Source organism: Indicator indicator, chromosome 17, assembly GCF_027791375.1.
Source record: "Indicator indicator isolate 239-I01 chromosome 17, UM_Iind_1.1, whole genome shotgun sequence".
In the NCBI taxonomy this organism is placed as follows: domain Eukaryota; kingdom Metazoa; phylum Chordata; class Aves; order Piciformes; family Indicatoridae; genus Indicator; species Indicator indicator.
In genome coordinates this window covers 4,337,161-4,478,970 of record NC_072026.1, presented here as the reverse complement: position 1 = coordinate 4,478,970, position 141,810 = coordinate 4,337,161, and the positions used below count along the sequence as shown (strand labels likewise).

Below are 141,810 nucleotides of genomic sequence, written 5' to 3'. Positions count from 1 at the left end.
ATGACACAAGAGAAAGGGCATCCCAGGCCCTGGGGGGTGTTGCAGCATCTTGTGTTTTCAGCAGACTTTATCCCCCCCTGGCATTTAGCAGGGAGAGCAAGGAGCTGTCCCGCACAACCGATGCCCATCTGTTCTATCCCTGCAGCTCCCAGGTTCCTGTGGGAATATCACAGAATCCCAGCATGGTGGGAGTTGGAACAGACCTCTAGAGGTCATCCAGTCCAACCTCCCTGCTAAAGCAGGGCACCCACAGCAAGTTGCCCAGGATCACAATGCCCAGGTGGGTTTGGAATCTCTCCAGAGAAAGACTCCACAACCTCTCTGGGCAGCCTGTCAGGGCTCTGGCAACCTCACAGCAAAGAAGTTTCTCCTCATGTTCAGATGGAACCTCCTGGTTTCCAGTTTGTGCCCACTGTCCCTTGTCCTGTCGCTGGGCACCAGCGGAAAGAATCTGTCCTCATTGCCTTGCCCCTAGCCCTTTAGATATTGATAGAGGTTGAGAAGATCCTCTCTTAAATACAACACTCCTCATGCTCCCACCCCACCCCTCCAACACTTGGCCAGCCTCATTGGCAGCTCCATGGCCAGAGGCATGACTGGTTTATCTGAACCTGTTGGTCTGGCTTCTCCACATCCCACCCCATGCTGCGGCTCACTGGCCAGGACCAGCTTGGGGGCTTAATTCTTGCCTTAACTGATTTGGGCCCTGGCACTTTCATCCAGAGAGCTCCAGTTCTCACTAAGAAGACTGAGATAAACCCCTGCGTTCTTCCAGACAAAATGAGGGGGGATGCCAGATGGACAACCTTCCCCTTGGCAAAGGCCACCCTGCTATTTGTGTGCAGAGTCAGCCCCTCTGCATTTCAGGCATTTTGTATCAAGCAGAAAGGGCTTTTCTTGGCATAGTTCTGCTTTTCTCAGTCTGCTTCCAGTCTGCACACGGTGGAGAAAGCCATGAGAAAGTACCAGGAGGAAATACACGGGCCTGTAACCACCACAGGCTTCAAAACCAGGGTTTGTTTGCACTTATCCAAGGCCCTGGCTGCTCCTGCTTTGATGTAGAGCAGATTGTGTGCTCAGAGACCAATTCTGCTCTGCAGCAGCGTGACCAGCGAGGGCTACGAGTCTGCACATGTGTGTGTGCTCCTGTGTACATGTATGAGTGGTGCCCACAGTGGGGCCAGGGCAGAGATGGATGTGTCTTGGAGAGGCAGAGAGGTCATAGAATCAAAGAATTGTTCTGGTTGGAAAAGACCAAAATGATTTATTTATGATTTATTTATGACCATCACACCCAACCTTTACCTCAGCACTGCCAAGGTTACCACTAAACCATGGCCCTCAGCACCACATCTCCATGGCTTTGAAACCCTTCTGCAGATGGGGACTCCACCACTACCCTGGGCAGTCTGCTTCAGGCTCTTTTGAGCAAGAAATTGTGCCTCATGTCCAACCTAAATCTTCCCTGAGGCCATTTCCTCTTGTCCTATCACTTGTTCCTTGGGAGAAGAGAGCAATCCCCACCTGAATACAACCTTCTTTCAGGGGATTGTAGAGAGCCAGAAGGTCTCCCCTGAGCCTCCTTTTCTCCAGGCTGAAGAACCCCAGTTCCCTCAGCTGCTCCTCTGAAGGCTTGGGATATAGAGGTGACACCCCTAGCTTAGGGTGGGCAGCGGACAGCAGGGCAGAGCATGGCACAGAGTGGCACAGCATGGCACAGAATGGCCCAGCATGGCACAGAATGGCCCAGCATGGCCCAGCAGGGCTGTGTGTGATCCTGCTCCCCCATATCAGAGCCAACGTGCAGCCCTGCTCCCCGCCAAGCCGGCAGCAGATGTTCAGGGCAGAGAGAGTCAGCACCCAGCCAACTTTCCGTGCTGGGAGGGAGACCCGTTCCTCTGCCAAAGGCAGGACGAAGCTCTCCCCGAGACAGGGTTAGCCAGCAATTGGGAGATAATGGGAAGATGTTAAGGCAACACAGCTGGCAAGCATCAGCAGGCTGCGATGTGCCGGCTGCTGCAGCCCAGGGCTCCATTGTTCTGAAGGGAAGAGAAACGCCGACCTCGGGCTGGCTTCCCAGCCCAGCCTGCGTGGTGGGCAGGGAGCAGGAACAGGGCAGGCCTCAGAATGAAGACCAAAACATATCCCGGATGGGCCACAGATGATTAATCCTGCTCTCACAGCTCCGACAGCTCCGAGAGTCCTGGCACTAATGAGCAGGGGGTGAATCCCACCACGCTGACTCCTAACGACAAGCTGGAGGGCAGCCAAGACTTCCTCCCCCACCCTTGTTCCCACAGCCACCCCACCAAACCCTGCCGAGCTGTGCTGGGCCCTTAGAAATCCCACCCCTCTGCAGCACCAAACTTGGGAAACTAGGTGAAAGAGGAGAGGGTGAGGAGGGGTGGACACGGGTGGCTGGGTTCCCTCTGCTGTCCCTCTCTCGGGCAGCCCTGCATGCAGCCATGCCTCGAGCAGAGCTGGTGCTACAGCTAAGCCTGCCCTGAGCATCCCTGCCTCCAGCTCAGTGGACCTAAAGTCGTAGGATCAAAGAATCAAACAATGAAAAAATCAACAAATCTAAGAATCAAAGAACCAGAGAATCAAAGAATCACAGAATTGGGTTTTGGGAGAGACCTTTAAGATCAAGTCCAGCTGTAAACACACCACTAAACCAGGTCCCTCAGCACCACATCTATACAGCTTTTAAACCTCCCCAGGGATGGGGATTCCACCACTGTCCTGGGCAGCCTCTTCCAGGCATTAACAACCCTTTTGGGGAAGAAATTGTTCCTTGTGTCCAACCTAAACGTCCCCTGGAACAACTTGAGGCCTTTTCCTCTCATCCTATCACTTGTTCCCTGGCAGAAGAGCCGAATCCCCACCTTGACCCAAGCTCCTTTCAAGGAACTGTAGTGAGCAAGAAGGACTCTCCTCAGCCTCCTTTTTCTCATGGCTAAACAACCCTGATTCCCTCAGTTGCTCCTGACAAAACCTGTTCTCCAGACCCTCCACCAGCTTTGCTGCCCTTCTCTGGACCTGCTCCAGCCCCTCCCTTCTTGCAGTGAGGGACCCAAAGCTGAACCCAGTATTCCAGGTGCAACCTCACCAGTGGCAAGCACAGGGGGATGATCCCTATCCTAGCCTAAATATATCCATGTCCTGTGGACCCCTGCAGGTGCACAAGCATCCACAGACAAGTCCTCCTGTCCTGTTCGTGCCCTGGCAGGCAACACTATGGAGCAGCAACTCAGCCCTGCAGCCTGAGCACCAAGCACACGAGCTCAGGAGATGAGCATCATCCTTGGCTGCATCCACCCAGGAGGAGGGAGAAGCCTTGTTACCCAGCCACATGGCACAAGGAGCCTGCTGCAAGGATGCTGCCTTCAGTGCTCTCATCTGTGCTTCCAACCAGAGCAGGAGAGCTTGGAACGGGTTCAGAAAAGAGCTGGGAGAGAGTCAAGGCAGTGGAAAATATGCATTACAGTGACAGAGGGAAGAAGCTCTGGCTGTTTAGTTTATTGAGGAGACCAAGAGGTGGCTTGCTCACAGTCTGCAGGCATACTGCAGTGGGGAAGAGATCTCTGATAGCAGAGGGCTCTTTAATCTAGCAGGAAACGGCATTACAGCATCCCGAGCTGGAAGCCCAAACAAGACAAATCCAGATTAGAAATAAGCAGCACATTTTTAGCAGGCAGAGCAATTAAGTGTTGGAAGGAATCCCTGAGGACAGAGTGGGATCTCCATCACTCCCAGGTTTTTCATGGAGACTGAGTATCTCTCTAAAAAACATGTTTCAGCTTGAGCACAAGTGACGGAGTTTCTGCCAAGGCAGCAGGCTGTGGAATGCAGGAGGTCAGCCTGGCTGGTCACAGGGGTCCCTTCTGGCCTGGAAATCCATGAGTTTTGTGCTGTAGTTCTCTGGAATGGGCAAGGAGTTCCTCAGGAGCAAGCTGGCACTTTTACCATGTTGGGTTTTGCATGCAGAACCTCAGTCCTGCTGAGCTGCCTACATCAGGATGGTGAGAACAAGGCTCCCCTTGAGGTGGACAAGGCCCAGCTTGAGGGCAATCACACACTGGGCAGGGTATCAAACACTGCAACAGGCTCCCCAGGGGGGAGCTGGATCACCATTGCTGGGGGGTGTTTAAAAGACACCTAGATGTGATGCTGAGGGACAATGCTTAGCACCAGACTTGGTAGAGTTAGAGAATGGTTGGTGACCTTGGTGACCTTAAAGTTCTTTTCTAACCAATCCAAAGCAATTCTACGATTCCAAGGCAAAGCTGGAGCAACTGGTGCTCCCGGATGATGTGATGCTCCTGGGTCACCACAGTAGATTTCTTCTGCTCTGCGGAGCCCCCATGGGGCAGCAGCCATGATCACAATGGGGGACAGTCAGCATACCCCGAGGTAGATGTCCCTACACAGCATGCTCTGCATGCAGTGGGTGAGGAAACCTCCCTCAGGCAGGTCTGAGAGGTGTGGACTCATCTAAAGTGAGGCAAACCCAGATGGAAAACCTGTCAAGGCCAGCAGAAAGCCAGCTTTAAATGGCTCCCTTTTAAATGAGTTTAATTCCACTCTCTAATGATTATTTTAAGGCCGTTTTTAGCCTCTAACAAAAGGAGCTTTAAAGTCTCTCGGAATGGGGAGTGCTGTAAAAGGGGCAGGGGAAGGTGGGAAGCCCATGGGACGTCGTTAGGAACGCTGATGCTGATTGTAAGCTCAGCAGGCCAGCGTGAGGGAAGCCTGACAATTAGCACAGCCCCACCACAACCCCCTTTTCCCCCTCCTTGCCCCTGGTAAGGCTCAAGGAGCAGATAGAGGTGATATGGCACAGGCAGACACAGAGGCACCATGCCCAGCAGCTGCCTGGCTCCACTGGGATCTGGCAAATGCCAAGCTGCCAAGCCCACAACCATTTGGGACCACCAGTGGCTTTCTTACTTGATGCTAACACTGGCTCAATCACAGCTCCAGCTGCCTTCTGGGTATCCTGGGGTCTTCCACCTCCACCAGTGTTTGAACCTTGGTACCATCACAGCCCCAGAGACTGATGGAGATGCATCATTAAGCTCCATCCAGCAATCCACTGGAGTTTCCCAGCTGTGGGGTGATGCCTGTGGGTGCTCACTAGACAAAGTCAGAGGATCCCCAAAATCATATCAAGGTGAGGGTTAAAAAGGACCTCTGGTCATCATCTTGTCCAACCTCCCTGCTAAAGCAGGGTCACTCACAGCAGCTTGCCCAGGATCATATCCAGGTAGGTTTGGAATCTCTCCAGAGAAGGAAACTCCACAACCTCTCTGGGCAGCCTGGGTCAGGGTTCTGACACCCTCACAGCAAATAAGTTTCTCCTCACATTCAGATGGAACCTCCTGGGTTCCAGCTTCTGCCTGTTGCACCTTGTGCAGTCACTGGGCAGCAGTGGAAAGAGTCTGGCCCTGTCCTCTTGCCCCCTACACTTTAGATATTGATAAGCATTAAGAATGTTCCAATGTCTTGGAATACCCTCTCCCACAGGGTGGGATGCTGGATGACTTGGGGTTACCTCGTGCTGTGCTCAGTGCAGGTGTGCCCCAAGACCAGGAGCAGTCAGGCTACACTACAGCAGGCAGCAGAACACCAGAAGGACAAGACAGCAGCTCTGCAGGTGGAAAGCAATCCAGCAACACCTGCCTACAGAAACCCAAGGGATGGTTATGACCCCAGCAGCTAAGACTCTTCCAGCTTTTGATACTTTATTTAATTTAATGTTCCTCTCTCTTTCATTCTTAATTGCATTTATTGTCATTAAAATAGCAGCAGAAGAACCTGGCTCCAGCCCAGGCTTGCTGGTGCTCCCATTTAGTTGATGGATTTAGCCAATGTCCTGCCACCTGCTCCCTGTGTTGTTTGCAGAGGGCAAAACCTAGTCAGGGGTGAAGTGACAGCCAAGCAAAGGGAAGCACATCCACATGGGCAGAGAAATTCAGCCATTCTAGACTAGCTGGAGCAGTGGTGGGGTGTTCTCAGCCCCCCATCCCTGGGGGTTGTGGGGTTTCTGGTGGCATCAGTCCATCCCTCTGAGCTGCTCATGTTCAGCATTCATGGAGCTGCTTTTCTCCTTCAAAAGGAGCAGCAAACATGAACTCAGCCTCACAGCCACTTTGGCACCATTCAGATATTACAAAGGACAGAAATCAGAGCAGAAACTGTGTGGCTGGTCAAGGCAGGGCTGAAGGAAAGGCAGGTTGACACCAGCATCCCATTGACATCACCACCATGGCTCCCTCTAAGCCTGGAGCTGAAAGCCAGCCTTCTCCACTCTTCTGTGACCTTTCTTCAGCCATCTGGTCCTCTCTGGAGGGCAAAAATGGGCAGCAAGGGCCTTCCAGAGCCCAGGAGCCAGAGGGTGATGGGAAAGGCTGCATTGCTCTCCATCTGGAGCTACATTGATGTGTGACTTCATGGTCCATGGACTATGCACAAGTCCAGAGCACAGATCTTGTGAGGAGCAGCTGAGGGAACTGGGGTTGCTTATCCTGGAGAAAAGGAGGCTGAGAGGAGACCTTCTCACTCCTTACAACTCCCTGAATGGAGGTTGGAGCCAGGTGGGAGCTGGGCTCTTCTCCCAAGGAGAAAGCACCAGGATGAAAGGAAACAGCCTCGAGTTGTGTCAAGGGAGGTTTAGGTTGGACATGAGGAATAATTTCTTCCCCAGAAGTGTTGTCAATCCCTGGAAGGGGCTGCCCAGGGCAGTGGTGGAGCGGTCATCCCTGTTAAGGATATAAAAGATGTGGTGCTGAGGGGCATGGTTTAGCTGTGACCTGGCAGTGCTGAGTTAAAGGATGGACTCAATGACCTTGAAGGTCCTTTGCCACCAAAACAGTTCTGTGATTCTAGGACCCTATGACTTCATCTCACAGGCTGTCACTTCACCAACAAAGAAAGTGCTGAATAATTAGCAAAGCAGCAACCAGCCACAGAGTAAAGGAGGAGAAATTAAACAGGATGTGGATGCCACTTAGGGTTTCCATTACTCCTTTAGCACAAGCATGGGAGAAGATGCAGCTGGTGCACCCTGACCCTTTGGAGGACATCATTAGTGGACCTCAGGTGAGTCTCAGTCTGTGGAGTATGGTACCATGGCACACTGTAAGATGGAGAGGAGCAGGGAGGGAAGGAGCCCATGCATTGTAAATGACAGGATACTGAAGGGCCCAGGAAGGTTGGGATGGTTGATGTGACTCTTCCAGAATGTCCATCAACAGGAGGGCAAGGGGTGGCTCTGCCTGCCCAAGGACTGCACTTACACCAAAGTGCCCTCTCCCAAACCAGCACACCAGATCTCCAAGGACATGGAGAATATAATCAGCTGGCCAACATCTGCCTCTCTGCAGGGAGGCTGGAAAAGTTCTGTGTCTCACTTGGGGGTGTCTGCAGGGCCCTGTTCAGGGGCATGAGAGACACAGGGATAATGCAGAGATTGATAGGAAGGAGGCACAGCTCAGCCCTTCCCCTCTGGTAGGGCTTTGATTTCCTCCAAATGCCAAGTCAGCTGCTCCCTTCTGTTCTCTTCCCAGAAGAAAGACAATACACATCTTCAGATTTCAAACCTCTGCCCTGGGCAGCTCTGCTAACCAGCAGACAGGAGGCATGAGGCTACTCTGGGCTCCAAGATGGAAGCAAAATCCAGACACATTTGCATGTGAACCTTTCTGCTGTCTCTGCAGCAGCAGAAATGCCTCTCCATGGACTTCTGTGGTTTCATTCTGGGTTTGTGATGAAATGCATGGCACTGGGAGGGGTTCTTTAGCAAAGCCCCAGCAAGGTCTTGCAAAGCCCTCAAGTTCTCCAGCGTGCTCTCACCACAAGAAGATCTAAAGAAAACTCCCTGGCCCTGATTCAGGACCGACTTTATCACAGCAGGGCTGGAGATGGAGCAGGGAGGGCCAGAGCTCCCTGGTGCTGCAGAAATGCCAGCACCAAGCCCTGTCCCTGCGGGTAGGACACCCATGGAAGATGAGGAGTTGCCTGTAGCAAAACCTCCCTGACATCCACCAAGGCTGGAGAAGGATGAGACAATACTCTCAGCATCCAGTCTCTGAAGGACAGAGCCAGACATAGAGATGACAACTTTCCCTGAGCCCTCACCCTTACCCCCCAGCCACACTGACCCCCTCCTGCCCCACCAGCTCTTGCTCATGGGTCATGTCCCCAGCCCTGCTGTTGGAGGGTGAGATGCAGGCTGCACCCCATAACTCCTAGACCCTCCAGATGCTTGCAGATGGTGTTTGTCTTCTTTGTGTCTTCAGAGCCCTTTTATTCCTTCTCCTAAAAGGAAAGCTTTCAGGTTTTTTGTGCTGCTGCTGTTTGTCAGACAAATCCCCTCCAGAGAAGTCATCCACAGGCAATCAAACTCTGGTGGCTGCCTCCCCTCCCCACTCCCTGCATGCTCTCAGGCGTGCCATCAATTGCTCACCAGCATGGAAACATCAGAGGTGAGCCCAGCCCCCCCCAGCACTGACAGGAGGCTGTGGGAGACCCTCTCCTAGCCCTGAGGAGAGGGGACTGAGAGCAAGTCACGTGCCTGATGGCATTTCTGGAGCGGGGGCAGGATGGAGAGCCAGCCACGTAGAAGTGAGCACGTTGGAAATACATGGCATGAGAGCCAAGGAGCTGCCATGGCTGCCCCTGGCCCTGCCACCACCCAGGGGAGGGGCACAGGCTGGCCTGAGCTCCTGCAGACACCAGACAGCAGAGGGGAGGCCTCCCAGTTTTGATGTCTTCTCTTTCTTCCTCACCTAATAACTAAAGCAGCAATGCTGGTTCTAACACAGGAAGCTGACAGCTGAAACCCCTAGCTCCAGCACAGGTGAACACTTCTTTCTCCCAAGTTCTCCCAGGGAACAAGTGATAAGAAGGGCCACCAGGATGAGCAGAGGGCTGGAGCACCTCTCCTATGAGAACAGACTGAGTTGGGGCTGTTCAGTCTGGAGAAGAGAAGGCTCTGAGGTGACCTTCTTGTGGCCTTCCAGTATCTGAAGGGGGCTACAAGAAAGCTGGGGAGGGACTTTTTAGGCTATCAGGTAGTGACAGGACTGGGGGGAACGGAATAAAGCTGGAAGTGGGGAGATTCAGGCTGGACATAAGGAAGAAGTTCTTCCCCATGAGAGTGATGAGAGCCTGGAATGGGTTGTGCAGGGAGGTGGTTGAGGCTCCATCCCTGGAGGTGTTTAAGGCCAGGCTGGATGAGGCTCTGGCCAGCCTGCTGTAGTGTGAGGTGTCCCTGCCCATGACAGGGGGGTTGGAACTGGATGATCCTTGTGGTCCCTTCCAACCCTGACTGATTCTGTGATTCTAAGACAAGAGGAAATGGCCTCAGATTGTGCCAGGGGAGGTTTAGGTTGGACATGAGGAACAATTTCTTCCCCAAAATAGTTGTCAAGCCCTGGAACAGGTTGCCCAGGGTGGTAGTGGAACCCCTGGAAAGGTTTAAAAGCCACATAGATGTGGTGCTGAGGGACCTGGTTTAGTGGTGACCTGGCAGTGCTGGGTTAATGGTTGGACCTGATGATCTTAAAGGTTTTTTCCAATCCAAATGATTCCATGATTCTTTGGGGAAGAGGCTGAGCATGGGCAGTTCCAGCTTCAAGCAGAAGATGCACACAAACTCATTGATAAAAGGCCACCAAGGATGGGCCCAGGGAAGAGCTCTCCCTTTGCAGCCTGGCAGAATAAACCCAGAAAGTAAGAGCTGAAGCAGCAAGTAGGTGTCTCCATACCTGCTCGTGCAACCCAGAGCCTGAAGCAGAGATGCTGGAGGAGATGAGGGCAATGGCAATGGCATCCCCCCAGTGGCACAGGGCAGGAGAGCCTTGGGGATAGTCTGGCTGGTAGGGGACACCCAGCAGACAGCAGCTTGCCACACAAGCAGATTCAGCCCTCCAGATGGCAGAGAGATAACTGATTATCCTCTAATTAATAATCAGTTCTCTGTGATTTTATCTTAATTGGGCTCTTTCCTATCCAGCCTTCTACAGCATCTCCCTGGCCTTCAGCAAGCAGAGCTGAGCTGGGGTCCCCTCACTGCTGGTGTCACTCATGTCCTGTCTGTGCCCAGCTCCATGTGGGATGACAAGAAGGGCTGAAGGGCAGCACTGGAAACCACTGGGAGCTGCCAGAGCTGTTTCTGGGAGCACAGCACTTCAGAGCATCACCCCCTGGCTCTTTTTTGCCTACAGAAGACCCTGAACGCTTCTGGTACAGATGAGAACAACCAACAATGAAACAAGAGCTGAGTGAGTGCTGCTGGGGGCCTCCTGCCCTCCATTCCTTTTCTTACCAAGCAGGATGTAGCCTAGGTGGAGCTGACCCCCCCCTCCACCACCCTGCATCTGTTGCAGGCTCCTCCTCATCAGATGACCCACCTCAGACTCCCTGTCCTCCAGGTCCCAGCTGGAGTAGGCTGAGTCAAGCAGCCCCTCAGCAGCCTGGCATGCAGTGGTTGGCCCAGCAGATCTGGGGCTGTCTGCCAGCTCTGCCTGTCCCTGAGGGAGCTGACAGCCTAAGCCCAGTGAGAAGCATCAGCGTTGCTGCCCTGGCTCCTCAAACCCAACCTGGAGAGCTCAACCACAACTGTACTGATCACAAGGGTCAGAGGAACATACCATGGACCATTGCTTGGATTTCCTCCTAGGAAAGAACTATCAACCTTATCCCAGGAAAGGAACTATTGACCTTCTCGCTTTCTACAGCTCCCTGAAAGGTGGTTGGAGCAAACCTGGAGGCTGGTCTCTTCTCACGAGAAACAAGCAATGGGACAAAAGGAAATGGCCTCAAGTTGCCCAGGGGAGGTTTATGTTGGGCATGAGGAACAATTTCTTCCCCAGAAGGGTTGTCAAGGCCTGGAAAAGGCTGCTCAGGGCAGTGGTGGATGGAGAGGTTTGAAAGCTGCACATAGGTGATGCTGAGGGAGATGGTTTAGTGGTGGCCTGGCAGAGCTGGGTTGACAGTTGGACTTGATGATCCCTTCCCACCTAAATGAGTCTATGATTCAGTGCCTCTATAGCAGCAATTAGCACACACAGACTCTAATGATCCCTTGCAATAACAGTGGGTGGGGAAGAGATGTGTGAAGGCAGCACCAGGCTAGAGGAAAGGCTTCCCTGTGCTGGAGGGGTTTGTCCCACCAGCCCTGGGCTGCAGCAGCCAGAGGGAGGGATGGGGCTGGCAAGAGGAGTGCTGGCATCTAGAAAACACTTTGTGTTCAGTCCTGCTGCTGCCGCCTCGAGGCACAACCAAGAGGCAGAGGAAGGTGAAGCCTCCCACCATGGTGTTTCTGGGCTGCTAAAGGGTGGCACATTTTCCCCGAGGCTCTCCCAAACAAATGCAGCCCAACAGCACTGAAAGCTGCCAGGACCTGCCCAGGTTTGGTTCTGGGTTTATGGGCAGCAGCTCCACCATAGCACCAAGATGGGCAGGTACCCCATGGGGCCAAGCTGGGGTCTGAAAAGGGACCCCAGTGTGTGGTAGTGAAGTGAGGAGAGCCTGGGGACAGTTGGAATCCCTGGGAACATCTTTTCCATGACTTATTTACATCACAGGTATTTTGGTAGTAATTGAAGTGCAACATCTGAGGCAAAAGAAGAGCAAAAAAGTCTTCCAACCACTTTAAAGAGAGACTTTGGAAGAGGAAAGCAATAAACCATGCTGTGCTTAAACAAATCCTTGTTACCTTTCATCATTTCCTGGCTAATTATCAAAGCTATCTGTGTTTTGGGAATGAGCCCCACTCCTCGGCCCCTTCCCCCACTCCACCCTGCCTTGCAGTCCCAATCCTTCTTCCAGTGCATCCCAGTCCTTCCCAGTAAAGCACCAGCAATGCCAAGCCTTGGCTGGGAGGAGCCACCAGGAAACTGTGCCCTTGGCACAGCTTGGGGTCTCCCCAGGGGCACAGGGAAAGGGACAGCATCCCCCAGGGGTTGGGCCAAGCCTTTCCCCACAGTGGGCACAGGGCAGGATGCTCAGCATCCTGGGGGAATGCTTTCCCTCCAACTTGGCCTTCAGCCATGCTGGGAGTCTGCAGCCATGCTCTGTGAATAACAGAGCCCTTATAGCCCCTGCCATGGCTGGCATTGTTTGCTGGCATGAAGCTCACCCCAAAAATGATTTATTTTAAAAGAGAGGAACAAAGGCGGGGTTCTGACTTGGCTGGGGGCGAGAAGGGCTGGAGGAGGAAGGACTGAAAGCTCCCATTGAGGGCCCTGGCTGCAGGCTAGCGCCGGGCCGTGGGGAAGCACCAGCACGTCTGCATGCTTTGTGTCCATCCCTGCCCCACACTTCCCAGCCTGGATGCCTCCTTTGCAGGCTGGAGGGCTGCCCCCAGCCCCAACCCCCTGCCTTTTCCCAGCAGCAGCCAGAATGTGTGGCATCTCGGGGCAGACACCACTGCTCTCACCCACCACAAGACCCCCATGTTCCTGCTGTGGGCCCCAGAGAGGGCCAGGCAGCTGATGGTGTGGCCACCTGCCCAGCCCCATGCAGCTCAGCTCCTCATCCCCAGGTTTGAGTTATTCAGGCTGGTCACATTCCAGTGGAAAAGGCATTTTTTTCCCTCTCTGGATCCGGATGTGGAGCAGAGCATGGCAGAGCTGCAGGACAGCTCTTGAGGTGACAAAGGTGGGCAATGTCCATCCCTCCAAGGCTCTGTGCTGGCTCTACTGGTCTGTACTTCAAAGCATCCAGAGGACTCCCAGCAGCACAGGAAAAGCTGTCTCCCCCACCTGCTCCCAGCACTGATTTATCTCTTTAGGTTTCCCCTAAAGCCTGGCAGGAAAACAAAAAGAGGGAAATATGAGCACGGTCACTAAACCAACAATCCCTTCATTGCATTATCGAGCAAAATCATTTCCTAGTGGCAAAAGGATGATGGAATGAAGCCGCCAGGGCTTGTGGGAAGGCAGCACACAGGCAGCCAGAGCAGTCCAGGGGTGCTGGGAGCTGCCTTGGGATGAGTGCTTGCAGGAGAGGCTGAGCCAGCTTTTGGGGAGGAAACACCAGGAGATTAACTCTCCCATTTGGGAAAGGGACATGAAGGCAGAGAGGGCGATCTGCTCTCTTCATGGAAAGAAAACAGCCTTCCTCTGAAGGCAGATGGGTTCCCAGAGCCAGCTCTGTCCTCTGGAGCAGCTGCTGCTCACCAGCAAGTGAAGGGGAAAAGGTGGACAGAAGGGAAAATTGGAGTGCAGAGTTCACAGCAACTCAGCAGCAGCCTGCCAGAGCCTGGGGATTTCCCCTCCCATTTCAAAGCCAGCTACTCAAATAGCTGATCCTCACCAAAATGTCTGCTCCCTGGGGAAAGCTGGATGGTCTCCCCTGAAGGGCTTGTTGGCAGGAGGGATGCACAGCATGGCAAGGCAGCCTGATGGCTTTCTTCTCCCTCCTTACTGAGACCAGCAGCACAAAGAGGAAGGAGCCATGGAATGAGCAATCAGAGCTGCCAACACCTGCATGTGTGCAGTGTCTGCCCTGGGCCCCGTGTCTCATTCAGCATTTGAAGGCTCTTGGACCTGCTGAAGCCAGAATGGAAGCTGGAGAGGTGCAAGAGGCAGAGAGTGAGGAAAAGAGGGCCTTGGAGAGGATGCTCTCAAGGTGAGGGGACACACTGTGATGGCAGCAGGAGAATGAGATGCTTTGGGTGCCATCATCATCTCACCCATGGGGATCAAGACAGCACCAGGAGACAGGACCACCCTCCAGCAGCTTGGGGTGAGCACACAGGTGGGATCTCATCCCTTTTCTCCGTGGTCCTAGAGGGGCTAGTTCTCTTCCAAAGCCTTTTCCAGAGGCTTCTTTGCAGTGCTCATTGCCCACCCTGCAAGTTTTGCACAGCACCCATCACCTTCCTACCTCAAAATCCCTTTGTCCCTGAACTTACTCTACTGAAGTGATGCAGAGCTCCCAGCCCCCAGCAGAAAGCAGAGAGTGATGCTGCTCTCAAAGTCAGCATGTTTGCTGGTCTGGGCTTCTTGGTTTTTTTCTCTACAGTACTGAGAGGCTTTTGGCAGGTCAGTGCTGTGGCCATGCCAGCACAGCGAGCCCCTTGCCAGCTGCTTGCTTGCCATTGGCTGCCTTATGGTTTGAGTTACCCAAGCTGGTCACATTCCAGTGTAAAGTGCATTTTTTTCCCCTCTCTTCCCCTTCTGCCCCTCCTCCACCTCTCTTCCAGGAGCTCCCTTTGATTTAATGCTTGTGAAAAGCTGCAGGACATGGCCCCAAGCTGCAGTTCAGGTACAGAGCAGCCGAGCAGAGCACAAATTGCTCTGGATTAACCTGCCTGTGGAAGTGGAGCCAGAGCACCCCAGGGATGCCAAGTTCTGCCTTGTGCCCTGGTTCCAAACAGTGAGCTGGGCTGGGAGCAAGAACACTCACCCCAAATCTTCCAGACAGAGGTAGAGACACCCCAAAAGCTTCTGTTTCAGGCCCCCCCAGACACAGCTCAGACACTCCAAGTGCCAGTGAGTGATGCGGTCCAAGGCACTGGGCAAAGGCTGTACAGAGACTCCTGAGCCTGATGAGGAAAGGCTATCCCAACCCCAGTGCTGCACTTGAGGCTGGACTACAAGCATCAGAAAACTTACTCCCCAGTTTCCCATCAAATGCTTTCAAGTTCCCCAAGTTCCCTGGTAGCTGAACGACTTCATGGAGCTGCTGCAAATGCCAAAAGGCAATAAAGCTGAAACTGGCTGCACCTGCACAGAGGGAGGAGGAGAGCTGCTGCTGTAGAGCCCTCCAGAGCACAGGCAAACTGGTGTTAAACAGGATCAGGGCTGGATTTGCAGCAGAACCCAGGAGAGCTGAAGGACCAGAAATGCTGCTCTGAGTGTGTCCCTCACCTCACTGGGGCTGTGACCAGCCTGCAATGAGCCAGGTCCTGCTGCTGTTGGGAGCCCCAGACCTGCCAGTGCCACCAGGATGGATGGGAAGCAGAGTGGTGAAGGATGCAAGCAGAAGAATCCATGTTGCCCTTATAGCTCCATCTCTTTCTCTCCATCCCTGTCTCTCATCCCTGACACCCTATCACTGCCTCTGCATTCCGGCCTCTTCACCCCTGCCCACTCCATCCCTACTGCTCCATCCTTGCCACTGCATCCATGCCTCTCCATCTCTGCCTCTTCATCCCTACCACTCCATCATTGCCTTTCCATCCATGCCTCTCCATCTCTGCCTCTTCATCCCTCTTTCCATCTCTGCCCCTCCAACCATGCTACTCTGTCTCAGCTGCACCATCCACACCAATCCATTCCCAAGGCCCCATCTCTTCTGCTTCATCCTTGCCACTCCATCTTTGTGGCTCCCTCCCAGCCACTCCATCCCTGCCTCTCCATCCTTGCCACCCCCAAGCTAGCCAATTCCTGTGTAATCTCCATCCCAGCTCTGCAGCTTAGAGGGGCTGGGATACTCCTGAGATGCAGTCACACATCGGGACGGTGCTTCGGAGTGTTTGAAATTTGACCGTTGCTGAGGAAAAGCTGAGGAAACTGAAAAGAAACCCTGAAAGGGCTAATGTGAAAATAATAAATGGCAAACATTCCTGTGGTGGAAGTGGATTCTCTGCCTCCTTTTATCCCTGCACATTGTCTTCGCAGCAGCCGTCTGTGAAATTGTGCTGTTATTGAAGTAATTCTGGGGGTAATTAGAGTTAATAATTCAGTATTTTATTTCTATTCTCCAGTTACTGCAGGGGGAAAAACACACAGATATATAATCCAGGGAGCAAAGGCTTCGTTTTCCTTCTCATGGCAAAAAAAATAGCTTTGTCTGGGTCCAGTCCTTCCCTGAGCCCACCCACAGCCTGCAGCACCCTCCTCCTGCCTGCTCCCTGCCTGCCATAGTGCTGCCCATCCTGCTCCCCATCCCATCTCTACCAGCATCCTATCAGATTGAACATCTCCTGGTGGCACTTGGGTTTCCTACCTGCCAACAGTGCTGCCCATCCTGCTCCCCATCCCATCTCCATCAGCATCCCATCAGATTGAACATCTCCTGGTGGCACTTGGGTTTCCTACCTGCCAACAGTGCTGCCCATCCTGCTCCCCATCCCATCTCCATCAGCATCCCATCAGATTGAACATCTCCTGGTGGCACTTGGGTTTCTTACCTGCCAACAGTGCTGCCCATCCTGCTCCCCATCCCATCTCCACCAACATCCCATCAGATTGAACATCTCCTGGTGGCACTTGGGCTTCCTGCCTGCCAACCGTACTGCCCATCCTGCTCCCCATCCCATCTCTATCAGCACCTCACCTCACAGAGCAGAGTGGGGAGACCTGGGTGCTACACTCTCCTCTGAGCACCCCCTGCCCCCTCTGGGGGGCTGCTTAAAGTCCAGTGGGGGCCTAGGCAACCAGTCAGTGGCATCAGTGAAGTGCCACCGGCCGGTCACCAGCTCATCACTTTCACTCCTTCCACAACATTAAAGCACTTTTCTGTTCAATTATTTGGAATTAAGTTTGGCAGCAGAGCCCTCTGGGAGGGATCAGATTGATTTCCTCAGTGAAATGAGTTTGGAGAGGCCTCAGTCTGGTTCCTCGTGCTAATTACCCCACTCAATAATTAAGCCGTCAGCAGTTTGGGAGATGGAGGTTTATCTGGGGAGGGAAAGGGGAAGGTGAGCCCACCCCAGGGGCTCAGCTCCGGCCCAGGGCTGGGCTCAGCCTCTCGGAGCAGGATTAGGGCAAGAGACAGAGCGAGCACAGGAGTTATTAGAGCAGGAAATTTCAAATTATATGGAAATAATCTTCTGAGTGAGAGTTTATTTTGGAACTTTAGACTTAATAATTCAGCACTTCTGGGATTTGGCATGTGAAGTGACAAAGATTAAAGGCACGTTGTCAGGTTGACAATTGGGTGTTTTCAAACCAGGCCCTCCCTTACCTGGGTTACAAACGCAGCGGGACTGGGGCTGCTCCTCACCAATTCCCACGCCCCAAGCTCCACATCCATGGAAAAGTCCTTCGCTCCCTGCTGAGCCGCAGGGATTTAACAGCCTGGACAGTGCTGGAGCGAGGGCTCGGATTACCGAGAGGAAAATATTCTTCAGAACATGTGCTAGCACATTAGGAAAGTATAATCATAAATAATTAAAACTTAGCTACACTTGTCAAAGAAATGAACAAAGCAGAGTTTGTGCTGTGTTATCCCTGCCTTCCCTTGCCTCTCTTTGTCACCAGCTCATTGAAAGGGGCAAACTATTTATAGCAAACAACTTGTTCCAAGAGTTTTGCCCTTTCTTCTTCCTGCCTGCCTGTGAATTGTTCATGAGCAGGCTCTGATTCTTCGCTAATTTCTTCATTCCTCGTAATTGCTCACAATGTGTTTCATCTGCATGGGCTCCAGCGCCAGAACTGATTGCAAACAGCTTCTGGTATGTCCAGGAGCTGTTTGGGTGGCTTCCAGCCTTGGGATTGTGGCTTCAGACCTTTCTCACCCCCAGTGCAAGGAAAGGCACCAGAGCCTGGATTCAGCCAGCAGCCTGTGTGGAGCGTGCTGGAGCGAGGATGGGCTTCAGCTTCCCACCATGAGATGGCTAAAGATTTTGATGCATCCAGAGGATAGCTGTCAACAGCTTGATGTTTGAGTAGCAACTGGTAACAAATGGTGTCCCTCAGGGGTCCATACTGGGACTTACAGCTCTGGAGTGTCCTCAGCACAGGAGAGACATGGACCTGTTGGAGCATGTCCAGAGGAGGCCACAAAAATGATCTGAGGGGTGGAGTCCCTCTGCTATAAGGACAGGCTGAGAGAGTTGGGGTTCACCCTGGAGAAGAGAAGGCTCCAAGGAGACCTCCTTGTGGCCTCTCAGTGCTTAAAGAAGCCTGGGCACAGACCTTTTTATCAGGGCCTGCTGTGACAGGACAAGGGCTGATGGGTTTAAACTAAAAGAGGGAGGTTTAGACTAGAAGAGAAGGGAGAAATTTTTTATGCTGACTGTGATGAGACCCAGGTAGATGTCACATACCTGGGACCATTCTGGGTCAGATTGTTTGGGGCTCTGAGCAACCTGCTCTAGTTGCAGATGCCTTTTCTGAGTGCAGGGCGTTGGGCTGGATGAGCTTTAAATATCTCTTCCCAACCAAACCAGTTTATCATTCCATGACCCAACTTCAACTGCAAATCCCAATTCCATCCACATTAAGTTCACCTTCAGTGGAGTCTTTCCACCACTTCCATGGACAGGTCCTACTCACCCACTGGCCAGGAGGCTGATGGAGCAGTGAGCCATGGGGTCCGCCTCCTCCAGCTTACTCCCATCCCTCTGGGCAGCTCCAGGCTCAGGCGAAACTATGAGACAGGTCCAGACCAGGACATGCCCCAGGAAGCTGAAGCATCTGGGGTAAGGTTGCTCAGGGGCATCTCCACTTGGGCTCTGGCCATGGGTGCAGGATTTTGCATGACCCAACCTTTCTTCTTTGTGGCTTCACAGGCAAATATGCAGAACAAGCTACTCGGGGGAGGGGAAAAAAAAAAAAAAACACAAAGGAGTTGAGAGCAAGCTTTGAGTGTTCAGGTGGTTCCTCTTTCACTGGTTGAGTTATTTGCATGCAGAACTACAGTGCTTTGTTTGGGTTCTTTTAATAAAGCACAAACCACCTTCAAAGCAGCGTTTCCGTTAACCCCTCACTGTCTGCATCCTGGTGCTGAGGGTAATTCCAAGCCTGCAGCAAGGCCAGGAGCCAGAGGCAGTCAGTGGCTTTTGGCAGACAAGGATGAGAGAGGAGACCACCCCTGCAAAATTGCAGGGATCCTCCTGAGCCTACATGCTGGATTTGGCTGACAAGGGACTGCTGGAGCATCCAAGATTCAAATCTGGAACGCTCGAGGTATGGACAAGGAGGGTCTTGTCCACACAAAGTGAGATGGTCACCCTGAAAGGTGAGATGCTTGCCATGCCGAGTGAGATGTTCACCGCTCAAAGGGAAATGGTCATCCATGAGGACTTGATGCAGTTTCATGAATAATTTTCCTTTTGGGGAAAAAAAAAGAAAAAGAAAACTTGAAAGAAAGGCTTTGTAAGAAAAAAAAAAATATCAAATTCAACAGAGATGGCAGAAGAGGAACTGAAAGGACCAGTGGCCAGGGAGGAAAGCTCTGCCATCACCCAGACATAGCAGGACAGACCTCGTTGGAGGGCAGACCTCATTTCCAGCTGCCCACCACTTCCCCAGCGGTAGGACCAGTCGGTCCCAGCACGGTGCTGGCTGTGATGGTGCTGCCAGCTCTGCCCTCGTTGCTGCCAGCTCTGCCCTCGTTGCTGCCAGTCCTGAGGCCAGCAGAGGGGCGAGCCCGGGGTGACTCAGGCGATGCCAGACGGCCGGGCTCACCTTAGCCCGGGGGCGAATGTCTGGCATCTCGCCGGCATCTCGCCTCCTGCGAGGTGTTGAGCCCATTAGCCTGCCAACCAGGGGCCATGAGAGCGGAGCTGGGGGTGGAGGAGATGAAAGCGGGGCGGTGGAAGGCAGCGGCAGACAGCGGGATGCCGACACGCCCCGTGGCTTGGTTTCCGACTCGGGTCCGCACCCAGGTGAAGACAAAGAGCCCGAGCAGGAATTTGACTGCAGGCTGGTGTCTCGTCAAGGCATCGTCATGCCGGCCTCGTCTGGGATGTGCACACGCAACCCCTGGGAAATTTCCACCCAGATCACTTCATCCTGCACATTCCCACCTGGGGGCAGCTGTCCCACACCTCCCCTCACCCCTGAGGATGCTCCAGGCTGGCCTCTGAATCCTTGGTCCCTCCTCACCAGCAGCTTTCTCCACACCTTTCCCCTCTCCCCGGCTCCAGTCGAGATGCAACCATAACACTCCTGGTATTTCTGCTGTGTCTTTGCCCCGAGGGAGCTGGGGACCTTCCAGTTCTCCTGTTCCCGATGCGGTTAGTCAGGAAATGCAGCCCCATCACCGTGGCCTCACGGAGCAGCTCCCTGGGGAGCTCCCAGCCATGGGCTCAAGCCCATTGCCCAGTGCCTGGCCTGTCTCTACTCAGGGTTGAAACGATGCTAAGGGATTTGGGAGGATTTTAGGCCTTTCTGTGTCTTTCCTAAATGCAGAAAATGAAGAGGTGCTTAAGAATCTGCTGTTTATATTGAAAGCCAAAATCCCTTTAGAATTTAATCTTCTGGTGATAGATTTAAAACCGTTACAGACAGTGGAGTCCTTTTTTTATCGCGGGAGTTGTGGTAACTCTTTGAAGCAGGATTTCATTGCAAACAGGGTGTTTGTCCCCCAGGTCCCATCATGCCAGTGTCCATATCTAGCTGTGGGTGACAGAGGTGGCCAGGGAGAGGAGTGACACAGGGACATTCCTTCACCATGACACCAGGAGGATGTGTGGTGGTACCTGGAGATTAGAGAGCATCGCTGTGAGGACCAGACCTTTGTTCTGCTGAGGATTTCATGTCCAGGGACATGGGTGATGCACTGGGCTCGGTGGGGTGCAGGCAGATTCTTGTGCCCAGAGAGATGGGTGGTGCTCTGGACTCAGTAGGGTGCAGCCAAGATCTTGTGCTCAGAGAGATTGGTGATGCTATATACTCAGCAGGATGCAGCCAGGCTCTTGTGCCCAGGGAGATGGGCGATGCTCTGTGCTCAGTGGGATGCAGCCAGGATCTTGTGCCCAGGGAGATGGGCGATGCTCTGTGCTCAGTGGGATGCAGCCAGGATCTTGTGCCCAGGGAGATGTGTGATGCTCTGTGCTCAGTGGGATGCAGCCAGGATCTTGTGCCCAGGGAGATGTGTGATGCTCTGTGCTCAGTGGGATGCAGCCAGGATCTTGTGCCCAGGGAGATGTGCAATGCTCTGTGCTCAGTGGGATGCAGCCAGGCTCTTGTGCCCAGGGAGATGTGAGATGCTCTGTGCTCAGTGGGATGCAGCCAGGATCTTGTGCCCAGGGAGATGTGCAATGCTCTGTGCTCAGTGGGATGCAGCCAGGATCTTTTGCCCAGGGAGATGTGAGATGCTCTGTGCTCAGTGGGATGCAGCCAGGATCTTTTGCCCAGGGAGATGTGAGATGCTCTGTGCTCAGTGGGATGCAGCCAGGCTCTTGTGCCCAGGGAGATGGGCGATGCTCTGGGCCAGCACCAGTGCAGGTACTCATGGGGAATGCACAGGCTGCCATACTGGGATTCACACTCCCTCTCTGGCATGAACCATTTTGCTTCACATGGCTCCAACTAGAAAGACTCCCTTTATTTCTAAGGGAATGGCCAGGAGACCAGGCTTGCAGCAGCACAGTGCCCTGGCACCGCTGAATCAGCCCTAGCTCAGCAGAAGGAAGCACCACCCTCTGAATCACCAGCCCGGTGAGCGCCAGCTCCCATGGCTGACCCAGTTCCCACCTCACATGCAAAGTGCTGCTGAGATTATCCACAGCGGACACCGCTGAGTGCCCGCAGGGGAGGAAGGACTGAGATCATCTTGATGCAATGCAAAAGGAGGGGAAGGGAAAGGGAAAGGGGGAGAGATAGACCCACAAGGCTGGGTCACAGACCTTACTGTAACCACCACACCACCTTGCACTGACCTGAATGCAGGAGATGCACATGCTACCTGCCAGTGCCTTGGGGTCCCACCTCTCTGACTGGTGCCCCGTGGTCCCATCACTACGAGTGTGGCAGTGACCATTGGGAGTGATCTAGCTGAAGACATCCCTGTTTACTGCAGTAGGGTTGGATGATGACCTTTAAAGGTCTCTTCACACCCAAACCATTCTGTGAAGGGTGGAGAAAAGTAAAGGAAGATGGAGGGCTGGAGGGCTGGGCAGTAAACACTTACCCAGCCCCCCATCTCCAGCCATCCCCATTGTTGTGCAATAAAACCCTGCTCTTCCTTGTCCTACCAGCACCTCACAAGCTGGGGAGGTGCAGGTACACTTCTGCATGTGCTTGTAACATCTCAAGGAGCATCCTTACCAGCACTGGCAGCTAAGCCCAAAGATGAAGTCTCACCCTTCCTCAGCAATAAACCTGCCAGCAGGAATCATTGACCTTGTCCCCATCTTTCAGCTGCTGTTTTGGGAGATGGAGAAGGGAGACACAAGGTCAGTGTCTCTCGCCTGGCAGCGGCTGAGTGGCCATTTCATCACCGAGGAATAGGCTGGTGCTGAAGAACGCCTTGGCTGGGGGAGAGGAGCTGACAGACAGGCAGGGGGCTGGGCAAGCGGGGGCTGGGGGGAGCTGCGGGAAAGCTGAGACCCTTTGTCTTCATCCAAAGACTCCTTTTAAGTTCCTCCTCCAGGAGGGGGGTCTGGCACAGCCTGGCCAGCCCGCCCAGCTGTGGGGTTCAAGGTGTCCATCTCCACACAGATCCTGCTAAAGTGCAGCTTTAGCCTCAAATCTGTCTTGATGTTGCCCTGAGCCTGGGCATTGGAGCTTCCCACCAGGTAGCTGCCTTGCTATAGAATCATAGAATAGTCTGGGTGGGAAGGGATCTTTAAAGCTCATCGAGCCCAACCACCCTGCAGTCAGCAGGGACATCTTCAACTAGAGCAGGTTGCTCAGAGTCCTGTTCAACCTGACCTGGAATGGTTCCAGGCATGGGGCACTTACCACCTCTCTGGGCAACCTTGGCCAGGGTCTCACCACCCTTAGTGCAAAAAAAAAACCCCTTCCTTCTCTCTAGTCTAAATCTCCTAGTTCAAAGCCACCACTCCTTGTCCTCTCATGCATCTGTCTCTTTGAACACTTGCTGGAATGATGTGCTTGAGAGAGCTGTCAGATGTGGTTACCATCAGCCAGTGGGCTGAGGGCTGTTAGGGGGGACAGATGGACACTGGCACACACACTGCGTGTGCGGCGTGTGCCCAGCAGCTCCGGGAAACCAAGCTCCGACCGCTGCCGTGTGTCTGTGCCTGGAGAGGACACGGAACCAGAGGCTGTGTGGGGCTGTGAGACATGCTGGGGTGAGCTTGGCAGATGGTGTCTGTGGCAGAGGGGATGGAAATTGGGCTAAAACATGTCCTGGAGGGCAGCTGGCCCCGAGCCGGCCCGACAGTGCACTGTGCTGGAGGAGTGGTTGGCTCCAGGCAAGCCCAGGCACAGGAGATTCTCCTAAAATCCTTCATCAAGGAGCAGGAGAGGGCGAGCGGCCACCACCCCAGCCTCGCAGCCTTTTTAGCAGCCGTCATCAAGGAGAGAAAGGAACGCTCAGCAGAAAAGGCTGTCATTTGAGAACGACTGAGAGAGGTGACAGCCTCCTCCTGTTTCCCCACGGCTGGCTGCAGCGCTGGAAAGGACAAAAGCCCACGTCCGGGGCCGGGCAGCATGTCCTGAGCACCCTCCTCTCCCCAGGGCTGAGAAAAGCTGCTTGGGAGGCACAACCAGAGGAGAAGCAGGGCAGACAACCCAGCCCAGGGCTGTGCAAGCTGGAAAACCTCCTTTCTGCAGGGTTCTGTGCTGGGGCTGCCAAACATCCTGACTGACCTCCCAGCAAAGGCTGTGAGGATTCACCATACTGGGATATGGGTCAGGCCACTGTGTCAGAGGCTGAGTGTTCTCCTTAGCCAGTCCCTTGTGGTCTCACAGAATTGGATTGCTTGGAAGAGATCTTTAAGATCAGGTCCAACTCACCCGGTCTCGCTCAAGGCTGGATGGTCACTAAGCCTGTGCCCATCCCTCTGAGCATCCCTGGTCCTCCACAGATGGTATCACCAGAGCCCATCATCCAGTGCCACTCTCCTGGCAGGTCCCACACCCCACTTCCTCACAGGCAGATAATTACCATCTCCTGAACTCGGCCATAATGAGCCCAGGTGCTCATTTCCCATCCAAGCAATTTACTCAGCAGATCCTCCAGCAAAAGCAGAGTCCCACCGAAGGGCCTGAGAGAGCAGCTGTGATGGATGCGGAGGAGATCTGAGCAAAATTACCTTCTCAAGGGTGGAAGTGAAACAACAGATAAGGAAATAAGGGCTGGAGAGCAAGGGGAAGGGAGTAGGAAGAGACAAAGAAAGGGAAAATGCAGCCTAGGTAGTGAAAGGAAAGCAGGAGAGTCTCTAACAGATGTTATTCTGTGTGTTCCCTATGCAAATACCACCCAAAGCAGCATCCTGGCAAACACAGGTCATGCATCAATAGAAATACCAGCAACCACTCAGCTCCAAACACTATCAAAACACCAACAGGGGAGCTCAAAGGAAAAGGTTTGTGTTTGAAAGCCTTTAAAGAAAGGAAAAACATCCTGCTCTGCAGCAGCAGCATGTGCTGGGCAGGGGATAGGGAACATCATCTTGCAAGAGCAAAAGGGGAGCCCAGGAACCTGCAGCCAGCACTGGCTGCCCAGGCACATGGATTCTCCACACCCTATAGCTGCAGTTGACATTCCCAGCAGCAGCTCCCAAGGAGGGAAGCAGAGTTTGGGAGAAGCAAGAGCTCTGTGATCCCCCAGCCACCAGCCCAGCCATGCTCAGGCCAACAGCCAAGAGCTGGCTGCTGTGCCAAGGTCAAGGGGGTTGAGCTCAGCTGGGGCCTGGCTGAATGTTTTGCTTCTCAGCCACTCTGAGACTGAGCTTGTGCATGGCAGGAAAAGTTTATAGACACCTGTGAGCTCTGCAAGATGCTGCATGGTGCAGGCACCCTGCCTCAGCAGCCTTCAAAGGTAAATAGAGGGGAAATGTTATTTAAAAATAGCATCTGGCTTCACCTTGACATCATCTCCCTGAGAGTCATGGAATGGTTTGAGTGGGAAGGGATCTTTAAAGGTCATCTAGTCCAAACCCCTTTGCAGTCAGCAGGGATATCTTCAACTGGAGCAGGCTGCTCAGAGCCCTGTCCAACCTGACCTGGAACAGTTCCAGAGATGGGGCATCTACCACTTCTCTGGACAACATCAGACAGTGTCTCACCAGCCTGAGCATCAAAAAAAAAATCTTCCTTAGACCCAGTCTAAATCTAATCTCCCTCTTTTAGTTTAAAACCATCACCTTGTCCTGTCACAATATGGCCTGCTAAACAGTCTATCCTCAGCTTTCTTACAGGCCCCTCTAAGTGCTGGAAGGCTGCAACTAAAATCTCCCTGAAGCCTCCTCTTCTCCAGGCTGGACAAGCCCAGCTCTCTCAGCCTGGCCACACAGCAGAGGAGTTCCAGTCCTCAGATCATGTCTGTGACCTCCTCTGGACCTGCTTGAACGGATCCATGTCTCTCCTGCAACAAAGACTTCAAAATGCTTTTCAGTACCCCATCCTTCATCCATTGCTAGGTGGAGGCAGGGCAGGAGAATTTCCCACACTGCTTCACAAATCTGGACCTTGGAGCTGCTGGGCTCAGCTCCCTGGGCACACCTGAGCATCTTACTTGGCCATAACTCACATAAACAACAAATCACCTCCCCCACTCCTCAGACAGACCAGGCACTCAAACTTCCCTGTGTGTGCTGGGCTTAATGTTCAGCAGCACAAACTCCTTCAGAAACCCACTGAGCTCCCTCCTGGACCCAGCCAGGGCCCTGGTTCCCCTCCCCAGAGTCTGCTCCAGACTTTCACTTCTCAGGTCATCAGAAGCCTCTTCCTGATTTCCAGGCTAAATTAATTCACTAATTTACAACTATTTGATCTTGTGCTGATGCTATCACTTAAGGTAAACAGTTTGTCTCTTTCATAGGCATTTGCTCCCCAAAATATATTTACAGAGAGTCACTAGAAACCCTCTCAGCCTCTGTTTGGTGAGGCTGAACCAACAACCACTCTCTCTTCACCTCTTGTCTTATGGCAGATACAGAGCCTGAAATCAGCCACTTCAGCCCCAGGCAACTGCCTTGAGCAGCCCAGCCTGAGCGAGGTCAGGTCCAAAGCTGCTCTGAGCATCACACTGCCCTAGTTCTTCTCTTCACATCTATTTCCTTGGCAGCTGGCCATCCAATCTGAATGTGAACATACCCAAAACGGCCACTTCAGTGTCCCCAGGCCCCCAGGATGGCTCTTTTGCTTGTGACTGTGTTGCAGAAAGAGGGTCTCAGGTGATGAAATCACAGTAGCTGGGGAGGTCCAGGCAGAGCTAAAACACTATTAAAAAAACCCAAATGATCTAAATGTTAAGGGAAAAAAAGCTTAATAAATTAAACATAAATCTATTTTTGTTACATCTGTTCAGATCCTTTAAGGAGCTTTAGGACAGCTGTTTCTATATCCCATTTAATCTTGATGTTATTGTAATGAGCTAAGGCTCGGGGTCTGAGCTGATTGTCTCTCCAGGCAAATTCCTGAGCACCAGTGAAAACGCTGCTCCCTGCCAGGCTGGATTCCCCAGCTCAAGGTGCAGTGGGAACCAGGGGTGTCCCAGAGCATCCCCAGGCAGCCCTTGAATGCAGGACCTCAGCAAACACCGGTGCTCAGCAGAGCTGGACCCTGGGCAAGCTACTGGCAGCAGGTGAGGGTTGGTCTTCCATGCACAAGAGGGGACTTTTGGTGACCAGCAGCTCCCCAACAAGGGTGCAAAGGGGACATGCCATGGCAGGCTGATGGAAGCGGGGAGCAGGAGTGCATGACTGGGGTCCCAGCACCCTCTTGCCCACAGCAAGCACCCAGCGAGTGAGCTGCAGCCCCACCAGCCACCCAACACCCATTCCTTGCAGGCAGGGAGGCGAAGGCGAGGGCTGCACCCCTGTGCCTGCCCCAGCCTGCACACTCAGCACGGTGCCGAGGGGTCCCAGAGCCGAGCCCCCGGCTGAGCTGCTCTTCCCCCTCCTCCGTCGCCCCTGCAGCTCTCTGCGGCGGCCGCTCCTCTGATTTCCTCGCCCCGAGTCGCCACGTCCCCCTTTGCTCTGCAGCTCTTCCCCCTCTCTGCTGGCATAGTTATTACTCTGACATTAGAGGCTTTGTTTTTAATTTCCTAAATTACAGCATAATTTAGGCTAATTATTGCTTTGTCCCTCTGATCTTATTAAACCTTTAATCCCTCGGTGATTCCCCACCCAGAGCAAAGTCTGCTGTTCTCACATTCATTCCTGCACTGGGCCTGCTCTTGCCTCTCGCCCCAGGCGGCCTCACCTCCGAAATAGGCTGCAGGTGCCCAGGATCTTGCTCTCCCCAGCTCCTCTTCCCTTCCAGTACCATGGGAAGCCCTTCTGTGGGCTTAGCACCAACACATGGTCACATCGAGAAGGCTCTGACACCCTACTAGATTGACCAATATTCCCAGCACTGTACTTACAAACCCTCCTGGCTCTTATCTTGTGTGGTGTTGTCCAGCTGCCTTTTGATCTTGGGGTCTTCGGTAGCCACATGTCCCATCAAGGAGCTGCACATCATGGTGGGCCTACCTCTCACATCTCCAGCCAGGTCTTGTCGTGATGGGTAACCACTGACAAGGATCTGCTGTTCTCCCTCCTTACCAAGCTAACTGATGGCTTTTTATTACCCCTTCCTGCCCCCAACCCAACTACCATCCACTTCCCATTTGCAGCCCAAGGCCTGGAAGGCTCCTGTAGGCACCATCTTCCCAAGCAACCCAAAGCTTCTCCTTGCCATGACATGCAGAGAGTGTCACCCATCCCTCAGTGCCCTGCAGCCATCCCAGCAATCCTTCCCCATGCAGGAATGCTTGGCACAGCCCAGCAAGGGGGTAAGGACCTCACCTCAACAGCTGGGACAATCCTTGCTCTCTAAAACCATCTCCTGGGTCTTTGGGTGCCTTCAGCATCTTGAGGACATTTGGCAGCAGTGATGTACACAGATCAAATCCCTGGGGAATGCAGCAGGGACTGGTACAGGGGGAACTGTGTCCTTGGTGGATGCTTTCCCTACTTCCCAGCTTGTGTCCAGCCCTGCTGAGTCCCTGCTCAAAGTATTTTCTCATGCCAGGGCTCCTGAGTGGCAGAGCTCAGGGCAGAGAGGAAATTCCCAGGGCTGGGAACATGGGCACATGCCAGGAGCCAGCGTGCTGCCTCGCTCAGGTGAAGCACAGATCGACAGGGCCAAGGCACCAGCCACGAACCACTCACATTAATTTGCTTGGGTAAAACAGATTATAGAAGTTTACTTTTTATAGCTACAAAGTTGAAGGATTTTCTGACCACAGGCTGCAAAAATCCCCTTAATGAAGCCCCACAGCTCTCCAGGGCTTTGGGAAGAGCTCTGGCCCCTGCCTCCCCCCCTCCTCCCCTTCTCCACTTGAAGTATTGTTTCTGTCTTGAGTCTCCTGCCAAGAATCTCTTCAGCTCTGCAGCTGGATTTGATACAGGGGTGGGGAGAGAAGCTTAATCACAGCAATAAAGAGCGCGGCGGCGAAGCTGTTCTGGGGGAGTCTTTCAAGGAGCAGGGTTTAAAGAGTCCCTGAGAGCTGAGGGGGCTCCCAGATGCCCAAGCTGGAAAAAAAAAAAAAAAAAAACAACACCCAAGAAAAGCCAAACAAAACCTCTCCCAGGCCTTTTCTGCCTCTAATTTATCCCAGTCCCTGGATTCAAAGTAGGTCATTAAAGCAGCAGCAGGGACGGGGTGAGGGTAGCACTGCTCGTGTCAATTAGGCAATGGTAAATCACAGGCCCCAGCCCCTTGTGCTGCCAGGAACAGAGCTGAATTTACAGCCAGGGGTGAGAGGAGCTGGGAGAAGGGACAGATGGGAGCCAGAGCCACCATCCCTGCTGCTGGTACCCAGTGCCAGGCTCAGGCAGGAGGAGGATGAGCAGCCACGGGACTCAGCTGGCTTTGAGTGAGAGAAGCAGGACAAGGATTCTGGGATCTGGTTTTGAGGACCAAATTGGTAACAAGGCTCTGGAGAGAGCCCAGATCATCACTGGCTTCAAACTTCCCAGTCTGGCACTGCTTATACACAGGAGCAACGGAGTGATGCCCACCAGGACAATGCCAGAATCCCCACGAATCAGTCAAACTTTACTTCTTGTAGTCCATTTTTTCCTGATCTGTGCAAGCTAGAATCATTGAATTGCAGAATCATTTTGCTTGGAAAAGACCTTCATGATCATCAAGTCCAACCATTAACCCAGCACTGCCAAGTCACCACTAAACCACATCCCTCAGCTCATCTGCTTGGCTTTTGATCCCTAAACAGGGATGAGGACTCCACCACTGCCCTAGGCAGCCTGCTCCAGGGCTTGAAAACCCTTTTGGGGAAGAAATAGTTTCTCATCTCTAACCTAAACCTTCCCTGGCACAACTGGAGACTGTTTCCTCTTGTCCTGTTGCTTGTTCCTTGGGAGAAGAGACCAGCCCTCACCCTGCTCCAACCTCCTTTCAGGGAGTCACAGAAAGCAAGATCTCCCCTCAGCCTCCTTTTCTCCAGACTAAACAACTCCAGTTCCCTCAGCTGCTCCTCACAAGGCTTGTGCTCTAGATCCTTCACCAGCTTCATTACCCTTTTCTGGACACACTCCTGCACCTCAGTGTCCTTCATCTAGTGAGGGGCCCAAAACTGAAGGCAGTATTGAGGTGCAGCCTGACCAGTGCTTAATACAGAGGGACAATCACTCCCTTGGTCCTGCTGGCCACAAATAAAACCCTTCCACACTTGGGTGTAAATAAGCACAGGGGCTGCAGCAGCACAGGATTCCGCTCCCATCCGCTGGAATCGGAGCTTCCCCAGCATCACCCAGTGCAGGCAGGGAGCAGCGAGCAATATTGTGGTGCTGCCGGAGCCCCGAGCATCCCGGCCTCCTCCCGGCTGGGATCCCTGCAAGTGTTTCCAATTAAGCACCTCCGGAGAGAGCCGGGCAGAGCGATACACCTGCAATTAGCCGGCACCGCGGCTCCGAGCGCGGGCGACAGCGGAGCTCCTGTTGCTCCCGACTCAGCACAAAGAGGCCCTTACATCAACCCAGCAGCCGACGTGTGCTGGGGAGGGGCAGCAATTACAGTTGTATTCTCTCGTTTCGGCACTTATTAACATTCCTTCACACGGCAGCCGGGGCTCCAGGACAGACAGGAGCTGCAGTAAGGATGGGCAGCAAGGCAGATGTCAAAGCTCGGTCCAAGCATCTGCTGACAGCATCTGCACCGGGCATAATCCTTGTGGATCCTCTGCTTTCCACTCCCTGCATCCAAGCAGGGGAGAAACCTCCCTGCCAGATTAGTTCCTGCTATTTGGCTTCTGTGCTGGTGACTAGGCAAGCCATCAGCCAGGGCCAGCAGCACCCAAACCCCGAGCTCAGCCTCCCCATGGCTGTGGCAGCATCTTAGCTGAAAACCCCTCTTCTACCCTAAAAAGCACTGTGGGAGCAAGGCTCCCCTTCCTGCAGCCACCCAGTTGCTCTCTCCTCTGGGCATGGTCCTCATGGATCCTCTGCATTCCACTCCCTGCACCCAAGCAGGGGAGAAACTTTCCTGTCAGAGCTGGGGACAGATTTGGGGATGGTCAGAGAATGATAGAGAATCACAGAATCATAGAAACATAGACTCAGAGAGTCACAAAATCATAGAATCAGAGAATCATAGAATAATAGACTCATCAGAGAATCAGAGAATCAGAGAACAGCTTTAGTTGGAAGGGACCTTAAAGATCACCTAGTTCCAACCCCTCTGCCATGTGCAGGGACATCTCCTACTAGATCAGGTTGCTCAAAGCCTCATCCAGCCTGTTCTTAAACAATTCCAGAATTGAGACATCCACAACTCCTCCCTGGAAGTGTTTAAGACACATAAGTGTTGTGTACCCCTGTCCTTCTCCTCCAACTCTGTTCCTTGAAAGTCTGTTCCTACACATCCCTGCTTCCATAGAGAAAGATCTCTCTGTGCCTCCCCTGCTCTCTTTTTCCTGGCAGAGCTTTTCTTGCTCCCTCCCTCCACATGCTCCGTCATCTGCAATGGTCTTGGAGACAAGAAGGCTTTATCTGCTCACCATGACTCGTGCCATCAGGAGCCCACTTTGGGAAGCAGTTTGACTTGATGGTCTTAAAGGTTTCTTCCAACCAAACCCATTCTGCAATTCTCTGATCCTAAGGCTGGTGCCACTCAGACAAGAGCTGCTCTGCAGAACTGCAGGACAAAATGAATACAGCAAGGACCACCTCAGCAGGGTGCCTGGCACTGCCTCTTCATGATTTCCAGGTCAGATTAGCTCTTGCTATTCAGCTTTGGTGCTGGGGAGCAGGTAAGCCTTCAGCCAGGGCCAGCAGCACCCAAACCCTGAGTTCAGCTGCCCCATGGCCATGGCAGCATCTTAGCTGAAACTCCCTCTCCTGCCCTAAAGCATGCTGTGGGAGCAGGCCTTCCTGCCCTGCAGCCACCCAGTTGCTCTCTCCCAGCTCTGTGCTGCTTCTCCAGTGATTTTTTCTGCCCTCAGGGTATTCACAGCCAGGGAGGAAGCTGTGCCAGCACCCTGCTCTTGTGCCATCCATCCTGGGAACAGTGTGCCCAGTGCTGGCTGGTGGGCAGGGTTAGAGGGTGGCAATAGAGCAGCACGTGGCTGGATCATGTTCTTTGTTGCCACTGGGCTCTGGGAAGGACTCTGACACTTCCACAGCTTGAAAGAGCCAAGAGGGAATATATTTCACGTGGTCCCTGTGATGGAGGATGGCACCTTGCCTGCAGGTGGCTGTCCCAAACCTGAGCATGGGGGCAGGGGCTGGACGGCTACACAAAGTATGTCACAGCTCTGCTTTTCCTGAGCCAAGCAGCCACCACATAAAGCCCTTAAGGGAGAGAAGAATAAGGGGGGTCATCCCAGCTCCCTGCTATAAATCATAACAAAAGACCTGTTTGCCTCAGCCTTAAAAGGAAGAGCAAGCTGGAAGCCACCAGCTGTGGATCACGGAGCCCAGACACGCTTCATGGAGCAGCAGGGAGTGAAGGAGAGGTTGAAATCCCCAGTAACACTAATTACAGTGAGCAGAAGCTGCATGGGGCTCAGGAGCTGTCACAGTCTTCCAGGGGCTCCTCAGGTCTCTCAGCTTCCTTGCCACATGCCTCAGCATGCTTTGGTCCTGGGCTCCTGGTGAGATTTGCTGTGAAAGCTCCTGGCTGGGGCTGCTGGAGCTCCCGGGGGGCTGAGAGCACAGACCTGGAGCCAGACCCACTGCCAGAAGGACTGACAGCCCCATGGCACAGACAGGGACCATGCTGTGAGACATCCATGCAGGAGCATCCTGCTCGTCACCACACACAAGGGATGACAGCAAGGGCTGTTCCTATGCTGGCAGCCTCGTTGGGGTCTCAAGCTGCCAGGGATATGGAACAGCAACATCTCACCATCACCCACCTCCACCAGTCACCAGAACCCTGTGCCAAGGGGAGAAGCAGCAGGGCTGGTCCTTCCCACACTTCCTTCTCACTCCCTTTTGAGAGAGGGGTCTGTAAGGGAAGGAGAGGCTCAATCTCACAGCAAAGGTAGAGTGACCCTGTCCTAGGACATGACTGCCCAAAATTCACCCTCCAGCAGTTGCAAAGCAGGAGCTGGCCCCCAGTCTGCTCCAGGGCATGTGCAAGAAGAAGGACTGGATGGGGAGAAGGGTCCAACCTGCTCCAAACCAGGCTGACTCCTGCTGTCTTCCAGGTGGCCGAGCTGCCAGCCAAGTAGGCTGCTGAGAGCTGCAAGGCCCTTCTGCTCCTCCCGGAAGGAACCCACAGTTTCACTCCAGGGGTGAGCATTTGGAGGCCAGGGAGGAGGAGAACTGTGGGGGCTCACTGTGCCTGCAGCACCCGCTGCCATCCCCCTGCCCCCACAGCCCCTTCCCATCCCCTGCCAGCTGATAGCTTGTCCCTTGGCCAATGGGACAGAGCTGAACTAATATTTTATGCCTGCAGCCTGGCCAAGTCCAATGAGGCGTTGGAGAGAGAGATCTTCAGCTGGCTGTGAGCATCTCCTCCACTGCTCCTGCTCCCTGCCATCACCCACTCAGCTCTTGCCATCAGCCAGGGGCTGGGGAGAGCAGATGTGGGGAAAGAGAGGGTGGGAAGGGTTCTAAATGCTCTTCCAAGCCTTGATTGACTTGGAGGCATCTCTGCCCTCTGTGCATGGGTACTCCAACGCGGGGGGCTGCTCCCTGCCTGGCTCTGGGGTCCCTTTGGAGCATCCTGGCTCAGCAGGACGCGGAGGGCTGTCAGTGCAAACAATAGTGAGGGAGAGCTGGTTCTCCCCTGGCGCCGCGCAGCCTGGGCAGCCAGGCTCACCACCCACGGCACAAAAGCAATTAGAAGTTGCACACAGAGGCCAGTGTGAAGAATGAGGGCACGTAGCCATGTCACTGCCGCAGCGTTCACGCCTGTCGCACCAGCGCAGCCGGTCCTGGGGGACGCACAGAGATGCTGGGAAGTGCTGGGAAGTTGCTGGTCCAGCACGACCAAGGCCTGGGCAGATGTCAGGAGTGGATTCAAAGGGCCTTTTGTTACCCAGGCACAGGCAGAGCTTCCTTCTCCACCATCTTTCTCCATCAGACATGGCTCAGATCCTTACAGCCTATATAAGGCCAGTGAGTGGCAGAGCATCCTCAGTGACCATCACAGTATCCTTAGTGACTGTTACAGCACCCTCAGTGACCACCAGAGCACCCTTAAAGGCCATCACAGCACCTTCAGTGGCCATCATAGCACCCTCAGTGCCTACCACAGACATACCACAGCATCCTCAGTGTCCATCATAGCACCGAGTGACCACTACAGCATCCTAAGAGACCATCACAGCACCTTCAGTGACCACCACAGAACCCTCAATGACCACTAGAGCACTCTCAGTGACCACCAGAGCACCCTTAATGACCATCACATCACCTTCAGTGGCCATCATAGCAACGTGAGTGGCCATCATAGCAATGTGAGTGGCCACCACAGCATCCTTAGTGCCCATCATAGCACTGACCACTACAGCATCCTAAGAGACGAGCACAGCACCCTCAGTGACCACCACAGAACCCTTAGTGACCACCAGAGCACTCTTAGTGACCACCAGAGCACCCTTAATGACCATCACAGCACCTTCAGTGGCCATCATAGCAACATGAGTGGCCACCACAGCATCCTCAGTGCCCATTATAGCACCCTAAGTGACCACTACAGCATCCTCAGTGCCCATCATAGCACCCTAATGACCACCACAGCACCCTCGGTGGCCACCAGAGCATTCTCATGGGAAGCCCCACAGAGAGGAGCAGCTGGCAGAGCAGTGGGCAGGATGCTGCCCAGCAGTTCACAGGAGGGCTGCAGGAAGCCCCCTCCTGCCCTGGCAGCACCCCACCTCCCCGCCCCAGCCCATTGTATAACGTGGCCAGGCCGTCAGGCTGCATCTCGTCAGCTGGGGCGGCACAGTTCCCCCAGGGAGCCGGCGGCAGCAGCTGCCAGCCTGCATTAGGTAGCACTGCCTGCGCCCATCCAGGCGGGCAGGGTGCAGGCAGGGAGAAGGGGGTCAGGCTGGGCTCACACAGGAGCCCAAGGTTTGGTCCCCGTGCAGTATCATCCATCACCTGCCCTGCCAAGAGCTTTTCCAGCACGGAGGTCGCACATCCCGCCAGGCATCACCTGCTGCCCACCATGCCAAGAGTTCCTCAACCTCAGAGGACACACGTGCCACACAGCATCACCCACTGCCCACCATGTTAGGAGTTTCTCAACCACAGAGGACACGTGCCACACAGCACCACCCACTGCCCACCCTGCCAACACCTCTGCCACAGAGGACACACAAGAGCAAAGTGCTCTAGCAGAAGGTGTCCCTGCCTATGACAGGGCAGGTGGAACTAGATGGTCTTTAAAGTCCCTTCCATCACAGAATCACAAAATAGTTTGGGTTGGAAGGGACCTCCAAAAGTCATCTAGTCCAAACCCCCTGCAGTCAGCAGGCACACCCTCAACTAGGTCAGGTTGCCCAGAGCCCTGTCCAGCCTCATCTTGAATATGTCCATGGATGGGGCCTCAACCCCCCGCCTGGGCAACCTGTTTCAGTGTTCCAATTCAAACCATTTTATGATGTATCATATTATGATCCCACCAAGCATCATTCAGTGCCCACCTCACCAAAAGCTTCTCCATCATAGAGGACAAATCTCCAAAACCCTCCAGAATCTAACCAAGCAACCCCAAATGAGCCAGCAGTGGGAAGAAAATCTCCAACCCCTTTTTGCTGGGTTAAACCAGCCAGCAATGCACCACCAACAAGGGAGAACAACTCACTGCAACGAGAACCATGAAAGGAACCAATTTGGGGTTTCCATCAAACCAAATCACTTTGAGCAACCAAGAACCACCACAAAAGCCTCTCCAGCAGCATAAACAAACAAGCCAACATTAAATACGGCCCCAAAAACCCAGTAAAGTTTGTTTGGGGAAGGGAAAGTTACCCCTTAAAAAAATAAATAAATAAATAAATAAATAGTTCCACAGAGCTTAACCTGATCTCCTGCTCCTGGACTCCAAAAGCAAAGCCAAAATATTTCATTTCAAACCCGTCAAAGTGAGACCTTTTCATATTTGTAAGAATCCATTCTTTTGGCCACGGACCCAGAATGTCTGAATAGTTCAGGCTGCTCCAAAAGTGCAGGGTTTGGGTTTTTTTTTTTTTTTTTGTCGAGCAAAGCATTTATCACAAACATTTCACCCTGCTCTGCTAGGAACAAAAGCGGCCACAGGGAAGCAGCTTCCATCATCTGGGCTGTGAGAGGGGAGCTGGGCAAGGGACCCCCCACAATGGCCAGGCAGCATATTAGACCCTTGCAGGTCCCTGAGTGAGGAGCTGGGTGGTGACACAACAAAAGAGGGAAACTTTAATACCTGTGATGTATACAGAAGCCCAGAAGCCCAGCATGGTAGGGGTTGGGAGGGATTTCTGGGGATCATCCAGTCCAACCCCACCCTGCTAAAGCAGAGTCACCCACAGCAGATTGCCCAGGATCACAACCAGACAGGTTTGGGAACTCTCCAGAAATCATTTAGGTTGGAAGACACCTTTAAGATCATCAAGTCCAACAGTTAACCCAGCACTGCCAGGTCACCACTAAACCACGTCCCTCAGCACCACAGCTCCACAGCTTTTAAATCTTTCCAGGGATTGGGACTCCACCACTGCCCTGGGCAGCCTGTTCCAAGAAATCGTTTCTAACATCCAACCTAGACCTCCCCTGGTGCAACTTGAAGCCCTTTCCTCTTGTCCTATCACTAGTTACTGCCTGTCTTGCCTATGAATTGATATAAAGGACTTGACTAAAATTACACCAGTGTGAAAATTAAAGATAACCCTTTTTTTTTTTTTTTTGCCCCCTCACTTTGGTAACACATCAGTCCTGCAGGACATGGGTCAAAAAAGCATGCTCCTGACACCCAGGTTTTGCTGCCTTTGAGCTGCAGGACATGGGACAAAGAAGCATCCTCCTGACACCCAGGTTTTGCTGCCTTTGAGCTGCAGGACGTGGGACAAAAAAGCATCCTCCTGACACCCAGGCTTTGCTGCCTTTGAGCTGCAGGTGAGGTGCATACTGCCCAGGTCCTTCACCCAGGTGCAGGATGAACCTCCCAGCCCTCAGCTGCCCCACAGCTGCCAGGCACTGCCCAGCCCACAGAGTCCCATCCCTTCACACCCCTGCCCAGGACAGCCCAGGGCTCATCTTTCCCATTTATTAAGAGCTAATTATCCCTCTATTAGTTTGGGGAAGGATAGCGGGCAGTGTTTGTAAAATCAGCATTCATTAACCCTTTCACCCCGGGCTGGGATTAATTTCCTGCTGACCCCGTGGCGGGCGCTGGGGATCCGGGGGGAGCCGGGCGGCTGGCAGACAGTGAGGCTTTGTTCAGCTGCGGCTCTCGCCGGAGTATCGCCTTACGTGGCCACCGCTCCAGCCCCACTCCCGGCGTCCAAGAGCAGCAAAGCCCAGCAGGCACCGGGATTATTATTGGAAGTCCGGGGAGGGGAGAGGAGAGGCGTCAGGTTTTGGCAAGGCTGCGGCCCTGGGTTCATGGGTGGGAGCAGAAGGTGTGAGGGGGGAGGACAGGCAGAGATGGGAAGAAACAGCAGGATCCACGCACCCTTCTCTGCCTGCCCAGAGCTGCCTGCGTCTGCTGGGATGAAGTTCAGCCCTCCCCATCCATTCCCTGGGAAGCCTTTTCCTGGGTAGCACAGGTCCAGCTTCACGGCTGGGCTCTCTTTGTGATGCAGCTGCTGGCTCCTCATGGTTCCTCCCCCGGCTGGGCAGTTAAGCACATAGGAACGTCCAACACCTTCACTGCAGGAAGCAGCAGGGTGCCGAAGCTCATCCTGCATCTTTCTTACCAGCTGCTTTTCAATTTAGAGCCAGTCCAAAGTCATGCAGGGATGGGAGCTGACACCCTTGCAAGATCCTGCTGCCCTGGCACATGGAGCTAGCTAGGAATTGGCCAAGGTCATGCAGAAGGTGAAGCAGGTCTGCCCACAGGTAAAGGTTAAAAACTCTTCAATGGGATGCTGCTGGCATGCACCAAGATGTGTCTGCTTGGGACACCATGCCACAGAGCTTCCTCCACCACCCTGCCCTGTGCCGTGTCCTCCACTTGCTTCCCATCACTGCTTGTGGATGTGGCTGCTGCCATGTGGCCTGCAACAGGCACAGGTAGCTCTGAGCATTACTATTTTGGGATGCTGTGGGCACGGAGCTGGGTGCCAACTGCCCAGAAGCTGCAGGTTTGGTGCTGGGAGATCACAACCTCCAGTGCCAGCTCCAGTGTCCAAGAATGAGCACCAGGACCATGCCAAGCATTGTTCCAGGGGCAGCCAGGGAAATGGCACCTTCTTTCTCAAGAGGAAGCCAGTGCCCAGGTTGTCCCATCCAAGGTGGGCAGCACCAGTCTTACAGAGCAGTGGGCAGGCCCAGTGGGCAGCGCTGGGCACAAGCCACCTGCCAACAGCTCAGGCAGCCCCATCACAGGGCCAGGGCAGCAGGAAACCTCTTGGCACTTTTCTCTCATTAATGCAAAGGAAAATAAACCCGGCAGGCAGCTGCCTTTGTGCTCCTGGCTCTGGCAACACGCTGCCATTTCACATGCCAGTCCATCTCCCCAGATTTTCCCTGTCTCCCTCCCTCAGATCCATCCACACCACCACTGCACTGTAAGGACAAAGACCCTGGTGAAGCCCACCCCCAGCCAGGGCATGTCCTGGGCACAGAAAGAAGACCTTTGCCTCTTGTTAAATGGGCATCCACACCTTGGGGCTGGCTCCACTCAAGCTCCTGGTGAGAATTTGGGCTTTTTCCACCCTATGCCAGTCACCATCTGAGTCCCCACCTGAAGTCCCCTGTCCCCATCCTCCCAACCTGGGTAGAGCAAAGCCTCCCCAGCCCCTGCCCTTCTGAATTGCCAGCTCTCTTTTCATTCTGGCTCAGCTACCTTACAAAGACCCCAGAGCCACAGCAAGAGCCAATTTCCAGCAGGAACCTGGCGCTGGGATCACTCAGGAGGATTACACCAGGCTGCAGGAATTAGCGGGGGGGGGGGGGGACCCAGCTGAAACCAAAGCCTCACTCAGCTTTTCCCAGCTGGGGAAGGGAGAGTGGGTCCAAGGCAGGAGGAAATCACTGGGATGGGGATGAGAGGCCTGCCTGGCATATCCCCAGCACACAGCTCTGTGTCCTGCCTCTGCCCAAATTGTGTCCTCCCCTATGCTCTGGGTGCTGGCCTTGGGGATGCAGGAGAAAGGTTCAGCCACATCTCTCTGTGGATGGGATGAAGTGATGGGTGCACGGCTCACATCTCTGCCCCTCGGGACACACCCCAGTGCCCTGATCTCCCTTTCCTCCCAGGGACACTTCTGTACAGGCAGAGGTACAGAGCACTCAAGCAAGAGGGGTAAAGCCTCACCCCAGGCTGGCAGACAAGCAAGATCCCCCCACCCAGGCTCACAGGGTGGCCTCAGCACAGACATTTCACATTTATCTTTCATCCTCCAGCAAGACAAGAAAAAGGCAAAGCTCAATGTTTCCTTCAGACCCTGCTCCAGCAGCCAGGGGACCCTCTCCAAGGGTTGGGTTTCAGCAACATTAAAACCTTGCACATAATTAATTGACATTTGCTGCAGAGCAACACTTGTTTTCATTCCTTTTTTAACAAATGAAAAACTACTGGATTTATCCCATTGGAAGCAAACTCACCACCTCCTCCCTCCTTGGCTCTCTAGCACCCTCCAGAAGATCCTTTCCTTTCCTCAGCCCTGCTGCCCCTTCAGCCCAGTCCTCTCCTCGTGGTTGCCCCATCAGGCTGCTGACAACCTGGGAGGCTGTGTGTGTCCCGTGGTTCTTCCCTTCCCTGCACAGAGGCTTCCACATCCAGGGAAGAGCCATTTCAGGATGCTAGAAGCTCCACCAGAGGAACAAGGCTGCAGCCATCACTCTGGTTTCAGGCCTGCAGGAAAAAAAAGAGCCCTTGGCAGCATGTGACTCCTTTCTTGGAGCGCTGGAGATCAGCTGGGTTTAGCTACAGAGAACTGCTGCTCCTTTGTGTGGAGCCTGGGCTGGCTTCTCTCTCGCCCCAGCCTTGCTCTGCCTTGGGGCACAGATGGCTTCACGATCACGAAGGACGATGCTGCTCGACGGCTGCTGCACAGAAACACTGGATCCTGACCTGCTGCCTTGGCACCCTCCTCCTCCTCCTCCTCCTCCTCTCCCAGGCAGAGGTGCAGGGCGAGCCAGCAGCATCAGCCAGCCCCGGGGCAGGGAGTGCTGGTCCCCCACGCCCCGGCACCGTCCCTGCACGATGGGCCGGTGACAAACGGCTCTCCGGTGCCTGGCCGTTATTGCTCTCATTACGGAGCCCCTGGGGCTCGTTGCATTCCACGACAGCCTGATGGATCTTGCAGGCTCCTCTCTGGGCCGGCGTGGAAACCAGGTGCAGGAGCGTCAGTGGATGCTGCAGAAAGCTTGGCCGGGAGAAGAGCCCAGTGCCTCGACCAGGGGAACCTGTTAGTTATTTTGGATGCACTACAGGGAAAACAAGGATAAACTTCCCGGTCCTCGGTGCAGCAGCTGGCCCAGCCAAGGGTTGTTAAAAGGCATTGCTGTTACACAGGTTCCTATAGGCTGGGGGATTTCAGATGCTCCCCTTGGAGTGGAAATGCTGGAAGAGGGCTGGGCAGGGCGGCTTGTGTCCAGGAAAAGGAGGTAAAACAGTGTGACAACAGAGAAGGAACCTGGAGCAGCCTGAGAACTGTGGCTGTGCTGCCCTGCTCATCCTTGGAGACCCAAGGCAATGCGTGGCTGGGATGAGCAGGAGGCTGGAGGCACCAGTGCTCAGGCTCCATTCCCAGTGCCTCCTGGGGCTGGCTGATCCCACAGCAGCTGCTGCTGGGAGAGGAAAGCTCCAGGGAAGGCAAAATCACAGGGTGAGGAGTGGAGGATGGGTACAGCTGCAAAGCACCAGTGCAACCCACACAGCAGAGGTGCATTGAGCCATGGCTGCAGGCTCGGTGCCCCTTGTGCTGCTTCCTCCCCTGCTCAAACCCCTTGGCAAACTGGGAGGTACCTCCATCAACAGACAGATTGGAATACACCAAACACATCTGAAAAGCATCAAGTCTCTCTCTGTGGTCTGCTCTCCATTAGGGGAGGTTGCTGCCAGGTAACATGGACTCACTGGTATGCGAGGCTGCAGCCATGAGGACAGCGGTGGCCAAACCTTTGCTTGGATCTTCGTCCATAACACACAGGGATGCTATGGGGTGTGTGGTGTGACAGGCAGCACTGCAGCCCTAGCACACATCCTCCCACAGCAGTCCCATGGAGCACCCCATGAGCTCCTCATGCCAGGGCTCAGCCCAAGCCCCACAGTCCAATGCCCTATCTCCAGTCAAGCCTCATCTCAGCCCAGAGCTGGAAGTGCTGCAGATGTTATTCCTTTATCACCCTCCACCAAGGTAGTTTGAGTTTCCTATCATTCAACCAAGCTAAAAAGATGGTTGCCACATGGGCTCCCCCTTCCAGGCACACATGAAGGGCCACCCTGGCCATGCCACCCCAGTCATGCTACCCCCATGCTGGCTCCTGCACTCAGCACCCAGCTGCTGCAAATGCTCCTGGCAGCTGCTTCAGACCCAAGAGGGATCTGGCCAAGGGTGAGTTAATAAACTTGACAGAAAGTTCCTTTATGTTAAATAATTAAAATAACTTCTCCAGTCCTGATAGACGTCCAAAAATATCAGCAGCTTTGCAGCTGTAATGAACTTTCCAGATCTAAAGGCTCCTGGGCAAGATCCCGCTGATCCCTGTTGCAACCAGCCAGCCCTTGGGAACAAAGGCATTACATCTTGTGTCCCCATGGGTGCTGGCCTCCTCCCTCTACCCACCTCAGCCAGAGCTGAGGATGCTCCCAGGTAAAGCCCTTCCAACCTCCATCACTTTTCAAGGACCTTGTATTAGGGTGTGAGGAGGAAAAGGGGAGTGTAGCAGCTCCCCAAAGCCTGGAGCAACAGGGATGATTCATCTCCATCATAGCCATGCCCTGTGGTGGCAGCAGCCTGGAGGTACACACACGGACATGGTTTAGCACCAGGCTTGGTAGAGTTAGATAATGTGATCTTAAAGGCATTTTCCAACCAAAATGATTCCATGGGCAGGGACACTGGGTGAAATACCATGGATCCAAGAGAGTCTACCCCATCAGGCCTTGCCATGGGTGTCCCTGAGCCTGTGCTGGGTCCCTTGATAAGCCCACCTGGAGCAGCCCAGGAGCTGGGAGGAACCTGCCATGCTCCCACTCATGAGCTGTTACAGGAACCTGTTAAAGTGCTTTTCTCTTCCTCTGGCAGGTCCCAGCAAGTTTGGCTCTTACAATTTTACCCTTTGGGCATCGGGGACCAGCGAAGCTGTTTAAAATTAAAAGCATTATTTAATTCACACTGGGATCAAAGCATGCAGAGAAGGAAGATTTCCAAAGCAGCAAACCACATAGAAGCACGTCTGTCACACCCAAAGGCCCACTCCCCCCACCCTGACCCCAATTCCAAGCAGCCCCTGCTCACTCCCACAGACATCTTGGCATGGGCCCTGCACCCCGAACACCTGCGAGCCAGCCTGCTGCATTTGATCTCCTCAGCCCACCTTGCCTCTCACCCCTCACACACTGCCCAAGAAGCAGCTCATCCTCCACCCTCTCTTGGTGCCTCAGCCTCATTTTCCCTCCAAGACCCCATAAACCCAACCCATCCCTTCATGCATCCCTGCAGTAACCAGGAAATCCAGCACCCACAGCCATGGATCACAGAATCCCAGCACACTGGAGACTGGAAGGAACCTCTGGGGATCATCTAATCTAACCCCTCTGCTAAAGCAGGGGCACCCACAACAGCAGCTTGCCCAGGATCACAATGTCCAGGCAGGTTTGGAATCTCTCCAGAGACGGAGACTCCACAACCTCTCTGGGTAGCCTGCTCCAGGGCTCCAGCACCCTCACAGGAAAGAAGTTTCTCCTCGAGTTCAGATGGAAGGAACTCCAGCTCACCAGGGGCTGAGCTAAATATTCACACCAAGAGATGCAACTCCTCCATCCTCTCCTACAGCAACTGCTGGGTGAGGTAGATGGAAGCTGGCCTTGCTCCCCTTCTCTGGCTGCCCTGCTGCACCCTGGTTTTCCCTTTACCTGTTGATGAAGGTCACTAAGGTGAGAGTCCTCCTGGTCTGGGCTGGAGACGGGCAAGGTCATGGTGCCCCAAGCTCCACACCACCATACTGGTCCCCTGGGGTATGCAGCCTCTGCCTGGGAGATCAGTGGTTGGCACTCACATCCCCACATTGCCCTTGAGCAATGACTGGGAGAGGACCCCTTCTCCATCACCCTGCTCCATCTGAGCCCACATATCCCATGTCCTGAATCCACCATCCCAGATCCAGCAATGTAATGGCTCCAGCACTGCTCCTTCCCAGGACCTTCAGCCTTCTTCAGCCATCCCAGATTCCCTGAGCTCCCTCTGTGCTATCCCGTGCTGCTCCCAGGAGATTCAGCCCCCAGACAAGGAATAAGCCATAGCCATGGGGTTGCACTCACCAGGGCAGCAGAGAGGGGAGGGGACCCATCTTGTCCCTGCAGCAAAGAGGTGTCAAAAGCCCACCAAAATCAGAATGATGAGCTCCAGGCCAAGCAAGGCAGCTGAAGAATCCCTTGAGCATTTCCCATCTCACCTGACATCTCATCCCTTGTGCGTTCACTGCTTGGTATTTCACAGCACTGCCAAGTGCCCCGTGAAGGCTGGTTATGAAGAGCAATGACTGGGATGGAGCCCATGGTGGAGCTGGCAGAAGCACCATCTGCTCAGGATTTATGGCCAGAACAATTCCTTGAAATGGCTTTTTAATAACTCATTAAGTGAAGGAACACTGAGGAATGAGTAAGTCACAATCCGTCACTCACTGGGATGAGCAACACTGTCCCAAAGCCATCCCACGAGGCTCTGCCTGCTCCCAAAGGCAGGAGCAACCTCTTGAGCTCCTGGGACACAGGGACCACCAGGTGGGATGCATGATGAGCCAAGGAACGTGCCAGCAGCTCTGCTCTCAGGAACCAGGCAGGTGGGTGGTCACCCACAGGGAGCAGGTAGCCTCCAAGGAGCTAAAGGGAGTTATAGAACCATCATTTAGGTTGGAAAAAACATAGAATCATAGACTGGTTTAGGCTGGAAGGGTCCCTGAAGACCATCTAGTCCAACCCCTCCGCACCTTCAACTAGACCAGGTTGCTAAAGGCCCAATCCAACCTGGCCTTGAGCACTTCCAGGCATGGAGCATCATAAAAAATCACAGAATCATAGACAGGTTTGGGGTGGAAGGGACCTTAAAATACCATCTACTTCCAACCCTCCTGCCACGTGCAGGGACACCTCCTGCTAGGCCAGGTTGCCCAAGGCCCCATCCAACCTGACTTGAGCACTTCCAGGCATCCACAACAGACCTTTAAGATCATCAAATCCAACAGCATCCATCTATAGCCAACTATTAAATCCATCGAGTCACTTGCAGCACGTCAGATGCTGCAAGCACTAAGACAAAACCCTCCACGTTCTGAACACTGACCAAAGCAAACCCAAGAGAGCTCCCTCCAGCAGCAGGAGGACAAGCTTGTGATGAACAGCACGAGCTTGGCTTGTCCCAGACCTCTTCAGAACAAGCTGGGGCAGCAAAAAAGCACACAGGAGACAGCCAGGATTCCATAGGAAAAAAACCCTTTTATTTAACAATATATCAGGTTCCATCACGGCTCCATGGAGTTGAGGTGCCACAGAGCTGGTTACCGATGCCGATGATATGCTACTGGGCAGGAGAGAGCTGGGGAGGAGGTGAAAGGACTCAAAAAGAAGAACATGACACGAAGAAACAAAACCTCTGCGGCTCCAGGGAGCGCGGCCCAAGGGACCTCGCCACCCAGCACCACGGGGAGCCCAGGAGGATCAACCAGTGTGGGATTGCTGAGCCCTGCTCTGGGATGTGCCTTGGGGACCGGCCAACCCCCAAGGAGATCCTGGGACAGAGGGTCTGGGTCCCTCCGTGCCACAGCCAAAGCCTTGGCATCCCCCAGGTCGTGCAGTGCCTGCTTGCCAGTGACAATTCCCAGGCCCCGGAGCCCTCATCCCATGTGCCCTGCACCGGCACTGGGACCAGCCGCATCCAGGCTCCAAGCCCAAATCCACCTCTTGGCTAAGAGCAGAGGAGGACAGAGCAGGAGAATCTGGCAGCCTGGATGCCCCAGCGGTGCTGGCACCGCAGCAAAGGCAGCTGGGCACAGCGGGGGCTGGGGCAGCAGCAGCCCTGCAACTGGTGAATCCCGGAATGGATCCCGGGGTGGATCCTACCTCGGGATTTTTCCCACCTGGGGATGCGGGGCCATGGCGAGGGTGCAGATGCGACGTCGTGGGATGGAGACGTGGTCACAGCTCTGAAATGTGGGAGCGTGATGAGGGGGTGCTGGTGCGAGCAGCAGCCAGGAGGGAGGGAAGGAGGACCCCAGGGCAGCCCCTCCTCACCCTCTCTGCTGATATAATGCAGGTTCCGTGGCTCCAGTGAGCAACTGGGACTACAAGGAGCTTCCAGTTGCCCACTGGGAGATGTCAGGCATGGTGGTGACATCAGAGATGGCTCCATAGGCACCAGCCACCCCTCTGAGGGCAGGGACCATCAAAACTCAAACCATGGGTGCTGCCAAGAGGAGCAACACCCCCAGCCTGGGCACCAAGCAGAGACTAGGCTATGGTGGGCTGGTGGTTGGCAAGTTGAAAATTGAGATAGCTGGGGAAAGGGATCTGCAACAGGAGCAGTTCCACAGGTCTGGGAAAGCAGTCTTGGGATGCTGCACTGAGTTATGCATCCCAAGGTTTGGCATTTTTGGTTAAAGGAGATAAAGTTGATGCTTTTTTTTGCTACAGAGCCCCGTGCCTGTGCTCAGGCCAGGGCTGAAAGCTCTGCCCAGAACCAGAGCAGTCAGAAATCCACTGAGAATGAGCCAGCTCCAACCCTGCCATGAGTGGGGATCTGGAAGCTCTGTCTAGACCTAGGATGGCCAAAAACCTGCCGGGAATGAGCCGGCTCCAGCCCTGCCACAAGCACTGGAGCTGTGCTGGCAAGCAAGGGGCACAACCAGCCCTGCTGCCCATGCTGGGAAGAAGCCAGGAAGGAGCCAACAAGGAGCCAGCATTCCCAGCCTCGCTCTCTGCTTGGGCCCCAGCAGATCCTGCATTATATCAAGGGGATGGCCCCCAAATCCATCCTGACCCCCCTGGAGCCATCCTGCCTGCACACCAGCACACCCCATGGGGCAGCTGCAGGGCTGAGCGCAGCATGACAAATGTTTTACACCCGTTCTTATGGTTAACATTTCTTTTTTCTTTGCCTTTTTTTTTTCTTTTTCCTTTGCCTTTTTTTTTTTTAAAGTTCTCATTTTTTTTGTGTGTGTGTTTTTTTTTTTTCCTAAGAAAAAGCAACCAGAAAATAATTCGGAGTTTATACAAAACATCTTTACAGTATTTCTTCCAAAAAAGACTAGTATTTACACAAACAAAACAGGGGGAGGAAAAAAAAAAGCCCAAAAATAAAACAAAAAAGAAAAACCCAAAAACAATAAGAAAAAAAAAAAAAGAACCTAACCAAACTTCAATGGACAGGGCTGAAGGGACATGCTCCATTTCAGGACCCAGCAGACTGAGGTGCTCAGCAAAAAACCCAAGAGAGTTCTGATTTTGCCCTTTCTTCACATATTTACAAGGTTTCTTGGTTACCCTCCCCCAGCAATGAGCCACAATCCAGCTTGGGGGACAGCCCCCACACTGGCAACAGCCCCCAGCACTGTCAGCTTGCTTTTGGGCTGACCCCATGCTCAGATTTCTTCTCTTCTCCTCCAAAACTGAACCAAAAAACCAAATCATCCCCCAACTGCCTCCTCTGTGAGAATCTCAGCATCCTTCACCACCACCATCATCATCATCAGCCCCCAGTTACGGCTCTGCTGCATGTGATGGTTCAGCAGATGGAAGAGAGTGAGGGAAGGAGGGGACTTCCTTTAAGACAATTTTCTCTGATGTCAGGGAGCAGATCCCAGGTGGGGAATGGGAGGTCCTGGCCAGAGCAGCTCCCAGCCCTTCAGCAGCCCAAGTTGGGTGGTGCTGGCACAGATGCAGTGGAAGAAGAGGGGCTGAAAGGTGCCACACAGGGGGACAATAAGAAGGGCTGGGCAGGGGAGAGCACCCATGGTGGCTCCCTGCTCCAAAGTAGAAGGTTTAGGACCCTGGAAGTTGTTATCACCTTGGGATGCCAAGGACAGGGGGAAGAGCTGGGGCAACCTGCTCTGCTCCAGGACAAATTCCTGCCTTCTCCTGCCTTTAAAACCAAAAAAGAACCAACACCATGACCTGGACCACAACTGGCCCCAAAACACAGCAAGCAAGCCACCAGGTTCCATTCCCAACCCTGCTCTGTCCCTCCTGCCCGCTCCTGTCAAGGCACTTTTGCAGAGCAGCTCTCTTGCTCTTTGGGCACTTCCTAAGGCAGGTTTCAAGGCCCTGGGGACAGGTGGGGACAAAACCAGCCTCATGCCACCCCAAACACACCACCTGCCCCATGCTTGCTCCCTGAGCAAAAGCAGCTCCTTCTGAAAGGAAAAGAAAGCATGGAAGGAGGAGGTGGCCACTAGCCCCTGGGCTGGGACAGCCCAAGGACACTGCCATTGGCACCACTGGGCTCGCTGGCACCAGCCGCGGTGCTGGTGAATCCTCCTAGGATGAGGAAGCTGAGAATGATACCATCAGAAGAGTCCAAGGCTCAAACCCTTCCAGTTTGGGGCAGGAATAGGCAAGCCCAGGCTGCAGGACTTTCGAGGAGGTGGCATGGCTCTGTGATCCCAGGAGCACAGCCAGGTAGGGGCCAGGCACTGCTGGGGGCCAGTCCCCAAAGGCAGGGCCCACAGAGGAATACCAGGAGCCCTCAGCTCCACTCCAACCAAGCCAAGCCCAGTGCTAGAGGCAGCTCCAGAGATACTCCCTTGGAGGCTGAAACAAGCACTGTCCACCTCCTTCCTGGGAACCCCAGTTCCCTCCTGGTGCCTCCAGCTCCTTCTTGGCACCCCCAGCTCCCCTCAGCGCAAGCTGCCAGTTTGTTTTCCAGTTTTCCTTTCCAAGGATAACCACCTGGCTGAGGGACAGGACTGGGGTCTGCAGCTCTCTGTGCCTTCCCACTGCCCCCCATGCCCCGTTTCACTTCCAGCCCCACGGAAACCCCCAGCAAAGGCTTTTCTTGGCAGCAGGGTGAGGGAGAGCTGCTGGGCTGAGGCTGGGGGCCTGAGGAGCAGCTGGGCTCTTGTGCACTGAACGCTCAAGACATGGTCTAGGGCTAATGATGTTTTTCTTTTTTCTTTCTTTCTTTTCTTTTTATAAAGAGACTAAAACAAGAGTCAACAGCTACGAAAAGTTGAAGAGGGCAGCAGTGGGAGCAGTGTTGGGGGGGAGGGAGGTGTGCCCCCAGTGGGGACAGCGAGATGGAAGGAGGCAACGGCATGTGCCCAGAGCGGGCCGGCAGGCAGGAATCCTGCCTGGAATTCACCAAAATAAAAATGTTACCAAAAAAAAAATTAAAATAATTATAATAATAATAATAGTAGTAGTAGTAAATCGGGGTTGCCAGCTTCCTCCCTGCACAGTCGTCTGCATCTTGGCACCTAGGCAAAGCATCCTCCTCCTCCTCCCAACTCCTCAGCCCAAGGCTCTGGGCTCGGGGAGCTGAGGGGGGGCCGACACGGCACCGGGCGCAGGGGCACTTCTCGCAGGAAGGATGTGGGGAGATCCCCAAAAGGAAAAGGGGGAAGGGAAGCGGAGTCTCCGGGTTTGCCAGTGGTGTCCGAGCGAGCGAGCGCGGTTAAAAAAAGGCACGGCCGGCCGCAGTCTGGAGAAGAAGAGGAGGAGGAGGCTGAAGGCTCGCCCTCGAGTCTCGGGATTACAAAAGCTGAGAACTACAAAACTAAATACAAAGGGGAGGAGAAGCCGGCGTGGGAGCGGAGCCGTCCGTGCTCCGCGCCGCCGCACCCCGGCGCTCCCCGCGCCGCGGCCGCCGTGTCGGGGGGGCTCTGGGGTTCGTTTCGCTTCCTCCCGCCCGGCGCCAGAGCCGGGGTGGGGCGGCCGCCCCCGCCCCCCGCCGCCACGCTCAGGCTCTCCCGTGCTCCTGCATCAGCGGCTTCGCCCAGGCTGCTCCTCACACCTTGTAGTAAATGTTGGCTGGGCTCTGGGGAGGCATCTCCTGGACGATGTAGACGGGGTGCCCGTAGTCCCCGCTCACCTTCTCGTAGTGCGGGCAGTAGTTGTTCTCTGTAGTCCGTAAGGGGATGATGATGTCGCTGGGCTCCGAGCCCGCGTTCCCACTGCATTTCGGGCTGGCCAAGGTGCTGAGGGACAAGGCTGCAGCTCGCTGCTGCGTGTGCTTCCGGTGCCGCTTGCGGATCTTGATCAGGAGGATGACGAGGAAGATGATGATGAGGATGAAGATGACGCAGCCCGCGCCAATGGCGGCGAAAACGGCCACCTTGGAGCTCAAGAAGCCGTCGCTGGGACCTTGGGTCTCCTGGCCGTCCTGGTTGACGGGGCCTGGAAGGTGAGGGGAGAGGGGTGTCAGCAGCCTGCGCTCCATCTCTGCATGGATCGCATCATCAGAGCGCTTCTAACCCCCAAACTCAGCACAACAGCTTCCTCCTGTGCTGTCTGCAATAGGGAGCAGCCCCCTCACCTCCAAGAAACATCCTCCCACCCCAGTTAGACCCACAAATCCCAGTCTGCAGGCACTGGGCAGGGCAGGCAGGAGCCCTAGGCCCCCTTTCCATTTCTCAACATTGCTCATGTCTGGGTAATGGCCAGTCTGGACCTCAGGAGCCTTTGGTCTCTACAAGAAACCTGGATGCTCTGGTGAACACAGGCTCTAGAGCCCTTTGATATCCAATTACTGACCCCCACCTCCTCCTGACCCCCGGAGCCAGGGCAGCCACAGCCCCCTGAGGGGACAGTGCTTGGCTGGGTGTCCTGGGCGAGAAGAAAGGAGCAACTCTTCCCTTCTTCATCTGATTTCACTTTTCTCTCAGCAGGGTCAGGAACTCAGGAAACCACCTTCAAAGAGCTTTCACACTGGCTCAGCTCAAAAACTCAAGGACCTCACCTCCTCCAAGCCCTCTCAGATGTAGTGCAAGGAACAGATGGGCAGCGAGGAGGAGGAGGAGAGTGCTGAAACAGCACTTCCCTGCAAAGCTCCTGCCAGGACATACCAGAGCTGGGAAAACAAACCCGAGCTGCTCCGCACCACAGCCAGGCTGCCTGCGCCAAGCCCCAGCCAGAAGGCACAGGGCTGGGGCAAGGAGATGCTGCAAGCAGTGAGGGTGGCAGAGACAGGCATAACACTTCTGGAAAAGCCATTGGGGCACCCACTATTCCCAGGATCCACTCAAGTAGTCTGGCTCAGAGGTGCTCTGCTGGCAGCAGCTCCCTGCCAAGTCCTGGTCCCTGTCCTGGGGTGTGCCCAGTAAAACCCACCGGGCTTGCCAGGCTCCTCCACCGCAGGGATCTTGCTGCGTGGGCTCTGCGTGACGATCTTCACCGTGTTGTCGGACTCCTTGCTCGGCCGACTTGTCGTCAGCTGCTCTGGGATCACTGCGTTTGGATCTGGGAAGGGCAGGGAAGGGATGGATGAGAAACCTCATCACCTGGATGGCAGCAGCTCCTTCTCCCACCTAAAGAGCTCCCCCTAAAATTCCTCTCCATGGGACCAGGAGTGATGGGAGATCCCGAAGGGAAGGGAAGGGAAGGGAAGGGAAGGGAAGGGAAGGGAAGGGAAGGGAAGGGAAGGGAAGGGAAGGGAAGGGAAGGGACGGGAAGGGAAGGGAAGGGAAGGGAAGGGAAGGGAAGGGAAGGGAAGGGAAGGGAAGGGAAGGGAAGGGAAGGGAAGGGAAGGGAAGGGAAGGGAAGGGAAGGGAAGGGAAAGGAAGGGGCCTGCCAAGGCTGCAGCACCACTTCTCCTGTTTATTATAAATATTGGCCCCAAAGTTTTCCCACACTAATGAAAAGCAGCCATCAGGAGCTGCACATCCAAGTCAGGGGCTGAAACGAGCCCAGTGCAATACTGGGGCTCTGGAGCACCACCATCAGCAACACGCTTGCTGCCCACTGTCACCATCAGCCTGTGCTGTCCCCACAGCATGGTGGCATTGTCACCGAGACCACACTGAGCCCAAGCACCAAGGGCTGCCCAGCTTGAAGTCCTCCTCAAGTGCCTAGTGAGTCACAGGGGCACCAGCTGTGCCAAAGCCCCTCCACCAATGAGTCCCACATGGAGCTGGCTTCCCACTGGGACAGGGACCACGCAGCAATGCAGAACAATCACCCCATTTTAATCCCAGTGCACCACACATGTGCGAGGCTTGGCAAACAAAAAAAGGGATGAAAGCACAAAAGGTCCTAAAAATGAAATTCTGCTGAACTAAACTGACTCAGAAGGTCTCCTGGGCTCCCAGAACCACCTAGGCTGGCCTCTGTTTCCCAGAACCCAGATTCCTGCCCACCACAGCAGGACAGGGCCCCTGGTTCAGGGCCTTTTGCTGGGCAAAGGCATTTCAGCAATGGGAGAGACCAGGGCTCAGAAGAACTCACCCTGCCCCACTTTCATGACGATCTTCATGGAGCGTGTCTGGCAGACCCCTCCTTCCCGGTTCTCCAGACCATCCAGAGTCCCATTGGAAGTGGCTGCAAGAGAAGACAGGAAGCATTAGGCACAGGGCTCCTGAGACCTGGACTGGCACTATGAGTCCAGATATCCAAAGGCACCACTGGGCAGGTCCCAGGCTCTCCTTGGGCAGATTGTTGCTGTCCCCAGGCACTGCCAGCAGGTCCTCACTATCTCTGGGTACCACAAGGGACCTGGCAGAAGCTCAGCACCTCCCAAAACTGAGGCTTGCTCCTGACTCCCCACACTACAACCACTTCTTCAAGCCCCAGTCTGGAGCACACCACAAGTGTTTAAAACCCCGAGCTCTCACTTTCTGCTCAGAGTTCTCACTTTCTACATCTTCTAAAGCCATTTGCAGGATGAGGATGTGATCCTTCCAGCTTCCCCCCGCTGCCACATCCACACAAGGAGCCATTCTCCACTCTGGCACCCTCCTCCTCCCCCTTTAATTCCTGGATAATTTCCTTTGCTCCTCAGTGCATAATAGGAGCACATGCATATGCACAGTTTAAATTATACATCTATAATTACACCCTGTGCCTCAGTAAAGAATGTAAACTCAGAGCCCCAATGGGGTTGAGTGGCTTTAATTGCAGGGCAGAAGTCAGTTAAATTCACATTAACTTTCTGCTTCAGCCAGCGTGGATTTGGAAGCCTTTCACTCCCATGGGATCACAGGGAGCTGCACGTCTCCCGCTGTCACCATGCAGGAACCCCTCCACCCACGTATCCACCAGCTCTTGGCCACAGCAGGGAAAGCTCAGGGCGTGAGAAGAAGAAAAGCCAAGCTAGAGGATTACAGGGTTAAGCACCCAAATAGCAGATTCCTGCTACACAGCCTCCAAAAGCTGGTTTTGAGCCCAAAAGGCCTCTGGGCAGTGGCAGCAGCGAGTGCCTGCGGATGCTGTGCTGAGATGGTGATGGGCTGGTGGCTCTGGCTCTCCTCAGTGACCAGAGTCTTGAGCCAGCACCTTCATCCATCTCAGCAAACACAAATCATTCTAGTACTCCACTAAATCCAGGCATGAGGATTCATTCACCCAGGGAAGCCACAAAACCTAGGAGGAGCACGGAGACAACTCAAGTGGGGCTCAGGAAAGGTGATGAATCAAGGAGCTACTTGGATAGGGGATAATCTTCCAGAGATGAGGCAAGGAAGTAAAACAGGATTTGGCCAGCACAGTGCAGCCAACACCTTCCCTGAGCCTCAACACCAAAACTCTGCCTTGGGGTTTCAGGTTGCCTGAGCAGACCAATTCCTGTCTTCCTCCCAAAAAGCTTTGGATGTGAGGAGGGCAAGTGGCTGAATCCAGCCCAGCCTCTCAGGTGTCAGTGAGGAGGGGACAGGAGGAGTCTGGGTTACAGAGAAAGGTCTTTGTGCAGCCCTTTTCCTGCAGTAGGACTTTTGGGTGGTTTGACACAGACTCAATGCGGGGCTCTGCTGGAAAGCAAGCCTGGATCCCACTGGGATGCAGACTCTGAGTCCACCAGCTCTGTCCAAAGACCTCTGTGCAGTGGAGGCTGTGGTGTGAAAGCCCAGCAAACGTTTTCACTGCTGAGGGCTGCTGAGCTGAGCGCTGAGTTATCGCCTGTCCTGCAGCGGCGTTCGCCTGCCAGCAGCTCCCAGTAGCTCCCAGCATCCACACAGCTGGGATGGGCACCTTGACAGCAACGCTGTCAGCACAAATCCCGACCCAAACGCCTGGGAAAGCGGAGAAACACCTCCCCTGCAGCCTGAACAAGCTGCTCCCAGTGCCAGCCGGAGGGGCCCGAGCTCAAACTCCCCATAAAAATCATCTCAGGGAGCTAGCTCCAGCAGAAGGCATCACAACTCAGCTCTCCTGGGCCAGAGACATTGGTTTGGGGATGAAATAAAATGAAACATCCCAGCTCACAGCCCTGAAGCTGCTCCATGAAGAGATTCCCGGCTTCCCAGCCCAGCTCTCCTGGGCCAGAGGCACTGGTTTGGGGATGAAATAAAATGGAACATCCCAGCTCACAGCCCTGAAGCATCTCCGTGAAGAGAGTCCCAGCTTCCCAGCACCATGCTGTGGGTTGCTCCATCTGGAATAGGCTTCCCTGACTTCACAACAGAGCTCCATGAAGAGATTTCCCAGCACTATGCTATGGGTTGCTCCATCTGGAATAGGCTTCACTGACTTTACAACAGAGTGGGGTAGAGGAAAACAGAGCAGTCTGTAAACACAACCCTCTGAGACCTCAGAAGGTCTTGTTTACAAAGAAATAATCTAATTACACCAAAATTATCTATGAAGTATGGCTCAGGCACAGAGAACCAGGAGATTCCTCAAAAGTGGAGCATGCAGCAGCAACAGGAGACAACACTTCCTTTAAAACAACCTTGGAAACGTCGCATTTGGACACAAAAAAACGTAAAAAGAGTCCAAAAATGACAGAGAAGAGCAGCTGGAGTCAGAGGGATGGACGAGGGGACGTGGCTGAACATCCTTGGCCCCACACAGGGCTTTGTTCAAGGAGCCTCCTCTTGTTCAGATCATCATAATGATGAGAGGAGGAAGCAGCTTTGAAAAGAAACCACATGGACCAAAAAAAAAAAAAAAATTAAGCAGCTACTTGAGGGAACATAAAAAAAGGGGCAGCTAAAAGGGTAAACTGCTTGAAAAGAAAACAAACCCATGGCAATGGTCTCCAGTGGAGCCTCTTGAAACAAGGACACACGCTGCCACGCTCCGTACGGATCCAAAACAGGCCACAGCAAAGGAAAGGGAGATGCTCCACCCAGCTGGCCAGGCTGTCAGAACTCAAAATCCCATCCACAGGGATAAAAGAGATGAATGCAGCTTCTAGTGGGGTTTAAATCAACACACAGGGCAGGCTGACACTCCTGTGCAGCAGGTCTGGAAGTGGCCAGGAGGTCCCCACTGAGCCACAGCTGTGATGGTGGCACTGTAGGCTCTCACCACAGCACTCAAGAGGTGGAGAGCTGATCCTTCTGCCCTGTTTCTTGCTGTCATGGTGGAAGATTCACCAGTGGGCCAGAGGATGCAGCCCTGCTCCAGCAGAGACCTGGCAAGCAGCGAGATGGAAGTCCAAAGCATCTGAGATAGTTGCTGGGAGAGGCACCAAGGATCCTCACTGGCAGATGAAATCCAGTGTCAACAAATGCAGGAGAGAAACAGGTTAAATCCACAGGCAAGGATAGGCAAGAAGAGGCCCTGAGCCCAGGGGCAGGTGGTCAAGCTCTAAACAACGAAGACAGGGAGGGAGTTGAAGATATCCAAGGAACTGGAAACAGCAGGTCTGGAACCATGGTTGTCATCTCCACATGCCTCACTTGCCATGTGCAGCTCCATCACAAAAGCAAGGCTTGATCCAGTCAGCTCCAGCAACGCAGCTTGGGAGCATTTTTCTTGCCCCTCTTCCACTTTGGAGGGACCCACAGTTCAGTCTGTAGGAGAGGAAGAGCAAAAGCAGGCCCTGGACAGATGAATTCTGATGGGGCTTGAAGAAAAGGCAGCTCCCAGCCTGAGAGCCATTAGATGCCTTTGCCTTAATGAAGCATTAAGCCTGGGGCTGCTGAGTGATGAGGATTTTACCACTGATACCATTAACCATGTAATTGCTTGTCAATTTAGAGGAGATGCTCAGCCTGCATGGACACACAGGCTGGACCTCTGCTTGCTGGCATGACTCTCCCTAGTGCTCAGACACGAGACCAATGAAATACCAAATCCCAGTGCTGTGACACACACCAAATTGGGACGGATGCCTCTGAGAGCCCCAACGACCCCCATTACTTCCACCTCCAGCAACAGGCAGGGCTGTGGGCTGTCCTCTCGCATCACATTCTGCCTTCCCATCAGGAGTGTCACCCTGGCTTTTCCTCCTTCCCCTAAAAATATTCCAGAGGAGAACTTGGTTTTTGGCAGATGGGAGGCTCTGGAAGTAATACCTGGCAGTAGATGAAGGCAAGGGTCTCTTAAATGGTCAGCTTTGGACAGAGTGAGACGTTTGGTTTCTCTTCTGGACTCCCTCTAGCTGGACTCCGTTATGATTTGGGCCCCAAAGCACAATTAATGTGCTGAGACTGTAACGAATCCAAGTCTCTTTCCTTTTATTATCCTTAATTACTCTTCCATCTGCACAGCACAGCCCTGCTCCAGCCCCAGCCAGCCGCTGCCTGGACGTGGCTCGCCCCAGAGCCCCCCTCGCCCCCAGACCTGTCCAACATTCACGTTTCCATCAGGCAGCTTGAGGTGTCCCACAGGCCCCCACTGCCAGGGGTTGGGGTGGTGGGAAGGCACCAACTGACCCTGCTGAGGGGCAGATGGGTCAGAACAGCTCCAGATCATCCCACAGCTCGGCCTGGACACCCAACCCAGGCTGAAAACCCTCTTGGCACAGGTACCCTATGGGTAGCTCTGAAAATGTGCCTCACCCATCTTCAGTGTTCTCAGACCCTGTGTCAGCAGACTCTTGGGCGAATCCACAATCAGGCTCTATTTAAAACCCAAACTGAGCTCATGCCACTTTCCCTCTCCTCCAGAGTTGTTTCATTCACCCTCAGAGGTGTGGGTGTTGTTGCATCAGCAGAGGTGCTGCACTGGTGCCCAGCCCCAGGCACTGGGCTCCTTCCTCCCCCCATTCCAGCCAAGGTTGGCACCACAGAGGACCCAGGGCTTGGCACCCCAAGGGACCTGCAGAGCCACTTCCAGGTCACTGAGCAGAGGCACCCACATGCTCCACTGCACACCAGCACCCTGGGGCTGCCCACAGAGCAGGGCTTGGCTGCAGTCCCCTTTCCTCCTCCTCCTCTCCTGCTGAGCTGGGAGGTGGCAGGGGCACGCTCATGGTATCCCCATCATTATTTCCTCGCTGGGCCCCACTGAAGGGAGGCTGAGCTCGCTTCACACCCCCCCCACACACACATCACCCCCAAACCCTTTCCATCGGCTCTAGCACGTTGGTTGGGTCGGCTGCCAGCACGAGGGCAAGGGCAGAACGGGGGGAGCTGAGCCCCTGGCTGTCACCCTGCCAGCAGCCTCTATCCAGCCCAGAGGCAGCTGCACCGGGAAGGGGCCCTGCAGCCCCAGAAACACGTCTGTGAGCCAGCCCCGGCCCGGCCCTGAACGTGCAGGGCTAGGGTTTCACACAGCCTCCTGGCAGCTCAAGAGCTGCTCCAGCATTCCCAGTCTGCTATGGGAAGGGAAGAGCCAAGGAGCTCTGCTCTCCCCAGTACCCCAACCCCGAGGGTGCCCCAAGATTCAAGAGCTGCCTCCTTCCCAGCTCACTGGTCCCTGCAGCTGGCCAGGATCAATGCCAGCTGGGATATCTCTGTCACCTACACCTATACTGGGAGTGCAAGACTGACAGTAGGTCAGCTTCAGGTCCATTCTCTCCACTGTCTTCAGTAGGCACCAGGAGATGATTGCCATGAACACTCATCCCTAGCCTGGCAGCTGCCACCATCACCTATTCCTCATTAGCCAAAAAACCTTCTTTTGGTAGGAAGCAGCTCTGCTCCATGCACAGCAATGCCTCTTGCCACGGGGTGGGAAACAAGTGGAGATCCTCAAAGATGGGGACAACCACCATGACCTTCCTGCTCTACCCTACCGAGCTTCCAACACACCCTAAGACCCAAATCTGTTTATCTCCATTGTTCTCTTTGCCCCTTGGGGTCCCACAAACACAAGTAGCTCAGAAAAAAAAGATGGACAGGAGCTTATCCCAGGACTGCCAGTGCTGGGCCTTAAAGTATGGAATGGAGAACCCTCCTCATGACTTAGCAATCAGGGCCAGGTTCCCTCTGCCTGCAGCACAGCAGCTCCTGGGGTCAGGGAACCACCACTATAGGACCATGGAGCCCATGTCCTCTTCTCTGCAAGGAGTGAAGAGGGGCCCCAGCAAGTTCCTTCCCCCCCTGCCAAGGGCTGACCACTGCAGGCTGCTGAAGAAGCAGCAGCAGGACCCACACCAGCAAGCACTGGGTGATGGAGTGCCAAGGCTCACAGAATGGCTTGAGTGGGAAGGGACCTTTAAAGGTCATCTAGTCCAACCCCCCTGCAGTCAGCAGGAACAGCTTTGCGTAGATCAGGTTGCACAGAGCCCCAAACAAACTGGCTTGGAGTGTTTCCAAGGATGAGGCACCTACCACCACTCTGGGCAACCTGGGACAGGGTCTCACCAGCCTTTGTGTAAAAAAAGTCTTCCTTGTCTCAAGTCTAAATCCCTCTCTTTTAGTTTAAAGCCATCACTCCTTGTCCTGTCACAACAGGCCCTGCTAAAAAGTCCACCCCCATCTTTCTTACAGGCTGCTTTAAGCACAAGCCCTATGAGGAGAGGCTGAAGGAGCTGGGACTGTTTAGCCTGGAGAAGAGGAGGCTCAGGGGTGACCTCATTGCTGTCTACAACTACCTGAAGGGAGGTTGTAGCCAGGATGGGGTTGGTCTCTTCTCCCAGGCAACCAGCACCAGAACAAGAGGACACAGTCTCAAGCTGTGCCAGGGGAGGTTTAGGCTGGAGGTGAGGAGAAAGTTCTTCCCAGAGAGAGTGGTTGGCCATTGGAATGTGCTGCCCAGGGAGGTGGTGGAGTCCCCATCCCTGGAGGTGTTCAAGAGGGGATTGGACGTGGCACTTGGTGACATGGGTTAGATAGTCATGAGGTTTAGGGTGACAGGTTGGACTCGATGATCTTTGAGGTCTCTTCCAACGTTCTTGATTCTATGATTCTTGATTCTATGATTCTTGATTCTGAGATTCTATGAAAGGTCAGCAGGTGGTCTCCCTGGAGCCTTCTCTTCTCCAGGCTCAACAACCCCATGGGTTACACTCCTCCAGCATAGGCACAAAGCCTCCCACCCTTCACAGCTTCAGCTGTGGGTGCACAGTTTGCTTCCACAGCTCCCTCCAGCCTGTGGCTCTGGTTCTGCTGATGGCATCAACCCTCCAGAGCAGTGGGAGGCTGCTCCAGCAGTACACTCCCATCCCAGTCCCACACACAGTGTCACACTGGCCCATGCACCAGTGTACAGCCACACGGCATGCAGCAAACCCCACTGCTGGCCAGCACAAAGCTTCTCTTCATGGCTGAGGTGTTTGCCATGGATTTCAGCTCTCTCCAAAGCGTTACGTTCTCCTAGGAAGCCCTGGAGAACCCAAGTATGGCTGGTGGGGATGGAGGTGCTAATGCCCACCAGTACCACACACACAGCCCTAGAATTACCTGGCTCAAGAAATAGATTTTAGATACAAACCTCCACAACCCTCCTTGTCACAACCTCAGACCAAGCCCTTCCACCAAGAGGGAGCATGCAAGTATTGCCAAGAGCTGCTGGGTCTCCAAGAAAGGCCTGAGGAGATGCCCTAATGGAGCTGATTCAGGTTGAATTTGTTATAATAACCCTTTTGTGGTGGTGTGCTAATTTTCACCACCAAAGGCAGAGCCTGGTGTGATGTTCTGGTCTGCTTCCACCAGTCAAGACAGAACCTAGGGCTTCCCCTCCATCTTCACCACACACATGGCAAGCAAGGGACAGCCAAGGCGACCACAGAGGACAAACCGCTCTCCACAGGCCTTAGAGAACCCAGACATCCCAGCTATGCTTCTTCACACACCACAAGGTGAAAGCCACCAGGTTCAGATGTGCTTCTGGACATAGGAATGAAAATGCCAGTGCTGGGTTTGGCTGGGATGAAGTCATCTCCTTCAAGCCAGCCCCCTCAGAACGCTGAACTAGTCCCATCCTTCACAAGCTCCACTCACAAAGGGCAGATCCAGCAGCACCAACCAGGTTCAGGCTATAGAACCACAGAACCATTTTGGTTGGAAGAGACCTTTAAGATCATTGAGTCCAGCCATTAAGCCAGCACTGCCAAGAAGAAAGGAGGACGCCACACACCCACACTCATCCTCACCCCCATACTCATCTTTGTGGGCCACAGCACCACTGCTGTGGGAAGGTCTAAGGTGCTTCCCCTGGGGTGAAGGGAGAACATCAGGCCATGGCAAATGATACTTGAACACAAGTAATGCCCAAGTGAAAACCTATTTTCCCATTAAAGCAACTTGCTGATGGAGAAATTATAACCAACCCTAATTAGCATCTAATTAAGAACCACAGCTACATCACAAGTAACCTCAGCAAGGCCACAGAACATTTCTTGGTCACAAAGACCACTGCCTGGTTACTTGTTCACAAGCTCTTTAGTACTGATGCTGCTGAGATTGTCCACGTAGACAAACTCTGCCAACATCCCCATCCTGTGCCAGGGAGCTCAAGTGGACCACGACACTAAACAAAGCCTTGGTCTTCAGGTCTATCCACCCCCTTCCAAAACAACCTGAGAGCACTGGTGGAAAAGGAAGGTGATTTGCACAGCCTCTGCAGGCAGCTGGTTGTAGGTCAGGAGGAAAGTGCCACATAATTCTCCACCTGAAGCTCTGCCAGAGCCCTTTGTAGGCCCAGCTGGGAGCAGGAGAGAAGGAAAAGTGCTTCCTGCATCTTAACAGGGTGCAAATCTCCTTGGTTAGGTAGCAAAACACCCGTGACTGACTGAGAAATGGGGCATGGATGGGATGGAGAGGGATGGTGCTCGCTGGGGAGGTCAATGCCAGCTCCTCCTCACACTGAGACTACAGCTGCAGGGTCAGATGCCATCTTTGCTATGCCATCTTTGCCTGGGTGCTGAGCTGCAGGCAGATCAGATTAAAATCAGCGTTACCAGGGACCACAGAGGTGGATTCCTGTGCACATCTGCCTGGGAAGAGTGTGGGGAGCCAAGAAGAAAGGAGGGACAGGAGCTCAGGGTGCACTGAAGGAGAAAGAGGATGGGGGCAGAGGCATAGGCACAGCTGCACAGGGAACAGCTTTTGGGGGGTGCAGGTGGAGTCACACTGATCTGGCAGTGCCAAGGGGTGCAGAGCAGGACCAGGCAGGGGATGCAGGGTGTCAGCTGGATGTCACCTTGCTGCTATCACCCAGGCTGCATGTCACACCACCTCTGCAGGCCATCTCAGTTTTCAGGAGCACTGAGGTAAACACATCTTATTTTCTCCTAATGGGCTATGTTCAGGAGGTGACCTTAGAAGTGCTTTGTCCTCAGATGCAGGAAGCTCGATACCAGAGAATCACAGAATCATTCAGGTTGGAAAAGACCCTTGAGATCATCAGGTCCAGCCATTAACCCTACTCTCCCAAATTCACCACTAAACCATATTGCTAAGTACCACATTTAAATGACCTTTAAACACCTCCAGGGATGGTGACTCCACCACCTCCCTGGGCAGCCTGTTCCAATGCTTGACCACTGCTGCAGTGAAAAAAAAATTCCATATGTCCAGCCTAAACCTCCCCTGGTGCAGCTTGAAGCTATTCCCTCTTGTTCTATCACTCATTACCTGTGAGAAGAGACCAGCACCTACCTCTCTACATTGTCTTTTCAGACAGTTGGGCACACACAACCTGGTGCCCAGCTTCTGAGAGACCTTGGCTGGGCAAGAGATGGGTGCAAGCAGGGTCCAGGCTGCCCAGCAGCCAGAGAGTTAAGCAGGCAGCAGCACCTCTGGCTGGGGGTCTTTGTTGCAGGCAGGGCCCCCCTCTCCCAGCCCAGGAGCAGATCAAAGTGCTGGGTATTTACCTCCTGGCTGGGTGTGGGACACTGGCCCTTTCTGATAGGGCTTTTCATCCCTATTAGGGCCGTGAAAGGCCTGAGCTATGAGATCAGCTGCCAGGGGCTGTCCGGGGACAGCGCTGAGCCGAAAAGGTCAGGAGGGAGGAGGAGAAGAGAAAAGAGGCAGAGGCTTAAGGGACAGGGCTCAACAAAATCGCATTTACGGTGGTCACGGTCTTCAGCCAAGCCTCCAAGACAAGGAACCAAGTGTTGTCTAAGGGCCATTATTTGGGTCTGACACGTCCAGCACTCGGGCTTTGAAGTTGGGAGCAGGACACCGTTAGAGCCCTGCTTGTCTCCGGTACGAGCCTGGCAGCTCCCACGCAGCATCTCCTGTGGGGAGAGGGTCTCATTCCTCCCCCCCAAACACCACCAGCTCCCAGGGTATCAGATGAGCAGCAAAGCCAGTCCCCAAACCCAGATGGTTGTGCCAGCAGATTGGCTTCGCTTCACCCAGGCCTTCCACAGCGCCACAGGTATGTTGTAAGGTGGTGGGGATGAGGATGAGCACACAGCAGCCCATTTGGGTGAAGAATGAGGAAGGCACTTAATTGAGGTTTTTATCAGCAGAAGTTCACAGCTCCCATTGCAGCATCAAACGACACTTTTCCTTTCAACTCATCTGCACCAAACAAGCTGTGGGCCGGAAGATGAGGAGCACATGAAAGTGGCCACATTCAAATGCAGTCAGCAAAGAAAGCCAGCAAAGAGCTGGCAGGGTGACAAACTGCCCTGGGGGGGGCTGCACCCGTCCCCCCCTCACCTCACGGCACAGCACCCATCAGAGATGGGCAGAAGGAACCAAGGAGGAAATGATTAACTACCAAGGGCTGCAGAAAAAGGAACTTGCCTGGTTCCACAGCAGCTCTCACACAGGCTGCCATGGGCTGAAGGCTTCCCAAACCAACAGCAGCTGTTTCAGAAGCACAGCCAGCAAAGCAAGTATGGCAACATGGCCCAGAAAAAAAAGAGGAGGAAGGAGGATTCTGGCAGTTGGCAGCATGCAGGTGACCTCCTTCTCCATGCCGAAGCTCAGGCTATAGAAAAACGCTGATATGGAAGAGCCCAGGATAAGGCCCACGTGGCAGAGGCAGAAATGGTTCATGACAACTAATTCCTGCCAGGTTAAGTCTAATTGCATCTAAAAACAGAAATGCAAGACAAGGGCTTTAAAGAAACACTCAGGGTAATAGATCAGGGCTCCCTGACTCCTGCTGCCAAAGGCGTTGGATTGGATTCCAAACACTTACATCAAGAATGGATGAAGGGCTTGAAGACCAACAGTAAACAGCAAACACATCAGGTTTGTGGGGCAAACATCTACCAGGGCCTTGTTTTTACTTCAGCATCTTCATCAAGTGAGGTCTTGTTGCCTTAAAGACACTCACAGGAGAGGTGGGACACCTTCCACCTGACTGAGGCCACGTAGAGAGTACTGGGTCCTGTTCTAGGCTCCCCAGTTCAAGAGAGACAAAGAGGGAACTACTAGATAGAGTCCAGTGGAGACTAAAAAAATGCTGAGGGACCTGGAGCATCTCTGAGAGGAGGAGAGGCTGAGAGCCCTGGGGCTGTTCAGCCTGGAGAAGAGCAGCCTGAGAGGAGATCTGATCAATGCTGATCAATGTCTGAAGGGCAGGGAACAAGAGGATAGGGCCAGATTCCTTTCAGTGGTGTCCAGTGACTGGACAAGGGACAACAGGTACAAACTGGAAGCCAGGAGGTTCCATCTGAATGTGAACTAGAACATTTTTGCTGAGAGGGTACTGGAGCCCTAAGGCAGGCTGCCCAGGGAGGTTGTGGAGTCTCCTCTGGAGAGATTCGTAACCTGCCTGGAAATTGTGATCCTGGGCAACCTGCTTTAGCAGAAGGGGTTGGACTGGAAGATCTCCAAATTTCACTTTCAACCCCCACCACCATGCTGAGATTTGGAGATTTTGACACTGCAGCCATGCCCAGGGATTTGGCAGAGGAATGGAGCAAAAGATCCCAACCCACAGCAGAGGTGGCCAAAAGCACTGTCCATCCCATGTGCCTGGAGAGCACCAAAAGGCTGAGGAGGGACTCACACTTGGGGGTCTGTGCTCTCCCATACCCCACCAAACACAGAAAGGGCTGGGGGGACCATCACGCCACCACAGGCAGGGATGGAGCAAGCACCAGGCTGAAGAATGTGGCACCCAGGAGACCTCCCTGCCAGCTCATGGCGGCACCACTGGGCCCCATTCAGAGCTCCTGCACGGCGAGAAACCACGCCAGGAGCTCCTCCTCACACCGTCCTGCTGCCAGGACATGAGGATTAATGTCTCTCTATCTAGGCACCTCATTACCAGAGATAGCAAAACTGGAGCAGGTTCAAAGAGGAGCGGCAAACGCAATTAGGAGCTGGAGTGAATTAGGAGGGGAGGTGGAGAGAGCCGAACCGGCACAGCTGGATACGCTGGGGAGGGTCGGAGCTGCTCACGAGCACCCCAGGAGTGCAGACACCGGGATGGGAGGAAAGGCTCCTTGAGTAGAACAGGGAAGCAGAGCAAAATCATTGCAAACTGGTAAAAAACAAGACTGAGGAGAAATTTTGGTAGCATCAGGCTCTCAGACCTGGGGTAGATGACCAGCAAGCATGAAGGAGAACCCTCACCACACCTCCAGGCCAGCACCTTCACAAAACACTCTTCAGCTTTCACCTCCCTGTAGCCTTTTCATCCTGCTAGCCCAAAAAGCCAATTGGATGGATTATTTTTGAGCACCCACACATCTTCCCTCCCATTTCAGCCATTCACAAGCCAGCAGCTCCTCTACCAGCTTGGCAGGGACAAAGGGAGGAGCAATCACACATCTGCTAATGAGCCAGAAGCACCTTTTGCCTTGAGGAGGATGGTGAGGATGATCCAAACCTTGCTTGGACACCCAGGGAATGGTAGCAGGACTTGCATCTACACACAAGTCTGCAAGTACAAGCCACCCTGGAGTCCCCTCTGACCTTTCCTGCCTGCCCATTGCTTTGTACCTGGCCAAGGAACTCCCAAAAGGACTTTCTTCTGGGGGCAAAAAACAAAGATTCCTTTCTGTTGGACCTCATCTTTCTACCTCCCACACAGCAGAGCAAGAGGAACCACCTGGGAGAGCTGCCACCACGTGCTTCCCTCCATGTGCCTGTGGCATATGACAGCTTTGGAGGGAAGGAACAAGCGACTCCAAAGCTGGGACAGGAGACCACAAAGAAAAAACCACAGAATGCCCTAATCTCAAATCTTGCCATGGAGCAAAACACCTAATTCCCTAATTCCCAACTTCTCTGGAGTCTCAGGGCCCCATTCTGAACTGGTACTCAGGTGAAGTTGGTGCCCCATGTTCTGCTGGAACCCCATGACCTCGACCAAGCCTCCATCATTCTCCAAGCATGGACCTGCAGGCAGAAGCATCTTGTTCTTGATGAAAAGGCTTCAGAAGAAGCATCACCTTCTCCTGCCTGGCCTGGGGAGAAAAGATGCTTTTAAGGAAAGCCAGGGAGGGGCTGGCACAGAGGGGGACGAGGAGAGGTTATGCTTGCTTTCAAAAGCCTTTTTCATTGCTAAGCTGAGGGCTGGGGCCGTGTCCCTCCGTGATAAAAGTGGCCCTCAACGAGGCTTGGCATGTCCAAGGCAAGGAGGGGGAGCAGCCCTGAATGGGGAAGGACCCCAGGACGCCCCCCACCAGGCTCTAGCAAGGAGGTTTTCCAGCTGCCTGGGGAAGGTGGGGGGCGAGCGGCACACGTCCTGCTCCCCTCCACTTCAGCACTGCTTCCCCCAGCTTAGGGCTGCCAGTAAATGAAAAGGGAAGGAAAAAAAGAAACCCTTTTGTGTGTCCAGGCAAAGCTTGAGGAGAGGGGAGGGGGGAAAAAAAACAGGGGGGTGAGGGGGAAAAGAGGGGGGGGGGGAAAAAAGGAAAAGAAAAAAAAAAAGAAAGACAACACGTGGGTGGTCTGCTGGGGAGACTTTTGACTTTGTTTTTTTGGCTATTTTCTTCCTTGGCAGAAAGAGCTCCTGGGGCTGCTCGGCAGAGGGTAGGGCCAGATCACAGGAGCATCCTCGGCCCACCCAGGGGCCAAAGTTCAGCTGGCAGCAGCCGCTGGCTCCCCGCACTGAGGGGGCTCGCTTCAAAGCATGGAGGAGTCAAGAGAAATTAGAGTCAGAAACGGTCTGAGGAAGGGGCAGAGGGCACTGCCGGCCCCCCGAGGAGAGAAGGGGGGAGGATGCTCTGAGCACCCCACATCCCTGCACCGTTTCCCACATGCTGCAATGGGAGACTGGGGAAAGGAGGATAAATCGGATTCTATGCCTATTTCTGGGGAGATTCCCCCCCGCCCCTTCCCTACCTTGGGATGAAGTGGGATTGCATTACAAATAGAGACTCACATCAAAAAAAAAAAAAAAAAGAAAAAAATTTAAAAAAAGAAAAAAAGGAAAAAAAAGATTAGGCAACAATGCAAGGAGTTGAAAAGGCTCAGCCAAACCTCCAGCGGGATGCAGAGCCGGGAGTTTGCCAGCCGTGTTGTGCCGGCTGTGCACACAGATCCCGGCGGATCCGCGGCCATGGTGACCCAGGTGTGCTGGCAGCGTCGGAGGGGAGCTGGCACCGGCTCAGAGACACAGGGACCTGCGTTGGTACTCGGCAGCACGACACCCAAATGCCACCGACAGCTGCGGGGAGGTTGGTTTGAGCTTCAGCAAGAAGCTTGTGTGTGAAATGCAAAAGCAGTTCCTTAAAACTTGTGGGATTCAGAGCCTGCTAAACCTCTCTCTGCCTGCACCTCGCAGACTCTGTCTGCGATCATCAAATCAAGGGTTTGGGTTGGAAGGGACCTCCGAACCTCATCCAGTCCAACCCCCCTGCAGTCAGCAGGGACATCCTCCACTAGAGCAGGTTGCTCAGAGCCTTGTTGAGCCTGACCTTGAATATCTCAAGGAACAGGGCCCCAACTACCTCCCTGGGCAACCTGTTCCATGAGGGTTCCACCACCCTCACAGTGCAGAACTTGTTCCTAACATCCAATCTAAATCTGCTCTTCTCTCACTTCAAACCATTGTCCCTCATCCTATCACTGCAAACCTTTGCAACAGTCCTTCTGCAGCCTTCTTGTAGGCCCCTTCAGGTACTGGAAGGCTGTTAGGTCTCCCTGGAGCCTTCTCTTCTCCAGGCTGAACACCCCCAGCTCCCTCAGCCTGTCCTCATAGCAGAGGTGTTCCAACCCCCTGATTTTCACGGCCCTCCTCTGGACCCACTCCATCAGGTCCATGTCCTGCCTCTGTTGAGGGCTCCAGAGCTGGACACAGTGCTCCAGGTGAGGTCTTGCCAGAGCAAAGTGCCAGAACCACCTCTCTCAATTTGCTGGCCAGGAGACAGATAAGGTAATAATAACAATAAAAAAAAAAAGTATCTATGATTTTGTAAAGGAAAAGGAAAAAAAAATCTCAAAATTAATTTGTGGAAAATATTATGAAAGAAATAACATGAAAATGTGACCTGCTGTTGATAAAGTCTTAGAGGACTGTAGCACTGCTGAGTCTAGTTGGAGGGAGTGGATTTATTCCAGAAAAAAGCTCCAGGTTAGTGCAAGCAGAAAGCCTGAACAGGACATTCTGAACAAATTCCTCCCAGTTTCATTTTTACCTCCATAACTCAGTTTGAGAGGCACGTTACAAGGCTGGGCTCCAACCCCTAAAGAACAGCCAAACCTGCAGATTTCAACATCCAGAGCTGAGACTGAGAACAGGAGGCTGCTCTCCAGTTGAAGGTGGGGTGGGGGTGGTGTGAGCTTGTCCTGGGGCATATCTTTGGTTATGGGGCCTATTTGCAGGCTCCTGAGTTCACTCTGTGCAACATGTTTTGGCTTGGGGGTTATTTGCAGCCTAAGGGTCCTGTGGGACATAGCACAGGGACCCCACTTTCAGCCCTCATTAGGTTGATGATGAAGCCTCTGCTTGAACTTGACCTCTGAGTGTGGTGGAGCCCCTGACCAAATGCTTCAAGATGTTTGTCTGACATACAAAAGACAGACCCATGGCTCTGCTTCCAGCCCCTCTGTCCCCTCTGAGGGACAGCAGAAGGGCTGACCTTTCAGTGTTCCAGAGCCATCAAGGCTGATGCCAGCCATGGTTACCAGTGGTAAAGTAGATGGGGAGCTGTGCCAAGGCTTCTGGGGCACCTGGGCTTGCAGCCTACTGTACCCCTGGAGCAACACCAGGCAGATGGCTCCAGATCCTAGCAGAGAAGGTGACCAAGCAGTAGCAGCTCTCAGCAGAGCCTGGCCGTGCCAAACGGTGACTCAGCCGCAATCTCTGTGGGTACCAGGGTGATGCTGAGCAGGATGAACAGGTTATTGCACCATGGCCTTCCTGTGTCACCCCTCCTGTGACCAGGAATCCCTGTGAGCCCCTTTGCTGCCAGCACCCTGTGCTCAGCCGTGTGTTGGGCAGCAAAACTACTGGCAGGCCCAGCTCCTGTGGGGGCTCCAGGCAGGAAAATCTAGCCTGGGAGCAGCACCATTCTCTGGCACAGCACCTCCTACCCCTTGCCACCTGCTCCGAGAGCAAAGATTTCAGGCTAAAAATACATTGTTTATGGTCTGGAAAGCAGCAGCTCCCATGCAGGTGGCTGACCTCTGCAAGCAGCGAGCCTGTAGCCTGTGATGGACAGAGGAGAGATGAGCTGCACAGCCACCGTGGCCTTTGCCAGCTGTGGGCTTGCATGCCATGGGCCAAGCCAGGCAGAAAGAGCGAGGCTGAGAAGACAAGGAGAGGAAGAATGAACTGACAGGCACAGATGAGCCCAACACTGCAACAGGCTCCCTGGAGTCCTCCCTCCAGTCCCCTGCACGCACAGACCCAGACTGGAGAATTCATCCCTCCTTCCCTCTCTCCTCTGTGTCCTACCAAGAAACAAGAGGAGCAAGCCAGCATGCAGACCATTTAGACCACAGCAAGCACCAGGCACCAGTTCCTGCTGCTGGAGCTGCTCTCAAGAGGCCACACTCACAGAGGAAGTGAGCATCTCCTCAGGTCACTGTTCCTCCTGATCTCAAACTGCCCCAGAGCAAAGCCCTACAAGAAATGCCCCACGACACCTCCAGGAGAGATGGCAGCACAAAGAAAGCTCGAGGTGTGATGGTGCTCCAACACACATTGGCTGAGGGACACACTCCTGCTCCCAGCTGTAAGCAGGGCACAGAACATAGCACAGGCCCCAGAGAGGGGCTGGTGACCCGCTCAGGCAGTGACACATCCCTCCCCTTTCTCCCATCCAGCAGGAAATATTTTCCATACGTGTCAGCTCTCTGCACCAGCCAAGTCCTAACCAAGCGCCTGGTGACATTCTCCAGGACCCCCCCGGCCCCGCCGAGCTCAGGGCTGGCAGCGAGGAAGAGGAGGGCAACTCACATGTGATGAAGTAATCCTGCTGCCGCTTGAACTCCAGGCCCATGTAGTTGGGACTGAACTCCTGAAACTTGATGGTGAAGCGGATCTCCTGCTCGGGCCGGTTGCAGGTCACCAGCACATTGGGGTCCATGACGGTGCTGCAGGCATCAGCCTGGTCCTTCCTCACCAGGTACAGCTTGTAGTACTCGTAAGGCTTGGACGGCTCCGCCCTGGGGCAGATAATGTCCAGTTTATCCCCAATCTCCGGGTAGATGACCAGCCCCTTGCCACTCATGAACCTAGAAGAGAGAAAGGAGAGAGGTTAGTCACCATCTCCACAGAATCCCAGCACGGTGGGGGTCAGAAGGGACCTCTGGAGATAATCCAGTCCAACCCCCCTTGCGAAAGCAGGAGCACCCACAGAAGGTTGCTCAGGATGGCAATGTCCAGGTGGGTTCGGAATCTCTTCAGAGAAGGAGACTCCACAAACTCTCTGGGCAGCCTGATCTAGGGCTCCAGCAGCATCACAGGAAAGAAATTTTTGTTCACATTCAGATGGAACCTCCTGGGCTCCAGTTTGTGCTCATTACACCTTGCCCTGACATTGGGCACCACAGAAAAAGAGTCTGGCCCCATCCTCTTGCCCTCCACCCTTTAGCTATTGATTAACATTGAGCAGATCCCTTCTCAGGCTGCTCTTCTCCAGGCTACACAGCCCCAGGGCTCTCACCCTTTCTTCATCACAGAGATGTTCCAGGCTGCTCAGCATCTTCATACCTCTCTTGTTTTCTAGTAGCTCCTAGTCTCTCTTGAACTCAGGAGCCCAGAATTGGACCCAGTACTCCAGATGTGGCCTTACTAGGGCAGAGTAGAGGGGGAAGAAGCACCTCCCTCAACCTGCTGGTCACACTGTTCTTAACATAACCCAAGACACCACTGGCCTTCTTGGCCAGAAGGGCACACTGCTAGTTCATGGATAACAGCTCAAGAATAGGTAAGCAAGGACCATGCCAACCTGTCCCACCCATGCAGAGTCTCTCTTTCCCACCATTTATCTCATGCTTTCTCTCCACAAGATGTTTTTTGACACCAAAATAAAGTCCTCCCCTTCCTTCACCATCACTGCTTGTGCAAAGAGGCAACACAGGATCCCAACGACCCAAACAGAGCCTTGCTTGGCTTAGTTCCACTCCTCATCCACAACAGGGGTGAGCACCCTCCCCAGTCCCCACACTGGCACCCAAAAGGGAACACAAAGGGCTGGAGACACCATGGCTCTGCCCAAAGGCCAGGCAAAGAGCTTCCTGCAGGGAGAGGTGATAATCAGGAATGGGGAGAAGTCCTGACAGCAGGGTGTGGGGAGGGAACCTGTCCACACCCCAGCTCCCCGAGGAATTCCTGTCCTTAAATGGAAGGGAGGGAGGCATCCTGCAGGACAACTTCTCCCAAGCCAGGCTCAACGGCGTGCCCAGGAGCGTGGGAGGACCGGATGGAGAGGAGCAAGGAGAAAGGAAAGCTATTTGGGGCTGGAAGGCAGAGCACTGGGAAGGGAAGGAAGGAGAGATGCTGATAATCAACATTCAGATTTCCTTATTGTGGAGCAAGCCTCTGAAACTTATTTATTTATTTTTTTAAGCGTGAAGTAGAGGATTAGGGTATCAAGGAAGGAAGCAGCAGATCAACTACTTTGATGTAGGCAACGTGAGGCATTCTTGATGGAAGATAAGGTGGGAATGGATGTTCCTGCAAAGTTATCTCTGCTGCAACTCCCTCACGTCACTTGGTGAAAACCAAAGCGCGTGCTTCGGCAGGCTGCACATCCACAGCCCTCCCTTCCCTACCACGGCCAGGCCCTGTCTCATCTCATCCCAGCAGCTGGGTCCAGAGATGGTCCCTCACCATCTCCCACCCGCCAGCTGCCATGGCCTGGGCTGCAGGTGCCATGGAAGGAAGATCAAACCAAGCCCGACCTGCTTCATGGCTCTGCTACAAGTCTTCACAAGAAGCCAAGGAGCTGCAACCTGCTCCTGAGCAGCTCAGGCTCTGGAAGCCTGAGCAGATCCACACGCAGACCAGCCTGGCTGGGAGGAGGCAGGAGGAGCCCACACACACCCCAATGACCTTGGCAAGGGTTCTGGAGCTTGGTGCCAGCTCTAAAAGCAGGAGGAACAGCAAAGACAAGACAAACAGACATCAGCTGCACCTCAAGGCATAGGGAGAGCAGGTGCAGTGCCCTTTACCCATATTTCCCTCAACATTGGAGATGAATTCAGGTGGATTGTCTGCCCTAACCTCCCTGTGCCACAGCAGAGTCCAGCTCTACAGAATCCCAACACAGTGAGGGTTGGAAGGGACCTCTGGAATCATCTAGTCCAAACCCTCTGCTAAAGCAGGGTCACCTACAGCAGGTTGCCCAAGATCACAATGTCCAGGCAGGATTGGAATCTCTCCAAAGAAGTTTCTCCTCATGTTTAGATAGAACCTCTTGGGTTCCAGTTTATGCCCCATTGCCATTTTTCTTGTTGATGGGCACCACTGAAAGGTATCTGGCCCCATCTTCTTGTTCCTCACCCTTTAGCTATCAATGAGCCTTGAGAAGATCCCTTCTCATTCCCAGCTCCATCAGCAGGTGAGCTTCTCTTTGTCCAAATGCTACCAAGTAGGTCAGCTGGCCCTTGGCCAGCAAGCCAAAGTCTTGGTAGAGATAGAGGCTCCTTCCCCACCCACAGCTGCAGCGCTGATGCAATGCCAGGAGCCATGCAGGAGGAGATGCAAAGGAGCCCCAGCCCTGGCCGCAGACATGCAGCACAAGTGAACACTTGCACGCTCGCTCAGGGCTTCCCACCCCGGCAGGCAGCGGCTGGATCCCACACCCGTTTCTCCACCACTGGCCTGAGTCAGAGGCTTTCTGGCACAGGGCTTCCCAGTGACTCAAATTCCCTCCTCCAGCCCCTGCCAGCTCCCTCCTGTCCAGAAGATGCCAAACAGGAAGCCACAAACAAGTCATGCAGATGTCTTGCAATGCCAGAGCAGGAGAAGGCGGCACCTATCCAGCTCCCATCTCCATACCAGCAGGACCTATCACACCTCCTTGGCCAAAGCCTTGGCCAACACCTGCAAACCGACCAGCCCACGCAGCACCGGCCTGTGCCAATGGCACGGCCCACTGGGATCTAGGCAAGCTGATTTTTAACCAAGGGAGAGACTAGAAAACAATCAGGGGAGCTGAGAACATCCCAGCACATCCTGCCAGCATCACTTCATCCCAGAAACTCCAGAAAGATCACCTGGGTTTGGGTAATTCGCCTCAAAGATAAAACTGATTCCTTCCAGTTCTTCAGAAGCACGTGGCTCCTGCCTGGGAAATCAGCCCAGGAACAGCTTCCAGCTCTCCTACACAAACATCAAGCAAGACAAGAGCTACCAGCCAGCACACACAGACCTTCATTGCTTGGTTTTAGGGTGCTGCTTCCAACTTCTGCTCCCCACCAGCCACATCCATTCCCACCCACCCACATTTCATCCTTTGTCTTCCAATCTCCCTCATTTTAGCTCCTTCATTTCCCCCTTAGTGTCCTCCTCTCTCCTCTAAAAGCAGCTGAGAGGCTGGGCACCAGAGAGACACAACCCTGGAGTTATATCCTCCCACTGCTCCTTGACCTCTTAACCACACACCAAGAACATTTTTTGCCCCAAGAAAGTTTTGCTTTATGGCAAGCAACACCTTGATGACCATCCTTATGAGGAGAGGCTGAGGGACCTGGGGTTTTTTAGTCTGTAAATGAGAAGGCGTAGAGGGGATTTAGTAAATGTTTATAAATATCTGAGGGCTAGGGGTCAGGAGGGAAGGGACAGGCTCTGCTCACTTGCTCCCTGTGACAGGACAAGGAGCAATGGTTGTAAGCTGTAGCACAGGAAGTTCCACCTCAACACAAGGGGGAACTTCTTTACTGTAAGGGTCACAGAGCACTGGAGCAGGCTCCCCAGAGAGGTTGTGGAGTCTCCTTCCCTGGAGACTTTCAAGGCCCATCTGGATGCATTCCTCTGTGACCTGAGCTAGATTGTACAGTCCTGCTCTGGCAGGGGGGTTGGACTCAATGATCTCTTTGGGTCCCTTCCAACCCCTGACATCCTGTGATCCTCTGATCCAAAGGAAGACCAACAACAGCTCCTGTCATGTGAGAGGCCAAGTTCTCCAAGAAATCCTCCTTTCAACTCCAGAAGGTAAAAAGCAACATTTATCACAAGAAGAGGAGAGAAAAACAGTCTCCAATTCCCTCCCAAAACTTGTCAGGAGCTGCCTGAACAAGGTCTCACAGCAGCTTGTGCGGATGAGACATTTAACTTCGAGCAGATCATTGAAGGCAAAGAGAAATGAGACTCCTGACTGCTCTTTACAAGGACATGTCTCTGAATTTATCTTAACTAGGGAAAAAAATGAGCAGATCTCCTTTTAAATTAATAAGGAAATTCATCATGACCTCAGAGCACCAGCTGTAATTTTGGGGGGGGGGGGGGGGGAGGAGGGATCTGCTGCCTTGTCCATACTTCACAGTATGGTGTCCCTCCTTTAAGGTGGGGAGGGAAAGGAAAAAAATCAAAACTCCATCTTAACACTGAAACTAAGACTGACACCTGCACGATGATCTGCGCTGGCATGCGTTAGACAACGCAAATTTGGGTCCAGAGCAGCAGGGGCATGAAAAGTACTGCTCAAAGTCAGGACCTCCTAAAAGCCCAGTTTCCAACCCTGCTGCTGGGACACAGGCAGTCCCCTACCCCCCACCAGCTCATCAGGAGGGGGATGTGCCCCACCAGCAAGAACCCAGTGATCTGGGCGCTAATTCTGCATGGTGTGTGCTGGAGCTCTGCCACAGAAGGCCATGAGCAGACACTCAGCACCTCAACAATCAACCACAGCCCCTAATGGGGTCTCCCCATGTGGCCAGCAGGACGAGGGAGGGGATTCTGCCCCTCTGCTCTGCTGAGACCCCACCTCAGTGCTGGGTACAGCTCTAGAGTCCTCAGCACAGGAGAGACATGGACCTGCTGGAGCAGGGTCAGAGCATGGCACAGAAACGATGCAAGGGCTGGAACCCCTCTGCAGTAAGGACAGGCTGAGACAGTTGGGGTTGTTCAGCCTGGAGAAGAGAAGGAGAACTTCTTGTGGGCCTTCAGTACATAAAGGGGCCTGTAAGAAAGCTGGGGACAGGCTTTTTAGCAGGGCCTTTTGTGACAGGACAAGGGGTGATTGGTTTAATTTAGAAGAGGGAGATCTAGACTAGACAGAAGGGAGGGTGATGAGACTGTCCCAGGTTGCCCAGAGAAGTGGTAGATGTTCCATCCCTGGAAACACCCCAGGTCAGGTTGTGTGGGGCTCCGAACAACATGCCTTGGTTGAAGATGCCCCTGCTGACTGTATGAGGGTTGGACTAGGTGACCTTTAAAGGCCTCTTCCCACCCAAACAATTTTTCCTCCTTAAAAAAACATCCTCCTTTACCTCTCCCACCACTTGGGAGGAAGATGGTGACTCCAGCTTTATTTATTTAGCACTGGTACCATCACTAAGTAGCAGCTCACAGGTAACATCTCAGCATCCTTTCTTCTGGTGTCAAAGGTGCCGGGAAAGATTAACCACAACCATTAAAGTTTAAAAGCAAAATATTTTTGCCTGCCAGGAGCAGAGCACTTCACTCCAGTTATCACCAGCTTCATCACTTAAAGCACCTAAAGGTGATTTTTGGGTGGCACCTGTCGCTGCCCACCCACAGAGCCACACTGGCCACTGAGAAGCATCCCAGGGAGGCATCCCCAGCTAGCAGCCATCCCAGCCCCCAGCCCCTGGCCCCCCAGCTCCCGGCCCAGCAGGTTCCTTGGGAGCGATCAGGTGGCAGCATCCAATTTCCTCATTGTTTCAGGAGGTGTTTTCTGCTGGGAAAGGTGAAAAGGGTATTTGTGAGCCTTGTAAACCGACTCCTCTGCGTTGGGTAAACAAGGGGAGCTCTGTTGGCAGCGGGATGCCGGGATGCTGGAGCAGAGAGATGGGATTAAAGAGCAGCCCCCCCACTGCCCCGAGTTGGGAGGCCGCTGCTAGGGACCCCCCAACACTTTCTGGACCAGGTAAAACCCCTTCCCATCAGCCCAGAGGGATAATCGCCCCTCACGGCTCCAAAAAGTTCTATGGGACCTGATCTGGAGACTACAACTGGGACCTGCTTCGAGAGGTTGGGGGTCAGCCAGTGCCTGGCATCAGAGGTGGCTGCCCTGGCATCACAGAGGTGGTTTCATGGAGTCAGACCCTGTTTTGGGGTGGAAATGACCTCCAAATGTCATCTAGTCCACCCCCCTGCAGCCAACAGGGACATCTTACAACTAGAGCAGATTGCTCCAGCCCCATCCAAGCTGACCAGGAATAACTCCAGGGAGGAGGCATCTACCACCTCTCTGGGCAACCTGCAACAGTGTCTCAACACCAAATATATCTTGCTCTAAATCTCCCCCTTTTAGTTTCAAACTATCACACCTTGTGCTGTCACAACAGGGCCTCCTTAAAAAGTCTGTCCCCAGCTTTCTTACAGGCCCTTTTAACTACTGAAAGGCCACCAGAAGGTCTCCCTGAAGCCTTCTCTTCTCCAGGATGAACAACCCCAACTCTCTCAGCCTGGCCTCACAGCAGAGAGGCTCCAACCTTTACACCACTGCTGTGGCCTTCTCTGGACCCGCTCCAACAGGTCCATGTCACTCCCATGCTCAGGACTCCAGAGCTGGACCCAGTGCTGCAGATGGGTCTCAGCAGAGCAGAGGACCTGCTGCCCATGCCGCTGGGGATCAGCCCAGGACATGCTTGGTTTCTGGGCAGTGAGTGCACATTGCTGGTTCATGTCCAGCTTTTCACTCACCATCACCCCCAAGTCTTTCTCCACAGGGCTGCTCTCCAACCCTCCATCCCCTAGCCTGTGTTGATACCAGGGGTTGTCTTGACCCAGGTGCAGGACCTTGCCCTTGGCCTTGTTGAACCTCAGCTTTGATAGGAGAGGAAGAGGAATGGGGTGATAAGAGATGACAATCCCTTGAAATATACAGTGGGGCTGCCTGGAGTCCAAGGAGAGATCACAGCCCTCAGGTCCTAGGCAGGAGCCCAAGCCACACAGGGAATTACTGGGACCCCTGGTGCAACCACAGGCAGAGAGATGGTGTCTGAGAAGCTCCCACCTCAGCTTTAAGGAGGAGCAGCTGTGTAGCAGGGTGGTGAAGCTCTCAGCAAACTGTCTCCCAGATCACAAGCCTACAGCTTCCTGAGCTGACTCACATGACACCATCCACACCAAGCAGCTCTGGACCAGCAGACCACAACAGGCATCACAGTGACTTGCTCCATCCCACCACTGCTAGATGCTTAACAAAACCCAGGAACATGGGGTGAGAAGGAAAACCATGGACATTTGGTCAGAGCAAGTTCAGGGTAAATGTTGGGCACGATTCCTCTCCTCCTCCACACACTGTGCAGGCTCTCTTCTCCCCGTGGGCATGTACAGGCTAGTAGAATGGGTCATGGTTAACCAGGGATGAGCTAAAACATTCACAGCAATAGCTGCAAACCCTGCAGATAGGTATCTGGCACCTTTACCAACACCCCAGGAGTCCTTCAACTCTTCCTGAGGGAGAACATGACCAGTAAATCACCTGAAAACGGTTTTTGTTAAGTATAGGTTGATGGACCATCAAGAAATCTCCACAGCACTCCTCACACCAGGTGAATTCTAAGATCTTTGGGGTATCACAGAATGGTTTGGGTTGGAAAAGGCTTCCAAAGCTCATCTAAGTCCAATCCCCCTGCAGTCAGCAGAGACATCCTCCACTAGAACAGGTTGCTCAGAGCCTTGTTGACCCTGATTTTGAATAGCTCCAGGGGTTGAGCCTCAACTGCCTCCCTGTTGCAGGCGTCCACCGCCCCCCTGGTGCAGAACTTGCTCCTGACAGCCAATCTAAATCTACTTTTCTCTAATTTCAAACCATTGCTCCTCAGCCTACCCCTGCAGGCCTTTGCAAACAGACCCTCTGCAGCCTTCTTGTAGCCCCTTCAGGTACTGGCAGGCTGTTGTTAGGTCTCCCTGGAGCCCTCTCTTCTCCAGGCTGAACAACCCCAGCTCCCTTACAGCCTGTCCTTGTAAGAGAGGTGCTCCAGCCCCCTGTATCACCTTCCTTCATGTCCAACACTGAACTTCACCCTATTTCAGGCTTTTTAGGAGGCAGAACAACATCTAGCAACCATCTCCTCCTTGGAGTAGATGCTCTGCAGCATTATTGCTGACACACATACAAGATGACACATGCTGAATGCTGTTTTCTTCAAAGAAATCCAAAAATAACCCCTTCTTACAAGGAGGACATCCACTCCTGGCAGGGAAGGCTGCTGATGCCTGGCAGAGCAAGGCCCTGTGAGAGGAGGGCAGCAATAACCAAGATGCAAACAGCATTTTCCAGCCTGCAGTTGTGGTGGTCTCCTGCTGCCTGGGCAGCTGAAGGCCATGTTGGCAAAGCTCTCCACACCAACAGAGCATAGTGTCCTACCAGCAGGACCACAGCTCCTGTGATCCACCACAGCTGGGAATCACCTCAGGAAAGGGACAAGAAACAGCTCTTCCAGCTAAGCAGATGCAGAGAAGAGCCAACTGGGTGTATTCTCCTGGAAAGCGCTTCTGCAACCTCTGAGAGCTTCACCAAAGACCAACTGCACACAAAACGAAACACTTGCCTGCCTCTGCCTCCTCCTTACTTGCTTTTCTGGGACACAGCAACACCAATTCACAGGCACAAGGGGCTCTGTCTGCCCAGGGCACATGGCCACCAGCTAGAAGAAATCAGTCCTGCAACCAGTGGAGACCTCCAGACCTCCTGATGGCACAGAACCAGGTCATGCTCCAGCCACCAGAGTGTCCATCTGGAGCTCATGCTCCATCGCTCCAGAGCTCCTCCAGTGGCATCCAACCACCTCTGAGCTTGCCCAAACCTGCATTTTCACCAAGCAGGAGATACCAAGGGGTTGGCAGCAAATCCTGGCTGCTTACTTGGGCAGAACCTTGACAGCACCATGGCTGAGGTCAAACAGCACCATCAGACAGGGCCAATGGCACAGTGCCCTGCAAGCTTTAACCAAGAGCATCCAATAGCCCATTTCATGGGGACAGGGCAAGTTTTTCTGGTGATACCCAGGCAGGGCTGGGCTGCCCACAGACATTGGCACTTCAGGGTGGTGAGACACTGGCCCAAGTTGCCTATATAGGTGGTAGGTTCCCCATAGCTGGAAACATTCCAAGTCAGGTTGAACAAGGCTCTGTGAAACCTGATCTAGTTGAAGATGTCCCTGTTCACTGCAGAGGTGTTGGACAAGAGGACCTTTAAAGGTCCCTTCCTATCCAAGCCATTCTGTGATTTTATGATCAGTGGGGCTACTCAGCCAGCCCCAAGGCAGCCACCACTCAACTCACTTCTCTGAAGAGCTGAGGACAATTTAGAGAGAGGATTAAGCCAACATCCACCTCATCCCAGCACACTGTCCCAGGACACCAGCAGCGTCCACAGCCCCTTCCTAGAGCAGTGCCAGTGTCTGGAGGCCCACGATCCTTTCTACTTTCTGACTCATTAAATTCTCAGGAACAAAGACCTTCCATGGAAGGAAATTAATCAGAACTTGAAGAAGAAGGTTGCCTGCTCTCCTCTGCCTCCCATCTCTGTCTGTCACCTTCTCCCTGGTTCAGAGGAGCTATTCCTCACCAAGAGGGAGGGCAAATAAATAGGAGCAACACGAATCCCCCGCTTTTTAGATCCTGCTTCTTTTATGTGCTCTTCTATTCTTAGCCTCCTTCAAAAAGAGCCTTCCATCTTTTTATTCCCCCTGCTAATCTGTGGATAATTATTTTCCTTGCCCTTCCGCAGACCTCTTCTATTTCTGCTGTGTCCTCTCGGAGCTGAGGTGGTCAGCACCGAGCCCAAGCATTTCAGGTAGCTCTGAAAGCAGCCTCTGATCTCCTTCGCTTCCTTGGCCCCCACGGCTCAACAAGATATTTTAAGCCCTTCACCACACCACCTTCCAGCCCCACCACAGCTCCTCACCATCGCCCTGAGCCCCCACAGCCACCCCATGGGGCCATCCCGTCCAGCTCCCAGACACACTCTAAGACCCCTTTTCTCCCCCCCCAGCCTCAGGTTTAATGAGGCCCATTCAGCCCTCCCAAAGACAAAAGGCCCTTCTCGTTTCCAAACGGATTTACACGACACATCAGTGAGGCAGAAACGGGGTTGTCATGGCAACCAGCACCCCGACCCCTCCCCACCCCCACCCCCCCTCGCACAGGGGATGCCATTTTCTACCTCTGCTGCTCCCCAAAACCCCTTTGTTGCTTTAACACCAGCTGCGAGGCTTGGCACAGGCGGGTAAAAACACCCAACCCACCCCAAATGCGACCTTCCCAGGTGCCAGAGATGCCATGTTTTGAGCTGAAGAGATTCTCCAGTGGGTGCCAGGAATGCCACGTTTTGAGCTGAAGAGATTCTCCAGATGGTGCCCCCCCACACCCAGTTGCAGGCACTGCAGTAAGCTCTGCACCGTGGCTGACTTCAGGTGGCGGTCAAGGCAGGGTTCAATTTCAGTAGAAAGCAAGGCAAGACCAGCTCCAAGGGGAAAATGAAACCAAACCACTCCTCTTTGCCCAGAAAGAGGTGTCCATGCTCAAGTGCCAGCCCCAGCTCTCTTTGCTGGCCACACCTCAGCACCCATGGCCAGCAGCTGCCACCAGACATCTCCAGCCACACAGCTGCCTGCAGGCAGGGCTGGCCCTGGTGACTCAGGGCTGCGGGAAGGGCTTTCTCCCTGAGCCATCCTAGTAATTACCGCGTGGCGAAAGTACATGCCACTGGAGAGCAGCCAAGTTCTGCCCACTGGGCCCAAGGAGCAGAGGTGATGGAGATCCCCACCACGGGGGGACAGCAAAGCACCCAGCTGGGCAGGAAGCCCAAGTAAAGCTCTACCAGCAGGTCTGCATTTCCAGCCACCTCATCCCAGCTGTGGCCCATCAGCCACCTACAAACACCCAGCAGATTTTGCGTGGCTTCAGGTTTTGTGCCACGCAGGCCAGAGCAAACACCAATGATAGCAAAGCCACCACAGAACCCACCAGTGCAGGGTCCCACAATGCCAATGCCAGTGGGGAGCTGCTCAATGCTCCCCACTCTTCCTACACCCCCTTGCTCAGGATGGGGAACTCAGGGCTTCAGTTACTTCTCCAGCATCCTGGCCAGGTGCTCGCTGCCTCCTCCAAGGCTGAAGACAACACACAGGGGCAGTGGGGGATGAGGGGGGAACCTCCAAGTGCTGCCAAAAGGAAGCACCCACAAAAAGGTGAAGTTTTGCCTTTGTCCTCTTTGTTGACCTGGCCAGGTTGCCTCACAGTGCTCATCTACCAGTTACGGGGATGGCTGCTGCCCATCCCAACATCCTGAGGACAAGGAAGACCACTTGAGGTGATGGCTGCTGACCCAAATAGGAGGAAGAGGAGGAAGGCTCACAGCTCTTGCAAGAGGTCAGGCACTGATGTGAGCAGCCATGTGCTGCTCCATCTCCCCACTTCTGTGCAGCACCTCACGCAACTGAGATGTTGCACCCAAACCACGCAGACAAGCCATATTAATCCAACCCCTGTGAGGCTGGACTCGATCTCCAAAGTTTCTCCCAACCGAAATGCTTCTAAGAGGGGGTGCAAACAAAAAGAGCTGCTAATTGACGGAGCTTGGAGGAGATTTAATTGGGGCCAGAGCGCTGGCGCAGGCGGCTGCTGCCACCTGCAGCGCTCGCCGCAGCCAGTGACATGCAGCTCGGGGGACCCCCCAGCTCCTGTCCCCACCAGCCCAGGAGGCAGACACAATCTGGGTGGAATAAGGAGCATTAGGAGTCTCCTCACTGGGTGCACCCTCAAAACTCATCGTTTTTCAGCACGAGTAACCCTGCCAGTGATGGAACTAGAAAATAAAAGGGGGTGGGGGAACATTTTCACCCTGGAGTAAAAGCGTCCTGCGGGTCCCTTCGGAGAAATAAAGCCCAGCCCAGTTATCTAATGAATGCTGGCAAGAAGCAGGGAGGCTGGGGGCCGGCGGGGGGGGCTGCCGGCAGCCCACAAAGGCGGCATGGGGAGCGGTCTCCCCGCCGCCGCCGCCGGCATCCCCCGTCAATGGGGCCCCACGCTGGGAGTGAGGTAAGAGGGGATTGAAAGCGGGGTTTGTCGGGGGTTTTGTCTCTGAAAACCGGGGGAGGGGAAGGGGACAGGGCTTGACAAGAGCTGACAGACAACTGAACAAAACCATAAGGGCCATGAATGGCAACACGGCTCTTTAATTGGCGTAGGAATGGAGAGAGAAGTGAGACAATGAGGCTCAGGGTTGGGGTAGGGGGGGAATGAGGTGCAGGCAGCGAGCGCTCACCTTCTGCCTGCCCACACCGTGGGTCCTGGCTGCCTGGCCGGAGGTTGGCAGCTGGATGCTGTGGCCGCCATCTCCCCGACCCCCCCCCGACCCCCCCAGGAAAGCAGCAAGGAGCAGAGCCCCGCACGCCAGCAGGCACTGCAGAACGCACCCAAGTGGCACGAACCCACCCCCGAGCGCGGGGTGCTGCAGACCGTCAAGGATCCAGCGGAAGCAGCTCCGGCTCCCCGGCTGTGCCCCGGCTTCGCTCCGGTTTGGCCGCCTCTGCCCTGGCTGCAGCCCCGCTCATCCGGAGAGCAGGGGGCCGGGAGCGGGGAGAGAGGCAGGTTAAAAGGGAACAAGGTTGGATCAGCGGGGTTCCCACTCCTTCCCTGACCCCTCCGGAGTAAAATGGAGAAGACTTCAGCTCCCGGTTCCAAAGCAAAGAATTACTTTGGCAGGGGACACGGCGGCGGCTGAGCGCCCACTTGGAAGGGAAAGCGGCAGGAATATGCCCAAGGAACCCAAGATCAAGACCTCCTGGCCAAGCCCTGTTCATTGTCATGCAGATGAATCCCCGGCCAGAACAGAAAGGAGGCAAACCCAGAACGCAGGGCTGGGGACACACAAGGGAGGGTAGGCTGAGCCCTACCAGACCTGACACCAGCATTTCCTCAAGACCCCCCTTTCCTGCCCCCCTGCTTCCCACCTCTCACTTTTCCAGCTCAGTTGGAAAAATGAAGAACTAAGCAAACAGCGAGGAGATGAAGTTACTAAGCCTGTGGTTAGTCCTTGGCCAAGAGGAAGCCCCTTCCTCCCTGCACTCCAGCCCTGCACTCCAGTACCCAACCCTGCACCCCAATTTGCAGCTGGAAGCTCCAAACCCAGCCACCTCCCCATGGGACCAGAGATGGGCATGTTCCTGCACTCCAACTCAGACAACACCAAGTGCTGCACCCCCAGGGGAACAAGGAGGGGTTTGGGGACCCCTTGGCTCCCCGCTTCACACTTTGCCAACCCTGAAAGCAAGGAAGAGCAGCAACTAACCTCATCCATTTTTTTTCTGAGGACTTTCACCAAAATAAAGCCCACGCATGCCCTGGGGAGCAGCTGCAGCAGTGGGGACTTCCTGGTCTCATTCAGGTCTCTGGGAAGCCCCTTCCCCTGCCACCCAGGAGCCCTCTAAGGTGTGCCAAGGTTGAGTCTCCATCCCTAAGAGATACCACCAAGGGCTGGGTGATGGTCCCCAGGCACCCACTCAATTTGCAAGAGGGTTGGAGCTCTGGCTCACCCTGGGGAAGCAATCCTGTGGTTTGAAGGATTAATCCCAACATTAGCAACTGGGCAGGGAGAAGAGAAAGAAAGGGAAAAAAAAAAAATAAATCCCTGTGGATGGTTACCCACAGCTCGGCCACGGGATGCCCTGCCCTGCCCCAACAGGTCCCCCGGGTTTCGCCAGCTGGGCTGGTGCTGGGTGCCAGCCCCTTGGTCCCGGGGGAGCAGCGTCACCCCTCACCACGCCGCCATGACTCAACTCCTGGCCTTTGATCTCCCAGCTCCCAGATGTGGCCAGACGAGTTCTGGCATTCCAGCTGGGTCTGGAAGTGCCATCTTCCCAGGCAGCTGCAAATCCCCAGCCCTCAGCCCTCATGTCATTTACCGGGAACTCGCTCGACTGCAGCCAGCCTCGTAACTCATTAAGACTTTTCCTTAACCGCCCCGCTATAACGAAGTGCATGTGTGCAACCACCCCAACAGCCATACAGGAACTGCCCCAGCAACCAGGTCACCCAGTGTGTTCCTCACCCCTGAGTCAGCCCTACCACCGCCATGCTGCACTAGGCTGTATGGGACCTCAGGCCCCACACTGTGGGGGTGGATGGGTCTGGTTTAGGTCTAGGAGAAAAAGCTACAGATGAGTCATAGGACCTCAAAAGATCACTTATTTTTTTTTTTACCCCCCCTTGATCCCTCTCTTCCTCCTGCACACAGACCGTGAGTGATCACCAAAGCATGGAGAACAAGCTTCAGAAGAAAGCATGCATGCAGTCCTTATCTCCTAGGGAAGAAAACTGCCCCTTACTTGCCAAAATATCTTGGTGGAATCATGGAATGGTTTGGATGGAAAGAGACCTTTAAAAGTCATCTAGTCCAACCCACGCTGCAGTCAGCAGGGACATCTAGATCAGGTTGCTCAGAGCCCTCAAGAACCTTCCCCGAAATGGTTCCAGGGACAGAATATCTACTATTCTCTCTGGACAACCTGGGCCAGGGTATCACCATCATCACTATAAAAAAGTTTTCCCTTCTATCCAGTCTAAACCTCCCTCTTCTAGTTTAAAACCATCATCCTGTGTCCAGTCACAACAGGCCCTGCTAAGAAGTCTGTCCCAGCTTTCTTACAGGCCCCTTTAAGTCCTAAAGGGCCACCAGAAGGTCTCCCTGGAGCCTCCTCCCCTCCAGGATGAACAACTCCAACTCTCTCAGCCTGACCTCACAGCAGAGGGGTTCCAGACCTCAGATCATTTCTGTGGCTTCCTCTGGACCCACTCCAACAGGTCCATGTCTCTCCCATGCTGAGGACTCCAGAGCTGAACCCAACTCTGCAGGTGGGATCTACTCCCTAGAATGCCACTGAACAGAGAAGAAAATTGCCCCTTTCTCCCCAAATTATCTTCCTGGCACTGCCCACATTCCCTCTTTACTGAGGGGTCCTGTTCAGGCACAAACCTCACCATTTTCTACACTACCTACAGCCCATGGCAAAGAGAAAGGGACTCCTAAAGGCTTCACCAGTGGAAGAGGCTGGGGATTCCCTGTGCTCTCCCCTCCACTGCTCCCAGTTCACCCAGTTCAGGGCTGGTCAGCAGAGCAGCAGCTGAGAGAGAGGGGCTGGGAGAGAAGTCAGCACGTCACAGGAGTGTCAGGTTTAAACCTCTCCTCCTGCTGAACAAGATCTGGCTCATACTTGCTTTTATTTTTAGGCCAGATACACGTAGGGCTGAACTCTAATAAAACGTTCAGCCTCCTGCTGTGAGAGCAGAAGAAGGAACCAGAGAGCTGGTTGTGCTCTCAGGTGTCAGAGATGCTGCCAGGCCCAGAGATTTGGGGACTGGTGCTGCTCTCCAGTCCTTTCCTCAGGGATGTCCCCAGACCGTGCCGGGACACACGGCTGGAGCGTTAACAAAGCGCTAAGGAAAGCCTGGGTTTTAAACCTAAAAATAAACCAGCCCTCAGGCCTGGAGAAGAGGAGGAGGAGGAGAGCACCCAGCTTGCCACCCAGCTCACCGGCCACCCTGGCAGCTGCTCCAGTTCCCAGTTGCCCGCGGACTGGGAGCGTTCCCCATCCTGCCCTCCCCCGCAGTGAGAGCCTCTGTTGTGCCACCCACATGCATGGAAGCAAGCTGAGGAGATGCCGCAGAGGAGACCAAAGTCTCTCTTCAACCACTTCCTCCCCCATGTGCTGCCAGATGTGACTCTCCTGAGCCCTGCCCCAAAATCCCACTAGCTCCGGCATTCCTGGCTGCGGTCCTCGCCCCACCACACGCCATGCCACTGGGATGGGGACACGTCCCTGCTATGCCACCAACCCTTTCATTGTAATGGGGAGCTTATTGTCCCTCTCTGACTCCCACCAGCACCCTCCAAGCCGCACACCCTGTGGAGCTGGGGGGGTTCAGGCTGCTGGGAGGACCCCCACTGTGGCAGAAGTTGGGCGGTGTGATGACTGCAAGCCCACAACCCAACATGGAGCACAAGCACTTGAAGCAACCAGACCTGCAGAAGCAAGTGGGGCTCCACCACCCAGCTTGCACATGCACAGGCAATGGAGGGCATCCACCACAAAGGCAGGGATATTTGCCTTAAAAACATCCCAAGCAAGTATGGGAACCACCCTAGTTCTGCCCTGCAGCCGCCAGTACCACAGCAGGACCCACAACCTGCCCTTGGATCCCAAATCACCTCTCCAGGACCCTCAGTTTCCCCTTCCCTTTCTACCTCCATCTCACAGCTCAAGCCAGGCCCAGCTCTCCTGCTTTATTCCGCTGAGCTAACTTTGCCTTGCTTTGCATTTAAGGTGTTTTGGGGTTTTTTTTCTTCCTCTCTTTTTATTTTTTTTCCTTTCTCCCTCCTCCTTTTAACTTATTAAGGAGAAAGTTCAAAACGTTTTCAGTGACTGCGACGCACTAATTTGGAACTTGCTGCGGTGTCGACACCGCATTAAGGATTTCTGTCAACCATGAGGACACACCATGTCTGTGGAAGAAATTACACCAGCAATTATAGCTAAAGAGGCATGTAAAAACTCAGGGAGAGGAAAGAAAGGGGAAAGAAAGAAAAAAAAAGAAAAGAAGAACTTTAATGTATTCAGAAATGATAACTGACATTCTTATTAGGATTAATCTAATTTTAGTTGAGTCATTTATATCCTGCCGCTGGATATAAAAAAAAAAATAAATTAAAAAAAAAATTAAGAAGGAGAATTTCCATTTTAAAACCTGGCTCAAAACTGGCATTTTACAAGAAGCACTTTTAGAAGTCTGTGTCGTTCCCCCCACAATGTGATGAAACGTGATAAGAGGAAGAAGCTTAACGAAAAGCTTTGCCATTAAAGAGGGTATTTGTTAAACAAGATGGAAACAGAGATATTGATCAACCCAAGCAGACCGTTCCAGGCTATCTTGGGACCCCTGCTTGTGGTTGCAGGGTAGTGAAGAGCAAGTCAGCATCCGGAGATAATGGGGAAGGGTCAGAGTTTTGAATGGTGGAATGGTTTGGGTTGGAGGGGGCCTTAAAGCTCATCTAGTCCAGCCCTCCTGCAGTCAGCAGTGACATCTGTAACTAGAGCAGGTTGCTCAGAGCCCCAGACAGCCTCACCTGGAATGTCTCCAAGGGACAGGGCACTTACCACCTCTCTGAGCAACTTGGGAAAATGTCTCACCTCTCTCATGGTAAAAAACCAGAAAACAAAACAAAAAAAACCTCAAAACGAAAAAAACCCACCACTTCCTTTTGTCTAGTCTAACCCTCTCTCTTTTAGTTCAAAAACACCACCCTTTGTCCTGTCACAACAGGCCCTGCTATAAAGTCTGTCCCCAGCATTCTTATAAGCCCATTTGAGGACTGAAAGGCCACAAGAAGGCCTCATCCTGCACCTGTAAGCAGGGAAATACCAGGAGTGATGCTGGGCATCCATAACCCACGTCAGACACAGGTGAGGAGCAACAGAAAGCAAGCACAAAAGTGATTCAAAAACTGGAAAGAAAAAAAAAAGGGAAAAAAAAAAAGGGGGGGAACCCCCAAAGTGAGTCAGTTTAGCTTATCTAAACCCAGAGAAAAACAAAGATTTCACTCCACGGTCATCCATTAGGAGAAGCTGCAGGGCACTGAGGTTTGCTGTGACATGGAGCAAGGGCTCTGGGCACACTGGAGCTCAGCTCCACGTTGCCCACTCTACCCAGAGAGCAGCTCGGGCTCCTCCATGGAGCTGGCACAGATGAGCTGTCTCACAGAAAAATGTGCTGTTGGCCTTGTGCACCAGGCTCTGTTCTGCTGTAACGTGATGGAAATTGATAGTTCAGGTGACAAAGGTCCTGGCAGCCTCCACTCCCCAGAGGCAGCAAGGAGAAGGAGGACAGTCTCTGTACCCAGCACTGGGCCAGCAACAGAGCCCACGGTGGACAGAAAGAGCTTCTTTGCTCCCTTCCCCAAATGACCCAAGGAGGAGACCTTTTGCACAGCTTCTGCTTCCTGTTACTTACACCTTTAACACCACTAAAATAACCCCAAAAAGCTCTTGTTCTTCACAGGACCCAGGGCAAGAAACCAGCTGAGATGCCTCCTCTAGGCATCCATGTTGTTTCACCTTCCTCATGTACACCACCTTCACATGCCCATGACCACCACAGACCATGGTACACCAACCAGAAGTTCACCTTGCCCAGCAAGGGGAGAAGAGGGAGGCAGGAGAGTGTGGGAACAGGACAGGACCTGCTCCCAGCCCAGGATGGGATCTAAGGTGCCCAGCACCAACCAGGGCTGGATGTCCTTCCTCATACCATAGTTTGAAAGGCATTAAGCATGTAGGCAAGACATGAAATGATTTAAGAGTATGTGGAAAGAGTCAAATGCCAAAGAGGGGGGGAAAAAAACAGTCCCAGGCTGATTATTTTATTTTGTACTGACAGTTTCAGCCACAACGGCCAATAAATCCCAGTTACGGATTTTAAAGGCGCTTCCTGCAGACACTTGGCCCATCAAGGCAATTCCAGGCCCCCATAACTCCTGCTTTATGATGGTCATACATGGCAGCTCTTCACAGAGCCCAACATTTCAATAAAGATGACCATAAACCCAGATTAGGGATTAAAGGACTGACTCAGGACTTTGTCAGAGCGAGCAGCAAGCCTCCCTGCCACCCCCTTGCCGTTCCCACCCGCTAGCAGTTCGCTTTTTCTGATGGTTTTACGGCGGCAGTGAATTTTCGGACTGCTGACAGCTCGGTGTGCAAAGACAACAACTCAAGGAAGGCAAACGTGGCAGCGGGGAGGACGTGAGCTCAGCCAGGACTCAACCAACAACGCGGAGATGAGAAGTGACAAGGCCTCCTCTCGGGCTACCCATCGCCTGCGACGGCTCAGGGACGCGGACGCCAGCTCCAACCAACCTTCCTGCTTCTCCCCTCCCAGCCCCCCGACCTGTCAGGCTTCTCTCCAGGAAGCAGCTCTGCCCTCATTTCTCCTCCTCCTCTCCCCTTGGCAGGGTCAGGAGCTGCCAAGCAGAAACACGCAGGAAGGCAATAGGAGACCAGTGACTCCCCCAAGGGCCCCTGGCTGCCCTTGATGCACACGAGGAGCATCCTCAGCCCTGCACCACCTGGCAGGCCCAGGGATCCCAAGGCCAATTGCCATGGGGAGCATTTCAGGCTCCCCTGCCACCAGGCAGGACCAGGAACACCCCCCAGAGCAGATTCACAAAGCCCCACCACTAGGCAGGACAGGACCACAGGAGCATTCCTGACCCCCCACCTCCAGCAGCCACCTGTAGCCCCCAGCTTGTCCAAGCAGCAGCAACCACCACAATGAAGGTGTTTTTGTTAATCTAAACGCCTGTGCTTGTTGTGTTCTTGCTTCCTGGACGAATATTCTGCTTCCTTTTCCTAAGTGCTCTCTTAGGAGAAGGAAGAGCAGAGAAAGAAAGGGAGATGACTCACAGCAAGGTCACATCTCCTCAAACACAGGAGAGTTGCCTAGACAGTGCCAAGGACAAGGGTTGTGACCAAAATGGAGAGCAGATCAAATACGTGGCCTCCCAGGGAAGGGCAAGGTTTGGGGGGAGGAAGGTGGGATGTGGCCATGCTCTCCTGGCCACCCATTGTTTGCCCACTCGGACTGGAAGAAGCCACCTCCCTCTGCCAAGGTTCAGTCACTACTTTCACATTTTGAACAGGACTCTGCTTGTTCAATTTCATTGAGAAATGAAGCTGCTCCACACCAGGACACGGGTGGTGATGGGGATGGGGAGGAAGCCCAGGAACCATGGGTGCAGCCACCAGGAGACGGAAAAGTGCCCTTTTGCCAAGGAAATGAAAGAGCTGAGCCTGAAGCTCAGCACACTGAAGGGGGCTGGTGCCCTTTCTGCCAATGTCTCTCAAAGTCGATTAAAAAGTCCCATTTACATCAAAATGCCCTTCCAGACATGCTTCAATTTTACTTTTCCCCTTTCATCTCCTTCCACCCTCCGGCCCCACCTCACAGCCCCATTGTGCTTGCAGCATCCCATGCGGTGGCAAGGCCTGAGCCGGCTGCCAGAGCCAAAGGAAAGGGAGAGAAAGGAAAAAGCTTTAAACTAAGGGAGAAGCCGGAATCACTCCTGGTGCTCCTCCAGCAGGAGCTGTGACCTCCTCTCCTCCCGGTCACTGCTTGGCAGCTGCCCCAGGGAGCCGGGGGGGTGTACGGCACTGGCCGTGTCCCTGCTGTGGGGACAAGGAACTTGGGCTGCCCCAGCCTCCCCTGCTGCCCAGATTTCTGGTCAGGCTCCGGTAACCAGAGATGGTTTCAATGAGCTCTAAGAAAAGCCTTGGGCAAAGGTTGCAGAATTCACTGCCCTGCACCAGTCAGCAGCCTCCCCTCAGCACCCATTCCCAGCCAAGCAGCGCTCCGCACGCCCTGCTCCCAGCAAGCAGCTGGGCTGGTGGCACTGGCACACCCCAGCAAAGTACTTTAAGCACACTGCACGATGAAGTGGATTGAGTTTAAGTCCAGTGGTCTCCAGATCAGTCCTAGAAGTGCCACTTCCACCCAGCACCAGGCCCTCCTCTGTCGAAGCTGTGCCCCACCTGCTCTTCCCAAACATTTGGGATTTAAGGAGCTGCTTTCCCCCAGCCCTGGCCCCGGCAGCACCGCATCCTCTCTAACAAACTTTTGCAAGACTCTTAAAAACAAGAAGCACTTTCCCCAAGGTTGCTTGATTGACATCCAAACCCAGGAGTGAAATCCACTCCAGGTTATGACAAGCACAAAGAAGGTTTAATTCCAGTCTAACCCATTAAAGCCCAGCTCTAGCACTGCACAATCCTGATACCTTTGGCTGGGCTCTGTCCACCTCCCCTGACACGGAGCTTTTCCAGTCCTCCCTTCCTATTGTCAGCTTCTATTTTTAACCCCCAGCATTATTTCTCCCTGTGTGACTTCAGACACTCTCTGGGGACAAGGTGGAATTGCTGAGCTGGTATTGGGCAAAGTGACCCAACTCTCACCTTCAGAAGCACCACAAATACCATGGGAGGGGTGAATTTCCCTCAGTTCACATTTTCCCTTCTCCTTCCCACTGAGCTTTGTCTGGAGCTACAACTGCAGGCAAACAAAACCTGTGTCCAACATGCCAAGAAGCCATTTTGCTTGTTCTTCTTCTCTCCCTCCACCTTCCCCATCAGCAAAGATTTACCTCTGTTGCCGTCAGGGAAAATGCTGTGTCCACACCCATTGTGGTAAATCAAGGTCAGAACCATAACCTTAAAATAGGTCTTAGGAGTCGAAGCTCCAGGGAAGGAGCTGGATAAAGACAGACAGAGAGGCAGGGCCACATCCCCAGTGTGAAGGCAGCCGGCGTTCTCCTCGCGGGGCCCCGGCCGGGCTGACAACGCTTCATTACTCCCTTTCAGCCAGTCCTCCCAGCACTGCAGAGCAGTAATTAAGGAGAAGGTCAGCAGAGAAGCCCTTCAAGAATCTCTACCTTCAGGGAAGTTGATCCGAACAACCCCCCATTTGCTGCCTTCCACAACTCAGGCAGTGCCGAAACCCAAGTGCCAAGCGCTTGGAGATGTCTCACTGTGCAGACAACACGTGCTGCTAGCCAAAGGTTTCCAGCATTCAGTGACAATGCCAAAAAATTATCCTTAATAACAATAATCATTAATAACATTGCTAGGAACAATGTAGAAAAGCCCAGATGCCAAAACACCTGTTTTGTACAGCAAAATAATCCCAATGCGGTGACAGCCGGGCAGCCTCCTCCAGCATGGATCCAAGAGAGATCCATGCACAACGTTATTCAGCAATGGCAGTTCTGGATTGCATCCCTGGTCCTGCAGCACTCAACACATCTAAAGTCCTAACTCAGGGGCTGGCAGAACCAGGAGAGCCCCAGCTTCTACACATAGGATGAAATCAGGAGCCATCATGGTCTGAGCTGTTCAGAACTCCTCAGGCCGGAGCCAGTTTTGGGGCTGACTCCTTGGATTTGCTCACTGGAACTCACACAGCACCAGCAGCATCTGAGAGGCATTGTGCCACCACTCTTATGTCTGCCACCCAGTCCTCAGCCTCCTGTAAGGAAACCATGTGTACTATCAGCAAATCTCTTGAATAAACCAAGAAAGGGACTCTTGTCCCACTGCCTGACAAGGGGGTGGCAGCAGAAGGTTGATCAACAGAGGGCACAGAGTGGGCAAGGTCCTTCCTACCAGGTCAAAGGTACAGGGGCTGAATTGGGCACACTGGGAATGGGCTCACACTAGGTACTTTCAGGAGAAAAGTGCTCTCAGACAAGCAACACAAAATTACCCTGCTCCATCTGCACACTGCTATGAAGCCACAGCACACTAATGCTTTAAAGTTCAAGGTCCCACAGCTTCTTCTCCCAACTTCTTTACAGGCACACTGGAACTTCTGGGAGCTCTGTGGGATGGTCCATGTGCCTCTATCCCCAACCCACACATCTACATCCCGAGCCCACATGCCTCTATCCTCAATTCACACATCTCAATCCCCAACTCAAGTGCCTCCATCCTTAATCCACACATTTCCATCTTCAACCCACACATCTCCATCCCCAAAGATGAAAAAACAAGGAGGAAAAGGCCTTGCATGGGAGAGCAGGAGCCAGGAGGATCTCACTGCCCTTACCCACCTCCAGATATCCCCTCCCCAGGCTAGGGACAGCAACAAGAGTCCCTGCATTCTTCCTCCCACTGCTCCTGTCCCTCAGCATGCCCAGATACAACATGCAGCCTGCACCATGAGGAATAAATCCTAGTGCAGAAGGGATACTGAGCAGGCACCGGTGCCCTCCCAGCCAGGCAGTACTACCAGCAAACCCCCAGCTCCACCAACTGGTTTGCACCCTGAAAGGGAGGCACCACCTTGAGCCCACAGGCTCCACACACAGCGAAGGGAGGTGGTTTTGGAAGACTTTCGTGCCTCTCCTGGATGTTATGAAACCAGCCAAGGAGCATGAAAGTGCCTGCCGTGGGTGGGAGCACCCAGGGCTATCCGGAGAGTGCAGTCGGATTCCTGCCTGCTCTGGGAAAGCATGTTGTGCTCCCCCACCCTGCACACACCCTTCCAAGGGGATTTTATTTTTTTTTTCCTGGGAGACAGAGCAGGGTAAGCACAAACAACCAGCGCAGCTCCACGTGAAGGGGGTAATTAGGAAAGCAGCACCCATCGCTAAGTGAGGCAGGGCAGAGATCAAAAGCATTGCCAAGCAGTGAAACTCCCTGGGATCAGGATTTGCTCCTGGGAATGGACTTGTGTGGGACCCAGTCATGTGGGATTGTCCCTGAGAGGACATCAGTACCCCACAGTGCCATTCTCTCCCCACCTTTTTGGGATCAAAGGTGAATTCTAGTAAGAAACACAAGGGGAAAAGCCCAAGACACAAAGCCAACAGACTGGCATGTGCACCACCAGCTGTCAACCCCCAAGACCATCAGGGCTGTGCCCCTCATCAGGGTGGCCCCACAGACCCAAGCCCTGGCACCCATCGCCAGCAGGATGGGAGCAAGCAGCTGAGCCAATGCTGTTGACCACAACATCTCACTGGCAGGTTTTCCTCCAACCCCAACAAGCCTTCCTGTGGGCAAGTGAAAAAAAATGAAAGAAAATAGAGAAAGTTCTGCTGGAGCAACACTAGAGACAGGCACAAAGCTGCAGTGGTGCAAGATGGAGAAGTGTGAGAAGGCTAAGGGGGGCACACAACAGATCCTCCTCTTCCCTCCCAACCCTGGCCCAGCGCTGCTGCCTTGTCAGGCTGTTGCTACCCCAATTATTTCAGCAATTAGCTACCACTAAGGAGGGTGCAGGGAAATGAAGCAAATCACTGTAGAGCACACACCGACATGGATATGCAACCAAAACACAGAGTAACACACATTTAAACCCAGAAAGAGTTGAAAGGGAAATCCCAACCACCTCCAGCCCCTTTGCACCTCCTTGAAACCTTATCTTGGCCAGGCCTCCAAAACATGGAGCACTGTGGCTGTGCCCAGCAAGAGGAAAGCAGCTCTGTCATCCCCCAACAGCCCTTCCCCACCTCCTCAAGAAGCCTCTCCTCCTCCTCCTCCTGCTGGGAAGGAAGCTGGGAACAATGGGATGCATCAGCGCCAGCTCTAGAAGGGTTGCTCATGAGCCACCACAGATGAGGGACATGCAGGGGAGAGGGACAGTCAGGTGGCAGGGGGTGTGGGACAGGCAACACGAAACACCAAGACCTCAGTTCTTGCTTGGTGCAAGGGTGAGTCCCCACCCTGCCAACATGCAGGGGACACATGGGGTGCTCAGCAACTGCAAGCAGAGGCCACCACAGCAGGGGCCAGGCAGAGCCACCCCCCCAGCTCGTCCCACCAGAGAGCAACTGCTGGCCAAGGCATTGGTGAGACCTTCCCCTAACCAAAAAGAACTGAAGAATTATTATTATTATTATTTTATTCTAATTTCTTCTTCTCAAATAATTGCCTAATTGGCCGAGCCCCAGTTCCGTGCGGGGAGTGGATCCCAGGCTCGCTCTTGCATGAAGCATTTATTAGAGACATCAGAGGAGGGGAGGAGGGCAAGGCCAAGCCTGGCAAGCCGGGGGAGCGGGGCGGTGCCCACAGCCAGGTGGAAATTTCCCATCGCACCCAGAGGGAGGAATCCCAAAAATTAATCCCAGCCAGCCCCCGCAGCGTAGCTCTGAGTCAGCTGGGGTGAGCAGCACGGCCCAGACGGAGCAGGAGCACCAAGAGCTGCCAGCACAGGCGAGGAAGAGGGTCCGCAGCCACCATCCATCCCCGCAGCCGGGGCGCCCCCTCCTCTCCTCCCTCTAATCCCCAGCCCCAAAGCAGAGCCCTTTTAGGGGAAAGTGTAACGCAATACCTGGAAAATTTCTCCCACCCGCTCTCCCCACTGCCGGCTGCCAAATTTAAAACATATTTGCTGCTCGGCCTTGAAGAAACGAAACCTGCTGCTTAATTCCGACACGTTTATTCTTTGGGGGCTACAAAAAATTCCGTACTGCTGCTCGTGGCTCCTCTCCTTACACCCCACAGCCCTCGGGGGGCGAGAGCTGCCAAAAAGCTGCCTGGGAGCCGTCCACCGCCAACGCAAGCCCCAGAATGCCAGGGAGGGGCAGGAACCGCACTCTGCCCATCCTGCGGCACTGGTGCGGGCAGGGCAAGGAGTTTTTGACCAGTGAGTAGGTGCCCTTGAGCTCTGAGCATCACAGCTGGAGGAGCCACCAGCACAAAAGCCTGTGGGCTGAGCGAAGTTCAGGGTGACGTCATGCTCCGAAGCATGGGATGGACCAGGGCCCACCACCCACCCACAGGGAGAAGACCCCTCCATGGAGATGGGGCCACCCCATCCTCCCCATGCCTTGCTGGGGGGTCCTCACACAGCCCCCATCCCTCAAACCCACCACCTCAGCTCGTCGGCAGGAGGAATTTTCCAGCAGGGCCAGGTTTGCGAGGGGAGGCCAGAGCAATGGAAAGGGGCTGGGGGGAAGCCACAATGTGTTCTGCAGACTGAGCGATCCGACAGGGCCCATTAAAGGAAACAATTTGTAATACAATAATTATTATGTCGTTCCTCTGGACTCTTTCCTATGCCTCTCTTTAAGCAGTTAGAGGCTTGACGTGCCTCTATAAAGCAGACACGAGCTGTAGGGCTGAGGACGCTGAAGTGCCTACATGTGCCCAGATGAGGCAAGACAGGGTGGACTTTCTCCATGTGCTCATCCAGAAGGATGGGAGCTCATCCCTGTTCACTCACAGCCCTCGAGGGATGGCTGGGAGCTCACCAGGAACACAGCAGGCAAGGGGAGTCAAAGCTCCCCAGCTGCGGAGATGCCTACATCCCCCCACCACCATCAGATGAGCAGCCTTGCCCTGCACATTGCTAGCCACCTTCATTCGAGATTGTAGCAGGGGCCACAACCTGGCAGTGCAGCCAGGACCTGCAGCTCCTCCAGCTCTGCCTTTGTGCTCAGAAGTTCTCGGCCGCACATCTGAAGAAAGCAGTGGTAGCGAACAACAGAGCGAGAGCAAGCAACACAAATCCCCGGGATAATGAGCCCGGAGGAGGGAGACGGTGGGCTCTGTCTGAGGAGGGAGCCGTGCTTTTATTGGAGAGGCCTAAAAGGGCTATAAATCCTCAGATTCAAAGGCGAACTCAAGCTCTTTCAAGTCTGAGGAAGGCCTGGGATGTGTCAGCCGGGAGGACTAACCACGCCGCGTCCCCTGCTGAAGTGGCCTCTTCAGCAAAGCCGCACTGCAGCCCGGGATATTACACCCAGATCCTTTCCATATGCCACCCGCCCAGCTGCGCCCAGCCTGCGCCCTCATCCCTGCCACCACAGGGGGAGCTCGCCCTGAGCCCTCACCCAGGCCAACACTGGCCACCTCCTGCATTAGAACCATTGCCACTTACCAGGGCACATCAACAATTTGCCCCCCAAAAACCTTGGTGGGAGCTGCAAAAAACAGCGAACACAAAGGATGCCAGAGCCCAGCACCATCATCACGTGCCTGAGCATCACCAAAACCCTGAGCACCATCACTGCAATCTTAGCATCACCAAAACCCCCAGCACTATGCCTGAGCACCACCATATCCCCAAGCACTATCACTGCATCCCTAAGCACCACCACCACAACCTTGAGCATCACTGAAGCCAAGCACCACCATGACATCCACCAGCACCAGTGAAACCCCCAGCACCATCACTGCACCCCCAAGCACTGCTGCCAGAGCCATCCCTGGGCACATGTCCACACCCCAGCCTGTGCCCACATATTTCAGGAAACCCTTAAATGGTAGAACTGGCAGCAAAGTGATGATGGTGTTGAGTCTCAGCCCTGCACTAACACATGGGCAACTGCAGACATTTCCTGGCCTTGATGAGGAGGAGAACATGTGAACACTCAGGGATCAATATTAACAGTGTAAGGCTATTTATAGCTGATAAGCACTGAAAACACACTTTGCTTTCTGAAGATCCTACTCAGAAGGATGCTGAAAGCCAAGTTGGGTGGAAGATCTCCAAAGCTGAGCTCATGCTCCAAGCCAGGGAGTCACCAAGTGCAAGGAAAAGGATTTCCAGGAAGTGAATCACGGAATGGCTTAGGTTGGAAGGGACCTGAGAGATCATCTATTCCACACAACCCCCACCTCTCAACTAGACTTGCTTGCCCAAGCCTTCACCCCTATGGCTTTAAACAGCTCCAGGGAGGGGGCTATACAAAACCACTCTGGGCAGCCAATTCCAGAGTCTCACCATCCTTGTATCAAAGAACTTCTTCCTAAGATCCAGTTTAACCCTGCTCTCCCTCAGCTTCAAACCATTCACTCCTGTCCTGTCTCCAGACACCCTCATGAAAAGTTCCTCTGCAGCCTTGTTGTAGGTATTGAAAGGCAGCTCCCAGGTTCCCCCATGTAACAGTGAGGGACACAGAATCATTTAGGCTGCAAAAGACCTTTAAAATCGAGCCCAATTATGAACCCAACACTACCAAGTCTGCTGCTAAACCATGTCCCTCAGCACCACATCTACACAGCCTTTAAACCCCCTCAGGGATAGAGACTCCACCACTGCCCTGGGCAGCCTGTTCCATGGCTTGACAATCCTTTGCTCCTCGTGTCCAGCCTAAACCTCCTGTGGTGCAACTTGAGGCCGTTCCCTCTCATCCTGTCTTGCTACTTGGGAGAACAGATCAATACTCACCTCCCTCCAATCTCCCTTCAGGTAGTTGAAGAGAGAGAGAAGGTCTCCCTCTGAGTCAACAAAAAGAGCAGGGCCCCCCTTAAGGGAGGGGACTGCCATGCCAAGCCTTTGCAGTGAGAGAGGACCCAGCCACCAAGAGCAGACGGCTTCTAAAACATCCAAGGGAGCAGATAGAGAGCTCATGGGGCATCCCCTTGGCACCCTGCCCCTAGCACCTCCGTGCTGGCACCAGTAAGAGCCAACCTACGTCAAACTGGGTTCACACAAAACCTCTCAGCACAGCCCAACCCCCACTGCCATGGCACATGTGGATGTTCATGCAGGCACAGCACCACGGTGGGATGGAACCCCTGGAAAACACCAACCTCATGGTTGGACACTTAACAAACCCCTCCAGGTCCTGGTGCAGCTCTCCCAGCAGCCCAGCCCCATGGCCTTGGGAAGGGGGAGCAGCCCACCTGGGAAGAGCAGGCTGCAGCTATCAGAGGTTATTCCGGAGCAGGCGAGAGGATATAAATAGCTGGCATTGCTCAAGCACAGCTGCTCGGCTCAGCCGGGCGGCACTGCCACGCCGGCACCTGAGCCAGGCTGCATCCCCGCCGGAGGCGCCGGCAGGGAGAGGTCCAGAAGCCACCACTCGCTGAAACACCATGAAAAACCCTCCTGGTGCTGTCCCCCGTCTTCTGGCTCTCCCCCGGGGAGAAAGGTGCTGGAGAAGCCCAAGCACCCGCACCCCATGGCTTCAGCAGGGTTTGGCTCCAGTCCCAGAGGGAAAACTTTGCTCCCTGAAAGCGCAGAGGCCATGCAAACCCCACCCTGGGCACAAATCCAGCCTAGCCAAGCAGGACGTTCAGCCTCAGCTTGTCCGACTCATCTGGAACCAAGCCTGGACAGGCTGGCGGAGCCTGGAACGCCAGGATCCTGAGGCTCCAGCCCAGCCATGAGCAGCACACCGGTGTTCCAACCAGACAGCCCACAAGGAGCAAAAGAAACCTGCCCAAAGGATGCACCAAGGGCCAAACCTCTCCATGAACAGGCAAAACACCAACACTGCCTCTCCTGCTCGATGAAGGAGGTTTCTCCACCATGCCACCTGCCCCAGAGAGAGGGACAGGAAGGAGAAGAGCATCAAAAAGCTGCAAAAAGGTTGGAAAGCAGCAGAAGAGACCTCGGTTCTCTGAGGCAAGCACAACAAAAGCCCTGCAGCCCTGCCGCCACATTCCTGTCCAGATGTGACGCCGCGATAGCACTGAGCCCAGAGCCCTCCTCCAGCTCTCCCGATAGGGGCGATCATTAATTAGACACAGAAAGGATTTCAGCTTTGTTTCTCCCCACCCTGTTTCAGCTGCCAGACTCCAAGTAGCATGTGCTACTGATCGGTACAAGATGTTTTCCCACCGGAGCCTGACGCTCCTCGGGCTTCCCAGCAGCGCTGCCACCGCGCTGCCCATGACCGACAGTGACTGGAGAGCCACCAGGAAGCTGTGGGGCAGGTGGGATCCAGAAATCCCACACAGAAAGAAAGCCTCTCCAGTTTCCAAAGGACAACCTAGCACCTCCCAATATGTGTCATGCAAGAGACTGCACACACAGCTCTTCGACATTCCCAACCAGCACAAACATGTCCAGGGCTTAGGGGGGACTCCTCTTCACCAGTAAAGCGGATCAGGGAGGGAATCTCTGCCCATCCAGTAAAGCTGCTCAATGTGGACCACTGGCCACCCAGTAAAGCTACTCAAGGAGGATTCCTGCCTGCCCAGTAAAGCTACTCATGGAGGATCCACACCTGGCCAGTCAAGCTTCTTGTGAGAACTCCTGCTCACCCAGTAAAGCAGCTCAGGGGGGACCATGCCCACCCAGTAAAACTGCTCAGGAGGGACCTCTGCAGCTCAGAGACACCCCTGCCCACCCGACCTGGGCTGCAGGCACATCTCCCTGGGTTTGGGATAAGGATTCAAGAAGAGCTTCAAGCCCTGAGCAATGGATCAGCTCAGGTGCAGCAAAGGGACGCAGCCCCCATGGTCCAAAAAGGCCTCCGCGCCCCATCCCGTCCCCACTGCCAGGCGGCTCCGAGGAGCTGCAGCAGCTGTTCCGCTCCGGAGCGAGCTCCGGGCTCCTTTTACAATCAATCAGCCACCCCATCACGGCTCTTTTTTTCTTTCCAAGGAAGCAGTTAAATCCATTTTATAGAATCCAGCGGTATTTACCAAGCTACTGCCACAGCCGCAGCCCTGCCTTTGCTCGCTCTCTTTTTTAATTGAAATTAATGAACTCATTCCCAAATGACACACAAAGAGCCCTGGATGCTCCCTTCCTCCCCTCCTCAGCCCAGCAAGAAGGGCAACTAGGCTGGGCACAGGTATTTTGGGCTTGGGGGGAGTGATAGTGAGAGCACCGCTATGCTGAGAGAACACCCAAGAGCCCCACACCAGGCTCCCTCCACCAGCACAACCCCACAGCACCCAGCTAAAGGTTCCCCCTAGCAGCCTCTCAGGGCACTGGGAAAGGGCTCCTCCATTCCAGAGGGAAACTCCAACTGGGATGCAAACCATCCAGGTTCACTTAAAAACAAACCAACCTTCAGAGATTCAGCAAAGGCCCAAATCTCATCAGACCCCACTGGATCCTTTATGGGACCTTCCATGTTCCCCCAGGGAGTCCCAACCTCCATGAGATGGGAGTCTCCAAAGACTCCACAAGCCAAACATGGCTTTGAACTGAAAAATAAGGAACATGTTTTCCCTCTTTTCCAACTCCTTAGACTACAAAGTATCTCCTGCACCCACCACTATGGTAATTCAACTCCATCTGCTCCAACAAGCCTGAGTGCACCCATGCGGAGCTCCATGCCTGGCCGTTCCCCTCAGGAAAGAGCCTCCCTACAAGAACTTTGTCCCCTCAGAAATGGCATTAAAAAAGGCAAAGACACAGCAAGCTTCACACGCAGCACTTACAGAACTCTGTAGGACACCTTAACGTCAAAGGCAGAATAAAAATGCCACGAAGGGTTAGACTTTTGTCTCGGACTGGGGTTTCTGCCCCACCTCCCACCCCCCTTTCCCCGTACTTTTTTGTGAAATAAATATATTTCTTTGGTTTTCAGAAGGTTGCTGAGTTGTTCCACTGGGCTAGCAAGTGAGCAGAGCCCAGTAAAACTTTATCTGAGGGGAAAAAGAGAGCGAAGCTGAGCAGAAAGGGCCCGTCCTGCGGAGCTGTGTGGATGATGTGTCCCATTTCCCCCACCTCCTTATTAAAATACTTTCTGGAGAAGCAAATTCCAGCCCAAAATGAATTTTCCAAGCCATATTTTATGAGGAATGCTTCCTTTTAACGGCCGGCACAGGAGCCCACCAGGGTCAATATTTCTCCAAAATTACAGCCAAGGGAGCTCCAAAAGCCAGAATTTGTCCAGCTATTCCCGGCTGTCCAAGGCCAGCATGCTCTCACCAACCCCCCTGGCTGGGCTGCACAAGGGTGGGTTAAATCCCAAACACATCCCTCCATCTCCTCCTTCAAAACCCCCTTTGGACACGATGGAATGAAACTAAAACCATTTTTGCTCCCTGAGAGTCTTTCCAAGGGCCTCCTTGGACATCCAGGGAGGAAAACTTACTGAGAGGAGATTCAGCTCACTCTCAGCTCACTCCCAGCTCAGCCCAAACACAGGTTTAGGACAATTACCAATTTTTACTCAGCAAAAGCATTTCTAGGCCTGTTTGGGTTTTTTTTTGCCCTTAAAAGACAGAGAGTTGATCACAATAGGACAATGGTGACCATTTCACCACCAACTTTTGGACACACACGGAGTATCCAAGGGGAGACGCTTCCCAGCACAGCACGCAGCACTACAGCTTCAGCTGGTCTTAACTCCACCAGGAAACCATTCCTCATGTTATCAGCATCATTCTGATAAACCACCACAAGACCAGGAACCCACCGAGGACACCCTGGTGAAGTCATAGCCCCACACACTGTAAGCACTGCCCAGGGGACGAAGGGCAGGAAAATATTTTCCTTGTTTCCAGCAAATCCCAACGTGAAATGTTTTCTCCTTCTATCTGTTGGAAAATTCCACTGAGCGGTGGTGTTTTTTACAGCTTTCATTCTCTTTACTCCAAAAACAAGCGTTAAAGCTCGGCAGAGAGTTGGCACAGTCAAGACATCGCCCACAGACGCCTTGGAAGCCCAAAATAAGGTGGTGGGCACGTGTTACGGGGGTGTTGGTTTAACACATCTACCCAGGTTTAAACACAGCATAACAAAGAGCTCAGCTTCTCCTCAGACTGGAACTGGACTTTGTACACCCCAGACTGGCACACTCCACTGCAGTCGCAGGCAGAAGCGGCCGGGAAGAGGCTCTGCCCAGTGCCACCCAACCTGCAACAGTGTAAAGGTCTGAAACAAGGACAAACCTCAAAACATGATCCCAAAGGTGAGCGCTCAGGGTCAGACAGATGAGCTCATGGCTGGGCACCCACCACGGCAAAACCCAAATGTGGCTCCTACCCTTCATGGGATCCCACCCCAGCAGAGCCATTTCTGGGTGAGAATGATGACATTTTGGCACTCCCCAGGGCCCTCTCCCATCCCTGTGGAGACCTGGAGAAGCACCAACACTGCCCCCAAGCCCACAGGAGGCACTCACCAGAGCAGTCCCCATGCAGGACAGCACCCAAACAGAAACCCACACTGAGAACAACCAACCTCCAAGCTCCAAATTGGGAGAGAACCACGAAAAACCTCAAGCAACACCCCAGGGGAAGGGACACCTCAGAGCCCACCACACCCAGAGCTCAGTGCCAGGCACCAGCAGCTTCTCATGAGGCAGAGGAGGGTGAAACCCCCCTGGTGTGCCCACCACGTCTTCCCAACGTCCCAGGCCCCAGCCATTTAATAAAACCAGCACTAACGAAAGGGACTGGGGCGACATGGCCACGATCGGTGGCCAGCCCAAACCTTTTCCATCCCCACTTGTCCTTTTTCACATAAAAAGGTGATTTTGTTGGAGCCAGACTGCCTGCCTCTCCCTCACCAACTCATAAACCCAACTAATTCCCAAGAGAATAGGCTCAAAAGGTTTGTTCTGCCCCCAGCCAAGGGACACGTCTCCAAAGGGAAGGCAAGAAAAGCCACACGAAGCAGAACAACCTCACAGGAGCTTCCATAACCCTCATCCCAGCGTTCCCAACATGCTGACCAGGAGTTTGAAGCTGTTGAGCCTCCAAAGTTGCCTTTTTTTTTTCAACACAAAAAAAACCCAAAAAAAACCATAAACGGTTGGCTTAGAGTAAAAGCATCCAAGCAAGGAACGTTGACCAAATCGTTTCAGTCCTCTCCAACCCTCCAAAACTCTCTATTGTGAGGAATGTGATTGGGGAAAAAGGGAAAAAAAACCACCAGGCTGCAAGCAGGATTTATTGTTTCCCAAGCCGAGAAGGGGCTAAAATCAACAAACATTCCATGATTTACAAGATAAAGCCCAGCAAGAGGGCTGGCAAAACCACCCTGACACTATCCCAGGGCAGCAGTGACCACTCAAACACCTTCCACTCCACCTTCTCCTCCTCACCCTTCATCCCCTCTCATTGTTCCTGCACTTCGGTCGGGGCAGAGACACAGACAAATATAGAACGTATGGATGTGGGGAGTTTAGGGATATGTAGAGGCACAGGAGGGCTGCGGAGGAGCCCCACCGCCGGCTTTGTTCGACGGACCGGGGTGATCCTACCGGCACCAAATTCCCCCCTCGCTTTACTCCATGAGCTGCTTGGAGAACGAAAAAAAAAAAAAAACTGAAAAAATATACTAAAAATAAAATAAAATAAAACCAGGATAAATCCAGCTGTAGCGTCGGTGTGAGACCGGGGAGCGGGCAGCCGGCCCGGGGAGAGGCAGTAGCACCTTCGGAGCCTCCCCAAGCCCCGGGGAGGGGGAACTAACGGTGAAAAAAAAAATCTTTAAAAAAGGTTAAAATACTAAAAAAAAAAAAAAAAAAAACCCAAAAACCAACAGATATTTTTTAAAAAGGGCAAAAATATTTAAAGATAAGAAAAGGTTTATTAATAAGCCCAAATCTTTAAAAATGGGGGAAAAAAAACTTAAAGTCTGGAGTTTGGGTCAGCAAAAACGCAGCAGCCCCGAGAAGCAGCCGGGGCTCAGCGAGGGTCCGTACTCCAGCCCGGGGTCGCTCCTCTCCGTCCGTCGCCCGCAGCCTCCAGCCGCTCCTCGCTCCGCTTCCCAGGGAGGGAATTTCTCCTCTGAAATCTTGCGGGTTTGGTTACATTCATTTTTGTGGTGAATTTTCCCGGGTTTTCGTATGTTGCCGGGGGGGGTGCGAGGCGGCTTTCTTTCCCCCCCATCCCCGCTTCCCCCTCTCCGTTCCCCCGCGCCCCTCCGCTGCACGTACTTTGGGTTACTGGAGCTCCAGGAGACCGGTTCCAGGCTCTTGGCGAACGGCGCGGCGAAGCGGCACAGGGCAAGGAGGACGCCCAGCAACCACCGCCCGCCGCGGGGCCGCGCCATCGTCCCTCGGCGGCGGGACGGGACGGGCGTCAGGCGCCCATGCCGCTTCCCCGCCGCCTTCCTCCGGCTCCCGTCCCGCCGCCGCCTCCTCCTCCGCCGCCGCTGCCGCCGCCGTCCCCTCCCGCACAGCGGCGCCGCCCGCCCCGACGTTCCCTGTACTGCTCCGCGCAGGCAACGCCACGGGCAGCCCTAAGCAAAGCGGCCAATGGCTGAACGGCGCGGGGGGGGGCCTTGAGCGGCGGGAACACGCCCACTTGCTGTTCTTAAAGGGCGCGCGCCGCTTTTTCTTTTTAACACCTCGACTTTATCCCCCACACACCGAACAACTCCTCCCGTTTCGACCGGTCACCGCTTGAACGGGGGAAAAAGGAGATGGGAAAGGACAATCGAGGCGCTAGGGTCCCGATGGCCCATCCCTATCCCGGTGTTCCCCCTCTCTGTCTTGTCCCGCCTCTTCCGTCATTCAGCCGCGATCCAACAGCGCCCCCCAGTGGATACTGGTAGCCCCTGCCTTAGCCTCCTCTCGGGGAGACACCGACGGAGACGGAGCGAAACGGCTACGAGGCGGGAGGGGGGACGACGACGACACCGGCCCCAAATACGGGGAAACATCGCCCGGTTGGGAGGTGTTGAGAAGGGGGTTTGGGACCGTTGAAGGTTTTGAGAGGTTTTTCGAAATTTTGTGAAGGGGTTCGGAAAATTTTCGAGGATTTTGGAAGGTTTTTGGAGAGTCTTTTTACGTTTTTAAGTTGTTTGGGGTTTTTTTAAGGATTTTTTGTGGGGTTTTGACATTTTTAAGCATTTTTAAATTTTTTTTTAGGGTTTTTGGAAGTTTTTGGCGGTTTCTTCGAGGTTTCTTAGATTTTTTTTTTTTTTTTCCTAGGGGCTTTTGGGAGGGAAAGGTTTTCTGGATTTTTGGGGGGGGGGCTTGTTGGTTGTTGTTTTTTTTAGTAGGAATTTGGAGCCTTTTTGGAGTTGGGAAGTTGGGAGGGGGAAAAAAATCCAAATTCTGGAATCAGTTCTCTTTCTATTAAGAAAGAAAAGTGATTAGTTCTAGTAAACTCTTTAAGTTTTCTAATAAACTCCTCATTTTTTGGAGCGTTTTTGGAGCTTTTTCTTAAAAGGTGTTTTTCCTTTTTTAATTCTGGGAGGTTCGGGGGGATTTGGTGGAAAATAGAACAAGCTGTAAAATCCTTTTTCTGTGAAAACAATTGTAAAAACCTCTGTATTCAGTTTCATTTTTATTTAGTAAAGGTTTTGTGAGTTTTGAGAGGCTTGTGAATTATTTATCTTTTTTTTTTTTAGTGTTTGTTGAGGATTTTCTTAGTTTTTGGGGAGGTTTGAGGGGGGAAAAAAAAGATTGAAATCAATTTGCTTCCTTTTTTAGAAAATTGTCATTAAAATGCCTGGATTCAGGCAACTTTCTACTGCAACAATAATAAAAAACACCTCTGGAGCCAGTTCCATTTCAATACATTTTAAAAACCCACACAAACTAAACCCAACCAACCAAACAAACAAAATACAGAGTCAGTTCCCTTTTTCATTATGAAAACTAGAAATCTCAGCCTTCAAATCAAATGGGGGGGGGGGGGAGAGGGGAATAGCAACAAACTTTGAGAGTCACTTTCATTTGTATTAAGAAAATTTCAACATAAACAACTTTGGAGTTACTTCACTTTCTAGTACAAAAATAAACAAGCAAACTCCAGGGTCGGTTCTCTTCCTGTTAAGAAAATTGAAATGAAAGCTGGAGTCGGTTCACTTCCTATCGCAAATGTTTAACAAACCCTTTGGAGTCCCTTCGATTTCTCTTAAGGAAATACAGCACCACCACCCCAAAAAACCCACTCTGGTTTCAGTTTGCGTTTGTTATGAACATTTAAAACCCCTCTAGTCAGTTCGCTTTCAGCTAAAAAAATATTCTCCAGTCCCATTTTCTGTCACCCCCAGACCCATTTCTCTCCATTATTTTGTTGTTTCCCCATTTCCACATTTCTCCTTCCAGCTCCTTCTGTGGCACTGTTGAATTTGGGTGGAGATTTGCCAGATTTCTGTATTTTATTGTCAGATCTAACACTGGATGCAGGGTCTTGTTGAACCATTTTGGCCAGTGCTCCCCAGATGCAGACCTGCAAGATTCTGATGTCACCCTAAGTCAAAAGAGAAGGAAAACAGTCAAGGAGAGGAGAATATCTACTGATTATTGTCATTTTTTGGAGGGAGGATGGAGAGGGCAGCCTCAGGCCTTGCAGCTGAGAAAAGAAGAAGCAGCTCCTGCCCTGCCTGCCCTGCCTGCTGCCTGCCCATTCCGCCCTATCCCTGCCCCATCAGCTCTGCCAATGACATCATGACTGGTTGCCATGGTGATGCTGGCTCTCCCAGCACAGGCTCAGGTGGGGATCTGAAGCTCAGGAATTCTTCAGGAGGAGGTTGCTGTGCCCGTGAGTCCCCTGTGCCCAAACCACCCTGAGAAGGAGGATCTGACCCCTTCTCCTTGAAGCAGTGGAAAGGAGTTTGGTGCTGGTGCATCCTAGGGGTGAGGGGAACCTGCGTGCAAGCCAGGCAGAAGCAGCAAGGAGCATCCAAAGGTCACCCAGTGCCATTTTATTGCAGATTCCAATGGCACAGCCACACCTGGCACGGCTGGTGCTGGGTAAACACCAGCAGGCATCACCTCTGCCCGTGCAGGAATGTCTCACTACCCGTGAGGTGGGAAAGGCAGCGTGGCACAGGGACAGGGCTCACTCGTGGTGCTGTGTGCCCCCAAACAGAGGAGGGCATAGATCTGGGAGGATGAGAAAAGTCCTTCCCAAGCCTTCCCAGTGTTCCTCCCATGGCAGGAACAGCCAGACAAATCCTGCTTTTCTCATGTAAGGAACTCAGTGGTGCTGGACCAGGGCAATTCCTCAGGTGGTTCTGAGTAAAACAAAAACAAAACAAACAAAACAAAAAAAGAGCCAACAATAAACTAATTGGCAAATTGTTCCTAGCCTCAGCTGGACTGGGGACGCTGGGAACTAGGCCAAGCTCCAGCCAGAGCAGCAGGAAAGGATTGCTGTGATCCTGGAGGGCCCAGACAAGGATCTCTCAAGCAGTTGTGGGACAACTCCTCCTTATCTGAAAATCCCTGGCTTTGTGAAGGAGCCTTGTGCTCACAAGGAGCTTGATGCAGGAGAGAAGTCACCAGGAAGCTGCTGCACTGCCCATGCCCACCCCTCAGCCCGGGAAGCCATGGCTGAGATTCCATCTCCCTTCCATTTTTCTGCCCTTCTTCTTCTCCACTGAGTTCCCAGAGTTGGCATCGATGGCCCTGAGTGCTGCCCCCAGCCATGGGGCACTTCCTTACCCAGTCTCTTGGCCAGGGGGGTAGGGGAGCATGCACAGAGGGTGCAGAGAGCAAGCATGCACGGAGAGTGCGCACACAGAGAACATGCATGGACCACAAGTGACCACTGGCCAAAGTCCAGATGCTGCCAGGGCAGGAGGAGCCCAGCAGCTCCCACTGCCTGGCCCTAGCTGTCCAGAGGACTCTGGTGCCATACATCAGGGGAAGCAGCACTTACATGATCCCCTATCAAGGACACTTGTGTGTGCCCACACGTTTGAGGGCAGATATCACTGCCCATGCTCCCTGCTCTGGCAGTGAAGGGTGGTTCTGGGGGTGTTTGATGTCTCAAGCGTGTACAGCTGCACCATGTGCTGAATGACTGCAGGAGTCATGACTTTACAGGGACTCAACTCCCTCCCTGGCATCCAGGAGGGTAGCACCACACTAGGCTCCCTCTCCAGGAGGGTGCAGCCTGCTTACCCAGTGATCCCCTAGCCTACAACTGGAGGGGAGCCACAGGAGAGGGAAAGGTGTCGCTGAATTCCAGCATTCTTCATATTTTGGGGGCCCAGAAGTTGCCTAGTGCCACCTTAGTTCTTCCTCTGCCCAGACACCACACCACCACCTTTCCACACCTTTGGTACCGGTGTGTTCTGCTCTCCTGGCTTCCATCTCCTCCCTCTTCTACCTCACTTCAAATGATAATGCAGTTTTGGGGGCGACTTGGGGGATTCTCCCCCACCTACTTCATTCTAAAGGGACAAGGCAAGAAGGAAGTCATTGTCCCATCTTTGGTGAGGCTCAGTATCACCTCAAATCTCCGCAGCTCTCCATCAGTCCCCTTCCTCCGGGGGTCGCAGTTTCTTACCGAGCACAATCACATCCTCATCAAATGATGAGCTGCATCCCCATCATATTTAAATTACCTGAGAAATCTCCTCCTGGAAGAGTACTGGGATAAAACAGAGCAAAAGGAAAATTTAGGCTGAGCACCAGGAAAAAAACTGCTTAGTGCTGAGATCTGTTGGGCTGTGGGATGGTTCCCCCGGGGAAGCATCGGAGTTATTTAAAACTCACCTAAATAAAAATCGGTGGGGAGCAAGCTCCCCTCGTCCCAAAGGCATGGGCACCACGGGACCTAGTAGATGTTGCCCCTAACTGTTTTCTGGGATGAAAGGGATGAGATCTCACCAGGCTGAACCCACGCAGCACGTGTATCCCAAATGGCTTTGCAGAGGCGCAGCTCCTCTCCCTCAGCAGAATCTTTCCAGGGAGAGCCCCATGCAGACTGGGGCCAAAATTCAAGATGAATCTGACCCTCTTAAAAAAAAAAAAAACTAAAGAATCCCTAGATAGAGGGATGCTGTGGACCCTCAGCCAATTTGCTGATGATACCAAAGTGGGAGAAGTGATTGACACAGCATCAGTGAGACGGGGGCAGGCTGGAGAGTTGGGTGGAGGAACGTCACAAAGGTCAACAAGGGTGAGGGTAACGTTCTGCACCTGGGGAGGAACAACCCCCTGCACTACTACAGGTGAGGAGTGACCAGCAGGAAAGTAGCTCTGCAGAGAAGGACCTGGGAATGCTGGGGGACAAGTTACCTATAAACCAGCAACATGGCCTTGGTGGCCAAGAATGCAAATGCTCTCCTGGGCTGCATTGAGTGTGGCCAGCAGGTCAAGAAAGTGACCTAGTGAGGCCACATCCTGGAGTACTGTGTCCAGTTCAGGGCTCCCCAGTTCAAGAAAGACAAGAAACTACTGGAGACAGTCCAGTGGAGGCTATGCAGATGCTGAGGGGCCTGGAGCATCTCTGTGAGGAGGAAAGGCTGAGAGACCTTTAGCCTGGGGTAGAAAAGCCTGAGAGGGGATTTGCTCAATGCTGATCAATAACTAAAGAATAAGGGACAAGAGAATGGGGTCAGGCTCTTTTCAGTGTGCTCAGCAACAGGACAAGAGGAAACAGGCACAAACCAGAACACAAGAGGTTTTATCTGAACAGGAGGAAAAACTTCTTTCCTGTGATGCTGCTGGAGCCCTGAAGCAGGCTGCCCAGAGAGTTTGTGGAGTCTCCTTCTCTGGGGAGATTCCAAACCCACCTGGACATTGCCATCCTGGGCAACCTGCTGTGGGGTGCCCCTGCTTTAACAGAGGGATTGGACTGGATGATCTCCAGAGGTCCCTTCTGACCCCCACCACGCTGGAATTCTGGGATTTTTGAAAGTCCAGGACATGGGGGGTGTGGAGCTGTCTGACAAGCCTCAGACCTGTTAAGCAGCAAACAGCCAGGCAAAATGGTGCCAGTGCTGGTAAATCAGCAGATCAGAGTGGGGAATGGAGGTGATGTCAGGGATCTGCCTTTGCTGTGATTTATGCCATCATTCTTGTGCTCAGGCTCCAGGAAACTTGCACCTTCGGCAGATGTGCTGCCTGATTAAAATGATGCAACAGAGTCGCTGGCTGTGTGATGTGATTTAAATTAAAAAGCCCAGATTTGAACTGAAAATCTGCCCTGGCTCTGGCAGCCCCACCACCGCCTCCAGCACTTCCCACCTGCCTCGGGGGTGCTGGGAAGGAGCAGGGAAAGATCCAGTGGGGCTTTGGAGGCATTCGAACCACTGGGGCAGGGACCGAGCAGGGAAATGAAGCAGCACAAGGTGATCAGGTTCCAGAAGGCACATTTTATGGGGCTGAGAAGTCTACTGCAAAATGTTCCAGGGAAGGAAGTATTAAAATCTTTAACCAGTTTTCAGAGACGTGATAATTAAGGTGGTGTAAGCTAGAACTGCCTGGGAAAAAAAAAAAAAGAAACAAACAAACAACAAAGGTGAGGAATAAGATTTTTATCGCTTCAAAAGTGGCCACTCATGGATTTGAGGTTTAAAAAGTAAAACCAGAGGAGGAAAAATAAAAGAAAAATAAAATGGAAAAGGTGATGGAAGAAGGGTCAGGCCAGGGGCTGTGAGGGTGAAGAGCAGCAGAAAGTAGGAGGTTGGTGTGCAGCCATGGGCACTGGGAAGGCAGGGAACCAGGTTCAGGAAAGCACTCAGCATTGTCCCGAGTCTGGCCATTCACTGCTTTAATCAGGAGCTTTAATGGAACTTGAGTAGAGGCTTAATGCTTAAGCATCTTCAATGGAGCTGCTCTCTTTCATCAGGACCTCTGGGGAGGAAAGAATATTGGCTTAAATTAATGAGTCCTCAGAATGGGTGAGAGAGGCTGAACTCTCCACTTTCTCTGCAACAAGCGATGGGAGGCAGCAAAGGCTGCAGCTCCTGGTCCTGAGCATCCCTCTCGCTCCTCCTGAGGACAGGGCAAACCATCTCCCCAGCTCTCTGTCTCCCCATGGCAGGGCCAAGTTCATTCCCTCAGCTGTGCCCCTGGGCAAGGGTTGGAGCTGGGGGCTGCCAAGTAGAAGCTGAATTCCTGAGAAGTGGCTGGCATCACCCTGAACCATGGTGGGAAAGCAAGCTGGGGGAGAAGTTCCTGAGCATCCAGAAGGTATGGAAGGCCAAGCTGTGCAGGCTCAAAGTCCTTGCCTTGCTCTTCTAAAGAGTATTGGAAACAGGAAGCTATTCTTAGCTCTTTTACCTGGACAAGCTGAAGAAGTGGAATGATGTGAACTTCAAAAGACTCAACACAGCCAAGTGCGAGATCCTGCACCTGGGTTGGGACAATCTTTGGTATCAACAGAGGCTGGGGGATGAAGGGATGGAGAGCAGCCCTTGGGGGTGCTGGTGGGTGAAAATCTGGGCATTCCTCAGCAATACACACTCACAGCCCAGGAGCCAACCCTCTCCTGAGCTGCATCCCCAGCAGCATGGGCAGCGGGCTGAGGGTATTGTGCCCCTCTGCTCCACTCTGCTGAGACCCCACTCACAGTGCTGGGGCCAGCTCTGAGTCCTCAGCACAGCAGATACATGGACCTGTTGGAGCAGGGCCACGGGATGCCACAGAAATTATCTGAGGGATGGAACCCCTCTGCTGTGAGGACAGGCTGTGAGACTTGAGGTTGTTCACCCTGGAGAAGAGAAGGTTAGAGGGAGACCTTCTGGTGGCCTTTTGGTACTTAAAGGGCCTGTAAGAAAGCTGGGGACAGACTTTTTAGCAGGGCCTGTTGTGACAGAACAAGGAGTGATGGGTTTAAACTAAAAGAGGAAGAGTTAGACTAGATATGAAGAAGAAGTTTTTTTCTCCTGAGAGTAGTGAGACACTGTCCCAGGTTGCCCAGAGAAGTGGTAGATGCCCCATGCCTGGAACCATTCCAGGTCAGGTTGTGTGAGGCTCTGAGCAACCTGCTCTAGCTGAGGATGTCCCTGCTCAGTGCAGAGGGATCAGATTAGCTGAGCTTTAAAGGTGCCTTCCAACCCACACCAGTTTATGATTCTGTGCTATTGCAGAAAACACACAATGGAAATGGGCTGCAGCATGAGCAGCCCCAAACTGCAAGGCAATAGATAATAAATCCCCACAGCAATATGGGGGTGGGTGGTGGGATATATATCTATAAATACAAGGTAGCACTTGTAGCAGAGCTTGCTGGAGGAGGCAGGAGGTGGAGCTGGGAGTATCTAGCGGGGTATTGCAGAGGTCATTCGTTAACATCTTCCTTAATGACCTGGCAGAAGGCATAAACAGCATGTTAATGACCTGGCAGAGAAGATAAGCAGCTTGTCGATGCAATTCGCGCCGATGCCCCGATGCGCAGGGCTGGGCACGCTTCCACAGGCAGAGAGACATGAAAGGGGGCTAAATGGCCAGAAATATGCACAGGAAACTTAATGATTTTTTTTTTTTTTAAGAGGGATATAAAAAAAAAAAAAAAAGCCAACAAAACCCAAACCTCTAATCGGATCTATCTGGGGCGAGTGATTAAAAACTTCTTGAGGAGGGAGAGGGAGAGCTCAGCAGCGGCTGCTGGGGACGGCAGCGGCAGCAGGTCAGGTTTAATATGCAGCTATGCCGGAGCTCTTCTCATCTACCTCTCCCAGGGAAAACTTAAAGTGCATTTGCAGGTCACTGATCCACCAAAAAAAAAAAAAAAAAAAAAAAAAAAAAAAAAGAAAAAGGAATAGCCCCCAAAAAGGAGCAGGAGCTGGAGGAATGGTATGTAAGCCGAGATTTTAAAACACATGGATCTGTTTTCTTTGGAGCAGTAGCGGCTAAGGGAAGTCACAACTGCATGCAAATATCCCACAAGGTTTGAACACCAAAGGAAAAATAACTGAGGGTGGCAGAAGAACAGAAGGTGACCTCGGGCCGTATCCTACCCAAGGGGAAACTGCTGGGAGCCTGAGGCTGTGCTTTGCACCACGTCATGCAGAGGCACATGGATGCCAGCAGAGCTGCCCGGGGCACGACACCACAGCTGCTCCCAGGGCTGCTCTCCCGCTTGCCATGGCCATGGCCGGGGCAGCAAATACAAGCTTTGATGTCCTCAGGGTGAAATCTGATGTCCCCAGGGTCAGATCTGCTGTTTCCAGAGTCAGACCATCCACCCCCAGGGTCAGATCTGCTGTCCCCAGTGTCAGACTTGCCATTCTCAGTGTCAGATCTACTGCCTCTGGGATCAGAGCTTCCATCCTCAGTGTCAGACCCGCCATCTCCAGGGCCAGAGCCTGTGTTTCAGCATGAGAGTGGGTTTCTGAGCTAGTTGGACAAGATTGAGGGATAGACATGCGTGGACAGAGTCATGGAACTGCTGTAGGCAGGTCCTGGGTGGAGAATAAACGGAACTCTTCTCCCAGCTCCTCGCTTGTGGGCAGCCCCCCAGGGCAGGGTCCCCACAGAAGTCCCAGCAGGTATCTACCCGTGCAGTGCCCCGACCAAGCTGGTGATCTCACGTGAATGAGCTAAGAGCTGGCTGAATCCTGCCAGGATTTACATGGGAGGCTCCAGAGAGTCTGTGTGTACTCCCAACCTTCCCGCCGAGAGCCACAGCTCTCCCCGAGGGGAGGAGGAGAGGAGCGGGGCTCCAGTTCCTGCTTCCCCACCCTGCCCTGCCAGCCCCGGCTCACTGCCAGCCATCCTGTGCTGGGCTGCCCACACTGCATCCCCAGGCAGCTCCACTGCCGTAGGCCCCTGCACCTCTGTACCCCTGAATCTCCGCATCCCTGCGTCTCTGCACTCCTGCATCCCTTCATCCATACAAACCAGTATCCCTGCAGCCTTCCATCCCTGCAGCCTTCCATCCTGGCATCTCTGCATCATGCATCTCTGTGTCCCTGCATCCCTGTACCCTCGCACCCCTGTGTCTCTACACTCCTGCCTCTGCACTCTTGCATCCCTGCATCCATGTAACCCTGTGCTCTGCAACCATGTACCCCTGCATCCTTTCATTCCTGCATCATGGTATGCCCACATCCTTGGATTATTGCACCTCTGCATCCCTACATCCTTCCATCTCCTGTATCCCAGCAACTCTGCATTCCTTCCTCCCAGCTCTGCACCTCTGCATCTCTGCCCTCTTGCACTCCTGCATCCCCAAACCTGTATCCCACAGCCCATTCCCACCATCAGGAGAGGATCCTAGTTTCCTCAGGGCACCAAGGCCCTAAAACTCTCCCATGTCAGTGGATCCTGGTGCCATGCTCCCTGCCTGATCCATCACTCCTTGCAGAGCCACAGGTTGTACTGCTGCAACCCAGGGTGCCCAAGGTGGCGGGGAGGCTTTACCAGGCACGCTGAGATGTCAGCTTCCAACACAGAGCAGGATGGGGCAAAAGGGAAGAGAAGAAACGATGCTTTATCTCAGCAATCTCAACAGGAATAAGCTGACATCATGCGCAGTTGCACAGCAGCATTTCTTTTGTGGGGCTGGTAATTTGTGACAGAGAACATCACTGAAAATATCTTAATTAATGTTTATTTTGATGGCTGTGTAGGTTTGGGGTGACGTGTCCCTGAGTCTGGAACGAGGAGAGGGGAAGAATGGCAGGGGAAAAAAAGCAGATTTTTTTTTTTTTTGACTCACTGCCCAGAACCACAAAAATGTCTTTTAAAAGGCTCCCTCCCTCACCCTAACAGGCTCATCAGGAGCAGGGAAGAGATCATGGAAAGAGAAGAGATGGAAAGATAGAAACTGAGAGGAAGGGGGTGAGGGGCAAAGCCCTGGGAAGGAGACAGACAAACACACACCAAGCAATTTGCATGCTTTATGAGTCTTTGATTTTGGTGTATTTACAATCTCGACGCTAACGCCCCGGTGGGAAGTTGTGGAGATTACTGTACTTACCCTCTGCTTCGCTTTACATCCTTATCGAGCGATCTGCCTGTCTCGCCTGCAGCCAACCCTTTAACGAGCCGCATCGCATCTAGGACAGGTAGAGGAGCCCCTTCCCCGCCAGTCTCCAGCAGCCATTCCCACCGCCAGCATCCTGCTGCGAGCCCAGAGATTCCCCCAGCCACTCCCGCTGGGTGCTCGGCTCCCCCTGAGCCTTTGCACCGGAGCTCTAAGCTGTTTGGGGCACCATGAGGTGATGTGTCTGCCCCACCAGCACTGCACCAGGGATAGAGCAGGTTTTGCTGGGGTGATGCAGGAAACACAAAGAGAATCTTAGCAAACAGCATTGGTGGTGATATCTGTGGGTTTGTTTTGTTTTTTTCCTGAAGGGATCTCAGCTCTTTGTTGCTGTCATGTTTTCCCCCCAGCTTCAAGCACAGGCAATGTTTCTGGGATCAGGTCAGGCAGTTTGTGGTTCAGCCTGAGCCCAGAGCACTTAGCTCCTAAATGGGGAAAGCACAGAGAGTGGCAGAGCTCCTGCCCTGCAAGCATCCCATTCTCCCATTTCCTCTCTGTTTTCCTCCTCTTTGAGCCATTTTCTTCCTGCATTTCCACTGAATAAATGGAGTTCCCTGAATTCCTTTACTCCAGTGTGCCACAGAAATGGGGTGGCTGGCAGGACCAGTGGGGAGAAACACACAGCCAACTGATAGCTGGAATATCAACGCCAGCTCCAGAGCAACTTCTAGATACCTCAATCTGGGAAACATCTTTTCTACCAAGTGCATTTCAGCTGGATCAGGCAATTCTGGGGAGGCATTTCCAGCCCTGGGTAAATCTATCCCCTCACCAGCAAGCCCTCATCAGCCAGACACAACTGAGCAAAGAGCAAGTGGCTCATGCTGGGTTTTGCAGCACCATCCTTCCAAAAAAGCATGCCATGACCCCAATTAGCACTCTGGGGAAATGAATAATGAGTCCTTCTGATGTCCTTTTCAGCATGTTTGCTTGCTATGACTCTTATGAGATCCTCCTCCATCACTCAGAGCGCACCTATAACTCATCCCATATTCTCCAACCCTCTGAGCACACCAAGGTGTGATCAAGGGAACTTTTCTGAAAGATTTTGGCTTCTTCTTGCTTTTGGATTTCCCTCAGATAATCATGATTTGGTTTTTTTCTCTAATTAATATACCCACACAGATCCACAAAATCTCGTCGAGGTAGGGGTTAGAAAGGACCTCTGGAGATCATCCAGTCCATTCCCCCCTACTAAAACAGGGGCACTCACAGCAGGGTGCCCAGCATCACAATGTCCAGGCAGGTTTGGAATCTCTCAAAGAGGAGGAGAATCTCTCTCTGGGCTCTGGCACCCTCACAAGAAACAAATTTTTCTTCATGTTCAGATAGAACCTCCTGGGTTCAAGCTTATGCCCATTGTCCCTTGTCCTGTTGCTGGGAACCACTGAAAAAGAGTCTGGCCCTGTCCTGTTGCCCTCTGCCTTTCAGACATTGATCAGCCTTGAGCAGATCCCCTCTCAGGCTGCTCTTCTCCAGGCTAAACATCCCCAGGTTTCTCAGACTCTCCTCCTCACAGAGATGCTCCAAGCCCCTCACCATCTTCATAGTCTTTCCTGGACTCTCTCCAGGAGTTCCCTGTCTCTCTTGAACTGGGGAGCCCCAAACTGGACCAAATACTCCAGATGTGGCTTCAGCAGGCTGCAGCAGAGGGGAAGAACCTCCTTTGGTCACACTCTACTTAATACACCCCAGGAGACCATTGGACTTCCTGGCCATGGTTACATGGTTACACTCACACCAGGCCTTGCCCCATGCCTGGCAGCCCTTTCCCCCAGGCTGGCTCTGCCATTTGAACTGCAGGAGCTGGTTCCAGTTGGCTGCCAACCCCCCGGTATCTTTTCCATTCCATAATTGGGCAAGTGCTGCTCTTCCTATCAGATCTCCAGCACAAGCACTAACTAGTGGCTACAAGCCTTCTGTGAATAAGAAGGAATATTCAAGGAAAATCCTGTGCTTTTTCTCATCTCCTTTCTGCCAGGAAACTCATTTTGGGGGATACCTGTGGGAAGCAGCAGAAGCCCAGGCAGCTCACAAGCACGGGCAGCTCTTGCATGACTATTCATGGGCAGTCACTGGAGTGTTTCCTTTAACACAAAGCAGATTTGGAGGAAAAATAGGAAATCTGGAAGGCTCTGAGAGGCAGCACTGGGAGAGCAGCAGGATGAGCCTTTGCTGGAGACTCCTCACCATCATTTTCTGCTGCTGCTGTTCAGACTCTTCTTGGCACTATGGGAACCTTCTCTGCTCCTTCAGCTCATTTATATTGATTCCCCCCTCCCAACAGTATTTAAATCTTGTTCCTTAATAACTACAACTAAAAGCAATTAAGGAGTTCAGTGAGCAGTATCAGTTTCAGCAGTGCATTCAAAGTGTGTCCAGCCCAGATAAGCCCTGCATGGAAGGCACTAGGAAGGCAAAGGGGTGAGAGGCACAGAGAGGTCCTTGCTGTACCCAGTCCAAGCCCCTCTACCCTGCCAGGAGCCCCCAAACCTTTTGCTCAGAGGGTGGATGGCTGGCAAGGGGCACAGCCCCACTGCCTCATACCTCTTTGAGAAAAGGTGCTGCAGCTCTGATAATGATGCTTCAAACAAAATAAAGAGGCAGAGGGAGATGGATTTTTTTTCTTTTCCAAGAACACAACAGATCAAAAGCAACTGTATCTGTGAGGCACATGAAAACTACCCATCTGCAGCAACTGCTGGAGGAACAATGTTGGTGCAGGAGATTGAGGGGGTCCTGAGAAATACCAGCACAGAAACCCAAGTGACAGACAGAAACAGGGATTTGCCCATTAAGAGACATTCAGCTTCCTACATGAGGCAGCCAAGTTCAAAGCCAGCCCATTCAAAGGGGTCTGCAGAAAGGGAGAAGCAGCACAGAACTCAGGGAGCAGGACAAGGGGCTGGAGGGGTCCCCAACCTCCCTCTGCCAAAGCAGGAAAAGTTTGTACTGCTGGACATGGACACAGCCAGATGTCCAAGTATCCTCATCAGCTCAGAGAAAGCACTTTCAGCCAAACCTTCAAGTTTACTGTCCAGAGAAAGACAAGGAAGGTGGTGAAAGGTCTAGAGGGTGAATTTTGTGAGGAGCAGCTGAGGGAAACTGGGGTTGTTTGGCCTGGAGAAAAGGAGGCTGAGGAGAGACCTCTGTAACTCCCTGAAAGGAGGTTGGAGCCAAGTGGGGGTTGGTTGGTCTCTTCTCCTAGGAAACAGGCAGCAGGATGAGAGGAAATGGCCTCAAGTTGCAGCATGGGAGGTTCAGGTCGGGCATGAGGAACGATTTCTTCCACAAAAGGGTTGTCAAGGGACAGGCTGCCCAGGGCAGTGGCAGAATCCCCATCCCTAGAGGGGTTTAAAAGCTGCATAGATGTGGTGCTGAGAGACATGGTTTAGTGGTGACCTGGCAGTGCTGGGTTAATGTTTGGACTTGATGATCCTAAAGGTCTCTTCCAACCAAAACAACTGTGTGATTCTCTGGTTCTTCCTGACAAAGAGCTTCTGCTTCCATCCCAGCAGCAACAAACACCGAGGCAGGATTGGTAACCTCTTCCCACCGCATTGTAATGAAGAAAACACCCACTGAGATGTAAACAGCAGCCACAACTCACTGCCTGATGATCTTCTTTCCACCATGCCTCTTGCAGGGATGCAGCTCCCCAGCCCACCACAGCCACTCACAGCACCCCCGGCAGGGATGCCGAAAGGTCGCAGCAGATCCCACATCACACGGAGTCGGGCATCCCCCAAACAGGGCTGCGTGGGCAGGGGGCTGGAGGGGCCAGGAGAGGAGCAAGGGGAGGGAAAGCTGCATTAATTAGCAGGAGGCAATTTTCCACTCATCTCCTCATCACCCTCTGCGCACGCCGCTCGCAGGGCTCGCAGCACGGCGGGGCGGGGGCAGCCCAGCAGCTCGCTGAAAGAAAAGAGAGAGCGGGCTCCTAACGTCAGCACCTACGTAACTCTGCAGGCTCTGGATCCCGAGGAGACAATGCCAGCTTTCTAGTAACGGGGTGCCAAGTGACTAGGACCGGATCCTGCCCTCCTCTTGGTACCTGCAGCCCTCCCTTGACCCAGCTCCTTCACACAATCCTGGTCCCGGCTGCTGTCCTTCGGCAGATTGGTCTCTGCCAGCCTCTGTGCAGCGCTGAGGTGTCGGCCACTGTGATGAGGAAGCTTTGTTGATGGGCAAGTGGGATGAACTCTATTTGTGCTGTGGCTCCAGCCCCTGCAAACCCCATCCTCTGAGCTGGGAGACCTGGTGGAGCGTTTCCAAAGGGCAATGAAGCTGGTGAAGGATCTAGAGCCCAAGTTTTGTGAGGAGCAGCTGAGGGAACCGGGGTTAGTTAGCCTGGGGAAAAGGAGGCTGAAAGGAGACCTTCTTGCTCTCTGCAACTCCCTGAAAGGAGGCTGGAGCCAGGTGGGGATTAGTCTCTTCTCCCAAGGAACAAGCAATATGAGAAGAAACAGCCTCAGGCTGCACCAGGGGAGGTTTAAGTTGGACATGAGGAACAATTTCTTCCCTAAAAGGGTTTCCAAGCCCTGGAACAGGCTTTGCAGAGTGGCGGTGGAGTCCCCATCACCAAAGGGATTCAAAAGCTGTGTAGATGTGGTGCTGGAGGCCATGGTTTCGTGGTGACCTGACAGTGCTTGGTTAACAGTTGGACTCAATGTTCTTAAAGACCTCTTCCAACAAAATGATTCCCTATTTCCAGGAGGATTCACTCCCTCTCTTGCATGTGCAGCACTCAGCTGCAGCACAGACAGGCGACTGGCTGTGCTGTGGGGGTTTTGTGCTGGCTCTGCTTTGATGGCTGTGAAGAGAACATGGGGAAGGGTCTCCACTGCTAACACCACCTCATCAGGAACTGCTGGCATCTCCCCACAGCTCCCTTGGCCTCAGTTGACTCAGCCCAGCTCACCCCCTGCCCTGGAGAATGGGTAACTGATGGGTAACTGTGGCTTCCCTCCAGCAGCTCTGATGCCATCTTGGAGTGTTGTCTGCCAAAGAATGGAATAAAAAACAAGAATGATTTATTGAAATGTTCCTTTTTTTTTTTTCTGAAAACACAACAAATTTTTTTCCTCCCAGAAATGTGGCTTGCAGCTGGAGATTTCTTAACTGGAAAAAAAAATGAATAATAATAATTATAATGATGTGCAATGTGTGCAAACAAAAGCCTATTTGGAGGGGGGGAAAAGAACCCCAACCTGGGAGTATGAATATCTGTTGGAAAATCAGCACTGGGGAGTTGGGAAAATCCCACTAACAAGCATCATGGAGAGAAGGGCTGCCAAATCTTGGGTTAGAGCAGGAAAATTCACCTCTAGTAGAGCAGCCTCTGGGCAGACAAATTCCCAGGGTGTCCAGCAACTAAGGTGGGCTCACCCCTAACATGCAGCTCTTGCTCCCAGGACAGCCATGTCCCTTGGGTGCTGTCCCTATATCACTCAATCCAGTTAGCTCTACTCACCCCACCCTCAGCTCAAATGTGAAAAGCTTCATTGACCTAAATGCAGATATTTGGCCCCAGCCTGATGCCCCTCCAGCTCTTCTACACCAACAAGGAAAGGAATAGAAATGCCACAAGCAAGTCAAGTCCTCTCTGACCAAAACTGACCCAGGCTGGAGCATCACCAGGGCTGGCACCATCTCCTCCACAGCTCCCTCTGCATTTGGCCTGGTCTGGGGGGGCAAATGGGGCTGTCAGAGTGTGTTCCTGGGGACCATGGCCCCAAAGCTCCCTATGATGGGTAGATGTGGAGGAGCCCAGACAGATGAGGCTCTCTCTTGTCAAAACATTTCAGAATGATAGTCATAAAGCACAGCCAGATCAAAACAAGTTAAAACAGAGCCGCCAAGGTCTGGGCACCTCATAAACCACAGATAAAGCCAGAAAGGCCTCGTGAAAGCAGGTTTGATCTTCCTCCCTTCCTGTATCTCTTTCATAAACATCTTTGGGAGCTGCAGGAGAAGAGCCTTATTGATGAAGTCTGAAAACTAACATCCTATGGGTGCTGGGAAAGCCCAGCTAACTATCCCACGCTTAATCCTGCCTGTCCTCAGCAGCACCAACCCCAGCAGATTCTGCCAGCTCTGCAGAACCGCTGGCCAGCCTGCCCCCAGGGACTCCTCTGTTTATGTTAAACCAATTCCTGTCAAGCTCCTCACTCAAGAAGAGAGAAAAAATGGGATAAAGAGACCCTTGGCATGCCCCTTTCCTCCCAGCTGTCTGATCTCAGCAGGGTGTTGGCCAGACGAGTGGGTACCATTGACAGAGCTTTTGTCAAGCCCAAGGTGCTCTCCTAAAGCCTCTTCTACCTTCCTCTACCTGTGACCTGTATCAGCAACAGTGTGGCCAGCAGGACCAGGGCAGGGATTGTCCCCCTGAGGCTGCACCTGGGATACTGGGTTCAGTTTTGGGCCCCTCGCTACAAGTGGTGCTGTACAAGGAGGTGCTGGAGCATGTCTAGAAAAAGGCAACAAAGGTGGTGAAGGGTCTTGTGAGGAGCATCTGGGGGAACTGGGGTTGTTCAGCCTGGAGAAAAAGAAGCTCGGAGATCTTGCTCATTACAGCTCCCTGAAAGGAGGTTGGAGCCAGGTGGGGGTTGGTCTCTTCTCCCAAGGAACAAGAAACAGGATGAGGTGAGACAGTCTCAACTGGCCACCAGGTTGGACATGAAGAGCAATTTCTTCACTGAAAGGGTTGCCAAACCCTGGAACAGTCTGCCCAGGGCAGTGGTGAGGCCTCCATCCCTGGTTTTGAGCAGAGAGGTTGCTGTGCAACAGTTGGATTTTCTAAAGCCATGTAAAAGTGGTGCTGAGGGGCATGACTTAGTGGTGATCTGGCAGTGCTGGGTTAATGGTTGGACTTGATGTCAAAGGTCTCTTCTAACCAAAAGCAATTCCCTGATTCTTGTTCTATTGTTCCTGGAAGCTGTTAAAGAAGGAACATCCATCCTAGCCAGCCCAGCTCCTCTTTGGTCAGCCTGGAGTTCTATTGCAGAGCCCTGAGGAGCACAGCACCCATCCCCTGAACTTCCAGACCACTTAGCTCATGGAACAGAGACCTGCAAAGCCTGCAGCACTAGATGCTTCAGGAGGAAAGCAGAGTGAGCATCAAATCCTGGCAGGGCAGGAGTTGTCCCCAAACAGCTCTGTTCTATGTGTGGTGGTCCCTGGCCTGAGGCTGGTCTGCCCATGGCAGAGCTGGGGCAGGTCTGTCCACACCCACGCTGTAATGGGTGCAATGAGAGTAACTGAGCTCAGCTCCTGGGAGAGGTTCTGAGCAGAGAGGTTGCTGTGCAGGGGTTGGGGTTTATAAAAGCTTCCTGCGAGGTCACTGAGCAGAGGTGGGTGAGGCAAGAGGGTTCAATGAGAGGTCTTCCAGATTAATCAGCGGTTAAAGACAGCAGGAAAGGATTTTGTGGAGAGGACTTTCAGCAAGGCCTCCCAGGAACCTGGCCAGGGACCTCCACTGCTCCCTTTCCCAGAAATCATCTGGGAAAGTGCAGCGAAGCAGTGATCTTGATGCATGGCACTGAACTGCTCAGGCAGCCAAACCTAATGATGCTGATGCTGAAGAATGGCAGAGAAATGTAATGAAGAGGGCAATAAAATGGCAGATGAACTTCACCACTCATAATTGCAAAGCAATGGAGATGAAAAGCATCACCCCCACCACACACACATGGCAACAGGCTCCCTATCAGCAATTACTGCTCTTTAAAGAGATCTGGGAGATGCTGGGGAGAGCTCTTTGAAGACATCCTCTCAGTGATTAGCCAGAGTCAAAAAAGGCAAGTGGAATATTAAGAACTCTTAGAGTCAGAAGTGAGAACAAAAGAGAAAATGTCATTTCTCCTTCATCTGGAGCTCCTGCAGCCTGGCTCCAAGTGGCCCACACCATGCACAGAGGAGATGATGCAGAACAGTGGTGCAGGCTGATCAGAGGCTTGGGATATTTCCTGTACAAAGAGAGTTCATAGAATCATCCAGCTTGGAAGAGCATCAAGTCCAACTTTGACCCTACTCTGCAAAGTTCACCCCTAAACCATATCCCCAAGCACCACATCTAAACCACCTTTCAACACACCCAGGGATGTGCTGCCCCACCACCTCCCTGGGCAGCACATTCCAATGCCTGCCCACTCTGGCTGGGAGAAAAATCTTTCCTCATGTCCAGTCTAAACCTCCCCTGGTGCAGTCTGAGGCCATTCCCTCTTGTTCTATCACCTGTGAGAAGAGATCAGCACCAACCTCTCTGTATTGTCCTTTCAGGTAGTTGTAGAGAGTGATGAGGTCTCCTCTTAGCCTCCTTTTCTTCAAACTAAACAGCCCCAGCTCCTGCAGTCACCCTTAAGATGGACCAAGGATCCACTGCCTGGAAAAGAAGCTGAAGAGACAAATAACTGAAAATTCCAGAGGTTTGCTACAGAGAATGGAAAAACTGGCAACAACCCTTAGATTCCCCCCCAAAGTGGCTTCACTGAGTTATGGAACTCATCACCAGAGCAGCTTCCTCACCAACTTGATGGTCCCTCAGCATCCTGAGAATGGGCAGCAAGCAGACATAGGATCAGCTGCAGACAGACCCCACTCAGGGGGGCTCAGGGGGTGCTGGGGCTCACATCAAGCAGTGGACCTGGCCAGGCAAACAGCAGCTGCTCCCTGCCCTGGCAGAGCCCTTTGATGTGCCACAGCTGTTTGAACATCACAATCAAACAACACCTCGAGGGCCAGGAGACAAGAAAGCCACATCCCACAAACCCTGCACAACCTGCTGGGAAAGATGGGGAGCTTATGGTGAGGGAAGGAAAAGTGAAGAGCATCAAGGGCATCAGATCTGAGCCCTTCAGCTGGAACTTCCTGGGATATTTATGGAGCTTTCTGAGGATTCTGGTAGGTTTAGACTGGAGATGATGAAAAAATTCTTTACAGTGAGGGTGGGGAGACCCTGGAACAGGTTGCTCAGGGAGGTTGTGGATGCTTCCTTCCTGGATGCCAGGTTGGATGAGGCTTTGAGTGACCTGGGCTGGTGGAAGGTGTCCCTGCCCATGGTGGGGGAGGGTTGAAACTAGATGATCTTTAAGGTCCTTTCCAACCCAAACCATTCTGTGAATCCACATGGCAACAGCTTTTAGAGGTTTTTGCATAGAGCTATGAATCTGGGGAGAGGGTGTTCCTCTTGTGATGTCCCACTATTTTCTAGGAATTTTTCACATTTTCCTGGGAAATCCTCAGTCTAAAGCCCTTCTACATTTAACAGAGTTCTTTCTGTGACTTGTGTCTAGAAGATTTCCAGGAATATTCGAGGGATTCATAGGACTTCCCCAGTCTGGAACATTTCAAGGAGTGCCCTAGGGCTTCAGTGACCTCCTTCATCTAGAAACTTCCCAGGAATTTTCTATCTTTCAGGAGTTTTCTATTTCCTTATCTATAACCTGCCTGGGAGCATCCCAATGCATTTCAAGAATCCCACAAGAGCCCTCAAAAAATTCCTCAGTCTAGAATCCTTGTAGGAAATTCTCCAAATGCTTTTCAGAGACTTTGCCATCCAGGCAAACCTCATTCAAGGATTCCCCTCAGACTTTTCCACTGCTTTCTAGAAATCCCTCAGAGAAGGACCTTCCAGCAATTTCTAATCACTTTCCTTGTGCTTTCCAGGATGTCCCAGCAGGAACATCTCCATTGTTCCAAGCAACCTTCCAAATGCTTCTTGTTTAGGAATTTATCCCTGCTTTATGGGAGATTTCCCAAGCTCTCTGACTCGTGCAGCATTCTCTCCAGGGTACCAACTCCAGGCCCTGGAGAGCCCAAGTCAGCATGGAGGATGGGAAGTCTCACTTTGCTATCCCAGCCCCTCAGCCATCCCAGTGTCCAGGTGAAGAGTAAAGGTGCAGCAACCCAGGCTCCAGCTGTCGTGGAGCAGATCACTCTGTGGATGTTGGTGCAACCCCAGCAGCTTGTGCCAGCTCTGCACATTGCATATGTCAGGGGCACACAGAGCTGGGATGGAGTAGGGGAAGGGTCTCTGCTGGTTAAAGGTTGGACTTGGTGGTCATGAAGGTCTTTTAAAATCTAAAGAGAACATAGTGTGGGCAGAGGGAGTGTGTCCAGCAGAATTAGAGAAGAGATTGTCCACTTGTACTCAGCACTAGTGAGGCTGCACCTGGAATACTGGGTTCAGTGCTGGGTCCCTCACTCCAAGAAAGACATTGTGGTGCTGGAGCCTCTCCAAAGAAGGGCAAGGAAGTTGGTGAAAGATCTGGAGAATAGGTCTTCTGAGTAGTGGCTGAGGACAGACAAGGAGCCTGAGGGCAGGTCTCACTCCCTAAAACTACCTGAAAGAAGACTGAAGAGAGGTGGGGGTCAGTCTGTTCTCCTGGAAGAACAAGAGGCAGGATGAGAGGCAACAGCCTCAAGCTGCACCAGGGAAGGTTTAGGTTGGGCATAAGGAACAACTTCTTCCCCTAAAAGGTTGTCAGGGCTGGAACAGTCTGCCCAGGGCAGTGATGGAGTCCCCATCCCTAGAGGGGTCTGAAAGCCCTGTAGATGTGGTGCTGAGAGACATGACTTAGTGGTGACTTGACAGTGCTTGGTTAACAGTTGGACCTCATGATCTCAAAGGTCTCTTGCAACAGAAATCACTCAATGATTCTGTGCTATTCAAAACCATTCTGTGACACTGCAGCATCCACAACCTGCCCTTGAAAAATAGAGTCCTCCCTTGCCTGCCCTGAGCCAAGCCCTGAGGCAGGTCTGTGCTCTCCTGAGACCTCCTCTACCAGCCCCCAGAGGCTGTTCCTAAGCGAGCAGCCCAGCCTGAGCTCCCTGGTGGAGCAGGGGAGGCTGATTTGTCACTGTCACACCGAGGGCTGTGTTCTGGGATGTGAGCCACCCTTCCGCTCCTTCCCTCATCCATCACCGCCAATTAGTGGGGTGCACATGGGCTGCAGGCACGGGGGTGCTGCAGCAGCCAGCACCATCACAGCCACATGTGGCCAGATGTGAGGAGAGAAGGAGAAAGCAAAGCTGTGAGCAAGGCAAGATAAATCACGGTGCTAAACACCCAGGTTACTGCAGAACACCTCCCTGCCAGGCTGGCTGCTCTTCCTGATGCCATCTGTGGGTCCACTATGGTCACCCCCCTCTGAGGTCCCTACTCAGAGGTCTTCACAAGGCCCTCTGGATGGTCAGGAAGCTGGATTCTGGGTTCCTTGTTCAACAAACTCAGCGACCACTGAAAGAGTTTTGCATCAAGCACCTCCTAGGGAGCTCCTTGGGGAGCTGGGGGTCAGCCCATTCACCCCACAGCACCCTGAGGTGAGGAGGGGGCAAGGTCTGCAGAGACAGGCAGCTCACCCCACTGGCTGGCCCCTACCCAAGAGCTTTGGGGCAGAAAGCATGGGGTGCTTTGTGAGCCCAGGCAAGAAGTGCCAGGGGAAGGCAGGTGCTGCACCCCCAGTGTTAATTCTAGGAAGCCCCATGGGCACGGGCAGGGTCCTGCCACTCATCCCTGGAGCTGGCAGAAGCTGCCCAGCTACTGACTCGGGCCAGGCAGGATGGACACACCTCTTCTGCAAACATTTTGTGCAGTGCAGCACCCAGGGCCCTGTTGACTTGGGTTATCACTGACATTATTTGTTTCCTACCTGCTGACTGCAGGCTGGGCACTGGCAGCACTGGCACTGGGCTGAGCGCCTCACCAGGGCCCTGTTGACTTTGGCAGAGGGAAGGAGAGCCTGGGCCAAGTTGCACAGGGTGGAACGTGGCGAGGAAGAGGAGGCGAGGAAGAAGCAGACAGAGCTGTGGCATCAAGAGGAGGAAGATCTCTGGGCCTCTTGGAGCAGGGCTGCTGGGCTGTGGGGAGGAGCACAGAGGCACAAGCAAGGGGCAGAATGGGTCCTGCATTCCCATTTTGAAGGACCTGGGGTTGTGATGCCCCAAAGAGAACAAGCAGGACCAAGGGCTGGGGTAGCAGAAAGCTCCTCTCCACCCTCCCCAGGGCTAATTAGGCAGACAGGTAGTTCACAGTGATCCTCAAAGGACAGTGAGGATAAGGCTGGATGGTGGCAAATGTGACGTTTACCCTGGGCAAAGCAGCCCTGCCACTCATTTTCCTTCTTCTCCTCTTCCTCATCCTCCTCTCCCACTGCTGCAGTCTGGGCTTTCTGCTGACAATGAACCCCTAGATGACAAAAGATCCCAAAGGACCCCAAAAGCAGCACCAGCTCTCTGCCCCTCCTGCTCCCAGAGGGTTTTGGATGAGTTGTCAGCTCATGTGGGGACATTGGTGAGGGGTGCTGCCCACAGCTGGGGACATTGGTGAGGGGTGCTGCCCACAGCTGGGGACAAGGCAAGTCAGGCAGAAGGGTGCTGCACTCATGGGACCAAGCTGGAGGCACCCAAGTGTGCAAGAGGTGGCTTAGAGGGGAATTGGAGGATTTGGATCCTGTTTCTCTCTTAATTCCCCTGACATCTGATCCCTGGGGAGGAAGAGAGGATTCCTCTGTCCCCGTCAGAGGGGACTTAAGAGCTAAGACCAGAAACTAAGCAGGGCTGAAGCACCCACGTGATGAGCTCTGAGCCTTTCCCAGAACCCTGACACTGGAGGTGATGCCTCAGACTGTGGATGCAGGATTAGGGTGGGCTCCTGGGGTGATGCACAGCCCTGATGCTGCCTGGGTGAGCAGGGGACAGTCACTGGTGGCCACCCATCCCTGTTGCTGGGCCAAGTTTCTAACAAAGCTGAGATGATGTTGCTGTTTAACTTGCTTTAAGGTCATTTTGCCTCCAAATCCTTCCTAATTCCTCCCAGGCATTAATTATAGCACATTGTACCCAGGCCTGGGGAGTGGCAGCTCTTCCTGACATTCCATGCCAAGGGCCTTCCAGAGGCCCTGCTGCCAGCCAACACTCCTTGGGCTAGATGAGACCCTGGCCTAATGCACTAACTTCAGTTAGAACTTGGACCTCCCATCCCTTCCCTACCACTTTCTTCTCCTTCCCCTGAGCATGTATCACAGAGGAAACAGAAGAGAAATGGGGAGATGGAGTTGGCTGCCTCCTCCAGCTCACTTGGACCATTTGACACTGGCTCCTCCAGGGGCTTCCTATCCCACAGTCAGTCCCTTGCTGCCTGCAGAAGAGTGTGTGATAGGATGGAGGAAGCTCTGCTGTCACTTTGGTGGCTCAGTTGGGCTTTTTTTTGGTCCTTGCTGCAGGGCTGCTGCAGTCAAGACACAGAGTTAACTGAAGCTGTTGTCAGGTCCTGGGGCTCCCCACACCTGAGCTGGGATGGGACCATAGGTGCCCATCGTGGCTTGTCTCCAACCCTGGTCAGAGCCACAGTGTGGCTGTGCCCCCAGCCCTGGCAGTGGGCAGAGGCTGGGCAGGCTGCCCTCCCCATCCCACCCCAAGCACCCACTGCAGACCTCACTGTGGGCAGGGGTAGGAAGGGGGCACACTGTGCAGAAGTGGGCTGGGGAGGGGCTGCCTGAGCTGGGGGGGTCATGCTGACCTTTTAGCTGAACACAGCCTTAATGACATCACAGTTCCAAGGGAAAGCTGGGAGCCATTGCTCAGCCCCTCTGCAAACAGGTCGTGGGCTCTGCAGAGAGCATCCCACGCAGGCAGCTCTGCTAAAGGCTCTCCCCTGTGCTGTGCATGGCTCCTGTGACCGGGGGAGCTGGACTGCCCACAGCATCTGCACCCAAGGGTGCTGGAAACACTTCACAGCATAAGTGAGAGCCATCTGGTACAGCCAGCAGGCAGGGCTGGGAGATTTGGGGCTGTCATCACTCCCAGGCTGTGCACACAGACACGCTGCCTGGTTCCCATGCGGGTGGGATGCTGGGGGGCTGAGTGAGGCGAGCAGAAGCTGTTATTGCAGAGCCACTTCCCAGAGCAAACAGCGAGCCCCCAGCTGGTGCCCTTTGCCCGCTGCCGGTGACCTGCGGGCAGCGCATCGCAGCAGCCTGGGCTCTGCAGAGGCTCTGGGCTGCAGACCCCTCCTCGGGCAGTGATTTATGGGTGTCTGTGCCTCAAACAGGCAGAAACCATCTGCATGACTGCCTGTGGAGCCCAGCCCCATCTCACCACCCTGCTGGGACTGGGCTAGGGAGAGAGGCTGATTCCAGGCAGGCTGGAAGACATGAATCAAAGCTTCAGAAACCCATGAGGGGTTGGGGGTTGTCCCAGAGCCCCCAGGCAGGCAGGCAGGCAGATATATGGTGCTGAAGGAAGGCTGGGGGTTGAGCAGAGGCTTCCTGGGCTCTCTCCTGCCCTGGTAAGGTTTTATGGGTGCTCTCAAGCACAGTGATTTGCTGCAGCACCCAACCAAGGCATTGCCAAGAGACAAAACTTGCTCACCTTTGCTCTCCCCCTCCTCCCCTGGGGAGTGCTTCAGTTTCACCAGGGTTTAGTTATGTGTTTGTTTTTATTATCTGTTAATCTTTATGCCACTGTGTGCCCGAGATGGGAAGGGCAGGTCAGGGGCAGCTCCAGCCCTCTTACCCCATCCTCCCCAGCCCTGCACCCAAGGTTTGGGGTGGGACCACCTCACCAGGCAGAAATTGCTGACTGGTTGGAAACAAGCAGCTGGTTCCCTCTTACACAGGCTTTACCATAACCCAGCTGGTTTGGGGAGGGAAGGTCTCCTGCCAGCCTGCTCCCCGCACTGCTGTGCCCATGTTCTGTCCCTAGGCAAAGGGTGGCAGCTGGGGATCTTCTTACCCCTGCCAAGGCAGCTGCTTGGGGGGAGAAGCCCTTTCCCCATGGATGCACCGAGCCTGCCCCCTCCTCACATCCCCCACAGCCTGCCCTACCCTCATTGCTCATTAACCAGCTCCCACACTGAGGAATAATGAGTCGTAAATCACACCAGCAATCTGCTCTGGACTTTAAACACCAGCCCAAGGTGAGGTGCTCAGCAATCCCAGGTGGGAAGGGGGAGAGTCCCCTCATCATCCCAACCCAGCTTTGCCTGGGCTGCCTTTCCTTGGACTTTTGCATCTTCCAGGCTCTGACTTAATCTTGGAGCAAACAGTCTCAGGAGATAAGGAGACCTGGTGACCCACCAAGCCCCTCTCCCTCCAATCCATGTGTCACCTTTGTTTTCCCTGAGCTGAGCCCTGCAGGTGTTTGCTCTGAGATCAACCCTATTGCCTCCAGATGCCAAAGTCTCTGGTGGGACCAGGATGGGCCAGCAAAAGTCCAGCTCCATCCTAGCTGACCACATCAGGCTATATCTTGAATACTTGGTGCAGCTTTGGGCTCATCACTAGAAGAAGTTCTTTGAGGTGCTGGAGTGGGCTCAGAGAAGGGCAACGAAGCTGGTGAAGGGTTTGGAAACAGGTTTGGTGGGGAGCAGCTGAGGGAACTGAGTTTGTTTAGCCTGGAGAAAAAGAGGCTCAGGGGACAATTTATCACTCTCTAAAGCTCCCTGAAAGGAGGTGGGAGCAAAGTGGGGGTCAGTCTCTTCTCCCAAGGGGCAAGTGATAGGACAAGAGGAAATGGCCTCAGGTTGTGCCAGGGGATGTTTAGGTTGGACATGAGGAACAATTTCTGCCCTGAAAGGATTGTCAAGCCCTGGAGCAGGCTGCCCAGGGCAGTGGTGGAGTCCCCATCCCTGGAGGAATTTAAAAGCCATAGAGGTGTGATGCTGAGGGACATGGTTTGGTGGTGACCTGGCAGTGCTGGGTAAATTGTCAGACCTGATGATCTTAAAGGTCTTTTCCAACCAAAACCACACTTTGATTCCATGCCCTAGGCAGTGCCAGGTGCTCCTTGCCGTGGCCATGGCCTCTTTCCTTGTGTTCAGCCCAGGCCAGCCCAGCCACAGCATCTGAGTGTTTGTGGCTGGGGCAAAACTTGTTCTCCTCCATCCTGGGTGATGAAATCACTTTCATTTCCACCTTTACCTCACGCTTGCTGCTGGCTCCAGCAGCTCAGGGCCTTGCCACAGCCCTGCAGACATGGGGTAACTCCTTAGGTGATGATGAGGTGATAAGAACATCCCATGCTTTCCTTCCTTGGCACTGGCAGGGCACCCATGACTCAGCCAAATCAAAGGAGTGAGGGCTAAACCCGGGGGTGGGATGGGTCATAAACCAGCCAACACCTCCCCTACATGCCAGAAAGGTGGGGGGAAAAAAAATGTGGTTTCAGTCTTTCCTTTCAGGAGGGAGACAGAAACCAGAAATTTGTTTCTTGGAGCAAAATAGGGAAAAGTAAGAACTCCTCCCAAAATTCTTCATTCTCAAACTTTCTCTTTCTCCACCCCAAACTCTTCCATGTCATGCCAGGAAAAAAAAAAAAAGAAAAAAGAAAAAGAAAAAAAGAAAAAAAAAGAAAAAAGGAAAAATAGAAAAAAGAAAAAAAGAACAAAGAAAAAAGAAAAAACACAAAAAACACGAAAAAAATAAAAAAGAGAAAAAAAGAAAAAAGAAAAAAAAAGAAAAAAGAGGAGGTTTCAACACCCACATCTGCCTGCTACAAGGTGGAGAGGCCTGTGTGTGGCAGTCCCACAGAGGATGGGCTCTTTTAACATCACCCTTTTTCCCATCCAGATGCTGCAGCCTCCTGTGTCATTCCCCCCCACCCCCAAAACCCAGCCCCTCTGCCCTGCTGCACCCCTGGGATCACACGTGGAGCCCTCACTCTCCTTTGAACCCTTCCTTTTGAACCTCCCCTTGAGATGTGCTTCTTCAAGGACACCTGAAAGACATTACCCAGCAGCTGCTCCACAGGAAGGGGAGCTGTGGGGTGGCTTCAGATGTGTTTACAAGGATGACCTATCTTTGATGGAGACCTTTATCTGCTCCTCCCAGCCTCCTTGGGTCAGTGCATGAGGGCAATGCTTAGCACAACACTGCAGGAGCTGTCCCACACCCACAGCCACTTAAATGTGAGGACGTTCAACCTCCCTTCAGACAAATTGTCTCTTGGGCCACCCCGCAGGGACCTTCTCCTGCTGTTCCATGACATGAAGAGTTCTTGCACACCTCATCCTGCAGCTCTGAGCTGTAGACATTAGCCCCATGAAACAAGCTGCTTCTCCAAATCACAACAGCCAAGAAAATGGCTGAGACCTCTGAGAGGGCAGAGAAGGTGGCTGCTACCTGATGTCCATGGCTGGGGGCTTCAGGATGACCCCTCATTTACACAGCTCAGGGGTTAGATCTGCATAGATGAAAAGCTGGACACGAGCTGGCAATGTGCACTTGCAGACCAGAAGCCAACCACCTCCTGGGCTGCATCCCCAGCAGTGTGGGGAGTGAGTCGGGGGAGGGGATTCTGCTCTTCTGCTCTGCTTTGCTCGCTGAGACCCCACCTGCACAAGCACCTGAGCAAGAGACATTCTTCCAGGGCACTGGAGTCCCAGGAGCTTCAGGAGACATGGAGCTGCATCCTCCCCAGCCACGTCCACCCAGCTCAGGGGTAAACACCTCACTGCTCCGCAGCAAAACAAATCCAGCCCTGGGTGAGCCCTGCCTGGGTTCCTGGGGCCAGGGCATGACCACTTCCCTGCTCACCGAGTGAGGTTTAATTGGCTTTGCAGCCGTCTGAACCTCCCCAGCATGGGGTCTCCCCCGCGGGTCAGGACCCTGTCAGCAGCAGCGCAGGAAGGAGAGCTGCGCTAAATCGTGCGTCCCCACCACACATGCTGCTCTGCTCAGCACCCCTTCCCTCCCCAGCCCCGAGCATCCTCCCAGCCAGGCCTGTACAAGTGCTTCCAGACACGGTTCAGAGCACCAGGAGCTTCCCTGCCACCCCCCCTTCCCCACCCCCAGCAGCTGCAAAGATGGGAAAACAAGCCCCCTGCCCAGCTCTGCTGCAGAGCCTGGTCAGCACTGCTGAGCCAGCACAGCAGAGCCAGCAGGTCAGGATCCTTCTCACAGCACCACAGAATCCCAGAACGCCAGCATGGTGGAGGTTCAAAGGGACCTTTGGAGACCATCCAGTCCAACCCACCCTGCTAAAGCAGGGGCACCCACAGCAGGTTGGCCTGGACCACAGAATCACAGGATCACAGAACGTTAAGAGGTTGGAAGGGACCTCCAGAGATCATCAGGTCCAACCCCCCTGCCAAAGCAGGATCACAATGTCCAGGTGGGTTTGGAATGTCTCCAGAGAAGGTGATGCCACAACCTCTCTGGGTAGCCTGCTCCAGGGCTCCACAGCACCCTCTTGGTGTTCAGAGGGAACCTCCTAGGTTCCTGTTTCTGCCCATTTCCTCTTGTCCTGTCACTTGGCACCACGCATTCAGCTTCCCCTCTTCCACTAAAAATCCCTTTTCCAAAGGAGCCTTGCAAAGCACCTCAAGACTTTGGGCTCACCTAGATATTTGTAAGGAATTCATCCCATAATTAATCTTTCTGAGAACCCTCTGCAGATCCACTTTGCACTAGGGAGGGAACATTTTGGCTCTTGCTCCCAAATTCTCTGGATTAGCAATTTAGACATCTTTTCTCACTCTGCATCCAGCGGAGAGAACTTCTGCTAGAGCCATTACTGCTGTCACACAGTCTCACTCATTGTACAGCAGACATTTCCTCTCTTGTATTTTTTCCCATCTTTCACTGAGGTGTTTTTTTAGGGACCCTGAGCTTAATTAAAATGTTATTCATTATGTCTTTAGCACCAAGTGATGCCTCAAAGGCTTCGTAATCCCCCTCTGAAAAGTCATGAGAGCAACAATAACAAACAGCTTCAATGTTGGCTTGATAGTCAAGAGGTGCAGCTAAACTTAGCAACTCATAGAATCCCAGCATGGTGGGGGTTGGAAGGAACCTCTGGAGATCATCCAGTCCAACCCCCTGCTAAAGGAGGCTGCCCAGGATCGCAATGTCCAGGTGGGTTTGGAATCTCTCCAGAGAAGAAGACTCCACAACCTCTCTGGACAATGTGCTCCAGGGTTCAGATATTCTCACAGCAAAGAAGTTTCTCCTCCTGTTCTCATGAAACCTTCTGAGTTCCAGTCTGTGCCCACTGTCCCTTGTCCTGTCACTGGGCACCACTGACAAGAGTCTGGCCCCATCCTCTTGCCCCCCACCCTTCAGTCCTTGCTGAGCACTGAGCAAATCCCCTCTCAGGTTGCTCTTCTCCAGGCTAAACAGCCCCAAGGCTTTCAGCCTTTCTTCCTCACAGACACACTCCGGACCCCTCAGGATTTTCATACCTCTCTGTTGGACTCTTTTTAGTAGCTCCTAGGCTGCCTTGAACTCAGGATCCCAGAACTGGACCCAGTAGTCCAGATGTGACCTTACTAGGGCAGAGTAGAAGGGGAGGAGAACCTCCCTCGACCTGTTGGCCACACTCTTCTTAATACACCCCAAGAGACCATTGCCTCCATCAACCCAACATGAAGTGCCAGCATCCTTGCTTTGTGACCTCCTGCCACTCTCCTTCCCCGCAGCACTTCACTGCTGTGGCTTCAGCAGGGCTGGTAGGGCAGAGCTTCCCTCCATGGCTCCTTGTGGGGCTATTTCTGAACCTCTAAGACCCCTCAGCCCCATCCTTGCTATCCTCAGGGGCTCATACGCTTCCCCTGGGCCAGGGCTTCTCTTGCCCCTCTTTATCTGAATCCAGCTACCACTGCAGAGCTGAGCAGAGAGGACATCACAGATCAGCAGCAAAGTAAGAAGGAACAGGGGAAGGGGAGCTGCTTGCACAGAAGAGCTCAGGACAGTCAAGCCCTGCCCTGCTCATATTTTCACATGCTTTTGCTCCAGCTGTGACAGCCATTGATTTTTAAACACGTTTTCCTATCATTAACTTTAATTTGGGGATTTTTGAGCCAGAAAAGAGCTAAGCAGTCAGTAATTCAGAGGGGGTTTCTCTTTCTTGCAGTGACATAAGAAAGCAGCATGGATCTGCTCAGGACAAAGTTGATGAATCGGCATTTTGAGTAGACATTTTTCTCCCCTTGGCCCATTCCCAGCCTGATCTATTTAGTCTAGCAGCTGAGCTGCTTCATCCTTCTGCATTTTGGAGGAGGCTGGCCGTGCTTGGGGCTGCCCGACGTGATCCATGGTGCTCTCCAGCGATTTCAGCACCCCTTTTGGTCGGCAGCAGCCCCCCGGCCCTGCCTGTGGCTGTGCTGGCCCCCATCACCCCTCTGCTAGAGCTGCAGGAGCCTGCTGCAGAGGAATCCTCTCTCTCTCTCTCCTCCACACTGTCCTTCCCTCCTTCATTTTGCTTTCACTGCCTCTGGGTTTCTCACAGATGCACGGATTCCCCTGCAGCCCTTCTCCCTCTGATGTGCCAGAGGACTTTGTTTCCTGCCCTGGCTGCAGTCTCACTTTGTCTCCCCAGAGCCACACCTCGCAGCTGACCTGATGGACTTTCTGCTCCTTGCTCTTGCCCCAGGCAAGCTGGGCTCCTCCGTGCTGCCAGGAGCCTTTTGAGCTCACGTCCCCCGTGGGGTCCTGCCCTCTGCTTTGCCTTGCCCTTTCTCACTCTCATCCCTTCTCTGCTGGCAGAGCTCCAGGCCTCTACTCCCAGCTCTCGGGCCAGGCTGGGCCTTCCCATGTCCTCCCTGCTACTGCTCAAGGACTCTGCCTTTCCTGAAGTGACATGGCTCTCAGCATCCTTGCCTGCACCCTGCCACCACCACCAAAAACAACTACTAGGATTCCAGATGGAGCTTTCTCTGCACTGGAATCAGAGAATCATAGAATAGTTGTGGTTGGAAGACACCTTTAAGATCATCAATTCCAACAGTTAACCCAGAACTGCCAGGTCACCACTAAGCCATGTCCCTCAGCACCACATCTCCACAGCTTTGAAATCCCTCCAGGGATGGGGATTCCACCACTGCCCTGGGCAGCCTGTTCCAGGGCTTAACCACTCTTACAATGTTCCTCATGTCCAACCTAAACCTCCTCTGGCATAACTTGAGGCTGTTTCCTCTCATCCTGTCATTTGTTACCTGGCAGAAGAGACTAACCCCTACTTGGCTCCTGCCTGCTTTCAGACAATTGCAGAGAGCACAAAGGTCTCCCCTCAGCCTTCTTTTCTGCAGGCTAAACAACCCCAATTCCCTCAGCTGCTCCTCACAAGACTTCTGCTCTAGACCCTTCACCATCTTTGTTGCCCTTTGGCATGGTCATGTCTCATCCTGCTTAGAGTGTGAGGCCATGCTGGCAGGATGCTGATGAGTAGGAAGGAGCCCCCACAGAGGATCCTGCCCATCAGCACCATGGGGCTGGGACACACAGCACCCATCAGGGCTTCCCAGATCCCAAATCCAGCCCAGTGGGGCTCAGTCTGGACATCATCATCCAGTGTTGAAGCAAAGGATTTGGAAAACGAGGTCACTGGTGAGCACATCAGATGAGGGGACATGGAGCTGTTCCTGTCCCCACCAGGGATTCAACTCCTAAGGACACAAAGTAGTGCTGAGGGACATGGTTCAATGGTGACCAGGTACTGTGGAGCTAAGATGACCTTAAAGATTTCTTCCAACCAAAACAATTCTGTGGCTGTGTTTGACACATGCTGCCTCAATGAGGGGGTGCTGGGAGGAAGAGCTTGGGGGCTGCTTTCTCTCTTCCTTCAGACACATCCAGTGAAGTGCCACCAGCTCTGGGAAGGTGCCTCCACCCTCTCCTTCCCAGGTGGAGAGGGGCTGACACTGGAGAGCATCTGAACATGCAGCCTCAATATATCAGGAGAAGCAAAGAGACCCCCCTGGGTCCCTGACCTTTCAACAGCCAGATGCAAAATCCCCACTCCTGTTACCCAGGTCCTTACTCATTTCCAGTTGATTGAAACACAAATACATGTCCTCAGCCTGATGAATCGCTCCTGCTCTGAGCAGCATTTACCTTTGAGGGGGAGTGAGAAGCAGAGGAAATGGTTTCCTATGTGCTTCCCACCCAGCCCACGGCACGGAGAGAGCACGAAGCACATGGAAAACATCATTGTTCTGTGGATAAGATACTGATTTGCCTTCTAGACCTGCTAGTATGGGCTTAAGAAAGTCATTTGTTTCATCTCCATTCTACCTCAGCTTTTCTTTTCACCATTTGTCCTTTCTAGTTAGATTCTACACACTTGTAGCTGGGTTTAACCATTTGTTGCTTGTTGGAGCATCCTTTAATAGCTGTCACACCAAAAAGGTGATGAAGACACAGCAGAAAACCTCAGCTGGAAAGGAAACCCACCCTCAGCCAGCCTCAGTGCTGTCAGGACCCTCTCCCTCCCCATGCAGGAACATGCATTCCTGCCACAAAAGCTGTGCCCCAAACCCCAGTGACCCCGGGGAGGGAGGTGATGAGCCTGGAATGCATCGGGATGCTGAGAGGGACCCTGGCAGGAGAGGGCACGGCCGCCACGGTGCTGGGCCCTTTACAGAGCCACGATAGCAAGGCTGAATTCCTAGATAACCCTGGGCAGATATATGGCTGGGCTGAAGGGACCTGCCCTCCCTCCTCCCCTGAATGAGAGCAGCCCTGGCAGCCAAAGCCCAGGGACATAAATTAGTGCTGGAGATCTGAGGCAGGAGCCAGCCCTTGGCTCGGAGGGGCCAGGAGCCCTCCGGGAACTGCTGCTGCCCATCCCCAGTGCATGGATGCTCTTTGCCTCCCCACGGAGAGCAAATTCCTGTGCTCCCCGGGCAGGCAGGAGGGGGTGGGTAATACCTGCTGACCCCGAGGTCACGGGTCAGGCACCAAACCGTCCCGCCAGGCCAGGGGAAGTGCCCTTTGCAGTGACACGCAGCTGCCCCAGGCACCATCACCCTGCTGGGGAGGGGGGGATTGCCCTGGGACCCTACAGCACTGGGCTCAGGGTGGTCCCTGGGTGCCAGGCAGGCTCCTGGGAAGGGATAAAACCTGCAGGCAGCGGAGAAAAGCAAACCCTGTCTGCCTTTTGTGAGAGGCCAGGCAATAGGAGGTGACTATTTCCCACACACATACACACATCCTGTCTTCCTTATCCCTGCCTTGATCACAGATGTCCCTCCTTTGCTAAAATCTTCAACTTCCAGCCAGAAATTTCCCACCAGAAGAAAATGTGTGGAAAAAAAAGAGAAACAAAAAACCCTAAACCCCCCAAAACATTTGAATCACAGAATGGTTTGGGTGGGAAGAGACCTTTAAAGGTCATCTAGTCCAAACCCCCTGCAGTCAGTAGGGACATCTTCAACAGGATCAGGTTGCTTCCAAGCCCCAGACAACCTCACCTGGAATGTTTCCAGGGATGGGGCATCTACCACTTCTCTAGAAATCTGGGACAATGTCTCAACACCATCAGTTTAAAAAATTCCTCCTTCAGTCTAGTCTAAATCTCCCTCTTTTAGTTCAAAACCATCACCTCTTGTTCCTGTCACAACAGACCCTGCTAAAAAGTCTGTCCTCATCTTTCTCACAGGCTCCTTTAAGTCCTGAAAGGCCACAAGCAGGTCTCCCTGGAGCCTTCTCTTCTCCAGGCTGAACAAGCCCAACTCCCTGAGCCTGTCCTCACAGCAAAGCGGCTCCAGCCCAGACATCTTCCTGGCTGCCCAGGGTTGTGAGCACAGCTTGTCCTGGGTATCACCCAGGGCATTGTCTGGGGCTACTCAGATCACCCCACAAGCATATGGTCCCCAAAAGCTGTTGGGGCACTTCAGCACTAGACAAAGCCCCAAGATCCCAGCAGAGCCCCTGCATGCAAGTGCAGCCTCAGGGCATCCGTGAAGGCAAGTGGAAGTCTCCCATCGAGCTGGTCTGTAAAACTCCCCTCCCACCAGTGGGACCCCTCCCCGTGTCACCCTGGCTGCCAGCACCTTAATAACCCCCGGCGCCGAGCTTGGCCGTGAGCGGGTGGGTCGCTAATGAGCCCTTCCTTCATCAGCCCCAGCCACGGGGCCAGGGCCATGCTCCCAGCCACTGGCAGTAGATGGGGGCGGGAGGGGGCTGTATTTGATTAGTGCCCCACAGGGCTGGGACGCCCCCCTATCCCCCCATTCCCGCCCACCACCCCGTAATTGATGAGATGAGAAATAAAAGCACATCCTGCGAGTGCTTTCGGCTTCTCCAGCATCACCCTATTAACAGCCCGGGGTGGGGGAGCTCACCTTTATCTGCCAGCATCCCCCAGTGCTCCCGCTTGGGCTGTGGCAAGGACCCCAGTTATTTACCTGGAGTGATGAATGTCACTATAATGAACCCAAAAATGGAACAGGCTACAGATTAAAACCAGCCTCCACCCTCCCCAGCCCCATCCAGCCCTCCCGGCGTTAACATCTTCTTGAGTGCATTGAGCCCAGATAAGAACAAGTTAAATTTATCTTCAAAGAACCCACCCCCCAAAAGCGGCTCTCTCTTAACCCCCTGCTCACCGCCTCCCTCCTCCCGGAATAAATCTTCCCCTTATCTGAACTTCCAAGGAGCGGGGCTGGGCAGGGGAAACCGCGGGAACTCAGTGGGCTGTTTTAAGCCAAAAAACCCTCTGGATCGTATTAAAGAGGCAGGATAAAAGAGCGCGAAGGGTCCCGCTGTGAGCATCAATCACCCAGGATGGGCCCTGCGCAGAGATTTACGCAGGGAGGTTTTCTTAGTCAGGGACAAAACCCAAAACAACAGCCAGGGAGAGACAAAGGGGGTTTGTGCCCGGCTGAGGGGTGCTGGTGGCTGCGGACAGGGCAGGAGGTACCGAACGAGTGGCTGGGGAAGGGGATCTGCAGGTGGGATGGAGACCCTGAGGCACTGGGATCTGGGAAAGCACCGTGGGCTGAGCCTGGAGCTCTGCAGGAGAGAGGAACTGGGTAGGGTGAGGGGGGGAGAAGGAGAAGGGGAAAGAGACAGGGGAAGGGGGAAAGGGGAAAGGAGAAAGGGGGAAGGGGGAAGGGAAAGGAGAAAGGGGGAAGGGGGAAGGGGGAAGGGGGAAGGGGGAAGGAAAAGGGACAGGGAAAGGGAAAGGGAAAGGGACAGGGAAAGGGAAAGGGAAAGGGAAAGGGAAAGGGGAAAGAGAAAGAAGGAAGGGGAAGGAAAATCGTAAGGGAAAAGGGGAATGGGACAGAGAAGGGAAAATGGGAATGGGACGGAGAAGGGAAAAGGGGAAGGAGAAGGAACAAGGGAAAGGGAAGAGGAAGAGGAAGGCAAGGGAAAGGGACAAGGGAAAGGGAAGAGTAAGTGAGAAGAGGAAGGGAAAAGGAAAAGGAGAAAGGAAAATGGAAGGGAAAAGGGGGAACAAAAGGGAAAAGGGAAAGGGATAGGAGAAGGGAAAGGGAAGGGGGAGAAGAAGGCAAGGGGAAAAGAGAAGGGGGAAAGGAAGGTAAAGTGAGAAGAAGAAGGGAAAAGGAGAAGGGGAAAAGAAAAGGGAAGGAAAAAGATGGAACAAAAGGGAAAAGGGAAAGGGATAGGAGGAGGGAAAGGGAAGGGGAAGGGATGCCCTGCACCCTCGCCACAGTGACCTGCCTCTCACACGCCGGCACATCCGCAGCCCCTGCGGGATGGGGCAGAGGAAACTAGGCAGACACGGACAGATTCCAGAAAATTATTTTTTCATTTTCTCCTGTATTAGTTTTTTATTAGAGGAGAAAATAAACGTAAGCTGACTCTGATTGAGTGCAATCTTCACCATAAAAGCTCCTGGCTGCACAGAGGCTCCCCTTGGGCACTGGGCTGCCCCCGACTCCGTGTCCCCCCTCCCAGAACCCCTAGACTGCAGCCCGGGAAGGATGCACAGAGGGTGCCGATAGCAGATCCAGGCTGCAGTAGGGCATCCACCTCTTGATGCTTTTGGAGTCAGACAAGCACCCAGGTGTTGACCCCAAGGCTCTGGCAAGCTGGGGATTTGGGGAAGGTTCAGGAGAGATGTGGTGGTATTCAGCAGCCACTCAGCAGCCACGGGGCTTCAGGCAAGGATTTTGTCACACACGGGGCCCTGTCTCTTTTCCTAGCAGTGCCCATTCATCCTTCCACCCCTGGGGATGTGCAGGGATCAAGACACAGCCAAGCTACAGGACAAGCAGCCCCATGCACCTCCACTGGCTCCATGGGGGGGAGATGAAGCTTTTTTAGGGGCTCTCGGGACCCCCCAGCACCGGTGCACAGGCAGGGGGTGAGAGGGAGCTTTCCCACACATCACAGATGCTTTGACTGGGGGTGTCCAGGAGGGCAGATCCTAAGTCAGACCCTAGGGACTCATTTGCAGATTGGTGAATAAATCCAACCAGGATGGGAACATCCCAGCCAAGGAATGAGCTAACCACAGGGCTGGAGAGGGCGGATAATGCAGAGTGTCTTGCCTTGATGCAAGATGCAGCCCAATGGGAACTGTTGGAAAAAGTCTTTGACCTTCCTGAACCCTTAAAGCTGCACCTCCGGCCTTGAGAGCTGGGGGGAAGAGAAGATGAGAGAAAGCCTGAGCAGATGTCCCCTGCAGCAGGGGACACGTGCAACAGGCAGGGAGGCTAGGGAGGATCATTACAAAATCTTATCCCCAGTCACACTGGGCAGATCAGGCAGTGTGACATCCCCAAGAGCCACCCATGGCAACTCCAGCTCTGCAGGCCTGAGCATCACAGTGGCACTAGGAGCTGGTGTCCTCCCCAATGGTGTCCTTCCCACAGGTACCCCCTGTGCTGCTCATGCTGGAGGTGGGGAGGGCTGCCAAGATCCGTTGCCCTCCGGCGAAAATGCTGGAAGAGCTGGAATCAATTATTCTCTGGGCCCAGGAATTAGCACGTTACAAAAGTGAAATGACTTCAAGAACCTGGAATGAGATCAGTTTTTGCTCAAATTGTCACCTGCTGACCCTGCCCCTACCCTCAGTGCAGGGAGGGGGAGGCCGTGGGGCAGCTACACAGGTCCTTCTGAGAGCAGGAAAACCCTCAGCCGCAATCAGCAGCTCAGAGAGGTGTTGGAGCTCACTCTCCATGTCAGATGAATTGTTCTCATTCCTGGCTGAAGTTCTCCAGAGCTCAGCCCAAGGCGAGAAGTGACCCCAGGGCTGCCACGTGTGCCCTCCCCAGCATGGTCCAGATGGATGCCGGATGCACCCAGCCACCTCTCACCCAAAAGCATCTCTGAGTTATCAGTGATACATCCCCCCCACACACAACCCCAGCCAGTGGGAACCATCCCTCTGTGTCAAGCTGCCCGCAGCATCAGCTCTGCTTGCCTTCTCCAAGGGATTAGAGAAGAACTCAAGCAGCTCAAGCAGACGACACCCAAGAGTCTTGCAGACATAAGGAAACCTCATGGAGCAGTGAAATTCATCACCAGGTGGCAAAACTGTGGATTGCTTTTGGAAAAGGAGATTCTGCTGCCTCGAATGGCTGTGGGTGCTCATGGTGAGCTGCCCTTGCTCATCCTCTATGCTTCCCTTCAGGAGTCAGCAACATTTCCATATTGCTACTTAAGCCTGCAAGGAAAAAAGTCTTCTAATAGTGATAAATTCAGCAGAACTCTGAAGTGAACAGGTTCCAACAGGGTGGGATACATCTCAGAAAGCCTTCCCAGGGTGCAGCCTGGAACTCAGGCTGTGCCATCCCTTTCCCAGGTGTGTATTTATCCTTTGGGTGCAGCAACTGCCAGCAATTTTGGGAATATGACCTCCCAAACCCAGAAAAGACACCCGAGGGCACGGTGGGCTCCTCCCAACGGTGGCCAAGGTAGCACCTGGATGAAGCCAGGGATGGCATTGATACTCTGATGCCCTCCCCCCAGCTGAATGACCCCTCCTCCTCCTCAGCTCTGTCTGCTGGCTCCAGCTGGAGAGAAATCCTTTGCTGTGCCTTGCGAGCGAGTTAAGTGAGCCGGAGAAAATCAACACGGGATTTGCATTAACAGCAGTCGCTACAACAAGCTCGCAGCCAAACACAATATGAGAAACTCGCTCTCTCCTCCGGCCTTAGTGCTTCCAGATGGAGCCCCTCGCCCAGACCAAGGGGTCGGGGCAAACCTCCCCCCCCCCCCCCGCTTTCTGCTCTCAGCACGGACCTTTTCTTTGGCCTCAGGCTCCAGAGGGGGTGAGGAGGGACAGATCTGCCCTTTGTCCAAGCTGGGAGCCTGCTGCCGAAGCAGTAAGGGGACCGGGAGCTTCCCTTGCTTCCAAACAGCAGATTTATTTCCGCTTACATCAGAGAAAGTTAAAATAAAAAAAAAAAAAGGGGGGGGGGGGAAATAGAGACAGGGAGATCAGGATATTCTGTAGGTCCCTTGGGATCTATATAGGGGAAGACATCCTTGGAATAACACGAGCAGCCTCAGCCCTGGCCAGGAACCAGCCTCTCTGGGCACTAAAATCACTATAGCAGAGCGCTAAAAATATTCATTGCCCAGGAGGGAGTCGTCATAATTGAACGGGCCCCAGGTATTAAGTAGGTAGCAAGACCTGGCACAGGCTCCTTGGCTTACACTTAGTCACACACATTTGTGTTTGCCATTAAAGCCTTCAGGCAGCGATGTTCCGGAGGAGCGGCCAAGAGCCGAGCCCGGGGCTGGCTCATCCCCCCGCCGCCCTCTGCCAGCAGACCCTCGTCTCGCCCAGTTGTCAGCTCCTTTACTTGAGCCGAAGCAGTTCAGCGGTGCCTGGGGCTCTGCCAGGTCGTTCCTGATAAGAAAATAAGTTGCTTTGTGCAG

The 141,810-nt window shown here is 53.5% G+C and overlaps 1 protein-coding gene across 1 annotated transcript; it reads right to left on the bottom strand.

The window, feature by feature from the left end:
• Nucleotides 1-48,560: 48,560 nt before the first annotated feature.
• On the bottom strand, nucleotides 48,561-102,602 carry EFNB1 (ephrin B1). The gene is made up of 5 exons (XM_054388638.1): nucleotides 102,487-102,602; nucleotides 68,169-68,446; nucleotides 51,027-51,119; nucleotides 49,914-50,042; nucleotides 48,561-48,980 (listed from the first exon to the last, which is right to left on the bottom strand). Exons 1-5 carry the CDS (start codon nucleotides 102,600-102,602, stop codon nucleotides 48,592-48,594), a joined length of 1,005 nt encoding a protein of 334 aa, XP_054244613.1. The 3' UTR covers nucleotides 48,561-48,591.
• Nucleotides 102,603-141,810: the final 39,208 nt, after the last annotated feature.

What these genes read in the sequence shown, in the direction of transcription:
- EFNB1 (XM_054388638.1), bottom strand. Translation starts at nt 102,602, where the DNA reads ATGGCGCGGCCCCGCGGCGGGCGGTGGTTGCTGGGCGTCCTCCTTGCC. An exon ending in TGGAGCTCCAGTAACCCAAA is followed by an intron (nt 68,447 to 102,486) that starts GTACGTGCAGCG and finishes TCTCTCTTCTAG; the next exon opens with GTTCATGAGTGGCAAGGGGC. An exon ending in GCAGGATTACTTCATCACAT is followed by an intron (nt 51,120 to 68,168) that starts GTGAGTTGCCCT and finishes CTTCTCTTGCAG; the next exon opens with CCACTTCCAATGGGACTCTG.